Here is a 144,179-nt window from a genome sequence, read left to right as displayed (position 1 = left end):
TTAGTGAGGCTTTTGTGACCACCTCCCAATTTTCATTCAGTCTCTCCTGTCTCAGTGGTTTTTTTCGGACCCGAGTTGGTGCCACGCTCTCTGATCGATTTGAGCTGGAGAATGGTGTCGCTCATGGCAGTGTTTTAAGAGTTACTCTCTTTGCCATAGCAATCAACAATATTACATCTACGGTAAGAGGTCCTGTACAGTGCTCCTTATTTGTGGATGATTTTGCTGTTTTCTGCTTCTCCTCCAGTGTTGGAACGGCGAGTTGCAGCTTACAGTGTGGTGGTTAGAGGAATGGGCTGCAATGACGAGTTTTCGGTTTTCTGCTGATAAGTGTGTATGTGTTCATTTTAATCGTTCTAGTCCTCCTTTTAATTTACCTGCCTTGAAGATGGGGGACACCATCCTACATTTTAGAGACACAGTGCGGTTTCTGGGGCTTATTTTTGAGTCCATACTGTCATGGTTGCCACACCTGCGAGGCTTGAAAGCCAGAACCCTGAGCCACAGGTCTTGGGGAGTAGACAGGGCCTGTCTCCTCCAGTTTTATGAGGCTTTTGTGCGTTCGCGGCTGAACTACAGGTGCACGGTTATGGGTCAGCAAGGCCCTCTTATTTGCAGATATTTGACGCCGTCCACCAAGCGGGGATACAACTGGCCACGGGTGCTTACCGGACCGGTCCCATACCCAGCCTCTGTGCTGAGGCCGGGGAACCACCACTTACCATCCAGCGGCAGCTCCACCTGGTGCGCAAGGCGTGTAAGTTTCTCGCAGCTTCCTCTTCACCAGCTCACCATATTGTTGTTCATCCTCTCCTGGGCCGTATTTTTTTCGGCCCGTCCCCGAGCCACGATGCCATTAGGGATACACGTGCAACGTGTGCTGGAGTTCCTTGGTGTGGAGCCCGTCTGGCTCCAAATCTAGGATTTTAACCACCTGCCACCCTGGTAAATGGAGAGGCCAAGAGTGATTTTAGATTTGGTACGCTACAAAAGAGAGTGCACTCCTGCTTCTGTTTTTAATGCAACATTTTGTGCCATTTTATCTGAACACCACGCCTGTGTAGCTGTTTTTACAGATGGGTCGAAACAGGGGGACTCTTGGTTGCTCTGTTGTTTTTCCGTCTTGTCTCCTGAAGGTCCAACTGCCTCAAGCGTTTACTGTCTTTGATGCAGAGTTGTCTGCAATCGTGCGTTAACTGGAGCAGATGAAACACTCTTCCCGTCTTAAATTTATTGTCTGTTCCGATTCTGTAAGTGCGCTTCACTCGTTGCAACATTTGTATCCAGCAGCTAAAATAGTCCAGACCATCCAGGATGCCCTCCTCCAACTACAACGACTGGGGAAGAGGTGGCTTTCTGCTGGGTTTGAGGCCACGTCAGCATTGCTGGTAACGAAAGGGCAGATTTCGGAGCCAAGGGGGCTTTTCTCGATCCGCAAGTATTTCAGTGTGCCATGAATCTGCACGCACTCACCTCGCTGTTGAGCTCAAGAGACATGCGTCAGTGGCAGGATGAGTGGCTGGAAATGACTGACAATAAGCTCTGTTTAGTTAAGCTCACAACGCGTGTGTGGTGTACATCCTTCCAGCCACGAAGACGGAACGAGGTTCTCCTCACTCGTCTTCACATAGTCCACGGTCCTGTGATGCATGCCGTTTTGCTCCGGCGAGAGGACTCTCCAACGCGTGGCGCTTGTGGCGTCCAGATTACTATGCGCCACGTTGTAATGGTAGCGTTTTATTTTCCGACCAGCGGGCCGCGTGGGCCGCGGCTGACTTGCCGGTGGATCTGCCATCTCTTTTAGGAATGAAACGAATGTGGTTAAAAGATTTAAAGTTCTGTGACTTGACCAATGTTTTTGCCAAGATTTTAGTGAGAGTGTATTAATTTGTTCACAGGGTCACTTTCCTCTGGCGTTCTTGACGCTCCTTTATCGTCTTCTAACGTTTTATTTTCTTATGCAGCATTTTTCGTCTTTTCCCGCTTTCTTTGCGTCTATGCTCCCATTTTACTAATTTTGTCCGCATTCGCTTCTTTTAATTTGTGTTAGGGCGCTGATAACTTCGGCGTTGAGCGCCCGTAAGCCCCAACACACACACACACACACACACACACACACACACACACACACACACACACATACAAACAGATACACAAACACACATCAAATATCATCAATAATCTTCATCGTCAAATACACAAATATGGAGTAAACTCCATACTACAATACATCTGATATCTACCAAAATAAAATTCCCTATTCTGTCTACATGAGTTATCTCCCACGCCATAGGCATAAGCACAAAACATCCAATACTGTACACAAAACACTTGCAATGACAATAGATCATGAGAAGAAGAAATTGTACCTCTGAACAAATATTGCTTTTGACAGTAGACAAAAACAGATGAAAGTAGCAGGCTGTAGATGACATCAGATAAATGGTAGAAAATTCTTCTGAGTAACAGCAAAGCAAAACTGAATATAAATGCAAGTCCGAAGTTATAAGATAAGAAAAGACAAATAAGCTGTAGTGATATCAGTCCGGTAGTAGTCCAGATCACAGTGTACGTGTGTTGTCTGTAAAGCTGAGTATGTGGGTCCTATTCATAGAACTCTTTGATAAGTTACAAAACCAGGGAAAATCGAACATTATAAAACAATAAATAGCAATGTAAGTAGTGGTCATACCATTCCAATAGTAAACAAATTATCAGCATAGGTACTTTGTCTGTAAGGCTGTGTGTGTGTGTGTGTGTGTGTGTGTGTGTGTGTGTGTGTGTGTGTGTCCTGTTTGTGAAATTCTTTGACATTCGTAATATGCTGTACACCAATACTATGTTTGGTTCTCAAACTTTCCACTTCCAAAGCATTTGGATGATAAGTACGACGAATTCTGTATGGTCCGTTATAACAAAGACGGAATTTGCTAAACAAGTGTTTTCCTTTATGAAACAATCTATGTGATTTGACGAGTAATTTTTGACCTACCTGAAATGTTCGTTTTATTCTAGAGGGCTGCTGGCGTTGAATGCTCTTTTCTGCAGCTCGTTTGATGTTGCGTAAAGCTGTTTGCACAATTTGATGGTATGGTAAACAACGTGATTTAGGTATCAGAACAAGTTCTCTGACTCTGTCAGGTGGCAGTTTGTTTTTCAGTACAAGGTACGGAGAAAGTAAAGTAGAAGCGTAGGGAATAGAGCTGATAACATCCGAAAATGCTCGAATCTATTTGTCCCAATCTCTGTACTTCGTATGACAAAAATTTTGCATAGTTTACCTATCTCTTTCATAATGCGTTCCGCTGGATTTGAACAAGCATGATAGTGGGAAATGTAAATGGATTTGATTTTGCTGCTCGAGAGAGTGTGAGTCCACTAACTTGACCTACATTGCGGACCGTTGTCTGAAATGACCTTGTCAATGTGACCAACTTCTATTAAAAAATTCTTAACAAAGGCGGTGGACACAGTTTTGCTAGTAGCTTTACGCAAAGGTGTGAATGAAACAAATTTCGATGTGAGCACTACAGCTAGTAAAATATAAGAGAAGCCTTCTCTGCTGACAACAATAGGACCGAATAAGTCAACGGCTGCTAGATAACGTAATTTCACAAGAATGATCGGATGCAACTGAGCGTAAAGGGAAGATGTTGTTGTCTTGGCTTTCTGGCATAATTTTCATTTCATAAGAACACTACGAATGCGTTTCTCCATATTAAAGAAATTAGAAGTTTGACAAATAACGAAAAAGTATTTGCGGGCTACATAATGAGCGTAACTGAGATGTATGTACCATATGAGTTTGTTAACTAGACGCTCAGGAATGCAGACAAGCCAAATAGGACTGTCAGGTGTTAACTGTTTGAACAAGATGTTGTTCCGAACGACATAGTAGAGTCTGATAAGAGGTTTCGTTTTGTCGCGCCATTGCCGTTTGATGTCTCTCCAGATCGGATCCTTGTCTTGTTCTTTAGCAATGTCGGTCATCGCCGAAAAAATGAAGTTTTTGAAAGCTACCTGTTGAATGTATAATACACTGAAATTGGCGTGACAAAATTCTGTTGAAGAATCAGCGATATAATTTATTAGCGAGAATATTTTCAACACCGGGAATATAGATGACCGTAAAGCGAAATTCTTGTACATATATAGCCCAACGAAGTACACGCTCATGAGAAAGTTTTGCTGCCAATGAAGAAGTGACGGAATTTGGAAAGGGCGCATACGACTGCTAAGAACTTGAGTTCTGCTATAGAATAGTTACGTTCAGCTGGAGACAAAACACGGCTAGAGAAAGCAATGGCTTTTTTAACAACACTGCCGTCTTCTTCGATCTCTTGAAACAGATAGAGACCAATGGCCGTAGCCAAACGGAAGTCATATGAAAGATCAGGATGATAAAGTAGAGGATCGTTCAATAAAGCTTGTTTTAAATTGACAAATTCTTGTTGAGCTTGGACGTCCTAGAACCAGTTGGAGTTTTTGCTGCTAAGTTTACACACGCGTGGGGTCTCGAGAGCCTTGCAATGCACAAAACGACAGAAAAAATTGACCAAACCGAGAAAACTTCTGACTTGGCGTTTGAAAGTGGGTGTGGTGATGTCACGGATAGCTTGCAATTTACCCAGGTCAGGTTCAGTGTCAGAAACAGATATGACGTGACTTAAAAGTTTGATGTTAGATTTGCCGAATTCTGATTTTCTCAGGTTCACTGTAACACTGTAGTCAGAACAGACTTGTAATAAAGAATTTAAGGTGTCATTGCGCTCATCCCAGGTCTTTTCGGATATGAGAATATCATCGACATAAGTGGTAACCTTATTTTTGAAATGCTCTGGTAAAATATAATTTAAACCTCTGATGAATGCTGCAGACGAAATGTTTAATCCAAAAGAAAGTTTACGGAAGTGATAGCATACGCCAAAACAGGGAATGGGCGTGTATTTGCTCAATTAGGGTGCAATTCAATCTGCCAGAAACTAGATTTTAAATCAAGAGAGGAGAGAACTGTGACGCCATGAAATAATAGTGTTGTTAATTTGTCTCGAATAGAGAACAAGCCTCAGTGAACCATCTTTCTTTTACACAATATGAAGCGGGTTCTTATAAAGGTTGGCTGCCGGCTCAGTAACACCTTGTTAAAGCATAGAATTAATTTCTTCTTTTACTTTCTGACGATAGACCAAAGCAACGGTGTAGTTTCGTCCAACAAAAGTACTGTTTGGCTTAACTTGAAATTCATAAAGAAAATCACGAATAGTGCCAGGTGTATTATCAAGACGTGAGCATGAGTTTTTAAAACTTCCCGTAGTTGCTGTTTATAAAATTCAGAGGTGGCTTTACAATTGTAAATTTTGTTCTGAATGGTGTTGAAAACGTCAGTGACAGTGTCGTCAACGTTGTGGCCACAGCACGGGTCAGCAGAATTAAATTCTGTGGTGTACCAGCCGATATTTCTATTTGAAGAAAGAAAATGCTGGCGGTTATATCTTATTCCTCGCGAGAGAGATTGTGATCAAAATTTAAAGATATCATATTGCCATCGTTTTGTAATGTAAAACAAAAGTTCTTAAAATCCAGCACTTCTTTGTGTCTGTTTAAGAGATTGATGCCAAGAATGACTTCGGTTTTTAATAATGGAGCGATAAGAAAGTTGGTGAAAAATATGTGACCTTGAGTAGAAAATTGTAAATGAGTTCGAGACTTAACTTTAACGCTTTTACCAGGTACAGCACCATTTATTTTTATTTTATTGTGAGGTATCATCGTGCAAGAATTATCATGACAGTAACGGGGGAACCAGAAGCCAGAACTGCTTTTAATACGTGTTTGCCAATTTGAATGGTGATAATAGGATGAAAAAAATCTTTCAGTAGCTATTCAGTTTCACGTAACAGTAAATCCCTGATGTCTTCTAAGCGGATCATATGCTCTATAATGCGTGGAGAATGCGATGTACGCTGTGCTGGCACGTCGTCGGCATCATCTATATTTTAACGCCTGATCAGATAGTCATAGTTGCGTTGCGCACCGCTCGGTGTGTTGGCAGATGCGACTTCAATGATGTGAGCAGTGCGCTGTGGTTCTGAATGATTTTGATTACCTTGAGCCGGATGAGAATGTGAATCTTATTCGTTTAAGCATAAAGACAGGTTGTTATTGAAGTCCCCTTTTTCCTGACATTATGATTAAAATTTCTATTTCCATGCTTATTTCCATAGTGACCTTTAAAATGCTGAACATTGCCATAAGACTTTTGCTGGTACGGCTCTTGTCTGTAGTTACGGGAAGTGCTCCTGCGTATAAAATTATTAGCAGAATCATTTTGCGATAATGATTGCTACTGTGACAGCTGTTTCGGCAAAGGCTGATTTATGTGTTGTCCGGAATTAACATATTGCTGACTAGCCTGTTGAAAATTGTGATTCTGCTGTTGGTAGTTATTAGGAAGACTTTGGTTCTGCTTAAAATGTCGTTGTTGATGGCGATCAAATTTCTGGCTGTGGTTGTCAAAATTTCTGTTACGTCTTTCATTCCCAAAATAGTTACTCTCATTGCGATTGAAAAACGTACCAGAACGACAACCATTGTGTTTCTAGTAAAAACTGCTTTTGGTGTTAGAAAAGTTACTATTATTCTTCTGCTGAGAAAACGATTGATCAATCAATTGTAAAACGTTACGAAAAGAATGTATGTTACATGTTTGTTGACATGCTCTTAACGCAGATTCCAAATTTCCTGGAAGTTTTGAAATACAGAGGTGGATCGAACCTTACGGACTGAATGGCTCAAGTAAATTCTGGTTTTCTTGTACCATGTATTCAGAGTCTTGTGTTACCGTTTCAAAATTCGAGTTGTTGAAGTTCGGTAAATTTATGAATGTATCTTTTACAGCACGCTGTGTCGTCTCAGCCCAGCACGCTGCGAGGAAAGCACTTTGGAAATCCTCAACTGAAAAACATTGTCGTGCAATAGGTCGCATTCTCGTTGACGGTTCCCCTTCCAAAAAGCTACAAATAAATTATAACTTATGAGAGACAGGCCAGTTTGGCGGCAAAGAAAAGATAAATTGCTGAATCCAGTCCAAGGGATGCAGACAGTTAGGACCGTTTCGAAATGCTTTAAATTTTCGGACAGAAAAAAAAACGCTTGTAGTCGAAATCATCGGTCCTAAAATTATCAAAAGAATGCTGTCGGTTGAAAAAGGTGCGAGAGTTGTCATGTGTCCCTGATTGTTTCAATAAGCTGAGGTTGCGAAGAATGTTCTATATTTTGATCGATAAAACGGGTGGCCAAGTTATGTGAGCTGTTTTGAGAAATGGTATCGTTCTTATTGTCAGGCAAGCAAGCATTAAGTTTATTAAGTTCCTGTTTGATTTGACGATTAATTTGCATCTGTCCCTGCCGAAACTTTTCAAGTGACTGAAATTCTTTACTGTCAGTGAAGTGTACTGGTCGTGTACCTTCAGAGTGATTATCATGATTTAATTTTAATCGAGCTACCATGTTGGCTAGTTCATCATTTTCGGCTTTGAGATTGTCGTATTGTTCGTAAATTTTGGTAGTATCATCCTTAAATTACTGTAACTGTACAGCATGACCCCGCGTTTTCTTTTGTAGAGTAACAACAATTTCACTGAGTATCGACTTTCTAATTTTAGCAATAAGTAGGGCTTTGTCTTGGCGCTGAGTTTCAGAAATGGCATAAAGTTGTTCATCATTGGCTGCTTCTCTGTTTGACACACGTTGATTAAGGTTGTCATGAGCTGTAGTTAGTTTGTTTAAACGAGATGTAACATTGGTAATCTCTGTAGTAATATCATTTATACGGTTTGTTAAAGTTTTGTGGCTGTCTTTTAATTCGTCAGAGAGTGCTTTCTGATTGTCACGATGCGCATTTAAAGATTTTTTTTTTGTTCTTCGAATTTGTGATTAAGCTCTTCCACATGAGTAGCCTGTGCATCAAAACTTTCTGTAAGAGATTCATAATTTTTATTACATTTATTATTAAGTTCTTGAAAATCCTTTGTAAGTGACTCGTTACCGTTCTTAAGGTCATCTGAACGAGTGGACTGTTTATCAAAACGTTGATTGTTCGGTTTTTGCATATTTTCTAAGAACTTAAACAAACTATCGAACTGAGCTTGCAGCGAGAAATTCGTATTGTCTGCTCTTTCGGAAAAATTCCGTAAAGGCTAGGTGTCGGATTTTGAATCTTCCATAATTATGTGTGTGATAATACTGCTCTCAGAAAATTAAATATGAGTTTTACGTCAAATATTAATATGGGAATGTTGAGTTACGTCAGAATCAAGAGTGTCTACAATGTTCGTCCACTGACTATCCGGTTGGAAAGACACAGCATCATGCCTTATTACGTCAGAATATGGTTAGTAGTTCCCTACTAGTAGCAATAGCATGATCAGTATAGGTATTATTGCTGTCGGTCGCATTTTGTCAATGAGATTTTTGCGTATTCATCGTAGTGCGTAACTTGCCGACAGTGTCAAAGATGAAAGGCAAAACAAAACATTAGTAAATTATACGTAGCGCTAAAGTACAATAATACAGAAAGTAAGACAGAGCAGTATAAATTTTCTGATGGTTTCTCAAAAAATTTCTACGTCGCCCGTACCGTACAAGTACATCGCCAAGCGAAAGTTATCTAAATAATAAAAATATTGACTGAGGTACTCTGTTTCTGGTTGAAAGCTCTGAGCTGTAATAATAAATGAACTGTCGTAATGACACTTGTACTGTCTTCAGCGCCGCTATGCAAAAGTTGCAAATTACTGTATCTACACAGAGACTCTCGAAATGTGCACTGAGTTGTCTGTTAATTGCAAATCAAACTGTTGATCGAACATACTTGGTTGGAAGATCCATTAAAAAGAACTGTAAATGAAAGGTTGGTACGAAAATGAAATATGAGCAAAAATATGAACACTATGCTGTTTTTTGTATATTGTGAAAAAGTGCTCAAAGCAAATTGTGAATTTAATGAACTTCTCAACATCTAAACAATACACTTTCCTATCTCTCAAATCTAACAAATTTCAGTACAATAACCAAGTTAGTTCGATGGCGCAGCACAAAATGTAACATCATTATTGTATTTACCTGACATTCCATTAGATTTCTTCCTTCATAAATCAGTTTCATAATCATGTTAACTGCACAAAATGATAAACTGAGACATTAAATTTGAATCATAATATTGCCATAGCTTCATCACTCTAACTCTGTTTCACATTATCAGCCTAACACAGTTAAACTTCGACTGCTCACTCTATCAAAAACTAAACACTGACTGCTCCCCACTGCGCCCTCGAACAGCTCAAAGACTTTAGCTTAGTTTCTACGATCTAGCTTACAACATTGCTGCTCGCTCACAATCGATTCAGATACAAAAAAATTCAGATACCAAAGTTATACATGACACCTACCAAGTTTGCACATTATATACTTTTTTTACCTAACGTGAATTATTTGGAGTAACTGATAGTGAGTGACCTCAAGGAATATCATCTGGGATGCGGAGAAAGTGAGGAGTACGGGAAGCCATAATAACTCTAGGCCCTATTTTAGGTTGAAAAACGTTAAACATACGTCTGTAGCACTTTCGGATTTACAGAGAGTTTTGGAAAATATTGACTGGAATAAAAGTTAGCTCGGATAAAATACAGGGAGTGAAAGGTTACTATAATTACTGACAGAAAGATCACAGCTATAAGAACCGAAAAACATGAAAAGGAATTACTGGGAAGGTAGTGATCAAGGTAGTAGTCATTCCCCGATGTTGTTCATTCTGCAAATTGAGGAAGTTGTGCAAGAATCTGAGCAGACATTTTTAAAGGGAAATATTCAGGGAGAAGTAGTTGAGACTCTATGCTTTGCCGATGACATCGTAAATTCTGCTAGAAATGGCAAAGGATTTGGATTTGCAACTGGAATTGGATGTATCTCGATATGATGTTTTCGGACAAATGTCAACAAATGAAAAAAAAGTAAGGAAATTAAACAAAATTAATCATACAGAGTTGAGTGAATTAGATTACGAAATGAGGTACAGAATGTAGCAAATGAGTTTTGTTATTTGGACAGCGAAATGAAAATTTGAGTTCTAGAAACTCTTTTTCTGAAGGTGTTTTTGTGGAGTGTAGGCTTGTACAGAACAAAACGCGAACGATAAACAATTCAGACAACAAGAGAGTACAAGCTCGTGAAATGATGTGCTACAGAAAAATGTTAAAGCTTACACGTCATATCAAAAAAGTTGACAGGCTGATATTATTCGTGGCGTATAAGGGACGTAGCGCAGTAACTACGCTGGAAGCAAAATACAGCAACTGTGGACAATCGATGTGCGTTCGACCAGTCAGTAGTGCCCGTATTTAAAGTACTGTAGGTGCAACGGTAGTTTTTCGACGTTATTTGGTCACAAATCGCAAAAGAGCAAAACCTCTTACACTTTGAAGAAGAGTTGGTCCTTCATACGTTGCCTCCCGAACAAAAACATCTGCCGTGACTTGACTCAAATGCAAAACCCGGACAGTTATTTTCTGTAAAAAACGATCATGACTGGCTAGACTTGGAGTTGTCAATATGAACCTATCGAAACACAAAAAATAGCAGAAATTTGCATTAAGGGTCAACCGTTTGTCGACGTAACTGGTTTTAAAGCTAATATCACGTTCGAGTTGAACCTCAACATCAAGAAGGACTTTTCTGACAGTTTCACATTGTTGTATGAACGTTCCGTGTGCTGTAATCAGGTGGGGAGGAGACGGTGCAGAACACCTAAATCATTAAGAGCACCATCTTAACTTTTCTCTGTTGTTTATTTATCCAGTCTCTAAATATTTTGTCCTGTCAGGTAGATGGGTAGAATCGATAACTAACTGGGATACACAGTACAGAGGAGAACACTGAGGACAAATCGAAACTATCGCACAGGTTGACTAATAGAAGGTATCGGCTGACAGGAAGCTTCCAAAGGCGTCAAGGAGTGACCAGTTTAGTAATGAAGGGAAGTGCGGGGACTAAGAACTGCAGACAGACAGCAAGGATTGACCAAAGTAAACAAGCTGAAATGGGTGCAGGTTACAGTGGCTATCCGGAGAAGAAGAGGTGGACAGCTGAATGAAATGCTCGACCGAAGAAGACACACACATACCAGATTCACTCCAAAAAAGAAACCACCATCAGAGGTTACTTTGATTAATGCTAAAAGAAGCTGTATAGAATATGCAGTGCAATGAGGCGAAAATCAATAAACAAGCATTCTTGAATGTTATTAATACAAACAGTTTAGTTATATCAACTTTTCAATGAATGGCGTAAATGTCAGAGACAATGAAACTTTGATTATGATAAGAATGCAAAACAGCACTTTAGGTGACTAGAATGACATACTGCTTGGTGAGCGATATAATATATGTAGAAAAGCTGTTTGATTTATTGAAGTAAGCCATTTATTGCGCTCAACGGACAAAATATTAGTCATCTCGATAAAAAATAGTCTGACGCAAACAAAATGACTGTAGGGCGACGTATGGCGATGAAAAGGAAACCGGGCCACAAGCTGTGGTCTGATAAAGATTTTTTTTATTATTCCCACCTAGTCATTATATTACAGTTTGGACTGCTACCAAATCACGGCTCTGCATTTTCATTGTCTTCATGCTCCTGCATGTGTTCACTTCAATGAATTTCATTTATTGGTGGACTGAATTCTGCAACGTCTTGTCCTGCTGGGGAAGTGTCATCGTGCCTAATCTACGGCGTTTGAATATTTCACTAACAAGGAACAATCATGACCTAAAGTTTTTTTGCAAAAAATAAGATCGAAACTTTATTTTTATTCTTACACCTTAGTATTTCAAAGTTGTTTACGTCATTAATACAGTTTCGAACTACGAAGAAAATGGCCAAGAACATTCCCAGCGAGAAAGTAATTGAAAGTGGCTAGCTGATGTTAATTGTTACATGATGGAAATGTGCGATAAGATCTTGATCTTATAGCTAAATTTTGTCTACAGTCTGGCTTCATTACCTGAAAATTTATGGCACTAACAGGTCGCTCTCTGACACATTCGACACTTCGCAGGATAAAACGATGCTGAAAATAAAAGGTTACAACAACAGACAGTCTCCGAGATAATGATGGTCAAAGTTTCGACATCACTTTGTCAGTCCGCACGTTCATTGTCAAATTAACAGAGCTTGTAGCGCAGTGAGTAAAAGCATCGTGTCGAATTCCTTAGTCCCGTGTTCAAATGCAATCTTTTGTACCTTCTTTCTTTGCGTTTTCTTGTAGTGGAAGAATGTATCATCCACATTTATTGTGACATTGTGAAATACAGTAGAATTATTGACTAAATGAATTAGACTTTCAAATGATTCTAAACTTTAGATTTTCTCTTCACAAACCTTATTTAGTCTTACATCATTAACAGTAGTTAAGAATGGATAATACAAGTGTATGGATTCTACTACTTCAATTTTTGTTTTAATTTTTGCTTGTATCCCTTAAGAGAACTAGTGCATTCCCCACGTCAATATCTATCATAATAGCATTCAAGATATAAAAATTCGGAGCACCACTTGGAACTTGCGAAAGCACGTATCTCACAGCCACATTGTTTAGCTTGAATACCATTACGTAAAACAATCTCGTTAACGTTGCTAGATACCTCTAGATCTGGCGACATTTTTGTGGCAGACAACGCATGCTGAAGCATTTTCTCGAAAGGTGGAGCCTCCCATTAACAACGGATCAAGGAGTGAATTTTAATTGCTTCGGTTCTATTTGTGATTTCCCTTTCATGTGCAATGAGATTGGGAATATCTGTATTCAGTGATTGTAATTCATCACTTGCCGATAAAAGGTATTCTGATCTCATTTACAAACAATCCATCACATAAGGTAACAGAAGAACTAGTATTCATATGTTTTTCTAATTGCAGTTACTGAAGACTAAAGCTATTACAATAACATGTGAAATGCTTATTTCTTTTGTCAGAAATTATATTTACATCAAAAGGTCACAAAACATATTTACGCCAGATACTTCCGCAACAATAAAAGATAAAAAATGTACTACTGATTTGAACACGGAGCACAAAAGTTCGAGGTCATGCTCTCAAGCATGTGAAGTATGTTAGCGGTAAGAAACAATCAATACCTTCTATGCGCGATAGCAATGGAGATATTATCGAAGACAGTGCTGCCAAAGCAGAGTTGCTAAACACAGCCATCCGAAATGGCTTCACAAAAGAAGACGAAGTAAATATTCCTGAATTCTAATCGAGAACAGCTGCCAACATGAGTAATGTAGGAGTAAATATCCTCGGAGTAGTGAAGCAACTTAAATCGCTTAATAAATGCCAGTCTTCTGGTCCAGACTGTATACCAATTAGAATCCTTTCGGAGTCGGCTGATGCATTAGCTCCATACTTCACAATCATGTACAAACGTTCGCTCGACGGAAGATCCGTACCCAAAACTGAAAGGTTGAACAGGTCACACCAATATCAAAGAAAGGTAGTAGGAGTAATCCACTAAATTACAGGTCCATATCGCTAACGTCAATATGCGGCAGTATTTTAGAACATATGTTCTGTTCGAGCATTATGAATTTCCTGCAAGTAAACGATCTTTCGACTCACAGTCAACATGGGTTTAGAAAACGTCGTTCCTGTGAACACAACTAGCTCTTTATTCACATGAAACGTTGAGTGCTATTGACAAGGGATTTCAGATCGATTCCGTATTTCTGTATTACCTGAAGGCTTTTGACACTTTACCACACAAGCGGCTCGTAGTGAAATTGCGTTCTTATGGATTATCGTCTTAGTTATATGACTGGGTTTGTGCTTTCCTGTCAGAGAGGTCAAAGTTCGTAGTAATTGACGGAAAGTCATCGAGTAAAACATAAGTGATATCTGGCGATCCCCAAGGTATGTTATAGGCCCTTTGCTGTTCCTCACCTATATAAACGATTTGGGAGACAATCTGAGCAGCCGCCTTCGGTTGTTTCCAGATGACGCTGTCGTTTAATCGAGTGATAAAGTCATCAGAAGATCAAAACAAACTGCAAAACGATTTAGAAAAAATATCTGAATGGTGCGAAAAGTGGCAGTTGACCCTGAATAACGAAAAGTGTGAGGTCATCCACATGAGTGCTAAAAGGAACTCGTTAAACTACGGTTACACGATAAATAAGTCTAATCTAAAAGCCGTAAATTCAACTAAATACCTAGGTATTACAATTACGAACAACTTAAATTGGAAGGAACACATAGAAAATGTTGTGGGAAAGTCTAATCAAAGACTGCGTTTTATTGGCAGGACACTTAGAAAATGCAACAGACCTACTAAGGAGACTGCCTACACTATGCTTGTCCGTCCTCATATAGAATACTGCTCCGCGGCGTGGGATAGTTACCAGATAGGACTGACGGAGTACATCGAAAAAGTTCAAAGAAAGTCAGCAAGTTTGGTTTCACAGCGAAATATGGGAGAGAGTGTCACAGAAATGATACTGGATTTGGGCTGGAAATGAATAAAAGAAAGGCGTTTCTCATTGCGACGGAAACTTCTCACGAAATTCCAATCACCAACTTCCTCCTCCGAATGCGAAAATATTTTGTTGACACCGATCTACACAGGGAGGAACGATGACTACTGTAAAATAAGGGACATCAGAGCTTGTACGGAAAGATATAGGTATTCATTCTTCCCGCGCGCTATACTAGATTGGAGTAATAGAGAATTTGGAGACGGAGCCCAAAAATTTGAGATCATCCTCTCAAGCCTGTGAAGTATGTCAGCAGCAAGAAACAAAATGCATTCTATTCGCGATAGCAATGGAGAAACTATCGAAGTAGGTACTATCCTCTGCCAGGCACTTAAATGTGATTTGCAAAGTATCCATGTGGATGTATGCGTAGATGCTTCCAACCGACTTTTGTTGCAGTCAGCAAGCAGACTGGTGAAGTCGTGTCGAAATTTTAATTGTCACTTCCTTTGAAAACAGTAGATGTTCGCACCTAAGGCAAATTAGTTGTCATTTACTTTCACCTTTTTTAATGTTACGTAATTTCGACTGTGTCAGGGAGCGACCAATGGCAGGTTCTACATCCGCAACGAAAGCCACCGTATCGTGCATGGTAGAGGGTACATTGTATCACTACTAGCCATTCCGTTTGTATTCCTCTCGTAAGTACAGCAAGGGAAAAACGCCTATCTATATGATTCCGTACAACCCTGGTTTCTCTTGTCTTATCTTCATAGTCCTTACGCGAAATGTACATTCTGCAGTCAACTTCAAATGCCGGTTCTCTAAATTTTCTCGACAGTGTTCCTCGAAAGGAACGGCACTTTCAATTCAGAAACTCTCATTTGAATTCCGAAATCATCCTCGTAAAACTTGTGTTGTGCGAATCCATCGCTAACAAATATAGCAGCCCGCCTCTTAATTGCTTCGATGTCTTACTTTAATTCGACCTGTCGCGGATCCAAATCACTCTGAACAGTACTCACGAATGGGTCGCAACTAATGTCCTATATGTTGTGGACGAAATTAATCGAGTTATCGCATATTTCCTGTTCAGTGTTTACGAGCGCAAAATGAAAAATTAAAGCAAACAGTGACATATTTCTTAGAATATATAGACATGCTGTGCATTTCATTTAAGTAACCCGTTATTCAAATGAGCGCTTAGTCGACAGAGACACAGAGTAAAGAAATATTGAAAAACTGAATTCATAGTGGGAGCTCTAAAACTAAAACCAAACAGCAAAGACTGTAATAGAATTCCTTCCGTGTATAATTTCTATAGAAAATGGACATCGAGAACGTCAATTTCAGATGTGTAGCCACAAGTCCAGCAAGTATATCCATGCAACACATATAACTTACAGGTGAATGTAGTAGATGAGAAACAATACAGTCAAATAGTGTGGTTGTATGATGCTTTTGTCGAAGGTAACCTGCGTCGAAGATATGATGGTGTATAAGAAAATAGAGCGAGACGGCATTGGAGATAGACAGACTCTGTGGATTCTTTGTCTTTACGATATGAAAAGGGGTATAAGTTGACAGGAACCAAATGAATAAAATGTGGACCGGAAGGCAAGAGTAGTACATAGCGCATGAACGAAGGCTAAATATTTTAAAAGTAGATTAACAGAATCGATTGCACTGAAATTTTTGGTTTAGTATTAAGTGATAATGATCACTAATCAATTACAAGTTAGTAATAAATAATAACAGTGCCTATTTTCGGAATCGAAGTACATCACAAAAGCTCGGACACAGGTATATTGACCAGCGACTGTCAGACCATGCGGAAGGAACTTTGTATATGTTGTTACACTGTTATCAAACTGACGTTCGTTGATTACCATCGCCAGTATGCAAGTAATCATGCAGGAAAATCCGAGTGCACCGTTTTGATTTGAGCGTTTCAGTAGCCTTGTCGGTAATTGTATGAATGTTCGCTGCATGTGTTATTAACGTTCCCATTCAGAAGCCCAACTACCTACATCATCTAATGCTGTCAATTAGAACAAAATTTCGAAATTCAAATCCTGTCTTTGTGGCACCTTAATTGCTTATTGTAAACATAATTTATTGCTGAGCAATTACAGCCACGTACGTTGTGGCAAAATACCTCTGTGCAAATGACATGTACTGGCCCTCTGTGTGTTGAAGACTTCGTTAAACGAAGCTTTGAGAATCGGGTACAATTACCGAAACGTCGGGTGATGGAAGTGTAGTCTACCTGAAGACTGAATACCATTGACTGCATCATGGTTCTCAAAATATGTCGAGAGCGAATGGTGCCCATCAGTAGTACTGGATGTTCCTGTTCTGCCGCTAGAGCATTCATGGACTCTCAATACCAATTAAGCAACAGCTAATCTGCGAGCGATTAATGCAACACACGCGAAACGGTTTTTGGCTCTTTGTTTTCCCACGTCCAGGTCAATACTTCTGGACATCGTTTTGTTCCGTTCGTTGTAATTATCTAGTCTCGAAATGTTGGTGGTTCCTCTCTCGCCCCGTCATCGGAAGTGGATACGCTACACGTAAGCTAACGTTAGCCATTAGGCACTAATGCGAATGCTGCCTTTGTCCCAACTTAATGGATTACTGAAACGCTCGCTTTGGACTGATGTATCGCTACTGACGTGCAACTCATAACAACAGCACGTTCCCATCATTAGCTCCGTAACGCTTAAAAAATCTCTGTTATATGCACTGAATGTTACTGCCAAACTTTGATAAAAATTTAGATCCAGCTAGTCTACATTTTCCGCAAGTCAACAAGTCTCCATGAATAGACATTAGTAATTAGCAAAATTCACATCTCCTATTGATGTGATGTCGTTCGGAGATGCAAACCCACTGCTTTCCTTGAGGTCTGATGTAAGTATAATATTTAGTACCAAGAGGGTTCTTATAACATTTACTTCTTTCACTGACAACTTCAGTAGAAACATATGAATAAAACATATACTTCGAGTTCAGTTCTGACTGCAGTCAGTGTTGCACCGTAAAGTTGTTTAAAACCAAAATAATATGTCACCACACAGTGTGGCAACTTTCCAAGATCACCCACCAATGTCCTTTTAAACACATTTGTTTCACTGCGATAAAATGCATATTTATTTAACAAGGGTTCCGTGTCACTGATATAAATCGTTGGAAGTAGAGGCATTTTATGTCCATTTTTTAACTTACATATGAAAGTACAAATGAAAACCGGATACTGACAACGTTTGGTATCAACGAAACGAAACTCCTATGGTGCTACAAATACACAATATCTAGTAATTTCCCAGACCGATTTAAATAACTCTGACACTATAACCACAAAAATGAAAATTTTCGTTATCGCTCTCTACCACTAATAACTGCCTGCCCAAAGACGAAGCAACTTCTTTAGTAATGGTATATGTTACGTCATTGTTGCGTCAGCAGCTTAACCACACGTCATAATTACGATTAATGTTGAGAAAAATGAATTACACAATACGCAGAGTGTTTCATAATTACACCGACAAGCCTTAGGGACATGTTCCTTACACCAAAACGAGAAGAAACTGTCAGTATACATGGGAACTAAAATGCACACCTTGAGAGCTATGGGCACTTTTTCATCTTCGGTAGTGTGATACACACCTCTTTTACTGAACAAGTGCTCAAAACTCTCAGGTATGCATTTTGGAGTCCGTATTTACTACACTTTTTGTCTTGTTTTTGTCCATACTACTTCCTGCCAAAATATAGAAAGTGAAGAGCTTGCAGTAGAAGAGAATTGTTTCATAGTACTGAAGATGAAAAAATGCTCAATAGTTCTTAAGGTAGAGCCCATGTTTATCAGTCTTGTTCTTGTTTTGGTGTAATGAACCTGTCCCTGGAGTATTCCGGTGTCATTTCTTGCACATTTGATTTAAATTTAAATAACGCAGAAAGACAGTTCTGTTTAGCGTTCAACGAAAGCGAAAGTCTCCTGTAGTGTGCCAGTACAACAGGTTATATTTGTAATATGTTGAACTGACATGGATGACATGAGGATAGATGGGCAGAAACACAAAAAAGCGAAAGTCATTATAATATTGTCAACGTAGAACAAAATAAAGTGTTGTTACGTGCGTGAGTCAAAAACTTTTAGGTTACTGAATAAGATTCTGGAATCACATTTTGTCAAGGCATTTTTTTTATCGCATCGTTGTCTTAATATAGTCGTTTTATTGAATTATTATTGACAAAACAGGATCTCCTTTCGAAACTATTTTTATTTTAAGATGTTACTTCGATTGAGATAGCTAACTGCCTCAAAAAGCATATTTCCATCAGCCTCCTGCTACTTTGGTGCCACCTGCCGCTGCTTCCTTCCTGTATCAACCTCGTAATCTCCGAGAAGCAATGACACCCAATGACTTCGACTATTCTTGGGATGTATTCAGTCTGTTTCTTCCCTGACCGGTTTGGTCCTCTACGGTGCCGTGGAAGTTAATCTCTCATGTCTTCATAAGTGTCCTATTATACTTCCCCTTCTTCTAGTCATTGTGTTTCCTTCCTCGCCTATTCTGCAGAAGATCTCCTCAATTCTTATATGCTCAGTCAATTTCCAGACTCCTTCTTATACACGACATCACAAACACTCCAAATCTCTTATCGTTATTTAGTGGATGATTCGCTCATCTAAAATGTTGTGCTCCACAACTAAATTCTTACAAACTTATCTCTGAAATTAGAGCTTTTATTTGATACTAGTGGACTTATTTTTGGGAGAAATGCTACTTTGTCCGAGCTAATCTGCTTCATATTTTGGCGCGCTTGGTTTGATTGCGTGCTGTACAATTTCAGTAAGATTACAATAAAACTAGGTATTTATTATTACTGTAACATGAGATTTTATTTAATCACTGCTTTTCCCGGCTAAGGATTGTTATTTTGTTAAGGAAATATCCACCTGGGAACGTGTTGCAATGTTGTCGGCCAAGCAATGTAAATGTCACTAAGTTCATGCACATAAGTAACCATATATAACCAGCAAACAAGCTAAACGTGTGATAAGTAATCTGAACTAAAAAAGATTACCGGTAATGATTTACAGTGATTATCAGTGCTGTTGTATAATAGTCTCTTTACTAATTGCAGATCTTTTATAGAATTTAACGCTACTGTTATTCGAGGTGGCCAAATTTTTTTTAAGCAAAATGGATACATTTGTCACACAATACCACACGAACACAACACTAATACATTTCTTCCTGTCAAACTATTTCATAAAAGTTGTTACGAAATAACCAGGCTTCATACATCAGCAGATAATAATTTATATCACGTAAGATGATGTCTGCATTCAAAGAAGTTTACTGTATTCACAGTCTAACTGGAATTTATTATCACAGACTGGGTTCTGGGCCACCAAACCACAATTATTATCGCAATTATGACCAACAACGTTTATGTCTATATAGAACATCAATTTAAAACTGCCGCTGCAATATTTCACTAAGATGGCAGGTAACACAAGACAATCACTTATCGATTCTGCTTCAGGTCATGTTTTACTACTGACAGATAATATATATTAAATCTTTTTGTACCTTCACTATATGCATTAGCATTTGAAAACATGTATCAGTGTTAATAGCTTATTATTCAACATTTGCCAATAAACCGCGCTGTAGATCAATAGCGCTAATGACTCCGCTCTTTTGTGGCTGAGCAGAACACTTGACATTTAGGAGTATATTGAACGAGAATTACAATGAAACAAAACTCCAAACAAATAAGATACGGAAACTGGCAGAAGTAAAGCTGTGAGTACCGGGCGTGAGTCGTGCTTCGGTAGCTCAGATGGTATCAGTACAACAGTTCGAACAAGAAGGATTTTTCTATAAGAATTGTGGATAACAGATTATTGAGATGTTCATTGTCTTTTTCCATGGATATTGTCTGAGATATAATTTTTTTTCAAAATATTAAATTATGTCATTGACAATAATTATTTATTATTTTACTATCGATGAAGTCCTTTCCATTAATATAATGAGAATACGATTAATGTTCATTCACGTTCCACACACAGTGTTATCGTGAATATTAATCTGAATAAAATATAGGAGTGGATACCACAATATTTGCCGCAAAGGTACCAGAATTCCTTCACTTAAGGATTAACACTGTCCCTTGTTTTTGGGTTCAGGTTCTCGCTATTCTCATTTCGGAGGTAATTTTCCTGAATTGGCTGTGTTTTTGTTATTGTTGAAATAATAAATTTGCCGCTAATGACGACCTTGGTATGCGAAAGTCCCTTTTCAGATACTGCTAACAACGTTCTCCTTCCATTGATTGACGGTTTGTATCAACGACATGAAACGCATATGGCGCTATAAATTCGCATTTTCTAGCAGTTGCACAGTCGGATCTAAGTGCCTTTAGTAATACTAAAGGAACCCCGGACGCTATGGCCACATAAATGAATAATTCCCTCCTCTCTTTCTACCAATAACAGCATGCTTGAAGACGAAGCAACTTCTTTTGTTTATTTGCGTATGCTTCTTCGACGTACAAACTAAACATTTGGAGATACAATCCTTTATAAACTGAGGCTCTTGCTTTCAAACGTTTTACTATGGGGTGAATCTGATCAGCCAAGATGGTCACATAATTCTTGGCAGTAGCACGACATGGCAGATTAAACATAGGGCCTGTGTAATACCACGATATGGCCGCCCAATTCATCACCGAACCCCCTCACTTTTCACTCTTTGGAAAGAGAGTGAAGCAAGACATCCGTCCAAATGATGGTCTTCCATTGCCCCATAGTCTAGTATTTATAGATTTGGCGCCTCGTTTCGTTATTAAGGGCATTTACATCACTGATGAGTGGTTTTGTAATTCCAGCTCGCCTTGTAGTTCCCTGCTTATGGAGATGCCTATGTATTGTTTTGTTGTTGACAGAGTTCGCGAGTGCGAAATTCAGTTCTGCAATGACTTACGCATAAGTCAGCCTCTTAATTTCAGTCAAAAGCCTCTTCAACGACCGTCCATCAAGATCATTAAACATACATTTTCATCTGCTTTGTGACCTAGATGATGATGTTTTTCCTCCTTTCCTGTATGCTGCAAAAACCTGCAATAGTGCCTCTTTTGAAAAACAATAGTTTTCGGCTACATTGGTTACCGAAGGAACCACCACACGATTACCAACAATTTACTCACCTTCGAATGCATTGAGATCCGACACAACGCATTCACAACTACACAGAACACTGTTCGGAGCACGGCTGTGACTCGCAAAGTATTGAAGACGTAGCACACATGCCGTTCCTGGTTAAATACGACAGTGCAACTTGCAGCTTGGTCGGCATCTGCATTTATGGTCAAGCCGGCATTTCTCGCGGTTTTTCCGTATTTTTATTCACCTGCTATACAATGGAGCATTCATTCCTTTTCTGAAAGGATATCCTTCTTTCGTTGAAAACTTGAAGTGTTTCCTCCATTATACAAATTTTCTCGTTAGTTACTTTCATTTAATCTTTATCTGTCCAATTTAGGTGATAAGTACGAGGGTCGTCCAGAAAGTAAGTTCAGATCGGTCGCTAAATGGAAACCACAATGAAAAGCAGAAACATTTTATTTGCAAGAGTTAACTACGCTTTCCAGATACTTCTCTACATAGACGCCTCTACGACTTAGACATTTGTCGGAGCGTTATACCAAATTTCCAACACCACCGTCAAAGAAGGCAGCCGCCTGTGCATTCCGATAATTCTCTAAGCTGGTCTACAGCGCGTTGCCTGTGCCCAAGTGTTGTCTTCGTATCAGAATTTCGTGTGAACAGAGATGATACTCAGGACGAGTCAATTAGGGCGGTGTTGCGGGTGATCGAACACTTCTCATCGAAAAGGCTGCAGGACCGTCTTCACTGTCTCCGTAGAGTGCGCCTGAGAATTTCCTTGAAGAAAAAGTGTGTGGCAGTCGTGTTAGGTGGGCTGCATTCATTAAGGCGATGCCCCTCAGCGGGCCCTCCCACTTGGCGGGAAAGATCGTTGTTCTAGGCACTTCTACTCGCTCACAATGCGCTCACAACCGAAAAGAGCGTCTTGATGCGACCAACGGTCATACTGGAGACACTACCCAACACAGCAGTGCATTTCGCAACCGATCGGAACTTTCTGGACAACATTCGTATTTTCAGGAATTTCGATTCTTCTTTGACTGAATTTTGTTGTGCGGTACTCCTTATCGCAATATATACAGCCATAGAGAGCTTTGATCAAACTTCCAGTGTTTACAATTCAGGAGGATGGCGTAAGTTATCTTCAATCAGGGAGATTCCCAACAGTCAATAACAGATTTATGTTTCTTATAGCCGGCCGGGCTGGCCATGCGGTTCTATGCGCAACAGTGTGGAACCGAGCGACCGCTACGGTCGCAGGTTCGAATCCTGCCTCGGACATGGATGTGTGTGACGTCCTTAGGTTAGTTAGGTTTCATTAGTTCTATGTTCTAGGCGACTGATGACCTCAGAAGTTAAGTCGCATAGTGCTCAGAGCCATTTGAACCAATTTTGTTTATTATATATGAAGAAGTACTCAAATGATGCTTCTTCCTGTGAAATGTCCAGCACAATTAGACGTTTTTAATGATTACAAGTCCTCCAAAATATTAAAGTCTTGTCACTGTGCCCCTGAGCGATGTCTACACGGAGTCCAGAGCTGGCCTACGATGCCTATGGAGCTTGTAGATTCGGCGGGGCTAGATTCTGCACACGACTCGGTGCAATGAAGCGAACTGTCCACCGTAGCTCAGTGTTCTGGTATTTAAAGAGGTAACGACCGATCGCTGTCCACACATGTGATGCCCATGGGATGGCAGCTTCTGCCCCGGGCAGATCTCAGTATACTTGGTACTGCCAACCCATACAACTCTTGCGCCACGAGTGTTTTGAGCCGGCCGCTGTGACCGACCGGTTCTAGGCGCTTCACTCTGGTACCGCGCTCCTGCTACGGTCGCAGGTTCGAATCCTGTCTCGGGAATTGTTATGTGTGATGTCCTTAGGTTAGTTAGGTTTAAGTAGTTCTAAGGCTAGGGGACTGATGACCTCAGATGTTAAGTCCCATAGTGCTCAGAGCCATTTGAACCCTTTTTGTTGGAGTGTTTTGAGTGCGACTTATCGATTTGGTGCAGTACTCTCTGGAGTCGTGAGTGCCATCATCTCATCCAGTACTTTAGTATTCCGCTTCTTCATATAATCATTAATCGTGACCATTCTATCGTTGATCCTGACGATTCTCTTTATGCTCAACATAGTTTACGGGCTAGTAAATTGCGAAATGTGACTATATTTGCTCCGAGATACTCTTAATTACACTACATCTGGTTGTTCAGAATTTATCTCGTCATAATGTAACCCACCTGGTATCTTACCTTGTCATCACGTCTTCTCCATCTACGTTCAAAATGGTACAAATGGCTCTGAGCACTATGGGACTTAACATCTATGGTCATCAGTCCCCTAGAACTTAGAACTACTTAAACCTAACTAACCTAAGGACATCACACACAACACCCAGCCATCACGAGGCAGAGAAAATCCCTGACCCCACCGGGAATCGAACCCGGGAACACGGGCGTGGGAAGCGAGAACGCTAACGCACGACCACGAGATGCGGGCTCTCCATCTACGTACCTGCCCCTTATGACTCTTTAAGAGTGCATTTCTATCATATGCTGGAATTTATTGCAGAATTCAAGGAGTCTTTCCCCTCTCTGATTCCTATTACCTTGCCCGTATCGTCTCGTAACTTTGCCTTTAACTCGTTGCCCTTCTGTAGAGTTCCAATCCCGCATAGCTATGAGATTTTATTCCTCCTTTGTCCGCCGCGATAGCTGAGTGGTCAGCGTGACGGATTGCCGTCCTACGGGCCCGGGTTCGATTCCCAGCTGGGTCGGGGGGTCTCTCCTCTCGGGGACTGGGTGTTGTGTTGTCTTCATCATCATAGTATCCCCATCCGGTGCGCAGGTCAACCAATGTGGCGTCGAATGTAATGAGACCTGCACCAAGGCCGCCGGACCTGCCCCGTAGATCTACATCTACATCTACATTTATACTCCGCAAGCCACCCAACGGTGTGTGGCGGAGGGCACTTTACGTGCCACTGTCATTACCTCCCTTTCCTGTTCCAGTCGCGTATGGTTCGCGGGAAGAACGGCTGTATGAAAGCCTCCGTGCGCTCTCTAATCTCTCTAATTTTACATTCGTGATCTCCTCGGGAGGTATAAGTAGGGGGAAGCCATATATTCGATACCTCATCCAGAAACGCACCCTCTCGAAACCTGGCGAGCAAGCTACACCGCGATGCAGAGCGCCACTCTTGCAGAGTCTGCCACTTGAGTTTATTAAACATCTCCGTAACGCTATCACGGTTACCAAATAACCCTGTGACGAAAGCGCCGCTCTTCTTTGGATCTTCTCTATCTCCTCCGTCAAACCGATCTGGTACGGATCCCACACTGATGAGCAATACTCAAGTATAGGTCGAACGAGTGTTTTGTAAGCCACTTCCTTTGTTGATGGACTACACTTTCTAAGCACTCTCCCAATGAATCTCAACCTGGTACCCGCCTTACCAACAATTTATTTTATATGATCATTCCACTTCAAATCGTTCCGCACGCATACTCCCAGATATTTTACAGAAGTAAATGCTACCAGTGTTTGTTCCGCTATCATATAATCATACAATAAAGGATCCTTCTTTCAATGTATTCGCAATACATTACATTTGTCTATGTTAAGGGTCAGTTGCCACTCCCTGCACCAAGCGCCTATCCGCTGCAGATCTTCCTGCAGTTCGCTACAATTTTCTAATGCTGCAACTTCTCTGTATACCACAGCATCATCCGCGAAAAGCCGCATGGAACTTCCGACACTATCTACTAGGTCGTTTATATATATTGTGAAAAGCAATGGTCCCATAACACTCCCCTGTGGCACGCCAGAGGTTACCTTAACGTCTGTAGACGTCTCTCCATTGATAACAACATGCTGTGTTCTGTTTGCTAAAAACTCTTCAATCCAGCCACACAGCTGGTCTGATATTCCGTAGGCTCTTACTTTGTTTATCAGGCGACAGTGCGGAACTGTATCGAACGCCTTCCGGAAGTCAAGAAAAATAGCATCTACCTGGGAGCCTGTATCTAATATTTTCTGGGTCTCATGAACAAATAAAGCGAGTTGGGTCTCACACGATCGCTGTTTCCGGAATCCATGTTGATTCCTACATAGTAGATTCTGGGTTTCCAAAAACGACATGATACTCGAGCAAAAAACATGTTCTAAAATTCTACAACAGATCGACGTCAGAGATATAGGTCTATAGTTTTGCGCATCTGCTCGACGACCCTTCTTGAAGACTGGGACTATCTGTGCTCTTTTCCAATCATTTGGAACCCTCCGTTCCTCTAGAGACTTGCGGTACACGGCTGTTAGAAGGGGGGCAAGTTCTTTCGCGTACTCTGTGTAGAATCGAATTGGTATCCCGTCAGGTCCAGTGGACTTTCCTCTATTGAGTGATTCCAGTTGCTTCTCTATTCCTTGGGCACTTATTTCGATGTCAGCCATTTTTTCGTTTGTGCGAGGATTTAGAGAAGGAACTGCAGTGCGGTCTTCCTCTGTGAAACAGCTTTGGAAAAAGGTGTTTAGTATTTCAGCTTTACGCGTGTCATCCTCTGTTTCAATGCCATAATCATCCCGTAGTGTCTGGATATGCTGTTTTGAGCCACTTACTGATTTAACGTAAGACCAGAACTTCCCAGGATTTTCTGTCAAGTCGGTACATAGAATTTTACTTTCGAATTCACTGAACGCTTCACGCATAGCCCTCCTTATGCTAACTTTGACATCGTTTAGCTTCTGTTTGTCTGAGAGGTTTTGGCTGCGTTTAAACTTGGAGTGGAGCTCTCTTTGCTTTCGCAGTAGTTTCCTAACTTTGTTGTTGTACCACGGTGGGTTTTTCCCGTCCCTCACAGTTTTACTCGGCACGTACCTGTCTAAAACGCATTTTACGATTGCCTTGAACTTTTTCCATAAACACTCAACATTGTCAGTGTCGGAACAGAAATTTTCGCTTTGATCAGTTAGGTTGTCTGAAATCTGCCTTCTATTACTCTTGCTAAACAGATAAACCTTCCTCCCTTTTTTTTAATATTCCTATTAACTTCCATATTCAGGGATGCTGCAACGGCCTTATGGTCACTGATTCCCTGTTCTGTACATACAGAGTCGAAAAGTTCGGGTCTGTTTGTTATCAGTAGGTCCAAGATGTTATCTCCACAAGTCGGTTCTCTGTTTAGTTGCTCGAGGTAATTTTCGGATAGTGCACTCAGTATAATGTCACTCGATGCTCTGTCCCTACCACCCGTCCTAAACATCTGAGTGTCCCAGTCTATATCCGGTAAATTGAAATCTCCACCTAAGACTATAACATGCTGAGAAAATTTGTGTGAAATGTATTCCAAATTTTCTCTCAGTTGTTCTGCCACTAATGCTGCTGAGTCGGGAGGTCGGTAAAAGGAGCCAATTATTAACCTAGTTCGGTTGTTGAGTGTAACCTCCACCCATAATAATTCACAGGAACTATCCACTTCTACTTCACTACAGGATAAACTACTACTAACAGCGACGAACACTCCACCACCGATTGCATGCAGTCTATCCTTTCTAAACACCGTTTGTACCTTTGTAAAAATTTCGGCAGAATTTATCTCTGGCTTAAGCCAGGTTTCTGTACCTATAACGATTTCAGCTTCGGTGCTTTCTATCAGCGCTTGAAGTTCTGGTGCTTTACCAACGCAGCTTCGACAGTTGACAATTACAATACCGATTGCTGCTTGGTCCCCGCATGTCTTGACTTTGCCCCGCACCCGTTGAGGCTGTTACCCTTTCTGTACTTGCCCAAGGCCATCTAACCTAAAAAACCGCCCAGCCCACGCCACACAACCCCTGCTACCCGCCAAACTCTCAATTCCATTCCTCCCTTAAATAGTGAATCATTCCCTCAGTCCCGTTCATGATTTGCTTCTGATGTCAGCATATTTCCCCGAATAATATTGTCGGCGTTGATTCTACTCAGAATAATATCATCACTAAACTACAACTCACTCTTTGCTCTATCTTCTGTTATACCTTATTCGTATAGCTGAAAATGTTTAACTCCCTTCCATTCTGCTTTTGCCATTCTTATTATACCTAGATTGAACCTCTGCGGCTACAGTTTGAGATTTTCCAACTTAACTAGCACGTTTAGGCGGCTGACAGTACGTGCTACGACTCGTTGCATGTTACCCTTTCGTTGGTTTCACAGACTTTTCCTTGTTGTCACCTCTCCATTGCAAATTCCGGAGATTTGAAAAGGAGACCAGCCTAACCAACACAGTGATCATCAGAACTGTTTCTCAATAACAAATCTCCTTACGCGTGGTTACAATGTTTTTAAGTAAGTGCAAAAAACGTAAACTCAAATTTGTTCTCATTTCTGGATTAGTAGGATTACCTCATGAAATCCATTCCCCCCACCCTGAAACAGATTATCACAGTAAGAGGTAATATGATTATAAATAAATTTTAGTAATGGTTGGCTTAATTTCTGAAACAGTGAAACTAAAAGCAAAAACTTGGATTACGTAAACGCAACTCATGCAGTAAATACATGTAAAATAAAGTCTGGAAAGATAAACGTAGTAATACCCCGAACTTACGCGATTTGTGGGACCGAGTGATAACCGTGTAGGTGTAAGACGATTTCAAGTAAGTCCGGCTCCTATTTTACACATAAATACGAGCAAGTTATGTCAGTCGTAACCAAAGAGTGTAGAAAAAAATCTAATTTAGAAGCAAAATATTTAATAAAATGTTCACTAATAAAAAAAAATTATATTACAGTACAGTATAGTAAAGCGAAGTTACTGTGACGTAGAAGGCTCCTTAAAGTCTTCCTGGTCTCTCTGTGGAATTACGTTCGGTGCGTTGTCGATTAATACCATTACTTTACTTTACATTATTTTAACGTTAGGGCCCAGATCCGAAGTGATAACCAGTCCTCACAGACGGCTGTCACTCAAGCTGTAACATTCGATAGAAGGGGAGGAGGAGATTAGAGTTCAACTTCCCATTGACAGTGCTGTCACTAGATACGGAGCAGAAGCACGGATTACTGAAGGATGGGAAAGGAAATCGGCATTGTCCTTTCGAAAGTACCCATCCCGGCATTTTCCAGGAGCGATTTAGGGAAATCACGGGAAACATTAATGTGGATGGCCGGACAGGGATCTGAGTAACAGTCCTGGATGCGAAACCAATGTGATGACCACTTAAAACTCGACTTTCAAATCAGCCAGTTTTAGATGTATTGGTTAATGCTGTTGAGTCTTCTGATCTGTGAACTAAGATAGGTTTTAATTTACATTCACCAGCGGCATTCTTGCAAACCATCAGTGTCAATCGATTTTTGGATGCTTTAAAACCTAGAAAGGTTTTCTCTTCGTGCGCAATAAATATTCTGTTATGCCCCTTCCTCCTGAATAGACCAGTTCCATATACGTTCAAGGTCGACCATACCCATTAGGAAGGGGGGGACCGCGGCCGCCCTGGCTCTAAGGCAAAAGCAAAAATGTATTCAGATGTTTTTCTTTCAAGAAAACCTTTCTGAAGTCAGTGTCATAAAGATTTCTAACATGTTCGGATCTGCAGCTATTTTTGGCTACTTCCAAAATATTAAAAAAATCGCCATACCCTCAGGTGTAACCGTACCCTCCCAACCATGAACTGTCGAATGGTCGCTCTTGTCCACGTTGAATATGTTTTGATTGCTATAGCAAGCTTCTTCTGTCAATGCCTTGAGTTTCTCTAGATAAATCGACGCTGTTTCTTGTTTCTTTATCCAACCTTGCCGCCTCACCACTATCTGCGATGTTATGCCAGTTACAACTACTTCTGAATCTGCCAAACCAACTTCTTTTTTTCCTTTTTTTAATTTTTTAATTTTTATTTTTTTTAGTCTTTCGTCTTCTGAGTGGTTTGATGAGATCCTTCACGAATTCCCCTCCTGTGTCAACCTCTTCATCTCAGAGTAGTGCTTACATCCTACCTCCTCAATTATTAGTACCTTGGAACTCATTCCCAGATATTTTAATAGATGTTCTACCATGACTTCATTGTCAGTATTTTCCATATATTCCTGTCCTCTCCGATTACGTGCAGGACCTACTCATTCCTTACCTTATCAGTCCACCTAAACTTTAACATTTGTATGTAGCACCACCTCTCAAATGTTTCGATTCTCTTCTGTTTCGGTTTTCCAAACGACATTCTCAGAAATTTCTTCCTCAATTTAAGGCCTATGTTTGATACTAGTAGATTTCTCTTGGCCAGGAATGTCCTTTTTAGCCAGTTGTAGTCTGCTTTTCATGTCCTAGTTGACTTCATCTACATCGTGAACATCACTCCTGTTGTTAAGTTTTTCGCTGCTGTCATTTCTGCTACATCTCATTACTTTCCTCTGTCTTCGAATTCCTCTCGATCCATATTTGGTACTCATACAAGTGTTATGCGTACGTGACGCGAAGTGACGCATTAGGAACAGAGGCACGTAGCCGAGTATAAATAGGTGCTGTCTTATAATGACAGTCATTGAAGTGTGACAGCTCTCCTGGAGGGCAGCGCGTGTCACACCACCAGGCTACATGCAGCAACAGATGGGGTGCCAGCATCGCAGACCACGGCGGGGTTTGCAGCCAGCCAGCGACGGGCCACTCTTCGGCTCGCTACCACAGGCAGTTGTCTCAGCTCCAGACACACGCTGGAGACTTCTGAGGGGAGGGTCAGAGTTTCGGACGTCGGATCGCGGTCAGTCGTTGCCACCACATCCTCAGCTATGCCAGCGAGGAAGAAGCAGCAGCGGGGCCAGCCTTCGGCTCCTGGTGGAGCAGCGCAGAGTTAACGGGGATGGTAGCCACTGAGTCAGCTCCTGGCACAGCCATCCTGACGTAATCGGAAATCTGCAGCTGGTGTACAAGGCCATCACGACACAGCGTTGCGTTGCACAGGCTGCTGGGGTGCTTCCTCAGCATTGCGGGGCCCTCTGACCCAGACTGAGGTGAATGTGGCACTGTAGAGGAAACAAATAATTCGTTTGGAAAGTTCTCGCCGAGTTTTAATATGGAACCTCTTGGCACCCACCCACTACAAATGGGTATCAGTATGCATGCAACGCAGTGCTTACCAATATGTTCCAAAACGGTATTGAAGTGCTTGCATTGTTAAGAAGTGTGATGCAATATTTTTTCAGACATCCACTCCTTAACGACTTTGGCTATCAGTGCACAATTCACAGCGAGACCCGAATTTCTGGAAGTCATAGTTCATGTGTCACAACCAGCAATTGTATCACAAATGTATTTTCGTAAGGGCGACGACATTTTAATTCCATTTTGATCCTTGCTATCAGCAAATAAATATGACATTGATGTGCCTTTCTTGTTAAGAAATATGAAGCGATGTTTCTTCAGGCGAGCATGCATGATGGAAGGAAAAGGCACAGCAGCGACTATAGCCGTCATAAGGAACATCAAATTTATTGTAAGTTGCGAGTAAGGTTGTGACACATGAACGACGACATACGGACGTTTACGTCTGTCCATGAGTCTGTTAATGTGACCGCCCATGTAAAGCAGAAAATCTGGGTTTTAGCCCGCTCCCGAACAAATTTTCATTGTCATCGTTCCATTATACAGTCTATGGTTTTCCATATTCGGAACTACGAATACACTTCGTCTGTACTCCAAAAAGCTGCACATAAAAAGGGGTTTTTGTTGGGCTCATATCTCATGTTGTGCTGGTGAGAGACCAAAATCATTTGTATTACCAACCCGAGAGTCGTCTTGAAAGGGGTCCAGACTTTACGGTCCTTATATAAGCTTGATCCAATACGACAGTACGGTACAGTATGAGATCCTCAGAAAAAATAATTATTTTATGTCAACAAAAGGCAACTGTACTTAATCCTATGTACCGAAAAATAACAAAACAATATCTACAAATATATGGATAGGTGCATAAATAAAAAAGTTAAAGTGATACCGATTTTGGAGACGAACTGAGCAGGTGGATAATGGCATCAGGAAACCCCATTTAACAAGATAACAATGAGCTTCAGTGCAGAAAGGAATAATGGCAGAACAATACATTATTCGTTTTAACGCAAATATAGCCTGGACCGAGGGTAAGTGGCTGCGTGGCATTAAGAGGGCTAAGATGCGAAGCAGCAAGAAAAATAAAATTCACTTCTAGCAAGGCCGAGATTGGCTGCAGCCATACTGAGCAACTCAGATGCGACACAGTGGGGAGATCCCCATTATATAAAAGCATTTCGAGAACTAAAATTTCTAGATCGATCTCTCTTATCTCGCAGCAGACCACACAAGTCTGTGGAAATAAGTGAGGGTATTGAGAGCTTTGCTTTCTGCGAAGTGAGGACGATACGCTTCGCATATCGAGGCGACAAATATCAAAGAGGTACTTAATTGTTCCTGCGGAAATTATTGCGGGCAAAGAAATTGTGCACGTTGCTCAAATCTTTAGCGAGTGTACAATAGCCATTATTTCGACGCAGGAAAGTTGAAACTGAGTGAATTCAGTCAAGTCCAGAATAAGGAATTAGCATTTTAGATCCTGCACAGAGACATCGCCGTAGCAGATTCCGCTTGGTAAAGAACCATCATGCAATAGGCCACAGTAAATGCTGAGTCTAGATTTTGCTCACTCTAACTTGCGTACACTTTGGTCACTGATTATCAAAAGCTAGGATACTAACGTACCCTCACATTGAGTACATGAGAGTATTTTCATTGCTATAAAAAGTAAATTTATTCTCCACCAACTCAGTGCATTGACCAGCTATGACAACGTAGATGTAAATGAGTTAATGAAGATTTTTAATCATTCTTTCCCGTGATAAAAACTTGTATGTGTAGAGTTAACGATTTTAATAATCAGTACATCGAAGAGTTAAATATTTTGTTACTGAGTGTCAAAAGCAATTGAACTTGATTGTTGTGTATCACTTGACCCCTGAATGCACAGTTGATAAATTATATGTACAATAAAAAAGGGAATAGCTGTGTTGTCTTTATAGAATATATATGATCCACACCTGATACTAGTTGCCTTACAGGGCCAAGTTCATACTAATTTAGAATCTCTGTTTAAAAAACTGGGCTTGAGAAGACAGTTCACAACTGAAGTGCTGGGACGAGATAGGTAGGATTGACACTGACGATGAGGATGAACTTCCAACATTACCTATTAATGAATGATTTAGTTATGACGAAGCATTAATGTATACGGTGCAGATGTTTCAACCTGCTCAGACGAAAAATGATTTTCAGCAGGATAATGTATATCCTGTGACGCTGCGATTGATGAAGACTATATAATTAACCGACAAAATACGGCTGATACAGGTCATAGAAAAAAGAATGAAGTACGGATAAGTACACCTGATCGAAAATTCGACACGCTACAAGATCTACTATAATCCTTCCACAAAACTTTGGAAGATAAGCAGAAAGGATCTGAGGCATTGTGGATAGCGGGAATCGAACAAAATCGGGAAGAACAAGTCGATAATGGCGAGGAAAAGTACAGGGAAAATATCAATCTGGATCAGAAAACGAACCAGGTTATAAAGTATGTGAACAGTCTGATAAATCAGACTCAAATGTATACAATTTCGCCAAATACGAGGATGTAGTACGGCAGTATTACTAAGACTATGTAATCATCACATCAGACACAGAAAACAGTGTCATAATAAATGACGACACAGCTGTATATTTGAATCTGCAAGTCTCAGGGGCAGATAACAAATAGGATAACGAGTTGAATGAGGGTGCGAGTACAGATACACTTAATGTAGAATCTGACGACTCCCCAGAATCCAAGTGTGAAGTACTGCCACACTTAGACCATATTAGCCAGGTTTTAAAATCCAAATTTAACACCATTACATGGATGTGTGACGAGGAGACAAACTTAAAGGAAGTAGCACGGTTTGAAAATGAGGACTTAAAATCTAGATTGGTTACTTTGGAGGCTGATCTAGAAGAAGCGAGACTAAAGTTGAACAATTTAAAAATGGGATGTACTTCTCTCCAAACTCTCGATTACTTCATAATTTAACCGATGTATGTGTGTATGTTCTGTCACAACCAGATATTTGTGGACATCCGTAGTCGCTCTTCCTTAGCAGAAAGGTCTTCCTACCTATTTTTGTGATCTAAATTACAGCTGCACACAGTGAGTCTCAAATGACCATATGGTCATTAATTTCCTGTTCTTCGCTAACCAAGCCGAAAATTGTAGGACTGTTTGTCTCTTTGAGAGTCAGTTCTCTGATTAACTGCTCATGGTAAGTTTTAGATAAGGCATTTAAAATAATTTCACACGATTCCTTTTACCCACTAACCGGCTCTCTCCACACACTTCGGCCTGAAATGCCATCGACTGTAGTAGAATTTTCTTCTGCGGTGAGCCCTCACCAAATTGAGTTCCGATGACCAACCAAGACGTAGCTGGAGACGCCCAAGACAACGGTGAGACACCAACCTGACTCTCGCCCGCCATACGACCCGACAACCTTATGATGGTCTCAGGTGGCATTTCTTTTCATAGCAGGACCCTTTTGGCTGCCACCTGCGGCACCCTTACAGCACAGCGGTACAATACTGTACGCTCCGTTTTGTTGTCCTCTGTGGTAAACCATTCTGGGCATGAAGATTATGCCCGGCGAGAGTCTATACTGCTTCTCTTTGAGTTTTCCAAACACTAGCTTGACTAGGAGGGTCGCCGGATCTTTCTCTAATTAAGAAAGTTTGGTGCCTACGGGTAGAGCCTTCCAACCAGCTCCGGATTTTGACGATCTAGCGCGCCAATTCGATATAATTTGGAAGAATATCCCTCTAGAGGACATCCGACAACTTTATCAATGCCAAGGTGAACGTGTTACAGATTTGTTGTATTTTTTAAACACTTTCTCTTGAATAAATCACCCAGTTTTTCTGCAATGGTAATCATTTGTTTGTGTGTACATATACATCACATCTACTGAGTCACACCCTGTTTCGTTAGTTCCTTAAAGATGTGCCTTCTTCATTTCTTTTTCTTTTTTAGTATTGTGTATGTGACATAAATGTACGTAGGTGAATTCGCGGGGGAAAGGTTAGCTACTGACTTAAGAACGATATGTTTCTATTTCATATACGAGGAAAGGCGCAATTTATAAATGAAACCAACACGGGTTCTAGAACATCAGAAGACTGCAATAGATGAGTGGAAACGTCGATCGGGTGGAAGGAATTGGAGAGGAACATAAAGCGGCCCAACATCATAGAAGATTTTGTCGTACGTCACATTATGCAGTTTTCATATCGGGTCAGTCTAATGTTCCTGCCAATAAAGATATTCTTAAGATATGATATGGTTTGAGGGAACTTTCTAGGAAATCGGATGTTATAATAAAATACGTGAAAAGTGGATCACATGTCATTGGCGGTGGTATTCGGTCTGATAAGAATGACAGTCTCTCAAAACAGCAGCCAACTCTGCATTCACTGAGGTCTTTGCTTTTTTGCTGGAAAAAGTTTCATGAATAACTTACAAACACGAAAGTTTCTGCAGAGCACTTCTGCTGTAAATAAATAGCTAACTGTTCCATAACTGAGGAGAGAGGGAGTATGAAGTGCATAGCTCCGCAACTCTGGCAGGCAACATTTGCAAATGAATGCAAATCTGATGTGCGGATTAGTATGCTGATGAAGGAAGCGCTTTGTGCTTTTAAACTCCACTGTTTCAGAATGTCTTCTGCAAAATTTTTGAAACCCTCCGGACATTTAGATACGCGAAACACTTCACTTGAAATGAAGGTAGGTGATACACCAACAACTACAAGCCAGGAGAATGTATATTTTCCTATACGTAAGGTAGTTTTGAGTCTCTAGCGCACTACTCTTCGTAATAAGGTCACTCTATGAAAAGTTTAATGCAGAAAATATGCATGCCAGAAAGTTTTATTTGTTGCTCTTTACGGTAGTTCGTACGGAAAATGTTGCAACGAATAATTTTGTTCTGTACTTTCATTAGTTTTTAAACATTCCACTAACATAAAAGTAAATAGAGGCATCGTATAAAAATACTGCTTCGGCGCTGGCATCGCTCATCTATTATGGTGCTCAATCCAAATTTCAGTTGAGATGTGACTGTATCTATCATTAATCTGTATTGTAGTACCCGGTGCATTTATTGATATCTGAACTGTTTAAACTAGTGCGCTATTTATGTAAGGGCACTGGAATTTTATCTAAAAAGTTATACAGACGAGTGTGCAATCCAGTACGAAAAAGTCTGTTACAAAGCTGTTGTGCTTTACGTAACAGGAGCCTCTAAGACTGACAAGGAGAGGGAGTTAGGGCTGGAGGTATCATGTTTGAGAAATTGTGATAATTTGTTTGGAATACATCATCGAGCTGGGAGCGCTAAGGTGCAGAAGCCACCAAAAAACAACATTTCATCTAGGAAATAAAATTTTATTTCAAAACAGGAACTGCAGGTATTTATTATTTACTTCTTTAACAAGTAAAGTATTACATAAAAGCCAGTAACAGAACACTACAGTTCTTAAATTAGAATTTGTAAACTTATCAGGAGATACCAAAACGTAGAGTTTCATCCCACTCCAAAGGTTCTGTTTCAACAAAATCAATAATGCTCAGTATGAACTAAAACGGGAATAGTATTTGAATTAATAAGTGTTTCACAGTAAAGAAACAAAGTGGGCAAAGGTAAAACATTGTAAATACAATATAAGAAACAAAATATAACTGAAACCACAAGTAGTAAAATTATTCTTGAGTACAAAAGCCGGCACACGTAATATCGAAAAAGAAAGAAAGAAGGCTCCAACCCGATAAACACCAACGCTTACAACATGAACAGGTAGAAACCTTTACATTGCTTGATTTTAAATAGTGAATACCCAGGCTAGTTCAGTAACAAAGTATATAAATAAAATTTGAACGACAACCCTAACAGATCTTCAACTAAGGCGTGCAAACTGACCTCGCATTTATGCTGATTTCACAATAAGTTATAGAAGTTACTCGTTGTTCTTGTTGTTTTTTTGTTCAGCCCAGAGATTGGTTTGATGCAGCTCTCCAAGCTACCTTATCCTGTGCAAGTTTCTTCATCTCCAAGTACCTACTGCAACCTGCATCCTTCTGGATCCATGCTACCCTATCCTGTGCAAGCTTCTTCTTCTCGAAGTATCTACTGTAACCTACATCCTACTGAATCTGCTAAATGTATTCATCTCCTGGTCTCCCTCTACGATTTTTACCCTCCACGCTGGCATCCGATACTAAATTGCTGACCCCTTGATTGCTCAGATCATGTCCTACCAATCGATCACTTCTTCTAATCAAGTTGTGCCACAAATTGCTCTTCTCCCCAGTTCTATTCAGTACCTCCTCATTAGTTACGTGATCTATCCATCCAATCGTCAGCATTCATCTGTAGCATCATATTTCGAAAGCCTTTATTTTCTTGTCCAAACTATTTATCGTCCCTGTTTCACTTCCATACGTGGCTACACTCCATACAAATACTTTCAGAAAAACTTGACACTTGAGCGTATACTCGATGTTAACAAATTTCTCTTCTTCAGAAACGCTTTCCTTTCCATTGCCAGTCTACATTTTATATCCTCTCTACTTCGACCATCATCAGTTATTTTGTTCCTCAAACATCAAAACTCATCTACTACTTTATGTGTCTCATTTCCTAATCTAATTCCCCCAGCATCACCTGATTTAATTCGACTACATTCCATTATCCTCGTTTTGCTTTCGTTAATGTTCATCTTATATCCTCTAATCAAGATACTGTTCATTCCGTTCAACTACTCTTCCAAACAGGTGAGAGACAGCAAAGGACTTGGAAGAGCAGTGGAAGAGAAGCGACTCATAATATTAATAAATTCATCAACAGAGCTAAGAGCGAGTAGAAGCATGAATGGGCCACATGGCAGAGGAACTCCTGCGTAATCAGAGATAAACGACGCTAGAAGTGGTGTAAAGAGTGAAGCCACTGGGCAGTGGATGACTGGAAACACGGTAATGCTATAGAAAGATTAGGGTCTGGTGTAGCTCAAGAACGATAGGTGCCATCATGAGTGATGGCAGCACTGAATTACAGAGGAAGTGGTGTTACATTATGGGGACATTTCTCGTGATTATGTTGTGACCCCTGAGCCGTGGTAAAAATTGCTGATTTAAAGAGCGCGCCGCAGCGCGTTGTGTGTAGCACTCGCCCTCTGTTTCTGGCGGTGGCGCCGCTGTGGCAATCGCAGCTTTGGTGTCTGCCTCTGGTGGGAAAGGGGTAAGGTTGCCTGTTCACGTACATTTAAGGGGCGCTGTGAGTTCGCCAGTTTGTCAGTCTGGTTGAGTCTGGAGTCAGTCGGGTCAGTCTCTCGTCCCCAGCTTGCTAGTCTGTCTCTCGTCCCAATTTGTGGCGCAGTGAGAGAACTCAACGAGTGGTCGCCCGCTTGGGGGCTTAGTTCCCGCATCTGAGTCTGCGCGTTAGGCCGCCAGTCTGCTCGAGTTGCTCAGGTAATGGTCACTGGCGGCTGGATCGATCAGTTGGTCGGTCGCGCACTGAGACACAAGATGCCTTGTCCGCCTTGAGCGTCGGCGCATGTGAGGTTGCCACGTGAGCCCAGTAGGCCACGCCGTATAGCGAGGGATAGTGGCTTCGCGGCCGACACGAGAGCAACAGGAGTCAACCCAGATCAGTCTGGCCGGTGCGAGCTGCGACGCCGTGAGACGAGAGATCGGCGCGCCTTCCTGCGTCCGTTGAAGCGGCTGGAAGCGGACGGTTCGGAAGAGTGATTTGGGGGTGCTGCGCCAGGTCTTCGCCAGAAATCGCAGTTTATTAGGAGTTAAGTGATTGGTGATATGTTGTTTCATTTACTTGTTAAATTCTACTTGTTTTCTTCGTGAGGTCACCAACCGCTTTGTTTTGGGGTCGTCCCACCATTCTTCTCCGCTTGCCCAACCGCGGAAAGGTGGTTATTTATGAATTGGGTGGTCCGTTTTTCCCTTGTGGAGTAGGGTAGGGTTAGAGCAACTTGCGGTTCGGGTTGTTCGGTAATCTCCCTATCAATCTGCCTTACGTTAATAGCTGCCTCTGTGATATATGTCGGATTCGGTGTGTTAACGATTTTATTGCTTGAACTGCAACGGCCTAATTCCTGAAATATGTTTTTATCCTGCCTATCATCTTGAGAAGCGGTATATGTGTACTGTAGAGCATGTTTGGCCAACCTTGTATAATTTTATGTAAGATTGCATTTTATGGGTTTTTACTTAAATGGTCATTTTAGTATATAAAGTTGCCACCCTTCCACCGTAAGACTTTTCTTAGAAGTTAAAATCAAGTTGCACCTTCGGTGGCAAGTTAATCTTTTAATTTTAGTGTTTTGTACCATTTCCATCCCTCCTACTGGGTGTATAGTTTCTGTGCATGTGTACATTTTTAAAACTTTTACTTTAAGGTAATCTGGTGTGTTGCAGATTCGCACCTGTGTAATCTTTCAGAGGTTGTTGTGAGCGGTCGTGACTACGGGCGTGTCAGAAGGGAGCGGCGAGGTACTCAGCCCGAATGCTCATACACTCAAAAATTTGTTTCTTTCTGCCTCTAAATAGATTATAACTTGATATTTAGAGGGTGCTTTTCTGTTTAAAATTTAAAATCTGTTTTTTTTTAAACTTTCAGAAATAAAATTCCCATTTGTTAAAAGCAATTTTATTTTGATTTCACCAGTTACCCCCTGGCAACTACTTCCACGCTCACATAGTGTGATTAAATGTGTTAATGTTCTTAATGAATCGCTAGTAAATGAAGTAAATTCCGAAGAAAAGGTTTGTAAGTAAATTCACGGTTCATTACTGGTAGCAGAGGGTGGCTAGCGTTCTTGCTAACACTCTTTGAGTACCTGATGGCATTGTAGTTCTACTTATTTTATAATTTAGTAATATTTCGCTTTGGCCAAGTGAGTGTTTAGCTGCATGTTTCAGGTTGTTATGGTGCCCAGAGAATGTCCAGCATTCAGCACGTTGCGCAAAAATCATATCTTATATGAGTTGCGCATTCGTAATATAAACAAACAAGGCACTGTTCCTGAGTTTCTTGCGGACTTAAAAGATGCCTTGCTCAATCCGGTCCAAATTTCACCGGAAGTTATATGGTTCCTTTCCGACAGCCATGGCAGCGGCGGTAGGAGAGGTCGGTGAGTTCCAACAACACTTAGACTGGTTTTGTGTTGATCAACCGAGCCGCAAGCAATTAGCTAGATTACGCGCACATTTGGTGCACGTCTTTAACCGGGTCTCTGATTTAGAACAACTTGCTGTAAACGAAGCTGATCGTAAGGAAGTGGTTGAGTTGCAGCGAAAGGTGGCTGCGTTGCAGATTAGATTAACTGGGTTAGAATCTAGTGGGCAGGTCCAAGTCAATACGTCACGAACAGGAAGCGAACTAAATAACCCAAACCGCGGAACTGAACCTAACTCGGAATTTTTCGCAAAGCTACCTAACCCGGTTGCACTCCTGTTAAAGGATGAAGGAGATTTATGTGTAGAATCGTTGGCGAAGATACAGGAAATTCTGTGGTTACTGGCCTATTTTGAGCAGCATTCCTTTGCTTTTCGAATATCGCACTCACCCCTGTTAGCTCTGCTGTACCCGTTAGCAAAGGGGAAGTGTAACGAATTAATTTCTAGAGCTCTTTCGGAGGGGTTCTCGTTACGACAACTTAGACAACTAATAATCACTTAGAGACTCACAGAGGGTTTTAGGAAACATCTAGAATGTCAGTATATTTGGAATGTGCAGGCCGCTTGTGAAGATTTGTCGATGTATGTAGAATGGGTAAGGGTAGCTTCGCAGACCTTACTAAGTGATTTGTCAGAAGAACAATTAATTACAGTAGTTTTGGAAGGGATGGCGGCTGCTGAGAAAATAAATTTTATTTTCAAGTCACCACCGATGACCTGGGAAGAACTCTCTGTTGTTGTTACTTCTGCATGTGCGCTAAAGTTAAGCGAGGACTCTAGGAATGTTAGTGTGTTGAGACAAACGAAGGAAAATTTTGGAGGAGAGACATCGGCCAAGTAGTAATTATCAAGGCGTACACAGGAAATGTTTTCGATGTGGAGCTAGTACGCATTTGGTTAGGAGTTGTCCGGTTTTAGGTGGGGCAAGAAGTACTAAGTGACATAAGGGCAGGCGGTACGTTTTCAGGAGTAACTTACTGTTTAGAGAGGGGCGTGCCGTAGTTGCTGTCAACCTTATGTTTGTCTGAGTTTCAACCAGGAACCCCTCTGCACCTTACTGGATACGGGTAGCACTTATTCCTTGCATAATGCGACTTGGCTTCTGGAATTTGGCAGTCTTACCAGGCTCAAACCTACAAAGATCCCGCTTCGCAGATGTCGTATGGCCAATGGTCAGGTGTTGCTCCTGGCGGGGTGGATTAAGGGTAGTGTCTCGGTAGGACGGTTCTAATGGCCAACGACCTTGCCGGTAAATATGGCGCTGGGTTGTGACTTCATTTCAAAACTCAACATGATCTGGATTATTCAGGGGGTAAGTCTTTTTTTTTATTTTTTATTTGCGCCAAGTCAGAAGTTCGGATTTTGTGAATGTCGAGAGGCGGTGTCATCCATGCCTCCTTCCTTGTCGGTCACTACTCTCGATAATGTCAATCTTGATCACCTTTCCCCTAATCATGTTCCACAGGTCCATCAGTTACTGGAGGCTTTTTCTGACTTATTTTGCGACAAAACTTGGAGTAACGAATAAATTCGAATATCATATTCGTTTGACTGACAATATTCCACTTAGGCAGCCCCATATCGTCTCACACCAGCTAAGATGAAAGTGTTGCGGGAAAACGTACAGAAGATGTTAAGGGGTTATTCGTCCCTCGACTTCTCTATATGCCTCTCCGATATTCTTGGTAACGAAGGATCAGGGTAGCGATTTCAGGGCGGTGGTCGATTACCGTCGTTTGAATGAGAAGATGGTGTTGGAGTCAGTTCCGTTCCCTGATCTACACAATTCCTTTACTTGGTTTTCAGGCGCGTCTTGGTTCACCGTTCTTGACTTAAATCAAGCTTATTACCAGAGTCCGTTGACCGAGAAGTGTAAACATGTTACAGCGTTTGGCACCGATTGGAATCTATTCGAATTTAACCGGGTCCCATTTGGGCTGGCTACCGGGGCTGCTGTGTTGACTCGTTTATTAGATAGTATACTGGGTGAATTTAACTATTTAGATGACCTTGTAACTATCTGGATGACCTTGTGATATATAGTAAATCGTTTGAAGAGCATTTGAGTCATTTACATATTTACTAAGCTTTGGCAGGCAGGTTTAACCGTTAAAGTGTCGAAGGTTACCCTTGCGAGGCCACAGATTTCCATTGTAGGCCATATTGTTTCAGGCGATGAGGTTCGGAAGGATCAAGAGCGCACTAAAGCCTTGCGCGAACTCCCACCTCCTACTGATAAGCGTAGAGTCGCTAAGTTTATTGGCATGGCAAATTATTTCAGGAGGTTCGTTCCGAATTATGCGGCCTTAGCTACCCCTTTGAATCAGCTTCGTAAAAAAGGAGTTACATTTACTTGGGGTCCCACCCAGCAGGCGGCCTTCGAACAGATCAAAACCGCCATTGCTAATCCATTGGTGCTTGGGGATGCCTGATTTTCATAAGCCTTTTATAGTTCAGACAGACGCGTCTAGTGCGGGTGTGTCAGCCGTCTTACTACGAGAATGGCAAGGTCAGCGGCAACCTTTGGCCTATGCCTCGCGCCGTTTGAATGATGCTGAGGCAAAATACTTAGTCTACGAATGTGAGGCCTTGGCGGTCCTATTTGCATTAGAAAAATTCCGGTTTTACCTCGAGCACAAACCTTTTTTCCTGGAGACTGATAATCAAGCCTTGAGTTGGGTCTTGGCTAGGCCACGTAAGACCGGTCGGATCGCACGTTGGGCCGTGAGAATCTCAGCCTTTAAATTTAAGGTTAGGCATATCGAGGGTTCCGAGAAAGTGGTCGCTGATGCCCTCAGCTGGATGTTAGACCCACCATTCGATTGTTCGGAGGAGCACCACCAGGGTCCACTTCAGGGTCAGCTTCTGGTTTTGGGGGGAAGTACCCCAACTGTTTAGTAATACCGAAGAAAACCAGGAACAGGATGTTGAATTGGGTTCCATCACACAGCGAATTAGGTCGGGTGAGATACTCGCAAGTTACAGCTTGAGGAAAGGTATTCTGTGTAAGGCAGTGGGTGGAGTGCGCCACATCCGAATTTGTCTGCCACAAATATTAATCCAGCCAATATTCCAGTATTATCATTGCTCTTCGGTGGGAGTTCACTTAGGCACATATTAAACAATTCAGAAATTTAAGCAGTATGTGACCTGGCCTCATCCTGAGCTTGACATTAAGAAATTAGTAGTCGGTTGTCATTTGTGCCGGGCCGCGAAACCTAGCAATGCCATACAGCAAAGTCTATTATCTTCGGAACGTGAAAATTATCAGATGGATCGTCTTTATATCGATTATGTGGGTCCGTTGCCACGTTCCAGTAGAGGGAATATGTATATTTTGGTGGTAATTGATGCCTTTTCTCGCTTTACTTGGCTTATTCCCAGTAGGAGTAGTACTTCCAACGTAACAGTTTCTCACCTTACTAACATCTTTTCAATCTTTCGGCCTCCTAAGAGCTTGGTTAGTGTTAATGCCCCTGCTTTTGTGTCAGATACGTTATGGCCTTTTGTTTCGGGAATGTCATCAAGCACATAAGCGCAACACCGTTTTACCCTCAGGGGTCCTTTGCTGAACGTGTGAATCGCAACCTAAAATCAGCTTTAATAAATTACCTTCACGTTAAACCAAGTAAGAAGGGTACTAACTTCCCTTGGATTAGTTTTGCGTTTAACACTGCGGTTCATGAGGCATTGAAGACTACTCCGGCCTCTCTCTTATTGGCCTATATTATCAATTGGCCTTTGTCTAAAGTATGGCGCATCCAAGACTTACTTCCTGAGCAAGTATCCTGGGGTTAATTAGAAAGAACTGGAATCGGGTTCGTCGCAATATAGCGGCTGCCCATGGTCGTCAAGCCGTGCGCTACAACCGCAATAGGCGTCCTTATCAGGGAAAATGGGGGGATCAAGTCTATATTAAGAACACTCAGGGCCGAGAAAGGATGGGGGCCGAGAAGGGAAGTTCACACCCTGCATTAGAGGTGTTCCGTGTGTTGGGGCCAGCTAACCTTTTAGACACGATCAGACCGGTAGGGAATATCGGGCCCATTTGAGCCAGGTGAAGTCTCTGAGTTCGGCCACCTGTTCTGGTTTGAGGGGAGGAGGTTGAGCCATGGTAAAAATTGCTGGATTGAAGAGCGCGCTGCAGCGCGTTGTGTGAAGCAGTCGCCCTCCGTTTTTGGCGGTGGCGCCGCTGTGGCAATCGCAGCTTTGGTGTCTCCCTCTGGTGAGAAAGGGGAAAGGTTGGCTGTTCACGTGCATTTAAGGGGCGCTATGAGCTCGCCAGTTGGTCAGTCTGGGTGAGTCTGGAGTTAGTCTGGGGTCAGTCTGGGGTCAGTCTCTCGTCCTTAGCTTGCTAGTCTCTCTCTCGTCCGAAATTGTGGCGCAGTGAGAGAACTTGACGAGAGGTCGCCCGGTCGGGGGCTTAGTTCCTGCATCTGAGTCTGCGCGTTAGACCGCCAGTCTGCTCTAGTTGCTCAGGCAACAGTAATTGGCGGTCTGAACGATCGGTTGGTCGGTCGCGAACTGAGACACAAGCGTCGGCCGCATGTGACGTCGCCACGTGAGTCCAGTGGGCCGCACCGTATAGCGAGGGGTAGTGGCTTCACGGCCGACACGAGAGCAACAGGAGTCAACCCACGACATCGGTCTGGCCGGTGCGAGCTGCGACGCCGTGAGACAGGTGATCGGCGCGCCTTCATGCGTCCGTTGAAGCGGCTGGAAGCGGACGTTTCGGGAGAGCGTTTGGGGGTGCTGCGCCAGGTGTTCGCCAGAAATCGCAGTTTATTAGAACTTAAGTGACTGGTGATATGTTGGTACATTTACTTGTTAAATTCTACTTGTTTTCTTGGTGAGGTCACCAGCCGCTTTGTTTTGTGGTCATCCCACCATTATTCTCCGCTCGCCCACCCGCGGAAAGGTGGTTATTTATGAATTGGGTGGTCCGTTTTCACCTTGTGGAGTAGGGGCGGGTTAGAGCAACTTGCGGTTCGGGTTGTTCGGTAATCTCCCTATCAATGTGCCGTACGTTAATAGCTGCCTCTGTCATGTTTGTCGGATTCGGTGTGTTAACGAATTTATTGTTTGAAGTGTAACAGTCTAGTTCCGGAAATATGTTTTTATACTGCCTATCATCTTGAGAGGCGGTATATGTGTACTGTAGAGCATGTTTTGTACCATTTCCATCCCTCCTACCAGGTGCATAGTTTGTGTGCTTGTGTGAATTGTTGAAACTTTTATTTCAAGGTAATCTGGTGTGTTGCAGATTCGCACCTGTGTAGTCTTTCAGAGGTTGTTATGAGCGGTCGTGACTACGGCCGTTTCAAAAGCGAGCGGCGAGGTACTCAGCCCAAAAGCTCATAAACTAAAAAATTTGTTTCTTTCTGCCCCTGAATAAAAAGTAACTTGATAATTAGAGGGTGCTTTTCTGCTTATAATTTTAAATCTATTTCTTTAAAAAAAGCTTTTAGGAATAAAATTCCCATTTGTTAAAAGTAATTTCATTTTGATTTCATCAATTACTCTCTGGCAACTACTTCCACGCTGACATAGTGTGATTAAATGTGTCAATGTTCCTTATGAATCGCTAGTAAATAACGTAAATTCTTAAGATAAGGTTTGAAAGTAAATTCACGGTTCAGCCCCCTTATTACGCTTAAGAAAATCCGAAATGCGGAAGCATGCGGGTACATTTTACAGCATTGTGTACTGGGAACAGTAGAGGTACAGATCTTATGCGGAGATTGTTTCTGTGTGTGAATTCACCGCCTCATGAATCTGCATGTGTGAGCCAATGGTCTGCAGGAAACAACATTCTTGAAACTGACTGGCCTGCTCGGAGTCCCGATCAGAACCCATACCAATACCTTTGGGCTGAATTAGAACGTCAACTTACCTCTAGTTCCAGAGTCCAAGATCACTACCTTCTCTAGTTCCCGTTTTCTGGAAGAACTGGCAGCCATTCTTCCACAGAGACCTCACTGAAAGTGTCAATAATGGAGTTCAAGTCGCCATAAAGATTAATAGGTATCTGCATACTTTTCGTCAGATACACTGACACTAACTAAGACAACAACAAAAAATAGTGGTTTGTTACTACATGTTCACAAATTTCTCGCCAGAGACTAGTTAGCGGACCCATGGTTACAGGAACGATTTTGCTGCTAGTATTGCATACTTTCACCAGTATCAGTTTTGATATTGCGGTAGGCGTTCAATGAGTAATGCAACTCTTTTTTTTGAAAGCAGGTTGGTTTTATTTAGGATTCCGTTACCTCGTGTTAATCCCCACTCTTTTGACTACAGAAAGTAGGTTGGTTTTATTTAGGATTCCGTTACCCCGTATTAATCCCCACTCTTTGGACTACAGAATGCTATACTTCATCATCTCCGTTCAGTGCGGCGGCCTTGCACCACCTTACTGGGAGAACCTGTATGCCTGGATGGTACCACTCCACTGGCCGATGTCGGCGCCAACGTCTTGCGGCATCAGTAACCTCCCCTTCATCCACGTAGTGCTGCCCGCGCAGTGTATCCTTCATTGGGCTAAACGGATGGAAATCGGAAGGTGCGAGATCCGGACTGTAGGGTGGATGAGGAAGAGCAGTCCAAAGAAGTTTTATGAACTTCTCTCACATGTGCAGACTTGCGTGAGGCCTCGCGTTGTCATGGATAAGGAGAAGTTTCCTTTGCCTTTTTGTGGCGACGAACACGCTGAAGTCGTTTCGTCAATTTTATGACGGTAGAGCACAATACACTTCAGAGCTGATCGCTGCGCCATGAGGGAGGACACGAAACAGAGTAACCCCCCTTCAGAGTCCCAGAGGCCGTCGCCATGACTTTACCGGCTGACGGCGCGGCTTTGCACTTTTACATCGCAGGAGAGAAGGTGTGACTCTACTTCTAGGATTGCCCCGTTGTTTCTGGTTCGGAGGGATGAACCCATGTTCCATCGCCTGTGACAATAGTCGACAAAAAACTGTAACGATCAGCCTCGTAAAGCAGAAAAAAAATCCGCACAGGTGGCCCTTCGTTGCTCTTTATGGTCTTCTATTAAGGGGCGAGGAGACACTTTTCAGTACCACAACTTGTGGACGACTGTGTCAGCACTACCAACAGAGACCATCAATTGAGCAGAGAGGTATCTGATTGTGTTCCTTCGATCACCTCGAATGGAAGTGTCCACATTTTCCAGCACTGCAGGAGTTGCAGGTGTGTGTGGTCGGTCGGCACTCCGGAGAAGGGACACGACCTTGTTGCGATATAACAGACGCCTCGCCCAACGGCTCACCGTGCGTTTGTTCACTGCCAGGTCTCCGCAGACATTCTACAAGCGCCTATGAATACTTGCGACACTCTGATTTTCTGCCAAGAGAAACTCAATGACAACTCTCTGCTTGGAACGTACCTCCGTTACAGACGCTATTTTGACTGCCACGTTTAGCGCAGCCACCTTCATGAACGTACAGGTGATAAGGCGGGAATATTACACAACGTCTTATAACAAATTCCGAATTTTTTCAACAGAAACTTTCCGAGAAAATAAATAGTTTCACATTACTTAGTGAACGTCCCTCGCATCTAAGATACGCTTTGTACAGGGTACCCCAAAAAGAATGACCCGATTTTATCTTGTATAATATTGAGACAAATGTCACTAAGTAACTGAAACAGCGCTAGATGTAATTGGCATGGTCTAAAGTTTCAGAAAGAAAATCCGCTATATGTCACTACGGGGGGCTGCCTGGAGCGTGAAGCCAGTCTCACGCAATATGGGGTACGCGCAACAGAAAGCGTATTGTGTTATTGAATTCAGTCGTACTCAGTCAGTGATCGCAGTTCAGTGGGCGTTTCATAGTAGATTTCGTGTTACACCACCACCACGACCACCACCAAAGAACACTCGACGGTGGTATAAACAGTTTGGAGAAACTGGGTGCCTCTGTAGAGGCAAAAGTCCTGGCTGTTCACGCGTACCTTAATTAACAGTGGAACATACCCGACGAGCATTTGAGCGGAGCCCCCGCAAGTCTACGTGTCGTGCTAGCCGAGAACTTGCGTTACCGCGCATGACAGTGTTGCGTGGGCTAAGGCGTTGTTTAGCCCTCAAACCATACCGATTACAACTGGTACAAGCATTTCGAGATGCTGACAAAATGAAGCGAGTGGACTTTAGCAATGCTATTCTAGAGGACATGGAAGATGACAGTTTTATATCACGGTTGATCTTCAGCTATGAGGCAACTTTCCATACTAGCGGTAAGGTTCACCGTCATAATGTCCGTATATGGGGGCTCGAAAATCCTCATAAAACAACTGAACACGTGCGTGATTCACCACAAGTGAACGTTTTTTGTGCTGCTTCGCAAAGAAAGGTTTATGGACCCTACTTTTTTGAGGAAAAAACCGTAACACGGCAATCATATCTTGCAATGCTGTGGAACTGGTTACTCCCAAAACTTGACTCTGAAAATTTCATCTGTCAGCAAGATGGACCACCACCACACTGGCACAAGAACGTGCGCAGTTTCCACAATGTCAATGTGCCTCAACGTTGGATAGGGAGTACAAGACCGCGAGGCCAGGCTTTACGCTCTTGGCTTCCGAGGTCCTCTGCCTTAACATCATTTGATTTCTTCCTGTGGAGATATCTTAAACATGTCCTCCCTCAGCTCGTGACACTGATGAACTAAAAACCAGAATATCAGGCCACGCTTTACACTCTTGGCCTCCGAGGTCCTCTGCCTTAACGTCATGTGATTTCTTCCTGTGGGAATATCTTAAACATGTCCTCCCTCACCTCGTGACACCGATGAACTAAAAACCAGAATATCAACTGCTGTAGCTTCCGTGACAGAAGACACTTTATGCTCGATTTGGGATTAATTCAGCTATCAGCTAGAAGTCGTCCTTGGAGCCAATGGAGGACATATTGAACATTTATGATGGATTTTTATAAACTTCTGTCTTTTCTGAACTATTTAGTGTTTGGCTTAGTTCTATTCTATTTAAAATCTGGTTATTCTTTTTGGGACACCCAGTATGATACGTAAAAAATGGAAAAGGGAAGGGAAGGAAAAGGGAAGGAAGTATATTGAAGAATAGGTGAAGGAAGCAATTGAAACAACTGCAGCTGTCGTTCAGATACTATTTTGTTAAATTACAACCAGATGCGGTAACTCAACACACCATCTTCAGCTCAGTTAAGGCCTGAAGTTGGTGTTCTGAGTCACCAAAACTCGTTGCGATGTATGAAACTAACATTAAAATGACGGCTGCCGGTGTTTCATTTTAGTATGTAAGTCAAAGAATGAAGTCCCGCAAACCTTCAATTCTACGATGGACATGGGCAAACTATTTAGTTCGTCGTTGGACACAAACAGTATGAACTTACGGCCCTGGGACTGCCATATAAGTGCCCTTCCTAAATTAGGGCATTTCAACCTCACATACAGAATTATATACCTACCACCGAAAACCGTACGAAATTCCGAATGAACCTGTAGGTGCAATGAACAAGATTTATCACTAAACATGCAGCTAATTAAGTGCTGTAAATCTCACGTTAATTTGTCCACAGAGCTAATGAGGCGTTGTTGCAGTTGCAGTTAATTTCAAAATGCAAATTTAATTCGAGTAATTAGAGCTGACGGCGAGAAAATTGTGAGATCAGTGTCACATCTCGCAGCGACTCGTCTCTTTGGGAGACTGCCGCAACCTCTACACACCCAGACCCGCCAGAAACTGCGATTCAGCTGTTCGCACTGGTAACGGTTGCATCGTGGCAGAAAGAGGGCAGCAACGCGGGCTAGGGGAGCTAATCTCATTTGCGAGGGCAGCGTGCGGCGGTGTTGGCGGAGCTGCGCAATGAATGAGAATGGCCGCCTGCCGGTGTCGGCTACACTAGCGGAATACCAACAGGACGAGCCGGGGCAACTTTGAGTGCGAGCCGTGGAGGCAGCGAAACAGCGGAGTTCTGCTCCGCTACACAGTCACACCCAGTATTGATGCTGTCGAGTCCTGCGAGGATACCGCTGAATGCAACAAGTGTTGAGCTGGCTCTCTAGTGTGACACGGAAACTCTATAGCATTCACTACAGGATGAGCGTTTGCTAGTAGCTCTGGTGTTGTACGGGGTGTTACGAAAAGGTACAGCCAAAGTTTCAGGAAACATTCCTCACACACAAATGAAGAAAATATGTTATGTGGACATGTGTCCGGAAACGCTTAGTTTCCATGTTAGAGCTCATTTTAGTTTCGTCAGTATGTACTGTACTCGCTCGATTCACCGCCAGTTGGCCCAATCGAAGGAAGGTAATGTTGACTTCGGTGCCTGTGTTGACATGCGACTCATTGCTCCACAGTACTAGCATCAAGCACATCAGTACGTAGCAGCAACAGGTTAGTGTTCATCACGAACGCGGTTTTGCAGTCAGTGCTATATTTACAAATGAGGAGTTGGCAGATGCCCATTTGATGTATGGATTAGCACGGGGCAATAGCCGTGGCGCGGTACGTTTGTATCGAGACAGATTTCCAGAACGAAGGTGTCCCGAGAGGAAGACGTTCGAAGCAATTGATCGGCGTCTTAGTGAGCACGGAACATTCCAGCCTATGACTCGCGTCTGGGGAAGACCTAGAACGACGAGGACACCTGCAATGGACGAGGCAATTCTTCGTGCAGTTGACGATAACCCTAATGTCATCGTCAGAGAAGTTGCTGCTGTACAAGGTAGCATTGACCAGTTGTTTCCGTACCATGTACAGCGTGTGCAGGCACTATCAGCAGCTGATTGGCCTCCACGGGTACATTTCTGCGAATAGTTCATTCAACAAAGTGTCAATCCTCATTTCGGTGAAAATGTTCTCTTTACGGATGAGGCTTCATTCCAACGTGAGCAGATTGTAAATTTTCACAATGAACATGTGTGGGCTGACGAGAATCCGCACGCAATTGTGCAATCACGTCATCAACACAGATTTTCTGTGAACGTTTGGGCAGGCATTGTTGCTGATGTCTTGATTGGGCCCCATGTTCTTCTACCTACGCTCAATGGAGCACGTTATCATGATTTCATACGGGATACTCTACCTGTGCTGTTATAACATGTGCCTTTACAAGTACGACACAACATGTGGTTCATGCACGATGGAGCTACTGCACATTTCAGTCGAAGTGTTCGTACGCTTCTCAACAACAGATTCGGTGACCGATGGATTGGTAGAGGCGGACCAATTCCATGGCCTCCACGCTCTCCTGACCTCAACCCTCTTGACTTTCATTTATGGGGGCATTTGAAAGCTCTTGTCTACGCAACCCCGGTACCAAATGTAGAGACCCTTCGTGCTCGTATTGTGAACGGCTGTGATACAACACGCCATTCTCCAGGGCTGCATCAGCGCTTCAGGGATTCCATGCGACGGAGGGTGGATGCATGTATCGTCGCTAACGGAGGTCATTTTGAATATTTCCTGTAACAAAGTGTTTGAAGTCACGCTGGTACGATCTGTTGCTGTGTGTTTCCATTCCATGATTAATGTGATTTGAAGAGAAGTAATAAAATGATTTCTAACATGGAAAGTAAGCGTTTCCGGACACGTGTCCACATAACATATTTTCTTTCTTTGTGTGTGAGGAATGTTTCCTGAAAGTTTGGCCGTACCTTTTTGTAACACCCTGTATAGGCAGCTCATAAGTTACTTGTATCTGCACTTCAGTAAACGATCTATATTTGTTATCAGTATTCAAGTCCAAATAGGTCTTGTGTCATCCTTAATGCCAAGGCTAATCCTAGGAGGTATTGTAAAGTTTTCGATACGGTTTCAATTAATAGAGTTGTAATGTATTGATTATTCCTTGCTACTGTAGTGCTATCCTGAATCAGGTGAGAAAGGAGGACAGGCGTTCCAAGGCGCGGAAGCAGAGACGATGCTAAGGGCAGACGAAACTACATGAAGTAAACGGTAAGGGTAGAGCCTTGCGAAAATGCAGATGCCCCCAGACGGGGTCCCAGGGCGTTAGTTACTCTTCACGTAATTAACATGTAACTTCATATGTCGTCTAGACGCTGTAGTAGGTTTTCACCGTAGAACTTTGTAACCAACAGGCACGTACTAGTGTATAAAGACAGCTTGATACCAGCCCTGAGAACAGCAACGTCAGTAGAATCACAAGGGTTAGAAATAGAGCGAAAACGCCAAAAAGTGTTGACCTAGCAGTCCCTCGTCGGGGGAGCCCGAGGGGCGGGGCTAAATGACGTATAACAATAATGTTGCAAGCGTAATTTGGCAGAGCAATTACGTTTAGTTTTCAGCTGAACAATGTAGATACCAAATGCAGACTTAGTGCAACTGCATTAAAATCCCCGCCTTAGGAGCAGTAGAGGGGACCTAACTAAACCGTGATTGGCAGGCACATGCAAGAGACCTACGGGATTGGCTGGGTGGCTTTAATTCGGAAAAACAGTGCCCCCACGCGACTCTTTAAAAACCCCTAGATTCCGCAATTTTGGCAGAGTTCTCAGTCAGACGATCTGGGCGCCGAATCCGCGTCCGTCGACTGCAGCCTGGGTCCAGCTCCACGTAAGTCTGATCTCTCTCTCTCTGTCTCTCTCTCTATCTATCTCACTTGGAGTGCCTCAATGAACAGTGTCACATTCATTATGTTTTGTTTTGCAACAAAGTTATTGCCTTAAGATGCTGCTAGTGTTTGCTACTGTGGTTAGCACCCACTCCTGGGACTTCTTCAGTGGCTTCTGTTGTAACAGTGTTATTCATGCTCTTTCTAAACCTAGAACTAGCCTCCAGTGTATTAGTTAGTCCTTTTTGGAATTAACAATTATTTCAAAACCCTGTTTGTCCAAGAGTCTCCACAACGATTTACCTACCGAGTCTCACCACCTGCATTTCTAGTAAATACCTGGATCAGTGTTGGCTCAGATAGAAGAAAACAATCAAATACCTTCATTGTGAATTGTCTTTCTGCCCTCTGCTCTGTAGTGCTCGAGAGCGCAGACTGACCCCCAACCCCTTTTTCCCTCTCCCACCTACGTCAGGACACGACAGAGTAAATCATGAACCAGTTTAGTTTTAGAGTGTCCATAATTAAAGTCCAATGCGTGCCTTCAGGTTAGATACGCTCGTAACTGGATCATTGAACTAAATATGTTTCAGATAGTGCATCAGCCAGAAGTCGCGCAGATCTAGATCATCTGATCTGGACTATCAGTCTGCAGGAGAATGTCGTCTGATAATCCTAGCTTTTGCAAACTGCTTCTGCAGCAGCCGCTTCACTGGCTGTGCAGTGTGCAGGGGAGCGCCATCTTCCATGAAAGTGATCCTACCCACAGATCCACGCTGTTGAAGTGCTGGAATCACGTTTGTGCGCACAACACTCTCATAATACGTTTGTTTGTGTGGACATCTTCCGCAGCAGCTGTTAACATCTGTTATTATAGGTTATCTATCTTGAGCTGACAACATTGTAATTAAAAAGAATTACACCAGACTCGTTTCGCTTTTATTTATAAAGCATCTTCTGTGACATTCTGTAAATTGGATGCATACGTTTGCGCTTTTACTTTTTGATTCTCTTAGGTTGAAACAGCGTTTCCTTTATGAAGTTTAGTCTGTAAGCTACTAACGGTGTTTCTTTACATAGTCTCCACCTTCCCCTCTTGGTAGCAGTAGCTGATGTCCAAATGCTTCATTTCACATCTGCAGTTTTTGGTACTTTGCGTTATTTCCTGTTTTGCACTCTTTATAATTGACTTCCTTAACTGTTTTTTATTCATCACTGCTGCAGTGTTCATGCCTATTCGTATCTTTTCGTTCATGTTGTGAATGTTACCAACCTATGAAACTATTTTGTGTGTGTGTTGTGATATTCGCTATTTTTGACTTCATTAAAACAACAAATACGAGTAGTTAATACTTTCAGCCAGAATTCAAATACTTGTTTATAAATAATGATTAATGTATAATGAGACGTCGCATGGCGACGGTGGAATTTTCTAAATAATGTAATTCGTCGTCTTTGGGCGGCAATATAAACAGAAAAATACGGATGGATATGCGATCCTTCACTATTTTGTTCGCTGGAGAACAAATGAAGCCTTGAGCGCTAAAGAGACTTGTACTGTTTTTTCTCAAGTAAGACGGACGCAGAATTGTGGCAGTCTGATCTAATTTTTACTAAATGTATAAAAACGTGTTATGTCTAAGTTTGAGTGAAGTGTAAAGAACTGTTATAACTTAGCGTGACGACGCACGAGCGACTCAAAGAAGACAATGGCTATATAAAAGAGCGCTCAATGGACATGATACGGACATAAAAATCTACCGTCATTGTAGTACTAAGCTTAAGGTACGATATATGTTTTATTTATAATAAATATTTGTTCTGGGAATACTGAATCATTTAGCAGTGCTCATTCCTATTATCTCCTCAGCACTATTTTTATTTTAATTATGCATTTTGCTAATATTACAGACACCAAGATCAGCAGTCCAACGTGCGTGTTACATTGATAAAAAGAAAACTGTTTTATCGTCTTCTTGCATCAGCTTTAATATTGAATTTCCATTTTGTGTGATGTTACAGTTGTTTTTGCGCCCTTAAGAACTTTCTGTTCCCTTAGGAAATTGTTTTGTCATAACAATAACTTCACAACCGGGTATGATTGTATCTAGGATCATGAAGTAATTAGAAAGACGATAATGCGATTTCTTAATCAATAGCACGCTAGTTGTGACTGCCTCAAGCCACGCGAAACTGCAAGTAAAAACTAATCACATCTCATAATGCAATATTTTATGACAATGGTCAATCCATGATTCTTACGCCAATTGTGATTGATAAAACAGTAAGGTAAATCTCAATTTCCAACTTTCCATTGAATAACAACATCACTTTTATTTTGTAACATGACACTTGGCGCCCGAACAGGGACTTGACCAAAAATTAGTTCAAATTCTTGGAAAATTTTCTATGTGCTTGTCTTAATAAATGTTCTGTCGTTTCATGTACACATCATCCCTCTGAGAGAAAGAAGGAAAATACGCTGGTCGATAACGCAGTTTAATTACCTAGAGAAAAGAAAAGAAAAGAGACGCGAAATTGCTGAGACAACATAGCGGTAACCAAGCCATCAAAAAGTAAGTCAGAATTTTGTATACGCAGTGTAGTGCTTCAGTAGCAACGTTGCTTTTCCAAGTCGATCCACATCCTTTCTATCTCCTTCCCGCTATAGAAAATCTGCTTTATTTTATCTTTCAAAGTAAAATTCTTCGTAGTCTGATGATAGAAATTATTTCTCCCCCATTGTTAGTATAACTGTATTACATTTTCAACATGGTGGATAGTGTGTGCAATTTGCAGTGAGGAGCATCTTCATTCATTTGTCTGAACCGTTTAGGTTCCATCTTGTCTTCTCGCCAAATAGAATTTCATTTGTTGCTCACGCGAGAGCGGTGCTCTTAGCGGACTCACCACGTCACTGACAAACGACGAAAGCCTTGCAGATAGTAAACAGAGACAGGTGACAACAGGAGACGGGAGTGAAGACGTTAATAGTATTCCATACCCTTTACGATCGCGAACGGTAGGTTCCCGTGTGGAAACTGAACTAACCATGTCTGTAACAGGGGAAAGTGACCCTAAAGTCCAAATTCTTCCCGCTGCAGCTACAAATGACCTCGGTGCGTTAATGGAAATGCTGAAACAACAGTTTGACGCAGTAAATGAGACTATAAAAACACAAAATGAGACTGTTAACGCCCGATTAGATGCTGTAAGCGAATCAGTAAAAACACAAAATGAGACTATAAAAACACAAAATGAGACTGTTAACGCCCGATTAGATGCTGTAAGCGAATCAGTAAAAACACAAAATGAGACTGTTAACGCCCGATTCGATGCTGTAAGCGAATCAGTAAAAACACAAATTGAGGCTGTTAACGTCCGATTAGATGCTGTAAGCGAATCATAAAAAACACAGCTAGGCACAATCAAAACAGATCTGCATAAAGAAATTACGGCTGAATTAAATACCCATTTGGGTGAGGTGCAAACTAAGATCAGTGATCAAATTCAGAAAATGCAGAAACAGGTGAAAAGTGAAATAGCTGAAGTATCTGGAACATTAAACACAAAAATTCAGACAGCTACCAAAGAAATAAACTCAGTTAGAAATGCAGTATCTGACATTGAAGGTGTAGTGGAGGATCTGTCGAGGCAGATAGACTCAATCAATTAGACTCAATCAATATTGAAGAACAGGTTAAGAGCACCGTGAAAGCACACGCGGAGGCATTGTCGGTACACTACGGTGAATGGATAAAGGGTAAAGATATTTTTATCGAAAAGAAGGGCAGGGAGGAGCTTAGGGGGACTGTCAAGGATGTAACTTATGAAATCTTAGCTGCTCCTGGTAAGTCGGGAGACACAGTGGTTTCTGAATTGGGACAGATTCGGAGGACACTTACACGGGATCTTCCCGAGTGGAAGCAGCAAGTAGTGGACGAAGTCAGAATGCTGAGAAACTGGGTAGAAAATCCGCACACGCATACGCAAACTATAGGGAACAACTCTTTAGACGGTGACGAATGTCAGTCAACTCCTTATCGTTCACCGCCTGATTACATGCAAAACAACAGTCCTGTTGAGTCCCGAGTAGGAAAAATAAATGATCCGCCCACAATTGTGAGTTTAATGCAAGAGGAAAGTGTGATTAAGCATCGCACTTTTCCTGTTTTTCATCCGCAGAAGCGAGAAATACACCCCATCGTGTTCCTAAAGAATTTTTACGGCATATTTCCCAGGAGCTGGACAGACAGACTGCGTATTCAGTTCGTCACTGGCTTTATTTCTGGTGATGCAGCATTATGGGGAACGGAAATGGTAGACCCGTGTAGGAATTATGAAGAGTTTGAGAAAATGTTCTTGGCAAAATTTGGAGTAATGGGGTACAGCAAAGATTAAGGAAGGAGGTGTATGGTGCGGAAATTTTCAATGAGAAGCATGGAAGTCTCCGGCGATACTTCGAGAAGTATCTAGCAAAAATTAAATTCTGCGATTCTCCGATTTCTTCCAAGGACGTAATTATGATTCTCAAAAGCAAACTCCCTGTGTCTATTAGAGAGCAACTAGTAAATGTGTCCGAAGAAGACACGGATGCATTCCTTTCTGTGCTGGATTCCTTAGATTTAATTAGCGAGGATGTGCGCTCCAAGGTTGGCAGCGGCAAATTCTTCCCTGGCAGCCAGCAGAATGCATCGCACGCGGACAACAATGCGCCGAAGGAGAGAGTGCGCTACTGTCATCGCGGGTACCAACCTGCCAGCCGTTATGAAAACGCAAACGGCAATAACTTTAAACGGAAGCAGAAAACCAATTACAGTAATCAGCAGAGATACCACCCAATTTACAACCACCAGGTACAACATCAGTACGGAAACCCACCCTTTAATTCTGCGCCTGAGCAGTATGGAAATTCTCCACAAACGATTGATAATTTTTCAAATGGGCCTGTGTACAATCAAAGTTATAGGTCGAAAAATAGCAAGTGGCATGGGCAACGCGGAGGCCACCCAGCACATCAGAACAACTTTTCACAGAATAGAGGACCGCGGAACAATTTTCAAACGGTACCAAATGCGAACTTTCCTTCACAAGGAAATGGTTCTGCCGGCAACCAAAACATCAGGCGACAGAAGCCGTTTCAAGTATTTTATTCACAAGTGAATGCACCCAGTGGATTTTACCCCTTTACACCGGCATTTGTACCACATAACCAGCACCAATATGAAACGGAACAAACACTTAAGGCCATGAATGACAAACAGGTTAAACATCCTGCGGAAAATTAGAGGCAGCGCCTTTCAGCCTCCTAGAGGTCGCTGCCGGTTCCAGTGGGGGTACTAACGAATACTCTGATTCTGAGTATGTTAATGCGATACGGTACGACCATGAGACCGACTTACGAGATGACCTTGCACTTGACCTAGAAACTCAAGACATTAATGACATTTATGATGAACAGGTCCAGGCTTCGATTAAGATTTCTATTGCCAACATTCCTGTCACAACCATTGTTGATACAGGAGCAAACATCAATGTGATGTCATCATGTCTCTTCAGACAGGTGTCTTCTGTTTCAAAAGTTTTATCATTGCCGATTCAGGGTTGCTCCATATCGGGAGCGATTGGTCCATTGAAACAGAGAGTTAGTTTACAGACGCAGCTTCAACTGCAGATAGAATCTGTTCTGGTTTTTTGCCACTTTCTAATAGCAAAGAACTTGTCAGTTCAATGTCTCTTGGGGATGGAGTTTCTTCGACAAACAAAAGCAGTGATAGATATTGAATCTGGAATGTGTACCTTTATCGTAAATCAACAACAAGTTGTTGTTAACTTGTTAAGGAGTAAAGTGAAGGCAGTGTTGACATTGCATCAGGTTTGGAGACGACAGAGGACCGGCAAACCGAGCTTTGATCAGACAAATGACCTGAGTAAATGGGATGACATAAATGACAATGAGTATGAAGACTTACTTCCTGACACAGACGAGATCGATGCTAAAGCCAAGGAATCGACTGAACTCAGGGGGGAGCAGAAATATGAGTTGCTCCATTTATTAGTAAGTTACAAGAAAATCTTTTCAAAGAAACCAGGAGTAATAAAGGGGTTCGAGTATAAAATGGAGGTGCTTCCCCACTCAACGTTCTGCAAAGCAAGCTATTCAGTACCCTACGCCCGACGAGAAGCTGTAAAGCATGAGATTAGGAAAATGCTGTGTTGGGATGTTATCGAGTTATCGAATTCGCCGTACTCAAGTCCCTTGTTGTCCGTACTTAAACAGGACGGTAGTGTCAGACTAGTACTGGACGCCAGATCAATAAACAAAATAATTGTACCGATAAGGACTCGACCTGAAGCACTTGAGGAGCACTTGCAGAAATTTCATGGCATTAGATTTTTGAGTACACTTGATTTAAGAAGTAGCTATTGGCAGGTGAAATTGGCCAAGGAATCCAGAAAATTTACTGCCTTTATATTTGCCGGCCGCTCATATCAGTCTAAGGTCATGCCTTTTGGCTTAAATGTAAGCTCGGGAATATTTATTTCTGCTCTCGATTTTATGTTAGGACCTGAACTTCTGGATGAGGTAACTGTTTATGTAGATGACGTGTTGATAGCCACTAATAACTGGGAAGATCATTTAGCTATTCTACGAAAGGTGTTTCAGAGATTTCAAGAACATGGTGTTACAGCAAATCTGAAAAAGTCAAAATTTGGAAAACGTGAGGTAAAGTTTTTAGGTCATGTGATTACACCTGAAGGGATTAAACCCGACCCGGAAAAGTTGTCTGCGATTAAGAATTTCCCTACACCGGTAACTAAGAGGCAACTAAGAGGATTTCTCGGTCTTTCGTCTTTCTTTCGACGATTTCTGTCTGGTCAAGTAATGAACAATCCCGCTTTGCACAATCTTCTGAAGAAAAGTACGCATTGGATTTGGACACCAGAGTGTCAGAAAGCTTTTCAGGCAATTAAAGATGGTCTTTTAAACAATAACATTCTCTGACATCCACAAATGGACAAAGAATTTTGTATCACCTCAGACGCTTCGTTTGTTGGAATTGGATCTTGTTTGTTTCAGATTGAATTAGTAGACGAAACAGAGCAGATCAGAGTGATTAGTTTTGCGAGTAGGGTCTTAACAGAATGTGAAAAGTCCTATTCAGTTACTGAGCTGGAGGCACTTGCAGTTATTTGGGCCTTGAAGAGGTTTAATTATTACATTTTTGGCAGAATGATAAAAGTGTTTACGGACCATCAAGCACTTTCGTATCTTTTGACCTGTAAATTACAACATCCGCGCCTGACCAGGTGCTGTTTATTTTTGCAAGAATACGACTTTGATATTGTGTATATAAAGGGCAAGGATAACATTATTGCAGACGCACCTTCTCGTTCACCAGAAGGTCTGCCTGAGACAAGTGAGTTGGTAGAACAGATGTCGAATTACAAAGTTCTTCTTATGCAGGATCCCATTCATAGAAAATATTTCTTGGAACTGTGCAAGCAAATCCAGACACTACAGAGCACAGATCCTAAGTGGGGAAAAGTAATCAGACTCCTTCAAGAAAATCCAAACCAAAAGTTGTCCAAATTCTTCAAGATTCATAATCAGGTATTATTTCATCGTACCTCTGCGTCATCAGACACCTGGCTTGTTTGTATACCTAGCAGTTTTGTCGAACATCTTTTGTGGTATACCCACATTTCTTGGGGCCACTATGATCCAGAGAAGTGTAAAAAGAAGATTGCTACTTACTGTCGGATACACAAGTTGCTAAAATTCTGTGCCATCTGCCAAAAGGCGAAAGCTCTGAATTTTCCTACTTTAATTCCATTGAATCCGATCATCGCAGAAAGACCTAATCAGCTCATTAGCATTGACCTGGCTGGCTCTCTACCGATGGGTAGGGGAGGTGTCAAATACCTCGTTGCTGTTCTCGACAACTTCACAAAATACGTTCGAATGTATGTTATGAAGACATATTGTGCTCCGCCTATTATACGCTGTCTTGAAAATGACTATTTCCCTCGATTCGGAGTCCCCGAATCTATACTTTCAGATAATGCATCCAACTTTACTTGCCGCAAATGGCGTGAGTTTTTCGCCCATCACAATGTCAAGCAGATCTTAATATCACGTTTTAGGCCTCAGTCGAATTTGACTGAGCGGATCTTCAAGGAGTTTAACAGATTTGTTCGGACGTACATTCCGGACAAGCAAACTCGTTGGGTTGATTTTGTGACACCTTTTGAGGAGATAGTTAATAATTTGCCACACACTTCCTCAGGTTTTACTCCACACGAGTTGATATCTCGAAAGAAGGAACAGAATGAGTGGGTTGATCCTCTTCCCAAGATACCTAGCCCTGAGGTAGATCTAGATGTCAAAATTCGAGAAGCATTAAGTTCCATTACCACCAATGCTCAATTAAGGAAAAAAGGCTATGATAAAAAAGTAAACAAAGTTGTAAATTACCATGTAGGTGAAAAGGTATTACTTAAGACTCATTTCAAGCCATCATTAATATGTAAGAAAAATCGCAAGTGGCAACATATGTACCAAGGTCCTTACCTTATTTTAAGGAAACCGCACATAGGGAGTTATTTATTAACTGACCCGGCTACGGGGAGAGTAAAAGGCTTATTTCACCACCAAGACTTAAAGAAATTTTATAATGGTAGTAGTTAAATACTTCCTGCTTACTGGAAATTTCCTTGTGTGAACTGTTAATGATAAGTATTGTGTTGAACAGCGCACTGACTACGTGGTAACGGCTATTACATGTAAACTTTAAGTATTAAATGCTATGTATGAAAAATTGTTTATAGTGATGGACATGAACTGATATTTCTTCAACAAGCTGAAGCAGGAAATTTGGGTTGCAGAATGAATTTCAATTTAGCTTTAAGTTAGTATAAAAAAAAGTGCTTGTGAGGTGATTGCCAGGATCTATATAAATATGTAAAGGTGAGAAATGGAGGAGGATGCGTAAATAAGCACTTCTCTCAAGGTACAAGAAGATTTATAGATTTATTTTTAGTAATGTAAGTACTTGAAGTTCTGTTGTAAAAGCCCAAATTACCTGCTTAAAAAAAAGGTACATGTTCAAACAGTCCAGATAGTGGACAGGAGTAGAAGAAATAGCTTCAAGTTCAGTTAAAGCGTGCTGTTAAATGGAAAAACAAGTGGTAACCCACATGTGTTCACGCAAGGAGACAATAAGCTGTAGTAAACTAAGTTAGGTGAAATACAGTACAAATAGAGGCAAACCATGAAGCATCAATAATGTAGCGTAAGACTTCACGAGGCCATTAATTGCTATGAAAGTAAACTATTTCCCTGTGATCTGAGCCCAATGTAAAGAGTATATGAGGAATGTTAGCTGACGAATTGATTTCAGTAGAATCAAGGTAGGCCTACTAAATAAGCACACAGCAAGCCCCCTGTATCATAAATAACTCCAAGTAAAGATCTTCAGAAGATTTGTAGTGTACTCTAGCGACCATTCAATACCCTAATTGGAGGCTAATCTAAAGAACAAGCAATGCAGTGATATTTAAACTTAATACTGACTATAACCAGAGTAAGACGTAGAAGTAGCAAAGCATACTGTAATGAAAGAGGTTGAAATTTATATATGTGCATATGTTTATTATGATAATTTTATTTACATGCAGATTTTATTGTAAAAATGTCTCCTAAGACACTCCTCTTATGAAATCCGTTTTCCTTGTGCCCGTTCCTTTTGATCCTGCTTTATTAACCTAGACCAAGCGTCGATTTGTAAAAGGCACGTGTGCTTGGAGGCAAAGCAGTGCTTATGAGAAATGAGACACGTAGCGTGATGAACTTCGCTAGCTTTGGTAATGTTTGTTATGGACCGGTTGCGTAAACCCAGTGAACTGTCGGTAATTACATTCATGCGAAAAATAGTAGCCACGCGTTACCCTTTTTTTTTTAACAGAGAACGATTGCTGAGTACATGAAGCGAAGAGGGAGACCTATTGTTATCCAGTCTGCCCTCAAATATAAAAAAAAATAATTTGGCAAGCACAAAGGAAAGCACAAAAAAAAGATTCAGCGTTAAATGCAAACTCGTTAAGTAGTAGATATGCTGCGTGGCAGTAGAAAATGATCTTGGGTGCACTAAAGAATAAATGCAACGAGTGTTGCGAAACCTGTAGTTTTCATAATGAGGAGATGAGCCCTTAAAAGAAAGTTTGAAAGAGTATTTTTAGGTTCACTAGTGAAAGTAAACCTTGAGATATACAGAGTCCATTCATAAAGCAGTTATTCACTGGACTTAACAATAGGAGTGACCATTAATTGTAAATATTGGCTCGTAAGTGATCTTTTGTAAATAGTAGAATATAAGTCTTTCTGTACCAATGGAGGAAACCTGCAAAATTGGTTGTTTTGTAAATGAACTCTATCGGCGAAGGAACTAAGCACGAATGCTGTGTGAAAATGCACACTAAAGTGCGACGTGCATAATAAAAATAACTGTTCGCTGTATACTAGTGGTAGTGTTGTACTGCAAGTGTAAAAAGAAGTCAAGGTTACGACAACAGGTGCAACGCAAAGTTCAGTGTTGTTCTAAGTGCAGCGACAGCTAAAACGTTCGTCGTCACTTACCTGTGAGCCTCATGGGAGGCAGTTGACAGAGAAGTATGGAGGCAGCTTCAGTGTCCGGCTCCTCCGATGGAAAACGCGCACGAGGTGTTTGTATCTATGCACTCGTGTGATACGAAGTTCACAAAAAAAAAAAAGGAGCAATCGACGACCAGCAGATCTGTTACAGCCTGAGCGCGAACGGATACTGAGTATTGGAGCTCACGCAACACTGTGCAGCCGCTGTGAGTGGCTGACGTGTGGGTGACGAAACAATCCAAACTTTAAACTGCTAACTGCCATGACTTCCATCGTACATACTGGAGGAAAGACATTTGTACACTTGTGTGACTACATCTTCATACGTAAATTAAGCAATTTTCTTGAGTTGAAGTTAAGATGAGTAAGAAGTAGATTGTTAGATTACTCAGACCTTAAGGCCATTAATACCGGCACTCCTGAACACTGCTAAAATGAATTATAATCCTGTCTCTTGATGGACAAAGAAAATGAATGTGCACTATAGGAAGACCCTAAACTTCAGACCAGTCCCGATCTTTAACAAATGTATCCAATAGGTTGTAAGTTATACTAATAACTCTCCAATTCTTCTGTTTCATATTGTAAATAAAAACCCAGGAAGCCACTTGAATTCCTGGCACCACAGTGGAAAGGACAGATGTACTGCATGATGAACGCCGTAGACAGCTAACACCGAAAGTGAAAGCATCACGAAGTGTAGTGCTACGTTATTAAACTGTAATTGAACCACAATTAGTCCACAGAAGCTCGAACATTGTCCACTCTAGTTTAGTGAAAATAAGCACTCACTGTACTCATGTATTAGTTGTTAAGTTCTATCCCCTGAAGAGCGAAATGAACGTTCACTTATTGTTATATGCAAATATGAACCAAACTTAAATATGCACATAAATGTTAATCTTGGTATTATGGAATGAAGTTATTGATGAACAAAGAATGAAAAACTTTATTTTTAAAAATGATAAATATCTGATATATGTTTATAAATGTAATTTCATTTATGTACATAGTACGCCAGTAACATTATGTAAATGTCACACCAAAAATCACGAATATCTCATGAGGACATGAGAATCGAGGTAATCCCTCGGCATTCCCTCTCTCCTCATGGGAGGCAATGTGATATTCGCTATTTTTGACTTCATTAAAACAACAAATACGATTAGTTAATACTTTCAGCCAGAAGGCAAATACTTGTTTATAAATAATGATTAATGTATAATGAGGCGTTGCATGGCGACGTTGGAATTTTCTAAATAATGTAATTCGTCGTCTTTGGGCGGCAATATAAACAGAAAAATACGGATAGATATGCGATCCTTCACTATTTTGTTCGCTGGAGAACAAATGAAGCCTTGAGCGCTAAAGAGACTTGTACTGTTTTTTCTCAAGTAAGACGGACGCAGATTTGTGGCAGTCTGATCTAATTTTTACTAAATGTATAAAAACGTGTTATGTCTAAGTTTGAGTGAAGTGTAAAGAACTGTTATAACTTACCGTGACGACGCACGAGCGACTCAAAGAAGACAATGGCTATATAAAAGAGCGCTCAATGGACATGATGCGGACATAAAAATCTACCGTCATTGTAGTGCTAAGCTTAAGGTACGATATATGTTTTATTTATAATAAATATTTGTTCTGGGAATACTGAATCATTTAGCAGTGCTCATTCCTATTATCTCCTCAGTACTATTTTTATTTTAATTATGCATTTTGCTAATATTACAGACACCAAGATCAGCAGTCCAACGTGCGTGTTACATTGATAAAAAGAAAACTGTTTTATCGTCTTCTTGCATGAGTTTTAATATTGACTTTCCCTTTTGTGTGATGCTACAGTTGTTTTTGCGCCCTTAAGAACTTTCTGGTCCCTTAGGAAATTGTTTTGTCATAACAATAACTTCACAACCGGGTATGATCGTATGTAGGATCATGAAGTAATTAGAAAGACGATAATGCGATTTCTTAATCAATAGCACGCTAGTTGTGACTGCCTCAAGCCACGCGAAACTGCAAGTAAAAACTAATCACATCTCATAATGCAATATTTTATGACAATGGTCAATCCATGATTCTTACGCCAATTGTGATTGATAAAACAGTAAGCTAAATCTCAATTTCCAACTTTCCATTGAATAACAACATCACTTTTATTTTGTAACATCACAGTGTGTGTATGAGAGAGAGAGAGAGAGAGAGAGAGAGAGAGGAAGAATGTCTAAGAATGTCTTGCGTGTAGATAGAGACGTAAGAGTTGTTTTTTTTTTGCAAGGGGGGGGGGGGGAAGGGGTGAACGACAGGGATTTTGTTGGATTTTTGCCTGATAGACGAACCAAACAATAAGACTGACCAGTTACACACAGACATAAATTCTGTTCATGATAAGATACATTCTACAATAGAGAAAGCGCAAATTAGGCCGTTAAAAATCTTGGACATCACCATAAAGATTCAAAACAACCAACACACATTTGCCATATACCGAAAACCGACAACAACAGACACAATTATACACGAGCCATCACAACACCCCAATTCTCAAAAGCAGGCAGCACTTAGATACGTGCTCCGCGGACTAAACACAGTGCCATTAGATACAGACAATTAAGAAAAAGAAATGAATACTATAATACAAATAGCCTCAAACAAAGGATACAAAGGGAACTTAGTACCAAAGCTGAACAATAAAATCAAGAAACAGAAAAGAACAAACACCCAACTGACACCAACACAAGGACAAAATCACACACAATGAAATACACAATATACAAGAATAGAAACAGCACAGAGTGTGAAAGAAACAGAAAGTAAAAGATCGTACACAGTGACATACGACCACAAAAACACATGCAGAATATCCAGTATTTTCAAAAAAACAAGGCATAAAAATAGCACACCAAAGCAACAACTCAATTCAGAAATACTTCCCAAAAACAGCAGTAAAAACTGATCTGTATCATAAATCGCGAATACACCAACTGAAAGGCAATACATGTAATGGAAGATACATAGGTCAAACGAAAAGGACATTTGACACCGGATACAAAGAACATGTAAAAGCATGGAAGTGTAGGACAACTTTCACAGAACACTTACATCAACACCAACATAAAATTACAACCGGAGACACAGACACGGAAATCATAACATTAAAAAATAACAAAAAACACCTCCTCACCTTACAAGAAAACTACCACATCCAAAAAACAATAGCAGAAAAGAAACAGCTCATAAATGATCAGGTAACCTCGGCGAACCACATACTCTTTAAACTAATTCACCATTTGATATAACATTAAAAGTACAAATATAACCACAGGGTCCATTTACCACCACCATTTTCTCCCAGATCTATCCCATAATCACTGTCCAGGCAATCTGTGTCGTTATCCCCCCCCCCCCCCCGGACCCCTTGGGAAAAAAGAAAGACTAACACCTCTCATGTCTCTATCTACAAGACGACATTTTCACCAACTCTCTCTCTCTCTCTCTCTCTCTCTCTCTCTCTCTCTCTCTCTCTCACACACACACACACACACACACACACACACACACACACACGCGCACAAAATCGTTTCATAGGTTGGCAACACTCACAACACGAAAATAAACCTACAGGCATAAACACTGCAGCAATGATGAATTAGAAACAGTTAAGAAAGTCAATTATAAATAGTGCAGTGCAGGAAATAACGTACAATGCTAAAAATTGCAGATGTGAAACTAAGCCGGTCGCACGCTAGCAAGAGGGGAAGGTGCGGACTGTGTGATGAAACACCGTAAGTAGCTTACAGACTAACTTCGTAAAGAAAACGCTGTTTTTAACCTAAACGAATCAAAAAATAAATTTACAAACGTATGTATCCAATTTACACACTGCCACAGAAGATGCTTTATAAATAAAAGTGTCGGCCGGAGTGGCCGAGCGGTTAAAGGCGCTACAGTCTGGAACCGCACGACCACTACGGTCGCAGGTTCGAATCCTGCCTCGGGCATGGCTGTGTGTGATGTCCTTAGGTTTAAGTAGTTCTAAGTTCTAGGGGACTTATGACCACAGCAGTTGAGTCCCATAGTGCGCAGAGCCATTTGAACCATTTTTTTTAAATAAAAGTGAAACGCAGCTCGAGACAGATAAACACTCTCATAGTGTTTACCGATGACGGTACAAGTAACAGGACACACACGACTCATCTACTAGAAGAAAATTACGTCCCTACGACAATCTACATCTACATCTACATTTATACTCTGCAAGCCACCCAATGGTGTGTGGCGGAGGGCACTTTACGTGCCACTGTCATTACCTCCCTTTTCTGTTCCAGTCGCGTATGGTTCGCGGGAAGAACGACTGTCTGAAAGCCTCCGTGCGGGCTCGAATCTATCTAATTTTACATTCGTGATCTCCTCGGGAGGTATAAGTAGGGGGAAGCAATATATTCGATACCTCATCCAGAAACACACCGTCTCGAAACCTGGCGAGCAAGCTACACCGCGATGCAGAGCACCTCTCTTGCAGTGTCTGCCACTTGAGTTTGCTAAACATCTCCCTAACGCTATCACGGTTACCAAATAACCCTGTGACGAAACGTGCCGCTCTTCTTTGGATCTTCTCTATCTCCTCCGTCAACCCGATGTGGTACGGATCCCACACTGATGAGCAATACTCAAGTATAGGTCGAACGAGTGTTTTGTAAGCCACCTCCTTTGTTGATGGACTACATTTTCTGACTCTCCCAATGAATCTCAACCTGGTACCCGCCTTACCTACAATTAATTTTATGTGATCATTCCACTTCAAATCGTTCCGCACGCATACTCCCAGATAGCTTACAGAAGTAACTGCTATCAGTGTTTGTTCCGCTATCATATAATCATAAATAAAGGATCCTTCTTTCTATGTATTCGCAATACATTACATTTATCTATGTTAAGGGTCAGTTGCCACTCCCTGCACCAAGTGCCTATCCGCTGCAGGTCTTCCTGCATATCGCTACAATTTTCTAATGCTGCAACTTATCTGTATACTACAGCATCATCCACGAAAAGCTGCATGGAACTTCCGACACTATCCACTAGGTCATATATATATATCGTGAAAAGCAATGGTCCCATAACACTCCCCTGTAGCACGCCAGAGGTTACCTTAACATCTGTAGACGTCTCTCCATTGATAACAACATGCTGTGTTCTGTTTGCTAAAAACTCTTCAATCCAGCCACACAGCTGGTCTGATATTCCGTAGGCTCTTACTTTCTTTATCAGGCGACAGTGCGGAACTGTATCGAATGCCTTCCGGAAGTCAAGGAAAATAGCGTGTACCTGGGAGCCTGTATCTAATATTTTCTGGGTCTCATGCCGTCAACCTGCACCACACAGTCACTTTTGCAAAATAAATTGATTGTCCGTAGTCCATGTTCTGCAGTTGTGCGTACTGGCATGTCGTTGTAGTTGGAAATTGGTTTCGTCTGTCCACAGAATAGCTATTGAAAGTCCCATTCCACTCGACCGAGAAATTCCAGAGCGAACGTATGTCTTGCTGGCACGTTAGCAGGAAATAACTCCTGAACATTGGCGATTTTGTATGGATAGCAATGCACGATGTTTCGTAGGATTTTATGCACTGTGCTCGCATACCTGTTCGATGGTGGGACAACTGTTTGCACACCGTCACTGGACCCCTCCTACAGTGCTCTGGGCACACCTTCGACAGACGTCGGATCAACTGCTTTCCTCCCTCTGCTACACTGCACTTTAAAAGAACATGTTTTTCGAATTTTGTAATTATTTTCTCCCTATTCTTATCAGACATCGGACCAACGTCTTTCTTTCGTAGCCTTGAGTGTCCGGAACTTCTGCAAGGCTACTGACGCACAGTCACCGTTCTTGTAAAAGAGCTTCATAGGGACAGTAGTGTTGGGGCGTTTTGTACGAAAATTACGGAACAGCCGAGTGTCGCGACTCTGTTGTTGTGCTTATTCTGACGCTTACAGTGCCATCTATTGGTCAAATTGTTGTTATTATTATTCACAAAGACCATAACAATTTTAATAGAAAAGAGGAAGTTTTAACGTTAGACAAAATATGGATGTCCACGTTGCGCCAGCAGAATGACAATCGCCCCCCTGTGGGTCCTGGGTCAGAATAGGCCCGAGGTATTCCTGCCTGTCGTAAGAGGCGACTAAAAGGAGGTTCAACCGTTTCGGCCTTCCATGTGATGGTCCCCCTTGGGGTTTCACCTCCATTTTTCAAAATTCTACAGAAGTACGAGCCTTTTTGGGAAGGACGCCTTACATGGTGTATCACTGGTCCGAAATGCACTAAGACCTTGGCACTCAGCATTGTAACGGCGTTGTAACCACACCCACTATTCCTCAAATTGGGCCTAAACGCCTGGTGGGTTGCACAAGTTACGCCCATAGTGCACCTGCGATCATGATGGACTTTCCATGGCACCCAAAATCCAGCACGGTAGCCAGCCCGTTGTGGTGGGGTCGTCATGTACCCTCTAGGTTGTAGCCCCCGACAACACAGGGATCGTACTGCTAATACCTGAGCTGCACCCTCCCCAAGTCGGCCAAGGAGTAGATGCCCGTCTCCTTGGGGCATCAGGACTCCCGGCAATGGTCATCCTGCCAGGTGGCTCTTGCTGAGGCTGGGTGGCGCCCGTGGGGAGAGCCACTGGTTGGAGTGGGTGGTATTGGGGCGGACGTTTCGCAGATGAAACGTCAACATGTATCAGGTCGCTCTGCGGCCGGGTCTTTTAAAAAGAAAGGTACTGTCTCTGGTTCTGGTTCTCCTGCCCTTTCCCCATTGGCCACTCCCTGGGAGGAAGGACAGGTCCGCCGGCTTGGGGCGAAGTACTTCCCCCGCTATTTGGTCTGTTCTCGGACCAATGGGGGTGACGTTCGCCACCTCCAATCCCATGTTCTTTGTTCAGCACATCGAGGACATCTTCGGGGAAATCGAGGCTCTCAGTAAAATGCGTTCGGGGTCCGTTCTTATAAAGACCACCTCCGCCACACAGTCGGCGGCGCTCCAGGCGTGCGACCGACTAGGGGACATCCCAGTGTCCATTGTCCAACACCTGGCACTGAATAGGATGCAGGGGGTTAATTTTCATCGGGACCTCCTGCTGCAATCTGATGAGGAGCTCAGGGCCAACCTGGAGCGCCGAGGCGTGCATTTCGTCCGGCGAGTCCAGCGCGGCCCTAAAGACCATCGCATCAACACTGGGGCCTTTATCCTCGCCTTCGAGGGGGACATTCTCCCGGAAATGATAAAGGTGACGTGCTACCGGTGCGACGTGCGACCTTACATCCTGCCTCCTATGCACTGCTTTCGGTGTCTGTGCTTTGGGCACTTGTCGTCACGGTGTGAGGCTGAGCCCCTTTGTGGCGATTGTGGACGTCCTCTCCATGAGGAACATACATGCACCCCACCACCTCGGTGTGTTAATTGTCCTGGCATCCACTCACCTAGATCTTTAGACTGCCCCGCGTATCAGAAGGAGAAGAAGATTCAAGAACTCAAAACTTTGGATCGTCTCTCTTATTCTGAGGCCAGGAAGAAGTATGACCGCCTCCATCCCGTGACATTAACAACTTCGTTTGCCTCAGTCGTGTCCATGCCTTCCACAGTATCCTCACCCCTACCCTGTCCCCCCTCCACCTCCTCCCCCATCTGGGGTCTATGCCTCCACCTCCCAAATCTCTCCCTTCCAAATCCTCCTCCCACGCAGCCCCCACCCCCTCTGCCCCAGGGGCCACCCTTCTCCCTCCTCCCCCCCCCCGCCGCCTGAGAAGCGATCCTATTCTCCAGCGTCCATCGGGGAAACGTTCCGGACCCCGGCTTCCGAGGTCCGGCATTCCAAAACGGACCCTGCGCGTGAGGGCCTTCTTCGGGTCCAGCCCACCATCCCTGTGCCTCCTCGGACTTCCAAGAAGGCCTCCAAGAAGAAGTCTCTATCCCCCTCTCCACCCCAGCGCGTTTCGTCTGACGCTCCATCCGTGAGCCACTGCTCCCGGCCATCCTCAGTTTCGCCGGGACGCTCTGCTGCCAGGCGCTCAGCTGGCCTCTCGTCGGCAAATGATGCTGCCCCTCCTACGCAACCCAGCACAGTGGCCGCTGCTAGCGACGACTCGATGGAACAGGATCCGCCTCCCACCGGTTGTAGCGTTGTTCCCTCGAAACCTGGCCCTCCGCGGCCGTCGAGGTGACCAGCTCTTCCCCCGTCTCGTTCCCCCCTTTTTTCTGACTAGCGATGGCCTTGTTACATTGGAACATAAGAGGTATTCGATCTAATCAGGAGGAATTACAACTGCTCCTCCGCCTGCACTGTCCGCTCGTCCTTGGTCTCCAGGAAACCAAGTTGCGCCCAACTGACCGTATTGCCTTTACCCACTATACCTCGGAGTGGTATGACCTCACCCCTGTGGACGGTATTCCAGCTCATGGTGGGGTCATGTTGCTCGTTCGGGACGATGTCTATTACCATCCCATCCCATTGACCACCCCACTCCAAGCAATAGCTGTCCATATTACTCTTTCTGCTATTACTTTTTCAGTTTGTACCATCTACACTCCATCGTCATCCGCAGTTAGTCGGGCTGACATGATGCACCTGATTGTTCAGCTTCCTCCGCCTTCTTTATTGTTTGGCGACTTCAATGCCCATCATCCCCTTTGGGGCTCTCCTGCATCCTGTCAAAGAGGCTCCCTCTTGGCGGATGTCTTCAACCATCTCAATCTTGTCTGCCTCAATACTGGCGCCCCGACTCCTCTCGGACTCTACTCATACCTACTCCCACTTGGACCTTTCGACTGTTCTACCAGTCTTGCCCGTTGGTTTGAGTGGTATGTCCTTTCTGACACCTATTCGAGCGACCACTTCCCCTGCACCACACCCCATCCCCACGTCCTTCGAGCTGGAACATACCGAAAGCTGACTGCGGACTTTACTCCTCCCAGGCGACCTTTCCGGACCACGATTTTCTCAATTGTGACAGTCAGGTCGAATACCTCACGGCTGTTATCATCAATGCTGCCGAACGTTCCATTCCTCATACTACCTCTTCTTCACGTCACGTTTCCGTCCCTTGGTGGAATGAGGCTTGTAGAGACGCTATCCGTGCTCGACGACGTGCTTTACGCATCTTTCGCCGCCATTTTACGTTGGCGAATTGTATTGGATACAAACGACTCCGTGTGCAATGCCGTAGAGTCATCAAAGACAGCAAAAAAGCTTGTTGGGCCTCTTTCACCAGCTCCTTTAACAGTTTTACGCCCTCTTCTGTCGTTTGGGGTGGCCTGCGCCGGCTGTCGGGCATTAAGGCCCACTCCTCGGTACCTGGCCTGACCTCAGGTAATGAGGTCCTTGTTGATCCTGTGGCTGTCTCCAACGCCTTCGGCCGCATTTTCGCGGAGGATTCGAGCTCCGCCCATTACCACCCTGCCTTCCTTCCCAGGAAAGAGGCAGAAGAGGCTCAGCGACCTTCCTTCCACTCGCTGAATCTGGAAACTTATAATGCCCCCTTTACTATGCGGAAACTCGAACGTGCGCTTGCACTTTCCCGGTCCTCTGCTCCGGGGCCAGATGCCATTCACGTTCAGATGCTGGCACACCTTTCTCCGGCGGGCAAAAGCTACCTTCTTCGTACTTACAATCGCGTCTGGACCGAAGGTCAGGTCCCCATGCGATGGCGTGACGCCGTCGTTGTTCCTATACCCAAACCTGGGAAGGATAGACACCTTCCTTCTAGTTACTGCCCCATTTCTCTTACAAGCTGTGTCTGTAAGGTGATAGAGCGCATGGTCAACGCTCGGTTAGTCTGGATTCTTGAATCTCGATGGCTACTTACCAATGTTCAATGCGGCTTTCGTCGCCGCCGCTCCGCTGTTGACCACCTTGTGACCTTGTCGACATTCATCATGAACAACTTTTTGCGAAAGCGCCAAACGGTAGCCGTGTTTTTCGATTTGGAGAAGGCTTATGATACCTGTTGGAGAGGCGGTATCCTCCGCACTATGCGCAGGTGTGGTCTACGCGGTCGCCTGCCCCTTTTTATTGATTCCTTTTTAACAGATCGAAAGTTTAGGGTACGTGTGGGTTCCGTATTGTCCGACGTCTTCCTCCAGGAGAACGGAGTGCCTCAGAGCTCCGTCTTGAGCGTAGCCCTTTTTGCCATCGCGATCAATCCAATTATGGATTGCATTCCACCTAATGTCTCAGGCTCTCTCTTTGTCGATGACTTCGCGATCTACTGCAGTGCCCGGAGAACATGCCTCCTGGAGCGCTGCCTTCAGCGTTGTCTAGACAGCCTATACTCATGGAGCGTGGCAAATGCCTTCTGGTTCTCTGAAGAGAAGACGGTTTGTATCAACTTTTGGCGATATAAAGCGTTCCTTCCGCCATCCTTACATCTCGGTCCCATTGTTCTCCCATTCGTGGAAACAACTAAGTTTCTAGGGCTCACATTGGACAGGAAACTTAGTTGGTCTCCGCACGTCTCTTATTTGGCGTCCCGTTGTACACGTTCCATTAACGTCCTCAGAGTTCTTAGTGGTTCATCTAGAGGAGCGGATCGCAGTGTGCTGCTTCGCTTGTATCGGTCCATAGTCCGATCGAAGCTGGATTATGGGAGCTTCGTCTACTCGTCTGCTCTGCCATCCCTCTTACGCCGTTTCAACTCCATCCACCATCGGGGGTTACGTCTTGCGACCGGAGCCTTCTACACTAGTCCCGTCGAGAGTCTTTATGCTGAAGCTGCCGAATTACCATTGACCTACCGGCGCGACGTACTGCTATGTCGGTATGCCTGCCGGCTGTTGTCAACGCCCGACCACCCGTCTTATCAGTCCTTCTTCGCCGATTCTCTCGACCGTCACTACGGGTTTTATGTGTCTGCCCTGCTGCCTCCTGGAGTCCGCTTTCGTCGCCTGTTTCGACAATTGGATTTTGCCCTCCCTACCACCTTCAGAGAGGGTGAGAGCCCGACACCACCTTGGCTCCAGGCTCCGGTTCATATTTATCTCGACCTCAGCTCGCTCCCGAAGGAGGGTACTCCGGCTGCAGTGTATTGCTCACGGTTTGTCGAACTTCGTGCGCGACTTGCCAGTCACACGTTTATTTACACCGATGGCTCCAAAACTGACGATGATGTCGGCTGTGCCTTTGTCGTCGGGGCCGTCACCTTTAAATACCGGCTCCTCGACCAATGTTCCAGCTTTACGGCCGAGCTTTTTGCTCTCCATCAGGCCGTTCAGTATGCCCGCCGCCACCGCCATTCATCGTATGTACTCTGCTCTGATTCACTCAGTGCTCTTCAGAGCCTTGGAGCTCCCTATCCAGTACATCCCTTGGTGCAACGGATCCAGCAGTCCCTCCATTCTTTCGCTGATGATGGCTCTCCTGTCAGCTTTCTGTGGGTTCCCGGACATGTAGGAGTGCCTGAGAATGAGGCTGCTGATGCTGCAACCAAGGTTGCAGTCCTCCGGCCTTGGCCAGCCTCCCATTGTGTCCCGTCATCTGACGTTAGTGGGGTTGTTTGTAAGAGGCTTGTGTCGTTGTGATGGGATACTTGGTCATCCCTTCAAGGAAACAAGCTCCGGGCAGTAAAACCGTTCCCAACTGCTTGGACAACCTCCTCCCGACCATCTCGGCGAGAAGAGGTCCTTCTGGCCAGGTTGCGGATTTGGCATTGCCGGTTTAGCCACCGCTACCTGCTCTCCGGGGACCCAGCCCCGCAGTGCCCTTGTGGTCAAGCATTAACAGTACGCCATGTTTTATTGTCGTGTCACCGCTTCAGTCAATTTCGTGTTGTCCTGTCCCTGCCATCTACTTTACTGGATATTTTAGCTGATGACGCTCGAGCAGCTGCTCGTGTTCTTCGTTTTAAAACTTTGACTGGCTTGTCCAAAGACATCTAACTCTTTTTCTTATTTTATCTGCGTCTTTGTAAGGACTTTCTGGTGTCCCCCCTCCCTTTGAGTTTTACTGGTTTACTGGATTCTATGTGCTCTAACAATTGTGACTGGGCGCTAATGACCTCAGTAGTTGAGCGCCCTTAAACCCCCCACCCCCCCCAAAAAAAAGAATGACAATCGATTACTCTTAATCGAGAATGATGATGCCTTCCACAGACAGGCATACCGTCGGCATCACGTGACGAATGATGGTCCCCTCTACGCGCTCTATAAATGCGAGAGAACCTGGAGCCTCAGTGGCAGTTGCCGGACGACCTCAGAAGATGTCTCCCGCAGATGGAGACGAAAAGTTAGGTGGGAATTTTATACATCGACCACGGCCTCTCAGGCATAAAGTTTCAACTGAATACAACACCGGCCGTGAAAGCCTACATTTTATGTTATTATTATTGTTTGTTCCAGGATGTTTTCCTCTGCGTGAATAATAAGCTATTCGAATTTGACTTCATTTTTAGCTGGGGCACTCTTTCTTCAGCGTTTTCAAACTGGAACTTCAAGCGTCGACTCCCTGTTTTTTTGCAGTGTGACTCTTCTTGAAGAAACAAAATCAAGGAACCCTGTACATTGCGGACGTTCTTATTACTGCTGGCCGCAGCTTGTATCTATTTAAAGCGTGGCATTGACATTTACACATCTACTTGGAAACGAACATGACGACTGCCTGTTAGGGGTAAAGAGCTACCTATATATTTTACGGCTGCACTTCATATCATACGTTTGATATAACAGAGAGAAGATCTTTTGTACGTGTTTCCTGAATTATTATTTTAATTATGTGTTGCGATTTTTTGACCATATTGTTCGCCATATCATGGTACTGTGAATCGGAATTGGCAGCCATTAAGCAAAATAAAACATTGCGACTAAAAACTGAAACAAATCCTTCGTTTTCAGGGCGTTTGTCGCTGACCCAAAAGACACTATGCCGGGAAGAATTGAAAATTGTACACCTGTTAAGACCAGTGGCTGCATCACGTCTTCGTGGTCTCTGCTACGTTACGTTTCAAAAACCGCAAGCCCCTGGTGCAGAGTAAAAGTAGCAATGAAGGAGATATGCGTGTTTTTCATACAAGCTCAGTTCGCTAGATGCCTTGCTAAGTTAGTTCCATAGTTGCCATCAGAGGTGGCGGTACTTCGTAATATTTTTCGTACCCCTTCGCCACCAAAACTCTTCGAAATTCAATCATATTTTCTTCCATCTGTACTGTAAGTGCACGAAGAATAAATATTTAATCATTTTTCATTCCTGTTTATGACATTTTATTGGCCAGTTTTAGCGTTAGCTCAGGTGTGTCTCTGGTTTTCTGGCAATAACTGACGACAAACCCAAATGTGGTAACACCTATCATAGCTTGTGACGTTCCAAACCGCATAGTCTATGAAGCTTAGGAGGAGAACACGGGAAGTGCCAATCGCAATTTCTCAGTAACTTCGGTCAGTGGAAAAGGGGTCAAAGTATTGAAAATGTTTCATGTGTCCAGCTTTATCCGTAAAGACTCGACTATTACTGAGAAAACGGTGGTCAAAAGTATTCGAGGTACTGTATATCCCGTTCACTAAGTAAGTATTTCAACGGTAGTGGTGACACAAAGATTGGACCCCATCCCCTCCTCAGCTTCACAGCTAAAGTAATGATCGGGTATCGAAACGAGGCGCAATATTGCGATTCCTGCAAAGCTATCCACTCTGCTATCATTTTCGCTGAATTTACAGTGCGCTAAAAGCCACGTGAAGTACCTCTAAAACCTCAACCGCAGTATTCTCAGAGACAGTCGAGTATCTACGGATAAGGCGAGACACTTGTACGCTTATTTTGATTCCTCTTCCACTGAGCGAAGTTTCAGGGAATTCGGGACATGGTACTTGCCACGTTCTGTTCGTCATTGCAAATTCTCGTACCGTCCTGCAGAGGAGTGTCGACGTGGAGGAATTTCCAATTATCGACATCCGCGCGTTAACTAGCATAAGATTCCGGTGCGTGGGCTGTTTGTTATAGCTCATACATGCCGAAGTGTCTCTCGGGCAAAACCCTGAGGGTTAATCCAACTCGCTCTGCAAGCAGTGATTAATACTGAACCAGCTTACCGCTACAACTAATTTCCACGCAGAGAGACGAATGGTCAGCTTTCATGTAGAGGATGAGATCACAGAGCATCAATTTCAATGGCAGGCTGCAAAACGTGCGCGTTATCAGTTCGTAACTAACTCACCGAGGGTATTTCGCAAACATTTTACGACCTCAATACGAATCCCCCAGCACAATTACACGTTAACGATGAACCATGTATCATTTCACCGCAATCATATTCCATATTCGGTTAATTCGTGTAGACTAATTTGTTTACTTTTTCAGTTTTTTCGTTATCATCTTACGTGACGGACATATGGACGGATATAAAGTACCTGAAAAATCAGGCCTATATGTTGACAACAGTGGTGGTCCTTTTAGGATTACACAAAAATAAAAAGCTGTTTCAAAGGACACTCAACATACAAAGAACTAAAAATGGTTCAAATGGCTGTGAGCACTATGTGACTTAACTTCGTAGGTCATCAGTTCCCTAGAACTTAGAACTACTTAAACCTAACTAATCTAAGGACATCACACACATCCATGCCCGAGGCAGGATTCGAACCTGCGACCGTCGCGGTCGCGCGGTTCCAGCCTGTAGCGCCTAGAACCACTCGGCCACTCCGGCCGGCCATACAAATAACACTTTCGTCAAGGGAAAGTACTTTGAGGTTATCCTACACTGCCCACTGTCATTTAAGAAGAGGTTTCTAAAACTGTTGAGAAAATGAAGATGAGCAACAATATACTATTTAAACTACGTGGAATCGCGTCGGGAACATCTTCATCAACTCTTCGCTTTTCTGCTTTGACACTTGTCTCCTCTAACGCCGAAACCGGTGACTGCAGAAAATAATAGTTGCTAGCGTCATCTACGCAGTGCTGATTCTACGGCCACATACTTTAAGCCTCTTCAGTTTTGACGCACAGATGTTATTTCTTAAAACGGGTTTTAAATAGTTAATTTAGAACAACTCCATTAAATGTGAATCATACTTACGAGGAAGCACCGCTGCTCGTGAAGACAAGTGAGGAAAATGAAATGGCCAAAAAGGGCATGAAAGTTTCACATCCATACTGTATGAAATAAAGAATTATCAGAAGATTAAGCAGTATGCCACCCCAAAACCTATGGGATCCCTTTAACAACGTAAGATATAGTGCACTCTGAACAGAAACTTAACCTAACGTAGTGAACGGGCTTAATGCCTGTACGAATGGTGCAAGGTGCCACCATCTAAGTGCAGGCATACTGAATATTATCCCATCTAAAACTGTGTAGAGGAGTACCACACCAGATCTTACAATAGCAGAAAAGATATATTCGCAATTAATTAGACGATATGCTGCATTGAAAGTTTTATATTAGTATGGGAAATTTTAATCATTATTACCATAACACTGCACTGTTAATGTTACAAGTTTAATGTACTAATGCATGTACACACTGACACAAGAGACTGGCGCCACACGAAGGAATTATTCAAATGCGACGGACATCGGTACACTTTTAGTGCATGTGCAGACAAACAAATGAATAAAATTTAAGAAACATTCGATAACTTAGTCAGGAGAAGTCAATCACGAGTTGGTTCGTATCTGACGCTTATGCAAGCAGTTGTTCGCCGTCGCATTGATTTATAGAACTGTTGGATGTCCTCCGGAAAGATATAGTGCCAAATTATATCCAACTAGCGCGTTGCATCGTACAAATCCGAAGCTGGTTGGAGGGCCCGGCCCATAGCGCTCCGAACGCTCTCAACTGGCGATTTAGGCTGGTAACCCACCGCTGGTAACCCACTACCGCAGACACATCTACGGCCTGGAATCTTCAGTAAGAAAGTCTTGATTGCTCAGTCCCGCTTCGAAAATACCCTCAATGACAAGCGAGGAAGGGTCTGGAGCCAGCCCGGACAGTGGTGGTATAGCAAACCGACTGTTGGCCACCATACGGCGTTGTCTGAGGTACCATTTCTTTTCATAGAAGGACCTTCTTGTTGTTATCCGAGGCATCCTTTCAGAACAGCGGCACGTCGACGATATTCTGCGCCCCATTTGGTTGCCCTTATTGTTAGCCATCCTAGGCTTGCTTTTCAGCACGGTAATACACGCCCGCTTTGCTATTGCTTGTCTTCTTGCTTGCCAAACCCTATCTTGGGATCAAGGTTGCTATGTCTCTCTCCAATTGGGAACATTTGGAGCGTTATGGGCAGCACCATCCTGCCAGGTCGGCATTCTGACGATGTAACACGCCAGTTGGACAGAATCTGGCACGCTGTCCCTCAGAAGGACATCCAACAACTACACCAATCCATACGAAGCCGTATAAATCCTTGCATAAGGGACAGAAGTGGACCAACGTGCTATTGAATCTCCGAGCTTGTGAAGCACTTACAGTACCTGTATTTGTTTATCTGTCTGAACATATACATTATGTCTACCGATAATTGTCCCTTTCATATAGTTCCTTTTTGTCTTAGATAGTCTTTGGTTTCTTCTTTTCTAATATTTATCTTTATTTCATGACTATTACATCACACATTAGGATTCATATTGACTGCCATATATCATAATACAGACGATTCTCCCAGATAAACGTGTTAGTATCGACGCAAGTTGCGTCCATGGAGACAACGACCATATGGCATCCCACCGCTCGTATTGTTGTCGCGAAGGTAGTTCGGTCAAGAATATGTGCGTCGTGTCGGAACAGGAACACAAAATTTCCTGAGGTAGTGGCAATTTCCCTGAAACTGCAGATGGCTGGCCATTGTAGCAGTGCTCATTAGTTGCAAAGAGATCAGACTTTCCAGTAGGTGCTCTTCAATTCTGCTGTGTTAATTAAGATATATGCGGAAATAAATTCTGATTTTCTTTTTTACACTAGAAAGAAACCTACCAGCCGTTCAAGCGGTTTCTAAAATGTCACTGTAGTTTAATTCATTACATAAGCCGTTAAATCTACATTGTCCCCTTTACCACGTGGTAACAGCTGCCGTTGAGTAAGTTGTTGGTATCTATCTGTGCATTTTATTTGCCTAGCAGTGATCTCTCGGATAAGAGTACGTGCCATTGAGCCCCACAGTCGGACTGAAACAGTAGAGAAGGCAGCCAATTCCTGTCAAGGAACGGTAATATCGCCATAGTCCTGCTATTTGTTAGGTATCAAGTTTTTCTCTCACTCGCGTAAGAGCAAGGGACGAAACTGCACTTCTACAGCTACAATCACAGACAAGTACTTCAAGCTACCGTGTGGTGCATTGCATATGGTACCTTTTATCATCACTAGTAATTTACTGTCCTGTTACACTTACAAACATAGCGCGGAAAATAGGTCTTTCTACCTCTATACTGGCCCTAAATGTCTTAGCTTCGTGGACGTTACGCGAAATGTACGTTGACCACAATACGATCGTTTTGCAGTCAGCCTCAAATATCAGCTCTCTAAATTTTCTCAATATTTTTTCGCTAAAAGAAAGTTGTATTTTCTCCAGGGACTCCGATCTCACTTCACGAAACATCTCAGTAATACTCGCGTGTTGATCGAACCTACCGGTAACAATTCCAGCAGCAAGCATCTGAATTACTTCGGTGTCTCCCTTCAGCCCAACTGATAGGTATCCAAAGCACACAATCAGTATTCAAAAATTCGTCGCACTCGACAGTGTTGACTGGAATACTCTCTTTCAAATTCTGAAGGTGGCAGGGGTAAAATACAGGGATCGAAAGGCTGTTTACAATTTGTGCAGAAAGCAGATGAGAGTTATAAGAGTCGAGGGATATGAAAGGGAAGCAGTGGTTGGGAAGGGAGTGTGACAGGTTTGTAGCCTATTCCCGATGTTATTCAATCTTTATATTGAGCAAGCAATAAAGGAAACAGAAGAAAAATTCGGAGTAGGTATTAAAATCCATGGAGATGAAATAAAAACTTTAAGGTTCGCCGATTACATTGTACTTCTGTCAGAGACCGCAAAGCATTGGAAGACGAGTTGAACGGAAGGGACAGTGTCTTGAAAGGAGGATATAAGATGAACATCAACAAAAGGAAAACGAGGATTATGGAATGTAGTCGAGTTACCTCGGGTGGTGCTGAGGGAATTAGATTAGGCAACGAGACACTTAAAGTGGTAAAGGAGTTTTGCTATTTGGGGAGCAAAATAACTGATGATGGTCGAAGTAGAGAGGATATAAAATGTAGACTGGCAATGGCAACGAAAGCGTTTCTGTAGAAGAAAAATTTGTTAACATCCAGTATAGATTTAAGTGTCAGGAAGTAGTTTCTGAAAGTATTTGTATCGAGTGTAGCCACGTATGGAAGTGAAACATGGACGATAAATAGTTCGGACAAGAAGAGAATAGAAGGTTTCGAGCCGGCCATTGTGGCCGAGCGGTTATAGGCGCTTCAGTCTGGAACCGCGTGACCGATATGGTCGCAGGTTCGAATCCTGCCTCGGGCATGCATGAGTGTGATGTCCTTAGGTTAGTTAGGTTTAAGTAGTTCTAAGTTCTAGGGAACTGATGACCTCAGATGTTAAGCCCCATAGTCCTCAGAGCCATTTGAACCAGTTTTAGAAGCTTTTGAAATGTGGTGCTACAGAAGAATCCTGAAGATTAGATGGCTAGATCACATAACTAATTAAGAGGTATTGAATAGAATTGGAGAGAAGACGAGTTTGTGACATAACTTGCTTAGAAGAAGGGATCGGTTGGTAGGATATGTTCTGAGGCATCAAGGGATCACCAATTTAGTATTGGAGGGCATCGTGGAGGGTAAAAATAGTAGAGGGAGACCAAGAGATGAATACACTAAGCAGATTCAGAAGGATGTAGGCTGCGGTACGTAATGGGAAATGAAGCAGCTTGCACAGGATAGAGTAGCATGGAGAGCTGCATCAAACCAGCCTCAGGACTGAAGACCACAACAAATACAGTGTTCTGTATGTGGTCTCTTTTGTAGATGAGCTACATTTTCCTAAATTTTTCCCAATAAACCCAAGCCGGCTATTTCTGTTCTCTGCTACCGCACTTACATGCTCACTTGGTTACAAATCACTTTGCAACAATACGCGTATATATTTAATCGACGTGTGTGTGTGTGTGTGTGTGTGTGTGTGTGTGTGTGTGTAACGTAACACACTACCAGTGTACAGGAATTGTTTTTCCCACTCCTCTGCATTAGCTGACATTCGTCAAGGTTTTGAGAAGCAAGCCATTCATCTCACCAACTAGACATTTTGTGTAAGTCATCCTCCAACCTCATACAGTCACTCGACGACAACATCTTTGCATTCAATCCACATAATCAAGTACGATAGAGCTTCTGAATTTGGTAGTACAGCGACGGAAACCGAGCAAGGAATTTCTCTAAAGCCGAAACTGTGCAGTCACTTGCACTCATTTCTGACATCTTTCCTCTCCCAAAACCATCCTAGGTTGAGAGAACGAAGGCGAATTCTCCCTCACTGCAGGTGGAAAATCCCCTCGAACGTTGACCGAAATATAAGAAGGAGAAGGAAACACTAAAGCGACAGAAAATAAGAGAACACCATTTTACACAACGGAGAAAACCTACCACTGTAAAAATTTGTTGTTTCGTAGCTCTTCAGGAAAATGATTCAGTAAAAAATTCTTTTCCCCTGGATGTGGTGGTGATTTTCATGATAATTGGTTCCCTTATGATACATGCAAGTGATGTGTGCTTGAGGCGTGTACAGGGTATAAAGGTGAAAGGCATTATCCGCATGCGCACAACACAAGAATTCCGTATGATAAGTCTTGCTCGATTACACGAGTATTCGCATCCAGCTGTGCGAATAAGAGTACATAGCTAACGCTTGTTTAGTAGAGCTCTGATGGTGTTCGTATTAACAGCAAAAACGAATTTCATTGACATTTTGATGTATACGTACAAAAGTTACATTACATCAAAATATTATGTTGATATGTGCAGTTTCCCTTAAATGCTGAGTTTTACGGGAAACTTTGCACACCAATGATGAGGTAGGTCCATCCCTAGAAATCGTCAGTGTTTCGCAAGGAGATCCTTGCACGATAGGTCTCTTATCTTCTTGTACATCAAGGTCGTGTAGCTTTTTACCGTTTGCCGTAACGGTGCTGGTGTTCCAAAATGGTGTTTACAGCATTGATCATTTGTGTTTCAGGAACTGTGATGCTTAGAAAGAAGCGGTTTTCAGCATTCGGTTCACATAGGCCGTAAGGTAATTTTTTTTTAGTTTAATTATTGACCAAAACAGCCACCCACGAATTTACAATACGATGCGTGAAATGTTTGATACCGAATATGACATCCAGTTCCAATGGAACTTCCGGACATATCACAGGCGCACACCATCACGCGCGACTATCAAACAGTGGTACACGAGGTTCAGATTAACCGTAAGTGTCATGAAGACCACGAGTTATGAACGTCGGAGAGTTGGTGATACAGATGTGAAATGGGGGCAACATGTATTTACTCGGGGCAAAACAAAATCAATCCATCAAGTGTCTCGACAGTTTCAACTACCTCTTAGCACGGTGCACATGGTGGTTCATAAGAGACTGAATCTTCATGCTTACAAGCTGCCGATGGAGCATGTGCTTCAACCCGATGACAGGCCAAAATCGCAAAACATTTGCAACTGAGATTCTGAGTCACATCGACGGAGACCCAGACTATCCGTAAAAGGTGATTTCCATGGGAGAAGCTTGCTTTCTTGCATCGAGAAGGTAAACCGACACAGAGTGGTGGTGTGGCCCTCTGATTTGCCAGACATTATCAGGGGAATTGCGAACGACAGTCCAAAGGTAACAATAGGGTGTGGTCTATTTCGTGACGGTGTAGTGGAACAATTTTTCGTTGCAGAGGCGTCTGTAACCTAGACTGCTTATCGGGGGAAATGTTGGAACAGTTTGTATTTCCGCAGCTCGAAGAACTGCAACCTCATACCCTGCTGCCGCAGAATGGGAACCCTCCTATTGGTTGTAGATAGTTAGGAAGTCTTTGGACGACATGTTTCCGGGTAGCTGGATAGAAAGGACTCGTTTCCCAGAGTTTCCAGATTTTAACCCACTGGATTTTTTTTCTTAAGGGCTTTGTGAAGGATGACGTCTACCGAGCCCCGTGCCGAACCTGCAGAAACTGTCAGCTCGCATTTGCGAGAGAAGCAATTTCATACGTTAACGAGGACATTTTTGGCCGGGCACTAGAGAAACAGGAGTATCGTTGAGAAACCTTAAGTACTACCGATGTCGCCAAATTGAACTCGAGCGTCTATTAAAACTTAACCTGTGAGTGAACATTATGCCGAAACCACTCCTTTGTACCTAGGGCTGCTTCTGAAATATGTTGTTGTTGTTGTGGTCTTCAGTCCTGAGACTGGTTTGATGCAGCTCTCCATGCTACTCTATCCTGTGCAAGCTTTTTCATCTCCCAGTACCTACTGCAACCTACATCCTTCTGAATCTGCTTAGTGTATTCATCTCTTGGTCTCCCTCTACGATTTTTACCCTCCACGCTGCCCTCCAATACTAAATTGGTGATCCCTTGATGCCTCAGAACATGTCCTACCAACCGATCCCTTCTTCTGGTCAAGTTGTGCCACAAACTTCTCTTCTCCCCAATCCTATTCAATACTTCCTCATTAGTTATGTGATCTACCCATCTAATCTTCAGCATTCTTCTATAGCACCACATTTCGAAAGCTTCTATTCTCTTCTTGTCCAAACTATTTATCGTCCATGTTTCACTTCCATACATGGCTACACTCCATACGAATACTTTCAGAAACGACTTCCTGACACTTAAATCAATACTGGATGTTAACAAATTTCTCTTCTTCAGAAACGCTTTCCTTGCCATTGCCAGCCTACATTTTATATCCTCTCTACTTCGACCATCATCAGTTATTTTGCTCCCCAAATAGCAAAACTCCTTTACTACTTTAAGTGCCTCATTTCCTAATCTAATTCCCTCAGCATCACCCGACTTAATTAGACTACATTCCATTATCCTTGTTTTGCTTTTGTTGATGTTCATCTTATATCCTCCTTTCAAGACACTGTCCATTCCATTCAACTGCTCTTCCAAGTCCTTTGCTGTCTCTGACAGAATTACAATGTCATCGGCGAACCTCAAAGTTTTTATTTCTTCTCCATGAATTTTAATACCTACTCCTAATTTTTCTTTTGTTTCCTTTACTGCTTGCTCAATATACAGATTGAACAACATCGGGGAGAGGCTACAACCTTGTCTTACTCCCTTCCCGACCACTGCTTCCCTTTCATGTCCCTCGACTCTTATAACTGCCATCTGGTTTCTGTACAAATTGTAAATAGCCTTTCGCTCCCTGTATTTTACCCCTGCCACCTGAAATATAGGTGATCATTATTGTAAAAACCATCCTGGAACACACTATACTTCGAAGAACTAAATAGGTTTTCTGAACTATTTTCACTTTCTGCGTTGCCTTACTGCAAATGTGTTTCTCATTCTTCATCTTCTTATTACCAATAGTTTCTTCATATCACTGGAAGATTGACTGCTCGGTGCCGGGTGTAATTCCGTTATAGATGCGTTAAAATTTAAGATGTTATACCTAATGTAGGAAAATGTGCCTATAATAGAACACTCGCATCACTACTTGACATGCTATCATCTGGAGAACCATTCGTGTAATTTCAATGAATTAGTTTTGCGAACTCCGGAAGTGAGGTGTAGCTTAGATGTCTTTAGTATTGCCGCTCTCAAAATTTTTGAGATCAAAGTGTAAATAAAAATCGTTTCCATAACAGCAGCGAAGACAATCAATAACACCATTCTCTTTGTGAAACTTTCTAGATCGCTGAAATTAATACCAAAGCTGACCGATTTCAGCTGCTAGGCAACCATCATCAGAACTAAGGAAAAAAAAAAGACAGAAGGCAAATGTATTCCGTAAAATACGAAGATTAATAAAATGGATACACATTCTTTATTTCATATGATGTCTTCTTACCACGTAAAGTCACCCGTCCTTGTAATTAATGTCTTGAATCGAGACGCTTTCAGCAACACATTTGTGACTGTTAGATCGCACGCTACTTAGATAATGTGTAGCATCATGTAACAGCATTACTGTTTACAATACTGCGCAAAGATAAGTTGCACTGTGAACAAAAAGGATCTTCCGTCAACGTCTACAAAACTTCACGTATGCAGAACTCCAAGCGGAAAATTTTATTCGGGTCGTCCCAACACAAAATTTAATTATTTACTTACATGTCGTGACGTGAATTTATTCCCAGTAATATGAGCTCATACATTTAGTCCCCCAATCAAACTATAGCCGATTAGTTATTAAGAGTTAGAAGATTCACATTAGAGACACGAAGTTCACGTTGAACATCTCCCGAATCAAGACCTTGTGATAAAGGAAATAATATCCTTAGCATTACCTTTGAATTCAGTTTTAATATTTTTCTTTTATAGTGATTTACGAAGAACCATTGAACAGTGTGACGACTGACTGAAGAGCATATCTCTCTAACATGTTATTTACGTGTTCCAATAAGCGTTATTTTTGTTATTTTCTTTCGGTACTCGCGTTGCTTCTTACGCTACACTACAGGTACAGTAGTCTTCTCCCACACTCCAGCTTGCGCCTCCTTTCCAAAAAGCGGCAGATTGCCAGCTTTCGATAAATGGTGAGCTAGAGTATTGGTGCGAACATCTCCCGGAAGATGCGTGAAATACCTTGATAACACAAACATTAAAGCGTCCTACGAAAAAGAAGAATCTTTACACATTACAAACTTTGGAATATGCGGCATCTCAAAACAACTTAGTGACACGTGAGATTTCATTTTACTATTGACCTATAGTCGGAAAACTTCCATCTGTTAGATATCAATTTCATTACCAATATATACTTACAGCAAATACTGTTACATTCAAGGTACTACATGTAGTATCAAAGTACTCTCTTTTTATTAAAAAAGTTACACATGACTTTTGAAGCCAAGCGAACTGGTGTTAAGTTCTACGCCTGGGAAGTAGATTTATATTTTCCGCTACTTACTTACAGCTCTTATAGCAAATCGAAGAACTGTTTCAATGAAATCTATAAAGTGTATTTCCTTCTTCACTTCTAGTTTGTGCTTACGATGTCATGGAGCTATCAGTGACCTGAACCAGACAGCAGAGACCTAACACGCTTCCTTTCAGTAACACTTTGTAGTCCACGTGCGTCTTCGTTACTCTTTGAAGACAACTGTAAACCCGTACTGAAGACTAATTAACTTCATCTGGTGGAAAGGTTGGTTGGCTCTGAGCACTATGGGACTTAAAATCTGAGGTAATCAGTCCCCTAGAACTTAGAACTACTTAAACCTAACTAACCTAAGGACATCACACACATCCATGACCGAGGCAGGATTCGAACCTGCGACCGTAGCGGTCGGGCGGTTCCAGACTGTAGCGCCTAGAACCGCCACACCGGCCGGCTGGAAAGGTTCAGTCATGAACTAGTTTTGGTAACACAAAGCCAATACGCTGTCTAGGACATATTAATTTGCGCCCACTGCCAAAATAATTTGCAACGCACGGTTTCATGTTTCCTCAAAATACAATTCATACCCGTCCTTCAAAGGGCATCAGTTTGCACGAAGCTCCACCGAAGTCAAAATCACTATGGGCTTCAATACGAGAAACATCATAAGCTGTGCGTATTAAAGCCGTCTCCTGCCACTTCTTAGTATGTGCTGCCGTTAAATTGGAACGCAGTCGTGCTTACAAGTACGAGAGACTTAAATACGCAAGCATCTGTGCTTACGAAACTTATTGTCAGGTTAAAGCTGCGTTCTGGACCGAGATACTAACATGGGATCTCTGTATTTCAAAGCAAAGCGCCTTACCGTCAGGGATATCCTAGCACGCCCCTACTGCACGGACTACTGTCTTGTAAATCGCTTCCACAGATCTCTCGTAATAAGGACAACGATCTGTAATTATATGAGAAAAAGTGCCATCACAGCTGTGTATTGAGAATGCCTTTATTTTATCACACTATATGTGGTGGCACATTACCGCTACCCAAAAGCCCCACCATTGCCAAAAGAATATTTGATTTCCTTGGCGCATTTGCTACGGGATCCTTGTAACTGGCGCCTTAGGGCGAGCTTTCAGCAAGAGTCTGTACTTGACACCGTGTTGTCTCCAACAATGGGATCTTTAATAGTCTGTCTTTAATTGTCTGCGTTGTGGTTTCTATTTCTTTGCATTTATTATTTCTTTTTTTTTTCTGCCATCACTTGTCTGCCAATTCGATTGCAAACCTCTTCCTATCAGAGCAGCACTTGCGGCAAATGTTTTCAATTATTTATTGCATTGTATTTCAGTCTCTGTCTTCCGCCATAGTTCTTATCCTCTAGTAGCACTGAAGTTATTACTTCCTGTCTTTACATATGCCCTACCATGCATACCTCTAAAAATGTTATCGTCAATGAGAAAATGTTTTAAAGATTATTGATTATTACTTTGCGTTATTATTTCGGTTTTTACGTTCGCTGTAGTTAAAGTTCAATAATAGAAACTTCGGATGATGTAATTTCGTTGGGCTCAAACCTATATACAAAACGTTCCGTTTGCTAATTTACCACAGGATTACTTCACTGAGTCTTGTAATGAATTATTGAAATTAATAATGCTTTCTGCCTGAGAGCATGATTTTCAAATCAGGAGATGACACACATCTGTGTGCCTACGTCGAAGGCTGAAAGTGTAACACAAAATTCCATGTGAAATCTCTCACCGAAATTACACAGGAAACAGTTTTCATTAACTTCAGTTATCATTCAGTTGCTCTCATACTAATTAACTGGAAAATAATTGTGATGGTTCTGGTTCTTCGTTATACGTAGCCAGGGTTATACGTAGCCAAAGCAGCAACGCAAAAAATGTTCACCTACTTGGAAAAAACACATAAAACACAGTCTGCGTCAGGCCCGCCTAGTCCTGTAAAAGAAAGTATTAGTATTTGTTGAGCCCATACGAGCGCTTCTGAAAAGAAAACGGTTTAAATTCAATTTTGCCGCTCAATGGCGGCGATCTGGTCGATGAGGCGGAGCTAGATTGTTTTGCCGTCGGCCTTCTATGAAGGCTGAAATAATGCAGATATTTGACACAGGCAACACAAAACTATGGAATAAAGGCATGATATAACGAGTTTTAAACAGGTATCTATTTTAACACTTAATTCATTGCATATACATTTACAGAGCCGATGTGGCTACGTAAGCTGTTGCTGTTGTGGAGTGACAAGACAGCCAGTCCACAGTGACGGGTAACCGAAAGGCACGCGCTTAAACTCACGCAGGCTGGCGTGAGGTCTGAAACAGGATAAGTAATGAATGCTATGAAGAAAAGTACGTAGCTGCTGGAATACTTAACTTTAATCCACAATTGGTGACATTGGTCTTGTTACTGTACATGCTTCATTAGATACATAGCAAAGGATAAATGGCGCCTTGCTAGGTTGTAGCAATTGACTTAGCTGAAGGCTATGCTAACTATCGTCTCGGCAATTGAGAGCGTAATTCTCAGTGAACCTTTCCTAGCAAAGTCGGCTGTACAACTGGGGCGAGTGCTAGTAAGTCTCTCTAGACCTGCCGTGTGGCGGCGCTCGGTCTGCAATCACTGATAGTGGCGACACGCGGGTCCGACGTACACTACCGGACCGCGGCCGATTTAAAAGCTACCACCTAGCAAGTGTGGTGTCTGGCGGTGACACCACAGTTACCATATCGACGAGAACTAGAGAACAAGAGGGACAGAGAAGAAGGGGGGGGGGGAGGGATTCGTACATTGTCTCCCCTCTATATATAAAAATCATAGATAATAATTCTCATTAATTAATTAATACATTTACCTTAGTATATCTATATGACGCGTATTGTCTGTGATTCAGTATATTAACAAGTCTTACAAAATTAATTATTTTTAATAATAGGTTTGTCGATAAGGCCACATGATATGTTCTGCGAATTTCTTATAGTCTCACATATATTTCGTCGACTTTCATTTTATGATAGCATATCAGGACGCCATACATAATACCTCTTCTTTTTGTCAGGTCCTCATTTCTTATCTGATCAGTTCGCTTAATTTTCAACGGTCTACTATAGCGCAACATCTCGAAAGAATGATTTTCCTTTTTACCTGTTTTTCACGGGATCATGAGTCACTACCATACAAAGCTGAGCTCCAAACGTATATTCTCAAATTTTGTCTTTACATTTAGGCTGATTTTTGATACTAATGCAGTCTTTCGGCCAGGAATGCACGCATACCTTTGCCAGGCGTTCTTTTTTTTTTTTTTTTTTTTTTTTTTTTACTACCTTTCTCTGTCTGTCATTGTTTCTTTGTTCCAAGATAGCAGAATACCCCTGCTCTATTTACTTGGTAGACACCGATTCTGATGTTAGGTTTATCGCTAATCTCACTTCTGCTACACCTCATTCTTACCGAATTATTCAGTCTATCCTCAGTTCATAGTCTGAATTCTTACGGTTGAATATTTCCTTTAAGAGAATTTGCAGGTCTTCTTCACCCTGACTAAGGGTAGCAATCTCATTAGCAAATCTTATTTCATTGACATCCTTTCACCCTAAATTTTAAACCCACTCTGGAAACTTATGTTCCTGTTACTGCTTCTTCTGTGTAGAGACAACAGTATGGGAAAAAGACTGTATCCATGACTCACACCCTTTTTAATCGGAGCACTTCATTCATGGTCTTCCATTCTTATTGTTCACTCTAGGTTCGTGTATACATTGTATATTACTCACCTTTTGAGTTAGCTTACTCCGGATTTGGTTTGAATTTCGAATGTTTTGCATCATTTTACACTCACAAACGCCTTTTCGATGTCGGTAAACACTATGAATATATCTTGCTTCCATTAACCAGTGCTTCATCAGAACTTCCTCTGTGGTACTTTTACCCTTCCCAAAATCAAGCCGATGGTCGCATAAGAGATCCTCACTTTTCTTCTCAATTCTTCTATGTATTATTCTTGGCAGCAACTTGGATGCATGAGCTGTTAAGACGATTGTGCGAAAGTTCTCACACCAACCTGCTCTTACTGTTCTGTGGATGTTACTTTTTCGAAAGGATTTGGATATAACAGGAATTCGTCTTCATTTGAACGAAACTATACAGATGGCCTAGGTACAGCACTAAAGTCCGCTATATCGTTTTTGAGATCTTCGTAGCCCCTCTTGACACTTCGTCATATCTACGTAAATCGTTTTGTGTAATGAATTTGATTTGCAGTATATTTTTTGACAGTAGCTGGAAGTGACCAGATTCTCCCTGAACAACAGAGTTTAACGGTTCTGCATACTTGCTTGGAGAAATGAAACTTCTTTTTAGATAGTTAACAGTGGCCAGGTACATGTTGTTGCCTATAATGTGTACAAATGATAATTAACTAAAGGTGTTATTAAGTAGAGTTCGGTTTCTTTCCCTATGAGAACCTCTTATTTCATCTAAGCATAACTAACGACATCATTCCTCAATTTGTAAAGCTTTCTGCACTTAAATACTGTGCTAGGGAGTTCGTCTTTCTTATGCTGATGTTGCACCCGTGGTTTTAAAGTCATGTTCCGATAATATTAGTTTCTCGAACTAGTTTCTTATACGCTTCTGTATTTCTGCCTGATTTCTTAAAATTACCCACATATTTTCAGTTAAATATTGAAGGTTTTCAGATGTTTTCTGTAGCTGTTATTTAAGCTGTGTTATGGAATTCTTAACTAGTATTCAAGATTGGCTTTTAATTATTTAATTTTTTGATGTTGTTCTCCACGTTAGCAGGAACAGCCTGTCTTTGAGCTTAGTTATTGTGGTGGTTATATAGTTTCCAAGCCTCAGTATGTGGTGGTCAGCGTTTTTGGAAAGATCTGCTACGATTAAAAATGTTAAAGCATGGAAACAACCTGTGGTATTATGCAAAACCTCTCTCTTAGAATGTAAATTACGCGAGCCTCAAGCTTACTGTTGATATTACAATCAGTAACAAATAATCATAGAACTGAACAGTTTAATCATATTTAAATCATCAGAGAAATTTGAATATGCGTAACACAACCAATGGGCTGCTGCATACAACCTGAGAATTTATAACGATGTCGTAAAGCTTGAAACTTCTTAATTAAATTTTTACTTTCTTGGACTGAAATAACTGAGTGGGTAAAACTTCTTAATTATTTTATTATGAAACTGCTGAATGAAATTGACGTAATGAACCTACTGTCTCTTTGCTACTTTATCATTTCAACACTGACCTACAGAATTTGCACTGACAAACATAACTCAAACTTTTCCTATTCATTAATTACTCACAATATTCAACGGTAACGCGATACGACTGCTTTCAAATTAACTCAGAAGAATGGTCCTGAATAAGAAGAAATCCTAACAATAACCTACACATTTCATAAGTCATTGACCTCACAAAAATCTTCATTACACGAACTACAGCAATTCCGCAAGCACCAATATTGCCAGCTAAATAAAAGATTCTAACTATTGAAGGCTCTAACTACTAATAGGCATGTGGTTATGAAAGGAAACATTTTGTTTCATAGAAAACAATGTATTTACCAGTTCAAAAATTATATAATCATCAGTAATAAATCTCAATGACGGATATACATTCAAACCGTCCGCTCGCGCTAGTACTGCAAACCTCCAACACTGCTAATTATTAACCTCTAACTTCCGTCGCTGCTGACTACTCTCTCCCAAGTTCCATCACTGCTGGCTGTTCACCTCCAAGTGCTAGTCCAACCAGCCACAGAGTCTCTTACAGAGTGGACACAGCGCTGTCAGCGTTATTAATGCAGAGAGCTACACAGTGCTGTCAACATACAAACACTTAAACAGCCTACTTACAAGCTAAAAAAGCATTTTTAGAACTGTAAACGGTTTGTGTACAAAAATAAAAACCATAAGTTATGACCGAAAATTAATGATAGTCATTTCTTAATATTTCTAAATACTTTGTATCCCACACTGATATATGACTCTGGACCGATTTTTTAAATGTCAGCGATGTTGCATATTTACATAACAGTTCACTAATAATTTCTCTCGCCCTGTATGTGTGAAGACATTATTACTGGATGTATTTGTGCACTGTTCGTGCCCAGTTTTAGATATTAGGTAGATTCACTAAAAGTCTTTTCGCTGGAGAGCCAGTAAGCGGATTAATACTCAAATTACGAGACAAATTTAATTTTTCTGACTTCTGTGTCAGTAGAGTGTCACTTGAATATCGCTCATCAGTGTAGGATCCGTACCAGGTCGGGTTGACAGAGGAGATAGAGAAGATCCAAAGAAGAGCGGCGCGTTTCGTCGCGGGATTATTTGGTAAGCGTGATAGCGTTACTGAGATGTTTAGCAAACTCAAGTGGCAGACTCTGCAAGAGAGGCGCTCTGCACCGCGGTGTAGTTTACTGTCCAGGTTTAGAGAGGGTGCGTTTCTGGATGAGGCATCGAATATATTGCTTGCCCCTACTTATACCTCCCGAGGAGATCACGAATGTAAAATTAGAGAGATTCGAGCGTCTACAGAGGCCTTACGGCAGTCGTTCTTCCCGCGAACCATACGCAGCTGGAACAGGAATGGGAGGTAATGACAGTGGCACGTTAAGTGCCCTCCGCCACACACCTTTGGGTGGCTTGCGGAGTATAAATGTAGATGTACACGTAAATTTAACAAATTGAAACAATTTTTTTTTGACACGTAATATCTTACTACACGTGTCCGAGCATAATGTCCACAACTGCTCGGGATGCCTGAGATTATGGCATAGGCGCCATTCTGTCGCTCAGACATCATGGTTCTGAATGGCCAATTGAAGACTTCAAAGTCTCTGATAGTGGCAAAAAGCAATAACATTCAGATCGAGAAGGAGGCTCTTTCAACTATATTTGTAGTCGATAAATGTTATGATCACATTACCGACAACGAACTCTTAGTGACTGTCTTAGGACCGAACAATGCCGTTCCTACAAAGGAAGCTTTCGAGTTATGACTATAGAGTTGTATTAAAGTGCACAGCACAACACGCAAACACTCATTTGCTTACACTTCTGCCAACAGAACAAAACAAAATATCTGACAAATCAGTTGATGCTTGCTCTTCAATTGATGTCGGTAGTCAAGACAATATTGAAAATTTTCAGTAAACTCACATTTTATTGCGAAACTAGTGCCTTAGCACCCTGTTTTGTCCCAGATCAAACAGTATGTTCAAACAGAGTGGCCTAATGGTAAAAAGTTTCTTAGTCAACCAGCCACTAAATAGGGCGGACTATGATGCATGTACATAGAGTGTAGAAACCTGTAATTCTGGAACATTAAGAATCAGGCAAGTCACGAGTGTTTATGACTGCGGTGCTTAAATCTGAGGTTGTGCAGATGCTGCTTAAGTGCCATTGGGACATAGTTTGTACTCAACGTATTGCCAGAGAGCATTGCTACTGGAAAAATATAAACTAATACATTGAAATGATGTCGACTAAATTTCGCTTACATAAAAAATACGAGTCCACTCAACCCCGATTGTATTCACCACGGCCGCAAGCATCAGAACTTTGGCCACGACTGCATACTAAGTTTACAGGACCATTTCTCGAAAACCACTGGCTCATCCTCATCGATGTTTTCTCCAAAAGCCCGTTTGTGATAGAGGTGCCTTCGACATCTTCCACAAAGACTAATCAGACTGTCTAAGGTCTTCTCGACTGAATAATGACCGAAATCTATTGTCAATAGCAACAGCTCAGAATTTCCTTCTCAGGAATTTCAATTATTTTGTGAAACGAACAGCGTTTCTATCTTCCAGATGTGCGTTTCATCCTTAGGGTATTGGAATCACTGCTTAATTCGTATGGACTCTCAAATCGTACGAGTCTAGTTCAGCAGTACAACCCCTTACTGATTTTCATCTAATAGTACAGAGCTGCTCCACCTCAAATGGAGAACAACTTAGAGGGCCGCACTGAACATCAATGTCAATTTTAAAGCCACTCCTGCATCCAGAAACCAAGCTACAGTGACAGTCAAAACGGTAACAGGGTCCGAACTAGGAGCACCCCTCACCCCCCCCCCCCAATGAGGTAGTTTCCTACGAGATAATTAGTAATCTTATAAGTGTTTTGTGGGGACCTGATGCAACTGCGCTGCCTAATGCTTCAAGTGAGTGATTACTGGGGTAAGATTCGTACGCGGGAACAGAGTGACACAATGAAAGTATATTTTATTATTATTTAATTAAACAGTGGATTTGCTGAGATTATATGTTTATTTTATCATTGTTTGATTGAACTGAGATTAAACTGCTATTTTGCTCATATATGTCCACTTTCGTAACATTAAGATAGCTATCCTTTACATGTGTATGAAATACGCCGCGCTCCTTCTTTGTTTTGAAAATAGGCGCCCCGATTGAGGGTTAATGTCAATTTTAAATCAACTCCTGCATCAAAAACGTGACCTTCGATGACAGTCAAAAGAAAATATTTTGATCTGAATGATGTGGTACGAGTATGGGGAAAATACATCTGTACCGGACATAATCATAGAGCAGCTCAGCAATGTCATGTCTAAAATTAAATGTTCACATGAAATCATAACACACCATTAAAAGGAAATCAGGCTGTACTGTACTCCCAAGCATCATACTGAACTCCTAGCTCCCCCTGTCGGAGTATGGAGTCCTCCCTCGTGTATGGGTGTGTGTTGTCCTTAGAATAAATTACTCTGATTAAGTAGTATGTAAGCCTGGGGAACGATGACCTCAGTAGGAACTTACCACGAATTTCCAAAAATTTAATTCCTAGACTATTTTCTTTTACAGAATCAGAGGACCTACGTGCAGCCATCCATTTGTGGGACCTTCCGACATAGCCAGCGGTCAGACCCTCCAGCGCCTCCAGCAGTGGAATCCAGCTGCAACACACTGAGACTAACCGATGGAACTGGACGAGACGGCCGATGTGGCCGAGCGGTTCTAGGCGCTTCAGTCTGGAACCGCGCGATCTCTACGGTCGCTGGTTCGAATCCTGCCTCGGGGATGGATGTGTGTGATGTTCTTAGGTTAGTTACGTTTAAGTAGTTCTAAGTTCTAGGGGACTGGTGACCACAGATGTTAAGTCCCATAGTGAACAATTTGAACTGGACGATGTGCCACCTACCTGAGACCAGCCTGAAGACGTCGAAATGTAGAACACTTCACTGGCTGCCCTTCACTGTGATTTTGCTTGGGTTTCTCGTGGTGCTGCTTGCAAACGCTACGAGGGGCAATGTACGTGCACCGACCAGAAATCTACTCTGGCAGCAAGGGAGAAAGATTTTAATGAAGCCAGTGAACCCAATGAGTTCCACCCTCCCCCTCAATTGAGGGGTGTTCCACATCAGGTCAGAGGTACACATCAAGTACCACACAGACACAAGCACCTGCTTTGCGCCTCTCACTTCCATGTGGCAGCCTCCAGATGGCGCTCACAAATCTGTTCTTCCTAGTTCTGTGCCACGTTCTTCACCTCGTTGTATACGTCTACTGATAGTGTCGAAAACCGCCATTGGAGTGCTGTCAGCCACAGACCACATTGCTTTCGTCTTGTACTGGCAGGCATGGAAACCCTTTCAGCGGTCGGCACAAAACACAAAGTGCCGCAGACGCTCACAGTTCCTAACTAGCAGTCAGACAGTTCACTTCAATGTCTGCCAGCAGCTCAGTACAGGCCTCAGCAAGACTACACACTGATTTGGCAGTCGCTTAACATAGAGCAGTAGGACCATTGACCAATAGTGTCGGCAATATTGCGAGGGCTGTTCGAAAAGTAAGGCATTGTCGGTCGTAAAAGGAAAATAAAAAAGTGCTTTATTTGCTCCAATCTGCTGCTCTTTCTAGTTACTTCTCTACATAGTCACCACTCTGACTTAGACATTTTTTGTAGCATTTTATCAAGTTTCCAATATCTTCGTCATAGAAGGTAGCCGCCTGTGCATCCCGCCACTTCTCTAGGCCGGTCTGCAGTTCGTTGTCTGTGTCAAAATATTGTATTGATAGCCAGTGGTTCATGTGAGCACAGATTAATATCAGAGAGGGGCTATGTGGTGGGTGAGCAAACACTTCCCACTGAAAACGCTGCAGGAGCGTACTCATTGTCTCTGCAGTATGCGTCCGACAATAACTCATGAAGGAAATGCATGACAGGTACGTTATGTGGGGTAGCATGAAATCAGACGAAACCTCGCAGTGGGCACCCATACCCGGCAGTAGTCACTAGTGTTCTAGTCTTCTTTACATGGTGACTGTTTCTCTGAACCGAAAAGAGCCATTTGACGCAATAGGCAGGCATACTGGAGACATTGCCCAAAACACCTATGGAAAGCTTTATCCGAATTTCAATGACGTTTTCATTTCGCGACCCCTTCGTAATAGCCCTCATGTTACCAGTTATAGTGAGAATATCATAGACTGCAAAGAGACATCAAAACAATACAGATCTCATTGTTTTATGTTTAGGACATCAAGTGCGGTGCCAAAAACTGTACCGAAGTTAAGTACTTACTGTTTTCCAGAATATTCTTAGTAAATGTTGTTGGACATTTCTTATTGTGTTGTGACATTTGAGCTACAATATCACCCTACAAAACAATGTTTACTTAGCAAGTACGAGATCTGCCGCGGAACCGTGGATTTACTTTCAAAATCTTTTACTAAAGAACTTATTTACTAGCAATTCATCAGGAACATTAACACACTTAATCACACTATGTGAGCGTGGAAGTAGTTGCCAGTGGGTAACTGATGAAAACAAATTTCTTTCAACAAATGGAAATTTTATTTCTAAAAACCCTTCCTTTAAAAAAACAGATTTAAAAAGTATAATCACAGAGCACCCTCTAAATATTAAGTTACAATTTATTCAAAGGCAGAAATAACAATTTTTTTTTTTGTTGACAGTATGAGATTTCGGGCAGAGAACCTTGGCACTCCCTTTTAACACGGCCGTAGTCACGACCGCTCACAACAACCTCTGAAAGACTATACTGGTGCAAATCTGCAACACACCAGATTACTTTAAACTAAAAATTTTAACAACTCGCACAAACACATAAACTATGCGCCCCGTAGGAGGGATGGAAATGGTACGAAACACTCACATTAAAAAAAAATTACTTGCCACCGAAAGTGCATCTTGTTTTTAAAGAAAATTCTTACGGTGGAAGGGTGGCAACTTTATATACTAAAATGACCATTTAAATAAAACCCCATGAAATTCAGTCTTACATAAAATGTACAAAAGTGCTCTACATTACACATACACCGCCTCTTAAGATAATAGGCAGGATGAAAACATAGTTCAGGAGTTCGGCCTTTACACTTCAAGCAATAAATTCGTTAGCACCGAATCCGACAATCGTGACAGAGGCAGCTATTAACGTACGGCAGACCGACAGACAGACAGACATACACTAACTGCCCAACAAATGTGGACGGGAGGCAGATGAGCAAGCTGGGGACGAGAGACTGACCAAGAAAAGAAGTAGAATTTAACATATCACAAATCACTTAACTTCTAATAAACTGCGATTTCTGGCGAAGACCTGACGCAACATCCCCAAAACGCTCTCCCGAACCGTCCGCTGGCAGCCACTTCAACGGACGCAGGAAGGCGCGCCGATCTTCCGTCTCACGGCGTCGAAGCTCGCACCGGCCAGACCGATGTCGTAGGTTGGCTCCTGTTGCTCTCGTGTCGGCCGCGAAGTCACTACCCCTCGCTATACGGCGCGGCCCACTGGACTCACGTGGCGACCTTACATGCGCCGACGCTCAAGGCGGACAAGTCATCTTGTGTCTCAGTGAGTAACCGACCAACCGATCGATTGAATCGCCAATGACCATTGCCTGAAGAAACTTGAGCAGACTGGCGGCCTAACACATACTAGCACTCCGGACGACAGACAGACACTGTCTGCCCCGCACTGACCCAGCTGACCAACTGACCAGACTCCCCCCTAGCGAGCTCATTGTGCCCCTTATATCCACGTGAACCGGCAACCTTTCCTCTTTCCCACCAGAGGGAGACACCAAAGCTGCGACTGCCACAGCGGCGCCACCGCTAGAAACGGAGGGCGACTGCTTCACACTACGCGCTGCGGCGCGCTCTTCAAAACAGCACATTTTCCACGGCTCAGCCACATTTAAGGAAATATTGAAGGAAGCACCGCTCTACCACCGTGATTGTTTGTGCTACGTTAGTAACAGTAGCTTCAGCTGCTGCATAAACATCACTCTTGACAGTGGGCTCGCTTAAAAAGAATGAAATAATGACGCAACTGGTCCGCATCACCCACTGACGTTGCCGCTCTCTCTTTTCCTGTCACGTGTAACACATGGACGTTCTGATCGCCGTCTACGAACCATATGATTAAACGAAAATTCAGCTCATCGAGGAAACAACTCTTTTCCCAGAAGTCACTGTGCAGTTTACCCAGTGTAAACATTTCCGCTGATATTTGTCATTCGGCTTTGGTGTCAGAAGCATCTGCATCTTTAAGAGATTAACACCAACTTTTTTAGTAAGACTTCTTGCACTGATAATCCTGAAATTTAAACAGTCTGCCCGCCGTAAGCACAGATTTTACCTGAGTTCTTGCAAGCATCTGCGCACTTTGTCGAAGGTGGCGTCTGTAAAAGATGGGCGATCGACACCCCTTTAATATACAACAAGTACTTGGTCATAATGGTGGTGCCCTTCCACAAAGTGGCCGAAAGTTTCGTTGCAGTTGGGTTTTAGCCTTCGTGTCTATGAACGAGATAACTCACTAGAGCTTCTCCTGTGGCGTCCACATTATTCATCAGATCTGCGGAAAACGAAAAAAAAAACACTTATTTTGTTTTATTCTGAAAATCAGTTCTTCTTATCTAATCCAGTTTTAAGGATTTTAAAGAATTTTTCAAATTTATCTCCTTTGCAAGCATAAGAAAAGAAAAAAATTCTCTCACCGTAGCACAGCTTGCATCCCACATGGCGCTGCTGCCGCTGCTGGTAATTCGGCTCCTCTCTCTTTTGGGTATAGTTTATTACATTCAAACTCAAGCGTGCTCTCGGGTGCTTGGTTGTTTTCCGGTAAGTGGGTTTTGTTTCAGTCATATTTTCTTGAATACTGTAGACAATGCTTAAGAGATTTCATTTTAAGTTTTACGCAATTTAGACTGGTAAGCCCAAACACTGTGACCACTTTTCACCTCGAGGCTGATAGTGACAAAGGGCAGAAGCCTGCCACCCATTATCTACAAAACAGCGAAGCTGGTCGGCTGTTCGCGTGCTGGTGTAATGATCATCTGTGGAAAGTGGGTGAAGGGTAGTGAAACCACGAATAGGATAGAAGGTGATGAACATCCATACCTCATTACAGAACGAAGTGGCCGGAGTCTTTACCGTTATGTAAGGCAGGATAGGTGACCGTCTATGGCAAATCTGCCGACAGAGTACAAGTTTTCATACATTCTTCTTGTAGTATATATTGAGACAACAGCTGCAATTGTACCTTATATGTGGCACAGATAATACCAGCAGATATATTTACTAGTTTTATTCTTGCGCAACCGCTTGCGTTGTTACAATATACAATCTTCAGGTCTGTCTTTGAATCTGTATTGTCACGCAGATAACCTGAAATATAAACTGTATATATTCTGTAGAAGATCCAAATCATCCGAATTCTCTAAACGGAAGTATCTTATGGCCTATCGTGCGTACGATGGCTAATGACTTACAGTATATGTAGTGACTGTCTTCTTAAACTTCACTCTGATATGCATACAAAGTCGATATCGAAAATCTTATTCTCCCCTTAAGGTTCCACTCACCCCAGTCAGCCATACTGTTTCATGATTTTTCTGGAATACGAATAAAGTCTTTTATGCTCATTATTTACCGATTCCTGGAAAACGTTTCCTGGTTTTCGTACGAAATTCTGTCATCATTAAGCCTCCAAACCGAGGAACAACAGTTGCTTCCTCCATGATAAGGTGTACCCATGACGGAAGTTCTTATCTCTGCAGTATTATCTGAAATCAAAAAACTACCTATTTTCTTAACCAACAGGAAATTTCGCACAGAATAATAGCACACTTTCCTTCAAATTGCTCTAATCACTATGGGACTTAAGATAGTCATCAGTCCCCTAGACTTATATCTGCTTAAACCTAACTAACCTAAGGAATCACACACATCCATGCCCGAGGCAGGATTCGAAACTGCGACCGTAGCAGCTACGCGGTTCCGAACTGAAGCGCTTAGAACCGCTTCGCGACAGCGGCCGGAGCGCACTTTTCTTCAAATTTGAATGAAGTAATAAACTTAATGCAACCCTGAAGAATTGATCAAAGTCAGATACATTTAGAACCTAATTTGCACAGTTCACAATTCTTATCACGACTTTGCACTTACTGAAGTTTGCTTTTGCTTACGTTTCTCCAATAATTAATGAACATATTAATAGAAGATTGTATTTCAAGTACTTCTTGAAAATTGAATGGATTGGAGGCACGCTTATAAAGATATCTTTCTGAAACTTTGCTGAATTAGTCCTAATGGAAGGAAAACAGGAGTAATAGCCCAATTTTTTAAATTTAATTATTGGTTATTGCAAAAAGCGTGACCAAAGCACATGACAAAACTACATCTTTACTTTAAGCAACCGAAATTTCATTACGGTTTCAAATCTCAAAACAACTGTGCTATTACTCAGTACACAGTACTCTACAGCTTAAGAAATTTATTTGTATTTTTATTTAGAATAAATGCTATTACTCAGTACACAGTACTCTACAGCTTAAGAAATTTATTTGTACTTTTATTTAGAATAAAATTTACCGACTTCAGAGTTTAAGCCTGTACATCTCATTTTAGACAGAGAAAATTAAACTCCTCGAATGAGATGCTTAATGATGGCTGAATTTCTTACTGAAATCAAAAAGTGTTGTCGAAGAATCAATACATAATGTGCAAAAGACTTATGTTGGCTTCTTTATTAGTTTCTAAAAAAAATCGTAAAGTATCACTTATTTTGTGGGCTGGCTCGGGAGAGTGAATCCTTAACGCAGCCCTGAAGAACTGGTCAAAGTCAGACACATTTTAGCACCTACTTTGCACAGTTCACGATTCTTATCACGACTTTGCACTTACTAAACTGACATGTCCCACACTGCTCGGATCCGCCGGCACAGTGTTTTAATAATCTTCGAATTTAACATTTGCATAGCAACTACGAGTAAAAAATTGCTTTTCCTCGCCCATCAAGCCGTCTTCACTTAGACAAGTCAAATCAAAAGAATCTCTGCAGAGCCATTTCTGATATTACTCACAGCGTTGACTCAAATCCGTTAGCAGATGGTCTCACAAACTATAATGTCAATGCACTGCTGCTCTAAGGTACACACGTGTGCTTTTCATCACCGCCGCTAACAATTTCTTGTCCAAAATTGCTAGCAAAATGTCTTCAATCTTGAGAACATTTCACGTAGATAAAATGTATCTCTAACAGGCCCATCACATCACCTTAAATGTACATGATAATATTTTCACACCATATTTTAATTTCAAACTGCAAGATATTTTAGACTTGCGAAGAAACAGCATATTGTTCTACAGTCTGTCGGATGTGTACTAGCAAGATAATGAGTAATTTACACAATAAAACTGGAGAATGAACAAATGATTAGGTATATATTGATCAATGTATATATGCTAACCAAACTAATCCGATGAAGGAGGACAGAAATATGAAATTCTACATGCAGGGTAAACACATGTAACTTATTGTTTTTCGCGAAACCATATTTGTGAAAGAGAGATTTGTAGAAAGTATGAATCACTTAGTAGCTATTGTTTAACTCACCAGAAGCCGAAAATTGTTGATTACGAAGGCTATTCGTTTATTATTGTACGATCGGTCGTGAAATAGAAATCACAATGAAAATCCGATGAAGCTTTGCACAGATATCTTTGGCAATGTCTTTAGTATGTCCATCGATCGCATCACGTCGCTCTTTTCCGTTCTGAGCACACAGTGAGCACGTCAAGATGCCAAGGACAATAGTGTCTCCCGCCAAGTGTGGTTCTCGATCAGAGCTTTCGCCTGCTTTCATGTAACCCACATAACGTAGCTGTCTTTTATTTCCTTCCTCGTGATAATTCTCGGCCACACACTGCTGGGGCAATGAAGAAGCTCCTGCAGCGTTTTCGATGGGAAGTGTTTTATCTCCCACCATATAACCTGGATTTGTCTCCCTCTGAGTTTCATCTTTGCTCACATGAACCGCTGATTATAAAAAAAATTTGGCACACATAGCGAACTGCAAAACAGTTTAGGGAATTGGCGAAAATCACAGACGGCTTTTTTCTACGACAAGGTTATTGGAAAGTTAGTACAACGCTATGACATATCTAAGTCGGACTGGCGATTATGCTGAGAAGTAGCTGGAAGTTGTAGCTATCACAAATTAAACATTTTTGATGTTCAATGTGGTTTCCATTTCGCGACCGATGGGAACTTAATATACGAGTAGCTCTCGTATAAACTCTTGCTTGCCGACAAATGATAATAAACACTTGATTGCTGAAAACGTTTGCATATTTAGATAGCAATAACGTAGTAATCTAAATCATGATACCCTGAATTTAATACATGTCAAATTACGAATGTATTTACAGCCAAACATTCTTATTCTTTTTGTTATTACACATTTATAAATGTCTAGTTTCTATATCACATGACCAAAATAAACATTACAACCAGGATGGGGACATTAGACTTTTATAGAATTTATGGCTTTGGAACGCTCTATGAAGTATACATACTACCATCATGAATTTATTCGGGAAGAGGGAAGCAAGGTTATGGTTTAACTTCCCGTCGACGACGGGGTCATTAGCGGAGGGACGTTAGTTCGAGTGGAGGAAGAAAGGGAAAGGAAATCGGCCTGGCCCATTGAAAGGGACCGTCCTAGTACTGGACTTAACTTGGTCAGGAAAATGGCAGACACCTCAAATCTTTAGATTACGATTGTGGAGCTGTTGAAGACTAACCGCATCTTTCTTTTGGAAATGTTAATGCACTGTGTCTGAATATCTGTGGTAAAGTTGTGGTGTCACCGCCAGACACCACACTTGCTAGTGGTAGCCTTTAAATCGGCCGGGGTCCGTTAGTATACGTCGGACCCGCGTGTCGCCATTATCAGTGATTGCAGACCGAGCGCCGCCACATGGCAGGTCTAGTCTAGAGAGACTCCCTAGCACTCGCCCAGTTGTTCAACCGATTTTGCTAGCGATGGTTCACTGACAAAATACGCTCTCATTTGCCGAGACGATAGTTAGCATAGCCTTCAGCTACGTCATTTGCTACGACTTAACAAGGCGCCATGTTCAGTTACTATTGATATTGTAAATAATGTACAGACAAGAGCGACGTTCACCATTTATGGATTAAAGTCAAGTATTCCACCAGCTACGTCCGTTTTTCTAAATTCTAATTTCCTTGATCTGTTCCATGACCTCACGCCAGCCTGCGTGAGCTAAAACGCGTGCCTTTCGGCTTCCTCTAATAATACGAGGTTGGCTCTCCTGCCAACCCACAACAAAAGTTATGTTTAAAGCTGCGTTCCATGGTCGATTTGGTTGCTAACATTACCTGGAGTAGAGTATATACCACCAGGTATCATCCCTAACATGATACAAATTTGCAAAACATATATTGCTCTCCATATCATTTTTGAATTATGATTTTACGTCCTCACCAAAGGCTATTTCCTTCATTACTAACGCTATTCTGTAATTTTATGCCGCAAGATACAATACACTGTAATTTTTTGTGCATTCTGACGGTCACCTTGAAAGTAATGAATTATGAAATGCTTCTTTCCTGTCGGATAACATTTCCAAATGTCGTTAACACATTTTATGCTCACAGCTATTGTTCCTAACTTTTCGATGAACACCATACGAGCGTCCAGTTGTTTATTAGGCATTTATAACAATGTCTCAGTATCAGCCTTTACTCAGTTGGACTATGCTACGTGCATTCTCATTCACATACACATAAAATTATAACAACGATAATTACAGTAATAATAATTGTCATCATCTTGGTGTTCAGGAAGCATAGAAGACGCCCGTTCCTTCTGAGTGTGTTTGCCTTATTCTCGCCACCTCCTCTAGGGTCTTGTAAGAGAAATCTCTTGGCACACATTTCACGGAGAATAATTTATTTATGGTTATTTATTTATGGTTGTTCCACAAATATTTATATTCATGTGGTACCCATTTTATCGAACGGAAACTCTTTTCTAATATGTTCATTCCTTTTTTTATCTGATTTTGTACATTCTACCAGATCTCTAAGAGTCCTCGTATGGTACGATTGAATACTATTTGTCCTTTGGTAAAAATTCAGATCTTACTAATGTAAAGATGCTAAGGAACTAACACAGTTTTATAAAATTTTATTTTATTTTCATTCCTCTACTTGTTTTCTAATGTTCAGTTAGCAAAGTCACATATATTGCAACTTTACTTGTTTTATACTCACATCTTGACCTTATAATAAGTAATTTAAATTTTTCAAAATAGTTCAAGTATTTTACTTATTCTGTTCTAACAAACGACAACCTTTAGCCTCATATGTTTACCCCTTCTAAATTTAATCACTTTTCCTTATCGACTGAGATCGATATAAAATTTGAGCAGATGCAAGTGCCACTGTTGAGTAACAGCTCGTAAAAATTTGAAAAGTATGTCGTATTTCCAAACCCCTTAGAGATGCAGATGTAATAAAATTTATTGTTTATAAACGTTTATTTCATCAGCAGCTGTCAGGAGTTTTGAATGTAATTTTTTAGAGATATTTGCATTATCTTTTTAGCAACATAAGCTCAGAAAGTGACAGCGGTTTATTCTTATTTTCTTCATCGTTCATACTTAACTGGTCGTCAGGAAATCAACATTTGTTTCTAAGTGTTCGTATTTTTTTTTTAAACGTGGCGAACTAAATGTCTCAACTATATAAAGAAATCGTATACGTGTACATCAAAATATCTTCAAAGACGACGACCCACGCGTGTTAAGGATACGAGATGGTACAAAGACGACAAAACTATCACGAGATCTTGATAGTAATAAAAATTTTCTATTAAGTATTCTCGATGTTGTGTCTGTTCGTATTACAGTCTTATACGTGCACGAGTTGACATTTAGTTATATGCATATTAACAGTCACATGGTGTACGTGAGCAGTATAAGAAGCAACCCACTGCGAGCGAAAAATGTGAAGGGGAAATACTTAGTGACTGACACGGACTGCGAAAGCCAACCAACGGCGAAAATACTGATTTATGAGCTGTCACAGAGTTAACACGCAGTCAGCGTGTGACTACTGCTGTGATGGTCCACGTTTATTCATTGTTTACACCAGTAGAGACAGGACACAGAACATGGCTCGCAAACACGCTTTCATTAGGCGCAGTCCGCCCACCGTGAAATGGACGCCCATACATAATGACACGTTACGCAGAACGCTGCGCGGTCCCTAGTTAGGCAAACCGCCACTCATGCGAGGGGTAGGGCTCGGCTGAAGCGAACGCGCTGGCAACGAACGGTTACCGCATTATCTGCGGCGGAGAATTTCGCAACACCTGCCGTCTGGAAGCCCGCGCAAGAGCACCAGTGTGTTTTGGAGCTATACGTGCGTAGAGAGTATCGCTAACTCCGACACCACAATTACCTGCAACTGGTTCTGGAACTCGTAAATTCAAATCATTTCCATAACTGCCTCCCGCCCTTCAAGTCGCACGTGTGCAGAAACATCTTCAGCGACCAGCATTTCGTAGAAAAGAATTTGCAGGTATTCAGTAGCTTCTGGTCAAGACGGAATAAATAGTGAATTGTTAAAATATGGGGGACTGTTTCTCGAACTATGATTCCTACACATATTAAGCGTACGAAGGAATAGGTGTGACATACCATATGCAAGACATATAGCGGAAGTAATATCTCTCTTTAAGAAAAGTGAAAGAGACAACTGCGGAAACTACAGAGGGATAAGCTTACGCAACACTGCCTATAAACAGCACTCAAAACAAAAAATAACATGCTTAATACACTACTGTCCATTAAAATTGCTACAGACGCGAAATTTAACCGACAGGAAGATGAGGTTTTGATATGCAAATGATTAGATTTTCAGAGTATTCACACAAGGTTGGCGCCGGTGGCGACACCTACAACGTGCTGACATGAGGAAAGTTTCCAACCGATTACTCATATAAAAACAGCAGTTGACCGGCGTGTCTGATGAAACGTTGATGTGATGCCTCGTGTAAGGAGGAGAAATGCGTACCATCACGTTCCCGACTTTGATAAAGGTCGGATTGGAGCCTATCACGATTGCGGTTTATCGTATCGCGACATTGCTGCTCGCGTTGGTCGAGATCCAATGACTGTTAGCAGAATATGGAATTGATCGGTTCAGGAGGGTAATACGGAACGCCGTGCTGGATCCCAACGGCCTCGAATCACTAGCAGTCGAGATGACAGGCATCTTATCCGCATGGCTGTAGCGAATCGTGCAGCCACGTTTCGATCCCTGAGTCAACAGATGGGGAAGTTTGCAAGACAACAACCATCTGCACGAACAGTTCGACGACGTTTGCAGCAGCATGGACTATCAACTCGGAGACCATGGCTGCGGTTACCCTTGACGCTGCATCACAGACAGGAGCGCCTGCGATGGTCTGCTGAACGACGAACCTGAGTACAACAATGGCAAAACGTCACTCTTTCGCATGAATCCAGGTTCTGTTTACAGCATGAAATTGAACCTGTAAGCTTCGAGTGACTCGTACGTTGTTATACGGGTCCTGAATAGTCATCTTCCGACACTGACCAAACCTGCAAGCCTTGTTCTGTTTTTGTGACGCAGATAATCTGAGTCATCTTTATCATTCAGTTTATCACTTTCAAAAATGTCTTCTCCTATAGAATCTTCTTCTGGTAAACTGTTAAAATATTTCAGTAATTCTTCACCCGAACGAAACACACTAACGCGCTATAATAACGAAGAGCACTAAACTTTTGCAGAGCACAAAAACGCAGTAACAGAAAACAGCAACTAAAATATGATCACTCTTCCACAAAAGATACTAAAACGGAAAGACACAGATGGAATGATATCAATATAATGAAATAAAATAAACTAATCGGTTGCAAAAATCCGCAGTTGCTTCTTTAGTCATCAAACGCAAGAAATATCTCACCGGACTCAAAATGACCGGCTGAGCTTCCTTACGGTAAAAATGTTCATAATTCTTCGAGTTCTTTTTTTTTTTTGGTGTGTGTGTGTGCGTGTGTGTGTGTGTGTGTGTGTGTGTGTGTGTGTCCCTCCTGGAAGCGGCGCGTTGGTCTGCTCCTGTAAACTGAATGGTAGGCCGAATGTAGGAAGTGAGTAGGAGCAGGTGAGGTAATAATCTCGATACTGCTTTTAACTTAACAGTACCTTTAATAGACAATATTAGTCAATGACATATAAGTAACTTTTGGTAAAGATGAGCTCGTAGGTCCGAAGCTGCACATCAATCGAATCTAACATTGGTTAGAAGTTACAAAGGCAAACGCTGTAGTGGATCACCCACTATGAAATAGAAACAATGCTGCTTGGTTGTCTACTCCGAATCAACTCGGCTGAATCTGGAGCGACGCTCATAGAGCTGCACAGTGTCGGATACAGAGCGCTGTCGTCGGTGTCGGTGTCGTAATACCAACATAAGAACTTGTACCTACGCCGTGGCATCGTAATTATCGATACCACAGTTTTAGTAATAAATGTCTGTCTTTTTCAAGTATATGCCACCAAAGTAAATTAAAAGTCATGAAATATAAGCAGCCTAATTAAAACGTAGAGTGTTTATTAAATGTTAAACAACGCTCACTGGTCAGATTGACCGGTACCGTCTCCCAGTGTTACTTCAAATACTAAAAGGAATGTGCCAGACTGACTATATGTTAATCAATACTAGAAGGACGAATGATATTGAAGTAACTACTACTCAAGGACTAGGACAAGGCTGTAGCTGTTTTTCTAACGTTATGTAACATACACAGGGCGATCATCAATAACGCTTAGAAACGTCAGAAGCGTCGTAGTCGCCGCTGCAAAAGTAATTTAATAAAAAACACATTGAACCGCAAAGGTCGTCAAATACCTCAAAAGTGGATGAGAAATGTTGACCCGGTGGTGTCATTAGATGACGTATCTTACCGCACGAGCAGCAGTTCAGATTGTTAATCCTTCACTCGCCAGTAGGAAGCAGTACTGCACATCGATGAATATCTGTGCCAATTCCGAAAACCTTTTGGGAATGTGATCAGTTGTGAACGTTGAAGTTAGAACTTACTGTCCTCGCTGTATCCAAGCGAAAGCTGTACTTATGTTGTGTTTCTTTCCTTTTTGTTATTTTTTTAAATTTTTTAATTTTAATTTTTATTTTTAATCAGAAATTTCATTTTTTATTCTTATTTTTTTGTTCAGCAAATAAAACCTACATCATTTACTGGTAACAACGAAATTCGACAGCTTATACTCATTTACTTCTGACGCAGTACGTTAGGTTTTTGTGGTACTGTACTTCGCAATATACAAGCGGAGGCCATGAGACGGGTAAATAAAATAATAAATCCTACGTCAGTGCAAACAAATAATTGCGTAACAAAATGAAAAAACTACTGACTGCCAGACGCAAGACCAAATCTGAGCCCCACGCTCTAAAGTCGCGCACATAGGCCCGGAGCCAAAATGACGTTAATACTTCACATGAGATTGAATGACAGGGTGCGACAGACCGAGACGCTCAACCACTGCACGTGTGACGACGTAATCCATCTGACGGCGTCACGTGTTAAACTTGGGTATTAGCTCGCATTAGCGGCCCCTTGTTTCTTTTATTAAATTACCGGTCTCAGTGTCATCTACTTGTATTCGGAGGTTTTCAAACGTTAGAAACAGTCACCCTGTGTTTTCACCATACCGTTAAAGAATGGAAAACCTGGAATAGCTTGTGGATATGAGGAAAATATTGTACCTCAATGAGTGTTTTACTGTTTGCACATGTAATCTAAAGTTATGAGTACAGATTTCAACAATTTGATGACGACACCACTTAGAAATTTCGGTAGCCGGAACTAAAGTAACAGCATTTCAGTTGAGCTACCGAGTCCTTTCAAAGATAATTATCAACAGAAAACCCGTAGAAAAAGTCTCGTCTTTCGGCTACCTAGTATCAAAAGTCTCAACATGTGTAAACTGAGATTCAAAGTTTTGATAACACATTTCGTGCTATGAACAGAACGTTGAATAACAAGATCAGGAAGAAAATAAGTAAGAAAATTTATACAATAGTGGCAGCACCAGTTTATTTGCATGGCAGTGAGACTGGGAGCCTACACATGAGTAAGATCCAAACAACGGAAGTGAGCCTTTTAAGAAAAGGCACAAACGTAGCTAAGACATAAGAACAAGACATGATTTTTATGGGTAAAGAGTGATCAGTTATATAAAATGGAACAAACACATTAACAGAATAGATGAAAACAGATTGCCAAACCACATGAGGCTTTTTAAGACACAGGGAAGAAGAGATCCTGTAAGGAACTTGGAAAAGGTTGGAACAACTCTCAATGTGAAGGTGGAGTAGACATTTTGCCTCGACCATGGAAGCGGCACTTTGCACATATAAAATCTTCCCATCGCTTCTCTAGTCGGTATTTTCCGCATATTCCTTTAACCGCTGCTTCTGCGGAGACACCCGCCCTTTTTTATCTTACCGGTCTGTTTTACTTTCAGCATATTTCCGCAGCACCATAGACCATATGTTACATTCCTAGAATTGTAAGAGTTTCCAAAAATCTATAATTCACTTCTATGCAACGATGTACAGGTAGTCGATAAGCACATCTTCATAAATTAATTTCGCATGTTATTATCTAAGTCGGGAAGCAGTAACCATCTCAGCTGGTGGAAGGTCTCCTTGGGGTGCTAGCCTTCTTGTTATACCATTCTTGCTTGGCTTGGTACATATCCCGTTATCTTATTTGAAAGGAAATAGTTGTCCAACACTTCATCTGATATTTGGTTCCTACATTTGGAGTTAAGTTTGTTACACACTTCGACAGGTGTGTATCATTTGTATCCTTGAATCGCACATCCGATTAATTATTTCATAGTGTACATTATGGGTTTCGAAGCTTTTATTCTCCGTATTCTTGATTCCATTGTCAAGTATAACTTGTCATAGCACTGATATTAGTTCCGACTGGCGGAACCCTTAGGGGGTTGTGTCCCACTTTATAGCAACGGAGTCCGCTGGTGTGATCATTAACACACAGATACCACACTGCTTAAACATGTGCTGTTCACGCGCATACAGAATTGCCTTTTTTTTATTTCCTTCATTGCTTCTTTGAGACCAGTTTATCAGTCCTTCCTTACGGCTTTTTTTTTTTTTTTTTTTTTAAAATTCGAGTGCATCTCCCTCGGGCTTCCCGGAGTAAACAATTTATGGTTGCTGGTGAATCTTCAAGGTTGTGTGGTCGTGGTCCAGGAAACCTTTCCGCTCCTGGTGATTAATCCTGAGCTGTATTCGATATCTTCAGAAGTGAAACTCCGTGGCAGATTAAAACTATGTTCCGGACCAAGTTTCGAACCTGGGACTTTAGCCTTTCGCGGGGTAGTGCTCTACCGATGCAGGCCTCACAACCTGTCTTCAAATCTTTACTTCTGGCAGTGCCACAACTACTAACAATCATGTAAAGCTTTGACGAGAATTCGGTAGTCATACGTGGATAAGTCAGTCGGTAAAGCACTTCCCTGTGCAAGGCAAAGGTCCCAAGTTCGAATCTCAGCCCGGCAAATTGCCTTACACAGCCAAAAAGTTTCATATCAGCGCACATTCCGCCGTAGGGTGAGATTTCCATCTGGATGTATTAAGATGTATTCCTGGTTCTGCTGAATCTTATATTCTGTTCCATTATGAAGCCTGAGCGAAACCAAGAGTACCTCTGAAGGTATCCATTGCAGTTCAAAACGAAAATTTAGGAAAAAGAAAGTTTCATTGTTCTTTACCGTACGCCCTGACAATTCACGGGGAAACTAAGACCGTGAAATAGTTTACAAATGATTAGCATCTTTACCGCAAATGAAACATTTAACTTTCCTAGCAACAGCATACCTATCGTATAAGTTAGATAAAAGCGAAGAAAATAATTCGAACGCTGGGCTCTGGATGTAAAGTTACTTTTCAACGTTTACCCTCAGAGGCTACAGATAAAACTTAATGCATTCCTTCTGATGTTCAAATAACATTCCACACCATCGTTCTGTTCTTAAATTCACTGAACAAACTTGAACGCTGAAGTGTTTTAATCGTATTCGGCATTAGTGGGCTTCGAATTTCGATTCTACCATTCCGATTTACGATTTATGCTGTTTCCTAACTCACATAAGGTCAGTGTAGGTGTGATTTCTTTGGAAAGGACCCGCCAATCTCTTGCACCTTCTTAGACTAATATAAGCTTATGCTTCGTTTGTAATTACCTCAAGTAGCACGGGGCTTCAGCTATAAAGTATTATCATATAATTTAGTTGTTCTTTACGATATCTCACTTTGTGAATATTGCTATACTAGAAGGTCAAATATTTAGAATGAGATCTAGTACCTTTATTTATTCCATTTTATGTGTACTTTTACGGAACATGCAATATGAAATTCTGACAATGTTTTCAAATTTGGACTTACAGAAGGATGCTGAAGATTACATAGGTAGATCAAAGAAGCACTGTGGAGATACCGAATCTAAGTGAAGGAATCAGCTGATATGACAGATCCTAAGGGACAAAGGAATGGTCAGTTTGCTAACGGAGAGCAATCTGGTGAACAGAAATAGTAGATAGAGTTCATGGCCTAAAAACAGGTAGCACGTTGAAAGGTATGAATGTTCTAGCATTTATTTATTTGCATGGCGTAGAGTAGCCTTGAGAGTTCCATCGTAATACTGTTTGGACTGACGATCACAACTTCAACTATGTTAAACGGTTCGCCTTCTTTCGAAATCCACATTAACATGTCGGTCCCCTATGGCGAGCTGAGTACGTCAGATGGAAGGTCGGAAGAACGCAACGGCGTACTACAGCCAACAGAAACATGCCTAGTTTAGGATAGCGGTGTTTATATTTCAAGTTGAGGCCAGATTTTCTTTTTAATAAATCACATAGGTCACGCGTTTAATGATCTAAGATGTTGCGATTTACTCTTATATCACAAAGATTCCACAGTTTGTAGCTTTACAATCATGCGAATCTATTACTACTTTCTGTCTGTTACAGATTCATAAACACATACATCGCCATGTTTCCATACGGCGTTACATATGATAAATCGGAATAAAGTATTTCTGCTAGACGAGGAATGCAGCCTCGTAAGTTGTTTTTTCAGCAGATACTCAGACTGTTGTCCCTACAATTATACACCACTCTTAAAGCAATTAGACTTCAATGTAAGTTTACTTAGAACTTTTCATTACTGCTTACTCTTACCGGCTGCAGATGTAAATCTATTCTCTCGTAATTTTAATCGGATACTGCAAATTGTCATATGCTTCAGTCCCTTCTGCCATATTGAAGTCTGACTGTTAAGACCTATTGTTACGCTTGGAGTTTTACAATTAGTCTCTGGTTATGCAACGTTAGTTGATGGTTCGTGGAGTCGTTTCATTTAGTCGCTGACGCAACAGAACATGACAGAGAGGCCGTAATAAAACATGGCATCATCGTCTCTGAGCTAAATTTCATTCCTCACGCTAAAACTTACGGAAGGCACCTTCTATCTCCCGGTGTAGTCAGGTGAAATATTTAGATTATTGTTATGAAGACATAGTCGAAACATTTTACCGAATGAGCTATCCACTCACGATTAACGCTTCTCCTTCATAGCTTGATTTCTGCCAGCGTTTCTGTCTTGTCTTCCGAATTTAGGTGTTTGTAAGGATGGAAGTACTGCATGAAATAAAGCAGTGAGCGTTTTTCGTCACTAGGGTTGGCGGAGATGTGTTTGGAGGACACTTGCCAGCGATGGGTAAAAGTCCCTTGTTCGAGTCTCGCAGTCTGGCATCAGTTTTAACTTCCCAGCTTGTTCAGTTATTTCATTTTTGAGGAATTTTCTAAAAATATGCTTAAGATAACAGACTTGTCTATTTGCTTAAGCTTCAAACTTTGCTTATCCAAATGTTATTGTCCTTACGGGGGAGACTGGTTTGGTGCACGTTTCTAGTGCTGTCTTCTGTAAGTCTCTTAGTATCAGCATGGTTACAAAACATACATCTAATTGAAACTGTTTGACTGTAGCACTGTCCTTTGCCCCAGATAAAGTTCTAAGTCCCTCCCTCCAAATCACAAAAACACAAACGTCCTTGTATTACTAAGTTATTCGTACCTTTTTTCCAGATGCATCAGGATGTGTGCTAACAATACATTCCCTGTTTATAGTAGAATCGTAAAAATGCTCTTTCTTCTTGTCTTGTGCTGTACTTCCTCATTAGGTATTCCAATCCTCAGCATTACTCTGGAAATGACATTTCAAAATACCGTAATATCCTATTTTCTGTATTGTTTGTCGTCTATGTTTCACTTCCACACAGGGCTAAATTTCAAACAAACAGTTTCAGAAAAGACTTCGGAATCGTTTTTGATAGATGTTAAGGAATTTCTGTTTTTCAGGAAAGTGTTCCCTGCCATCCTTTTTACTTCTGACCTTGTGTTATTTTGTTGCCTGACCAGCGAAATAAGTCATTTCTTACACTAATCAGCTCATCACCACTTGGTTTAATTCGACGGTACTCCAATTACTTTGTTTGCCTTGATGTTAATCTTGTTACTTGTTTTTGGGACTTGCATTCAAGTGACCTTCCAAGCCCTCTCCGCCTCCGACAGAATTACATTACCATCGGAAAACGCTGAATGTCTGTTTTTGTCTCTGCTTGCCAAATTTTCAGTCATTTTACGGAATTCCACTTGCCAATATTACAGTTTGTCCTTTTTGTAAGCGGGATATACTGCAACTTTCAATTCATTCCATTCAAAAATAGTACCGCCCATATAGTACTTACTTGAACTAAGCATCAGGGAGCAACTCTGAATTCCTCACGTGAATAAACATTGGCTAATGTGAAAGAAGTGATATTATCGTTAACAGTTGTAAGGCAGCAGGGAATCGAACCACAAGGACTGTATATGTGGTCTGGCGCTTAATCAGTCAGGCAAATTTACGATGAACGAAGCAGCTTCTATCGTTGAAAATGGCCTACCATAATGTCTGATTACCCTTATACTATTCAGTATTTCTATGTAATCGGTTTCATTTCTATTACAGGTGAAAGAATAAGAATCTGATCTTGTGGTATAAAACTGCATGGATGTGTTTGTAATGAGTAGTGAACAAACGTATTAGAAGCCGAGAAACTTCTTCAGTTCATCGTATAAAGTAAGAATTTTCGTACCGAGGAACATGTTGTATAGGGGACCTTTTGAACGTTGGGTCTCAGGACTCGATTTACCCCTATTGGTAAAAGGCAATGTCCTGACTGACTGGCTCGCCCAGCCCAAACCGGTAGGGATAGAAACTTGAAATCTGGAAAAGGTATGAATCTCACACCGCAGGCGTCGTTTAAGAAGGTATTTTTCAAAATTTCACCCCTATGGGGGTGAAATAGGGGGATGAAGTGCTTTTAAATTATTATTTTTTTTTTTTTGCATTTTCAAAAATTTAACCATATGCCAGTGAAACAGTGGGTGAAACACATCATTATTAAAGAAATAGTAAAGTGTTTTTAAAGAGACATTTATGAAATTTGTATTTGACTTTTCAGTCACGAACAAAGAGTAGGTGTTTCAGTATTGCTGGAAACTGAACATCTAAGGGGGTGAAATAGGGGATGAATTCTTTTATGAAACAGTTTTATTATCAAAGTATTTCTAAAGATGAATGTATGAAAATTCAAATTTGACCTCACAATTTCGGAAATTCCATCCCTATAGGGGAAACAAGGGATGAAAGTTTGTTTGAAAGATTTCATTGTGCAAATATTTTTGAGGCAAAAATGATTTGTATTTGGCTTCTTTGTTAGAAATAAAATTTAAGCATGTCACTTTTTTTGAAACTTCATTCCCTAAGGGGATGAAACGTTTTATGAAAATATTTCATTGTAAAGAATTTTTAAAACTAAATATTGGAAAATTGGTGTTCGGCTTCTCGTCGGTTAGAGAAGAAAAAATATGTGTTTCACTGTTTTTGTAAACTCAGCCTCAACACCGATGAAATACGGTCAGGCTGACTCACTGACGTATGATAGAAGTTAGGAGAGGGCACAGAGCTTATATTGCAGGTATTGTTTGAGAAGGGATTGTCCGAACTTCAATCCTAAGGGGGTGAAATAGGGAATGAAAGGCTTTTTGAAAGCATGTCGCTGCTAAGGGAATTTTGAAACTACAACTACGAAATTAGTATTTGCTTTGTCAGTCAGGAAATAAAAAAAATGCCTGTTTTAGTATTTTTGGAAATTCAACCACTATGGGGCTAAAACAGTGGGTGCGAATATTTCTGTAAATAAATAATTACTAAAGAACTACGAAAGAATTCTTAGAGCCACGTCTATGACAACTTGCATTTGATACCTCCGTTATGAACTGAAAAAATAAGTTATGGAGGAGGGCAACAGGGGATGAAAACTTTAAACATTTCGTTACAAACAATTTAAAGCTAAATTTATCATATATGATATTTCACTACCCGTTTAAATATAAAGAAATATTCGTTAGGGGATGATAGTTGCTCTGGAAATATCTCGACAAGAACGCAAAATGCGTGATTAAGAAAATCTTTGGACACCAGCACCAAAATAGCTTTTTGGTCAGAAGTATATTCAGAAAACACCATGATTATATCGTCTTAACCAGCGTGGAAAGCTTAGAATATGTTTTAGTTTGTGAGAAACATAAAAAGTCGATTAAATAAAAAAACAAAAACATATGACTCTCTGTAGGCCATACAGTCTACGCAAGCAAGCAGCGGGCGCTAAGCTATGTATGGTAATAAACCGATAGCGCATTGTATGAAGACGGTTTAATGACAAACTGCAAAATAAAGGCTACTTAAACGAATGCATTGTTTATGGTAGCTTGCCAGCTGAAGACGTGGAAAGAAGATATGTTTACGATTGTTTCAAATTCTTGTGGCATGAAGGGGAAACGGTTGTGGATGGTACATTTTCAGATCGAAATTCTACAGGGAACAGGAACTAGGCACATTTGCTTTAACTGATCCCAAAGTAAACCTCATGCGCACTTTTTAGAAGCATTATAATCATTGAAATAACATCAAACTAATCGCAAACTGTCTAAAGAGCACAATCCGACGGATGGATGAGTATCACCAGCTTCACGTGCTCTCACGCCATGAGACATTGCAGGGAGGTTTGGAGCTTAATTCGCGACATTAGCGCAACTGATGGTGATCAGGAACGTCAGGTTAGCTCGCCTGTTTCGAATAAAGATTGGAGGTGATAATTTCTTTCAACCTGTCTGGCTCTACCCAGATACCTCCAAGTTGAGTTCCATCTCAATGGCGGCCGTTGGCGAATGTTTCTCCGGTGTTGATGGTTGTTCTTAGCCTTATGAATACAATGGTATGAAGTTTTAAATAAGCATTATATAGAGATTTTGTTATGACTTCGAGCTTTTGCCTCCATTTGTTGATTTGCCTCTCTGAGAACTATGTATCACATCACAGTCTGGATTTCAGAAAGGTTGCTCGTCTGAGAAGGCTATTTATATCTTCTCATTAAATGTTAAAAGCCTCGAATAATAAAATATCGGCACCAAGTCGTTTGTTTGAATAGATCACGTTACTCTCTAAGAAACAGTTTACAAAATTCATGGCTTTACAGAAAATGGAGTGAACCATATTTAAGAACAAGGATGCAAAAAGTTGTGCTGAGAATTCAGAGAATTTTTGAAGGAGACAAGAGTTTTACTGAATGGCGAGAAAGAACAAAGGGAGTCCCACAATGTTCAATTTTTGGTCCGCACATATTCCGTATATATGTAAATTAACTTGCATTTAACATTCATCAAACAGAATTCGTACGTTTGCAGAGGATACCACTGTTGTAATGAATTCCATTAGTGAATAAATGTTAATGATATTTCCCAAAGAATTATTAAGCAAATCTCAAAAAATTTTCTCTCCTTCAGTGTTCAGAAGATACACCATATTCAGCAGTGAGCAACAAATTCCCATACCACTAACTGACGTAGCACATGAACAGCAGTCGTTAAAAAGAGTAGATTTTTCTTAACTTTCGGATGTTAATATTGTTGAAAATCTGAAATGGAATAATTATGTTACTGCGCTGCTCAAACAGTTAGTTTCAGCTACACTTTTTATCAGTAACTGCTAATCATGGAAACAAACGATTTAATCTCCTGACACATTTTGTATGTCTGCAGACATACTTACGGAATAATTTTCTGAGGTGACAGATTAACTTATGAGGGAAGCTCCCCACGACACCCCTTCAGAGGGCCCAGTGGACATGCTGTAAAAAAAATGAACGAAGGTCTAGCATGAAAACAGGAAGAAAGTGTACTGGTCTGTGAAAATAGAAACAGTGAGTGGTCCAAGAGCAAGAAGTGAAACATAGAGCAGCCGCGAAGGGAAACTGCATCGTGGCTGCCAGCACGGTAGCTTAGCGCGTTCGGTCAGAAGGTCAGCTGCCCTCTGTAATAGAAACCTGAGTGATTGGAACAACAATGAACTTCAGCGGATGTCGTGGAACGTCCAGCTCGAACAAATGCAACGAACAATAACGAACAAAATGAATTAAAGAAGAAAGTTGTAGGATCACCATGTGGGCGAGCTGTGTTCGAACCTCCCTTTGCCAATTTTCTTACACTGTTTGCTTTATTCAGATTTTATTCTGTGTCGTGGTGTAACGTCCGTTTGGAACAGCGAGGTGTAACGCATGGACCGATAATGACAGTTGATCCTGCAAAACTACTCAATTAGGAGCCGAGAGGAACCACAAACGTGTGATCACAAGGCGACAAGTCAACCGAATCCTCGCCCGGAAAACACGTCTTGTGTGTCATACGCGCCGTTAGTAACAGCACGTGTGTCATATAATATGAATCTCTTAGATATACCTCCTTTCCAGATATTGGCGCCCCCGGTAGCTGAGTGGTCAGCGCGACAGAATGTCAATCCTACGGGCCTGGGTTCGATTCCCGGCTGGGTCGGAGACTTTCTCCGCTCGGGAACTGGGTGTTGTGTTGTCCTAATCATCATCATTTCATGCCCATCGACGCGCAAGTCGCCGAAGTGGCGTCAAATCGAAAGACTTGGACCAGGCGGGCGGTCTACCCGACGGGAGGACCTCGTCACACGCCATTATTATTATTATCCAGATATTGGTGATAATATGAATGTGAATGTGATCACTCCCAACTTGCAACAAACGAATGCAACAGTTTCACAATTACACAGTTTCTGAAGTTCCGTTCAGTTTTGGAAGTCTTGACTTTTAGTCTCCTTCGTTGTAGCATAGTTTATATCCATTTATTGGTTGTTTTCGTTTTTGTGAGACGTCTATGTGGTATATCGCCTGCTCTCACTATTTATCATATTTACTTGCGACGGTATCGTACTCCTACAACATGACTCATATTCTGTAACCGATCTATAGTACGACAACTGCCAAGACAACGGAAAGGTAAAAGACAGTTCTATGACCGGGCGGACAGTTCGTAATGTTACGAAAAAAAAATGTGTTTATGTAGCTCGAGGGAGTTTCGAACGCGACTCGGTCACTTGGCTGTCCAACAAAATGTTCAAATGTGTGTGAATCCCTAAGGGACCGCACTGCTGAGGTCATCGGTCCCTAGACTTACACACTACTTAAACTAACGTATGCTAAGAACAACATACACACCCATGCCCGAGGGAGTACTCGAACCGCCGACGAGGGGGTCGGAGCAGTCCGTGACGTGGTGCATCAAACCACGCGCCCGCTACGCGCAGCTGGCTGTTCAACACCATAACCACTCACCCACGACGCCCTTGATGTTTTAGCTTTCTCTTTATTGCACTTCTTATTCTTGGACCGTTCACTGTTTCTACTTCGCCTTATTTACCGTTCAGTACACCTTCTTCCTCCTTTTACATTTGATCTGTGTTCAGTTTTTGACGGCTATCAATTGAGCCATCTTATCACTAAATCTGAGCAGGGTGCGATGGGGAGTTTCCCTTGTTATACAGTATTGATTATACAAAAGGAAATAATAAGTATAATATGTATTCACCCACTGTGGTCATGTAGGTAATTCTTCAAAGAGTTAGGCATTTTAACTGCACCATCCCAATGATACCTGCATTCGCTATTGAAATTTGTCACAAATAACCCATCACAATTTGAAAATATTAATGATTCTACAACATTACAGGGAAAGTGAACTTTATTACAAATAACTGAAGCATTAAGTGACTGCGAAAGAAGTTCAGTATGCAACAACATAAATTTCTTACAACACGCCAAATAACATAAAACATCTGACAGGTACCAAAGTAAGTTTTAAATCTACACATGATTTCTCCTAGACATCTCCTATTAGTTGGATGCATTTTCTGTTTAGAACCTGGAAACTGGTTACAAAGCCTTGTTTTTAAAAGTAATTGAATGTATGCGTGATGAATGCTAAAATATATGTTCATTTACCTTATCACAGATCATGTATAGATATCCCACAATTTCATTTACTCCACATAATTTAGATAAATGAACCGCTGAAATGGTCTGTGGAATATGGACTTGTTATTAATATTGTGTTATCATGAAGTGGATCCGGTCCGTATTAGGGTTTCTGAAATTCGTCCCTTAGAGAAACACCTTTTTTATTTCATTGTTTATCAAATATTTCGACTCTTTAGATTAATATGTTTGGGAGGACAGCGAATCACATGTGTTTGGATTTTTATCCTATTTTAAGCGTAAAACTACGACATTTACACATCCTCTGTTGTGACAGCGCACCCGAAGGTTTGTTACTTAAACCGAGGTCTATAGGGAGTCCTGCTGATAGTCGTTAGAAAACAGATACAGTAAATTTTCTATAGAAATGATGGTTCTGGCAGTTTTGAATCTTAAACAGTAACGGACTTCCTGTACCTAAGATCGTATGTCATGCTGGCATGTTCTGTAGAAAGTAGTTATACAAACTGTTTGCACTTCTACCACTTCAGTCTCCATTGGTAAAAAAAATTTCAGTAAGAAACCGAGTACAGGTATGTGATGAAGCCACAGTCAGCGAGAGGCGTTATGTTTTTACCAATACTGTCGTAATTCTGGAGCCAGATTCGACGAGTAGTGTTATGCGATTACCTTTGCTGACTTCTGCTTCATCTTGTGCTGTGATAATTTCGGATATTGGGTGTGACTGTGTACAGTGAGGAATCTGACGTAATTGTATGAGGCTGGTTTGCAATAAATAACTATTTTCATTTTAAACAAAAAGTGCAATTTCGAAACTATATTATCATTACAAGGGGGACTGTACTTCGGTTTCCAACATAATTTCCGCCAACATTAAAGCACTTATTGTCAAATAATTCATTACTGGTCTCTAATGTAATACAACTTTACCCCATGGTTTCTCGGTGTTGAACGCCAACGCCGTCGACGTGACACTGACGGCCTTAATGTTTTATTACCCACCATTTTGTGTTCAGGTCTGCTTTAACCCGCAAGGATTGTTTGTGGCCTGTCACTTTGAAAATATTTATCTTCATTAAATTCTCTTCAGTGACTGAAACTGACCCTTATTGAAGTACGTTGTGACAGAATAAATTTATTTTTGAGTTTTAGTTTGGCATGCACAGAAGTAGTACTCATTGTTCAAGGCTTTTTAGACCAAATATGTTTTAAACTTCACTGTTACAACAAATTCTGACAGTGTTCAATTTGTCAGCGGTGTGACTCGTATGTGTGCAGTAACGCCGGTATAAGGAAGTGAAGCCACTGTTTCGAACAGTGGAATTTCCATTTCATTGGAAAGTAGGGAAGGGGAGCGCAGGTCAGCTGATCTGCGGTGGAGCCAATAGACACGTGTTCTCCGTGCGTGTGATAGGATTACCATCAGCAGCGCTGCAGTCGCCGTATTTGAAAACCGCACATAGGTAAGGGAAAAAGTCTGGCATTTGAGTGTGTGTGTGTGTGTGTGTGTGTGTGTGTGTGTGTGTGTGTGTGCGTATTTTTCTCTCTCTGTGGGTGTCTCCTCCACAAATGACTTCAGTCCACTGTTGGTGTATTTTGTATCTGTCGCTGTGGACGCAGTGCGGCTGTTCCCTCTGTGCAACGTAAACACTTGTTGTTTGTGTGCGGACAGGCACCGAAACAGTGGGCGACCAGCAGTGCAACGGGGGGGGGGGGAGGCGAGACGGCTAGCAATCACAGCAACACGCGTCTGGCTGTGGGAACCAGGTCCTTCCCTGCTGTTAGTGCATTGCGACGTCTCAGTCGCAGTATAAGGTCAGATTCTGTACTGTTGAAGTTATCCAGCTTGATAACAAAAACTCATGTTTACTTATACGTCTCTTGTCACGTCTTCATTTGAGCTCCCACTTACTCAGCCGCAAAGAGAAGCAGTGACAATGCAAACACTGAAAATTCCATTCTGCGGGTAGGCAGCACAAGGATTTTAAATTATATTTGGTGATGGGAAAATACACATTTCTTTTTAAACTTTGCACAGGTAATGGATGAAATTCGAACCCGAATCTTTGTCAAAATTCACAAAGTGGATTTAAAGTTACAGCTGCCTGTTGCAATTTCTTGTTGCCTTTCTGAAGTTACTTAATATTGTCAAATTACCTCTCTAGACGTAAAATGACAGTACAGCTGTTAACCTGAATGATGTAGTAGTTTTTTGTCTTGGCATGTATTGTAGCCTGCCAGCGGAGAAGAAATAAAACTGTTTTGAGATAGTATATACTTCGTCTACTGGTGTCTTTCAGTCTCTCTTTACTTCGTCTTCTTCGAAATGTTATTGTTGTGGCAAGTTCACTTATCTGCAATGTTGTCGCTAACTGGATTTTTGCTGTCCACTTCTAATACAAATATACGCAACGCTATATACTAGCTGCGCTTGAAATAATTGTTTTATTTTTCTTAATAATACGACTGTGTTTATTAATCACAGTGTTTCGTATAAAACAGGTGTGTAAGGTATTTGCAGCTAGTGTGGGATGCTATGAGTTCGCATTGAGCTGGTTTGCATGGTAAATGTAATAATAACGTTGCTATTAGAAAATTATGCATTTCTTTCAGAAGAAACTAAGATTGGTTTCTTTCTCTTAAGTTTTCGCCTTAACTCAGCGCCACTGTTTGAGTTTCGTAAATTACGTACATCAGAGATCGCTTCATATAACGTTTACGTTACAACAAATTGTAGTACTATTAATTACAGGTTAGTTAGGATTATCATAAGTCTTTATTTTGGACTGGTGACGAGTGCTTACTGTAGCAATTACTAATTTACAAAAATTAAATGGCTCCAAGTACTTTGGGACTTAACATCTGAGGTCATCAGTCTCCTAGGCTTAGAACTACTTCAACCTAACTAACCTAAGGACATCACACACATTCATTCCCGAGGCAGCATTCGAACCTGCGACCGTAGCAGCAGCGCGCTTCCGGGATGAAGCGCCTAGAACCGCTCGGCCACAGCGGCCGGCACAAATTTATATTCCATAGTCTGGGTTACTTATAATTTTGTGATCTTTCTCCTTGGATGAGACACTGATTGAGCCTTAAAGTCTTTACCATACTTGGAAGAAGCATCTTTGAGGTTCGTAGACGGAATTTTTTGTGAAAATAGAGAACATAAACTATATAATGTTACTAACAACAATATTCAATTCCTGTAAGAAATTACTCTAAAATATATCAACGAAGCTTGCGGATAACGTTAAAAATTGATTAAGAAAACCTCGATCCACAGTTCGATTGTGAATTCGAACGAAACTTTGATTTCAGCTCCATCTTGTTTCTACTGCACTGTGATTTTGTTCATGATAAACGCCGCTTTGTAAGTAATCTCTAGAAAAGCGTTAAACGCTAAATGGAGAGATATTTATATTTTTCTTCATTAAGAATCTTTCGATTTAACTGTGAGCTTTAGGAACCTGTCATTGCAGTTTTGCCCACAATTTACTAATTTTATTCACGCCAAGATGTGCATTTGAGAGCTCTTAAACGAACGTAATATGCTGACACTTATTAGCAGTAATATTAAAGCACAGCATAGCATAGTGCAAAAAGTGCTACGCACGTAATAGGATGACGCAGAAGTGATCTTAACATGTCACGAAGAATCTAGGGAGTAGTTTCACAGACACAATAATTCGAAGTGAGACGAATTTCAAGGCGCCAACAGCTTTCTAAGTGGAAACCCTTAAACCGAGAACTAGTCAGCGTTCTGGATTACTGTAAGCGAGAGAACACAGATGGAGAGAAAAGAGCGCACGGGCTTCTCCTTTCATGATTGGCTTACTTTTGCTAGCTTCAAACTTTGTGCAACATATGATCTTAATTGTAGTTTACTTGTCGTAGCCACCTACTAAAAGATGCAGAACATATCTGATGAGCTAAAATATTTTGACCACTGCCCATGTAAGACTGGACTTCATCCGGTAGCATTATGAGCACATGACGCAGTAAGGGAAGTATATTAAAAACAAGCAACTTTGGTAACAGGCACGTTGTTATGGCTCAGCGAGTGGGAACGAACATCTCGAAAATGGCGAAGCTAGTCCGGTGTTCATATGCTCCTGTCGTGGGCATTTCTGCGATGTGAGTGAACGGCGGTGAAGCCTTATGAAACGAAAATGTTTTACAACGTCTTTGGAGCCCACACTGCATCAAAGAAGTAGGAGGTTGGAGGTGTAGAGGTGTCAATCGCAGACACCTCTACATTGTCAGGATGGTTTTGGAACCTTTAGAGATTCATTCCGCGTTAATGAAACGTTATTAGCAAATTATTAAATATTCATTCAGATTTGCAGTTGTCTGTCTTTTCGTCAGTCTCAGCTGACGCTTCGTACCAGTGACATGGAGGAATTCCGCTGACTCCTGTCGCGGCTCCGCGCCTCTGGTCAGTGAGGTTGCTGCTCCAGCGTTTCAGCCGAAGCCTGGAGAACTGCCGTCTGGCAGGCGAGGCCATGTTGTGACAGTATGGCCTTACACTTGGTCAGTGCGTCCTCAATTCCACTCCGGAAAATGACGATGGCCCACGATGTTCCATCAGGATTTAACATGTTTGTCATGTGTCGTGTAGTTGGATGAGAGGTGTGGACAGGTATGTTCTGGGCACCAAGAACTGCCTGCAACTTCGCTACTTCGCTCAGAAATAGAGGAACTTAACAGCCCTCTCAGCCAGCAGTGATAATGATGTTAATGCGAAAAGCACCATGAGATGTATTGGTGAAGCGAGACCGTCAGTCTCCTCAGTGTAACGTTGTAGTCAACTAATGCAAAGTTACGCAAAGGTCACGGTTACTTGGGTTCTGTCATCTGAAGAATGGCAAGCAGTAGGTAGGTTTATGAGAAATGCTGGAACATCTCACACATGGATGTTATTGTCCCCTAATAACCATTGAATCAAGTGCGTGGTTGTGAGTGCCGTCGGTGCTAATGACCAACTGAATTCAGCGTCGGTGAACTGTGTATTAATGGGGGGGGGGGGGGGGGGGAGGGGCGAGAGACAATGATACAAGGCTTTGTTTGTCATGGTCGAATGTAGCCTGCTTCTTTACTACATAGTTGTTAGCAGTCCTCTTTCTGCTTTGTTTGCTTAACAATTTGTTGCAGGCTCTTAAGTGGACCGTTAAGCCTCAGATAGGTATTCTTGCGTCCTACATATCGCTTGTTACTTAATGTAACAAGAGTTAATGAATATATCTCTATCTCATCCCCTCATTAGACATTCTGCTGAATGCTTAACTAGCGCTTGGCGATTGGTGCCGATGTAGCAACCTGTGCTCTTACATGATCTACTTAAAATGTTGTCTGTTTCCTTCTGCTGCGTCGCTGTGTCATGACGTATAGCTAGTGTTGCCTGTGGCGCTACCGCCAAAATTTTAATTTCTTCGACCTTTTCTATTCTGTGGCATAACAGAGAGTTGTTCACCCTATACAGGGGAATAGGCGGCTATCCGCTTCAGACATGACGACACAGTACAGTGGTGACGTAGGTGCAAGTCTTTTGGACCATACACTTGGTGACTATCGGGCTCCATAGCATACGAGCCCTCTAGCCCTACATGTCCCCATATGGACCCATTTGAATGATCACTTACTTGTGCTATGAGCACGGTATCATGATGATTGGGCTATAAATCAATATAAACGTGTCATGTGGTCAGATGAATCATGGTTCTAATGGTTGCCCGAAACATACACTACATCCAGAATCAGGCTGGTGGAGGTAGTGTTACGCTGTGGAGGACATTCACCTATGCTTTTGTGGAAGCTGTGGTATAAATCAAAGACAAAATGGCACCTGTGGACTACATGAACATCCCTTCATGTTTGATGTCTTTCGTGTTGGGATGTATCCTTCCAATAGGGAAAATATTCGCTCTACAAGGCCATGAACGTGGTACAGTGCATTTTGAGAACCATGATAGTGCTCCTCGGCACTAAATTTGCCTGATCTGTAACCTTTGAAAATCGTCAGGGACGCGTTTCAGCATTAGCTCAGCGTCTGTAAGCCACGGGCGTGAAGTTTGTGGGAACTTTGAAACCAATTAGTAGAAATTTGGAGCATCATAACTCCAGAGATCTACCATGGATTTTTCCCACTGATGGCATGCACAGTCCGAGCTAAAGATGCATCAAGACGCTTTTGATTTGGTGATCATCATTTTTCAGCTCATTAGTGGCTAATTAAATCTAGTGAGCCAGCTAGGCATGATGTTTTATCAAAGTCGAATATAATAACAGATTTATTACCAGAGTGGACCATCTTTATATACTCTCACCGACCATTACCTCTTATTTTGTGAACTAATGGAAAGAAATCACAGATAAAAAGTAAATAAAACGTGACAATAGGATCGTGTGCTACACTTTAGAAGCACGTATACCACAACTTACAAGCCCATACTCTTGTATGACAAGGCGCAGGATGTAACTTCTTCTATATCTGGAAGTCGTGCATTATCACAGCCATCCGTGACTGACGGCATGTATTGCCTCTTCCGAAATATTGTAGTGGCCTGACAGTAGCTAACTGCAGAGACTCAGGGCATTTACCGGTACTGCTTTGCAGTATCAGTGGACTAATAATGAAACAGAGTAGTGTTCAACGGCCGGCCGTCGTGGCCGAACGGTTCTAGGTGCTACACTCTGGAAACGCGCGACCGCTACGATCGCAGGTTCGAATCCTGCATCGGGCATGGATGTGTGTAATGCCCATAGGTTAGTTAGGCTTAAGCAGTTCTAAGTTCTAGGGGACTGATGACCATTGCAGTTAAGTCCCATAGTAAAAAAAAAATAAAAAATAAAAAAATAAAAAAAAATAAAAAATGTCTAAGGGTTACTAAGTCAGAAATGTTCATGCATCCACAAACAGAGTAGCGCCGCTAGTCTGACAAGGAAAACATACACCTAAACGTCATCGACTTGCCTCATGTTCAATATTCTTGTAATACGTACACTCATGCCCATTAATTAAGGATAATGCTGATACATGGTGAAACAACGCTCTGGTCGCCAGTTTGCTTGTTTAGAATGCCTCGGGGTATGACCATGCGGTGCGTTTGACCTGCGGTCGTCTCATGGTGGCGCTGGCAGCAGTCCACGTACGCAGAGGTGTGTTGGTGCAGGTCAGAGTAAGGTGCAGCGAGTAAGTGTGCAGACGTTTTCAGACGTGCTAATGGTGACTGTGTTTTGAAATTGGCTCTATAAACACATTGTGATGACCTTATGAGGGGTCGAATACTAGGGCGACTGGAGGCTGGTGAAACACAGCAGGTCGTAGCACGGTCCCTCTGTGTGCCACAAAGTGTGATCTCAGAATTATGGCAACGATTCCAGCAGACAGGAAACGTGTCCAGGTGCTACAGTACGGGAAGATCACAGTGTACAACACCACAAGAACACCGATATTTGACCATCAGTGCCGCAAACGGCCATGGAGTACTGCCTTGCTAGGAACCTTACAGCAGCCATTGGAACATTTGTCTCCAGACACACAGCTACAGACGACCGAACAGACATGGTTTATTCACCCGGAGATATGCAAGGCGCATTTCACTGACTCGTAGTCGCAGGAGAGCCCGCAAAGTCTGGTGTCAAGAACACAGTACATGGTCACTGGAAGAGTGGTCCCAGGTTAAGTTCACGGACGAGTCCAGGTATAGTCTGAACAGTGATTCTGGCCTGGTTTTCATCTGGCGTGAACCAGGAACCAGATACCAACCCCTTAATGTCCTTGAAAGGGACTTGTATGGAGGTTGTTGTTTCATGGTGTGGGGTGGGATTGTGACTGGTGCACGTACACCCCTGCATGTCTTTGACAGAGGAACTGTAACATGTCAGGTGTATCGAGATGTCATGTTGTACCAGTATGTCCGCCTTTTCAGGGGTGCAGTGTGTCCCGCCTTCCTCCTGATGCATGATAATGCACGACCACAGCGTGCTGCCATCGTAGAGGAGTACCTTGAAACAGAATGTATCAGGCGAATGGAGTGGCCTGCCTGTTCTCCAGACCTAAACCCCATCGAACACATCTCGGATGCTCTCGGTCGACGTATCACTGTATGTCTTCAAACTCCTAGGACACTTCAGGTGCTCCGACAGGCACTGGTGCAAGAATGTGAGGCTATACTCTTGCAGCTGCTCGACCACCTGATCCAGAGTATGCCAAACCGTTGTGCGGCCTTTTTTACGTGTGCGTGGTGATCATATACCACATTGATGTCGGGTCAGGGTACATGCGCAGGAAACTGGCGTTTTGCACCACATTGTTTCGGGACGGTTTTCTCAACTTATCACCAGTACCGTGGACTTACACGTGTTCCCCATGTACCTATGCTATGAGCGCCAAATTTGTGTAGTGCCACGTTGTGTGGCACCACATTCTGCAATTATCCTAATTTATGAGCATGAGTGTATATAAACTTAACAAATTCTGATCCAGTACGAATCGCTTCTCAAGGTTTATGATACACTCGAAGACATTAAAAACGACGCACCACGAAGGAATTTCCCAAATGGGACGGAAATAGGTAGATGTACATGTAAGCGCAAATATTCATTACAGTTTCAGAAAAATTGGATGATTTATTCCAGAAGAAGAGCTTCACAAGTTAACCAAGCAAATAACGTGGTGATCCACCTCTGACCCTAATGCAAACAGTTAAACGACTGGACATTGATTGGTAGAGTAGTTTTCCTGAGGGGCAAGAAATAGGTTGTTACTCAAGTAGCCTTCACTACCGAGGTCGTATCCTCTTCCAGTGTAACGCCGCTGCTCGGTGACTAGCGTTTTCGTATGTTCGAAAGTTATATAAATTTTGAACCTCAATATCCCGGAGATGCTTCAGAACCCACATCGTACTGGAGCGGCATTTGTTATACCTACGTACAATAATTACAAGAAAAATGGGCAAAATCTAAGAGCGATTTGGTGTAGACTAGACCACAGAGGTGACAGATGGTGCATTATGTCGTTATGTTCCAATATTTTCATCAGCTGACCGGTGTTTACTATTTGCCACGGTTTGTGGAGTATGTATTTATTTTATATTTCTACGGTGTACACTCACTTATTCTGTTTCCTGTCTTAAAAGTATTATACACTTTTAAGTATGTTCGTATTCTGCAAACCACGTGGAAGAGGTTAGTATATCTTTCTGTTACAATCTCGTAAGGATCGCTGGATGAATGACAGCTCAGCGAATGTTTTAATTAGTCTAATGATTCCTTCGAAGTGCCTGCGGATGCGACACGGATGAATGAAGAATATCTCTAGACTTCCAGGTAATAGCGGTAAGCACAGATAATTGGGGGCACCTACAAGCATCGTTTTCGGAACTGAATGAAATGTCACCTGTGCTAAGGGAACACTTGTGTGTACTCCATACACTGCTATCTTAGAGGCTTAGATAGCGGCCTCTGATGTGAAGTGAATCCATGACACAGTTAGGGTGATCCTATAACCCTTAATCCTATGGTGTGAATCCCGAATGTCAAAGTGTAGCATACGTCAGAACTGGTTAAAACGCTCTACTCGTCTCAGAAAAGGCTCTGATCAATTCTTGGGACAATGCTGGAGACGGTGAGCTTCATCGAAACTATGTGGGCAAGTCGCTGGAGTGATCGAAATATGTCCTCAGAATCTGGACGACGAGCATCGTTCAGTTCTGAATGTACCGTAGTCCGCAGTTCTACATCTACATGGACGCTCTGAAAATCACATTTAAGTGCCTGGCAAAGGGTTCATCGAACCACCTTCACAGTTCTCTATTATTCCAATCTCGTACAGCGCGCGGAAAGAATGAACACCTATATCTTTCCTTACGACCTCAAATTTCCCTTATTCTATAGTGGTGAACGTTCCTCCCTATGTAGGTTGATGTCGACAAAATATTTTCGCTTTCGGAGGAGAAATTTGGTGATTGGAACTTCGTGAGAAAATTCCGTCGCATCGAAAAACGCCTTTCTTGTAATAATGTCCAGCCCAAATCCTGTATCAGTTCTGTGACACTCTCTCCCATATTTCGCCATAATACAAAATGTGCTGCCTTTCTTTGAACTTTTTCGATGTACTCCGTCAGTCCTATCTGGTAAGGATCCCACACCGCGTAACAGTACTCTAAAAGAGTACGGACAAGTGTAGTGTAGGTAGGACCCTCAGTAGGTCTGTTACAGTTTGTAAGTGCCCTGCCAACAAAACGTAGTTTTTGGTTAGCCTTCCACACAACATTTTCTATGTGTTCCTTCCAATTTGTTCGTAATTGTAATACCAAGGTATTAAGTTGAATTTACGGCCTTTAGATTGGACTGATTATCGTGTAACCGAACTTTAACGGATTCCTTTTAGCACTCATGTGGATGATCTCACACATTTCCTTATTTAGGGTCAAATGCCACTTTTCGCACCATTCAGGTACCTTTTCTAAATCGTTTTGCAGTTTGTTTTGATCTTCTGATGATTTTATTAGTCAATAAATGGCAGCGTCATCTGCAAACAACCGAAGACGGCTGCGCAGATCGTCTCCCAAATCGTGTACATAGATAAGGAACAGCAAAGAGCCTATAACACTACCTCGTGGAACGCTAGAAATCACTTCTGTTTTGCCCGATGACTTTCCGTCAATTACTACAAACTGTGACCTCTCTGACAGGAAATCATAAATCTAGTCACATAACTCAGACGATATTCCATAAGCACGCAATTTCAATACTAGCAGATTTTGCGGTACAGTGTCAAAAGCCTTCCGGAAATCCAGAAATACGGAATCGCTCTGAAATCTCATGTCAATAGCACCCAACACTTAATGTGAATAATGAGATAGTTGTGTTTCACAGGAACGATGTTTTGTAACCTTGTGTGTCAATAGACCGATTTCTTCGAATTAATTCATGATGTTCGAACACAATATATGTTCCAAAAACCTGCTGCATATCGACGTTCACGATATGGGTTGTAATTTAGTGAATTACTCCTACTACCTTTCTTGAACATTGGTGTGAGCTGTGCAACTTTCCAGTCTTTGGGTACGGATATTTCGTCGAGCGAATGGTTGTATATGATTGTTAAGTATGGACCTAATGCATCAGCACAGCCCGAAAGGAACCTAAATGGTATACAGTCTGGACCACAAGACTTGCTTTTATTAAGTGATTTAAGTTGCTTCACTTCTCCGAGGATATTTGCTTCTACGTTACACATTCTGGAATATTTACTTCGTTTTCTTTTGTGAGGCATTTCGGAAGGCTGTGTTTAGTAACTCTGCTTTGGCAGCACTGTCTTTGATAGTATTTACGTTGATATCGCACAGAGAAGGCATTGATTGTTTCTTGCCGCTAACGTACTTCACATACGACCAGAACCTCTTTGGATTTTCTGCCAGGTTTGGAGACAAAGTTTCGTTGTGGAAACTGTTATAAGCATCTCGCATTGACGTCGGCACTAAATGTCGAGCTTCTGTAAATCTTCGGGATTTTGGATCTGTTTAAATTTTGCATGTTTGTTTCGCTGTTTCTTCAACAGTTGGGTGCAGTTTGATCCCCAGAGAGTTATATGATGTTCCCAGGCATCTATGCAGCGTGCACGAGTTGAACTTTTCCATCCCCTTGCTGCCACTTCCCAAAACTGCACTGTTACGCAGCGCATGTTTCAATTGTAGATGATTAAGACACCCCTTACCCTTTAGCGCTTGCTTTCTCCTGTCAATGGTCGCAGCAGATTTCCCAATGATGGCATGTGGTTCACTGGCTCAATGTCAGTTTCACTGGAAGACAAAACCACAAACTTGTTTCTTACCTTGTACAATGCTCCTCGAACTATATGATACGCCTATCACACTCAAGAGGGTGAGAGTGAATGCTGGTGTGCTTCCTACGGAGAAGTCAGTATCCAATCATGGTGTTAGCTCTTATAGGACAATCGACATTTGTGTTAAATGACCTGTGTCTTCTCTCCAACATACCTAAATCAAGCAGCTCTCAGTCCATTGACAGCAGTAAGACCAATTTGCAGAAGCTTAGAAAAACAAGTAACATAAATTTTTGGCAGACTGCGGAGAAATATTCAGTACCCTTCAAGGATTAGATTAATTTAGAAACACCAGTAGTAACATACTTCCAAACACACAATTCGAAATAAAACTCATGCACTGAAGCTGTAGTATACTGTTCCTTCCAAAGTTGATAGAACTTGTGTTACATTTAACAACGTAACTACGTATGAATGATACAGATTTATTGATAATGATAGTATGTATGGAAATGTATTGAATATTAAACTCAATAACATTCTTTTCAGTTGCCAGTGATACGAATTCCGTAAGTTATGAAACTTATTAACAATACGTTTAGTAGATTTTCCATTGCAAAACACGAAGAAAATTTTTGAATATTGCCGGAAAACAATTAATGCAAATGACCATGCCAGGCTGTGCAGTAAACTTTTTACTTGTGTTGTTTGTCACTGAGGCCTATGGTGTTCTATGAAAACTGAAACCGGACAATGTGCCGTCAATAACCAAACTTTTTCCGTGTTTAGACATAACAACGTAAGTCCACTAATGGACATACGTACGTAAGAAGTATCGTCTAGACTGGAACGTGAAATGTTGCCACATTTGCTTGATGTGTATGTAAAGAAATTTTTTAGTTACGTTTCGAACTGGAATACACGTAGTTGAAGACTGGTTCATTTTCTACAAATTCAATGAGAAGCACTATAATTAATGTTGTTAAACAAGAGCTACTGGTATCAGAGCAGCATTGGTAGTATTCTGACATTAGAACATAAGGTAGGGGGAATGTTGTATATAGTTTTAGAAAGAGTGCGTTACTTTGAATTGAAAATAGATGCAAAGAGCTGGAGTCCTTTAAGGTTCTGCGTAGTACTCAATAAATAACAAGGAACTGTAGGTGACAAAACGTTGGCGTTATCTGACAACGACAACGATTTTCCGAACAGTTTTGTCAACACTTTATAATATCTATTGCTTTTTGTATGGATATTGATTCAGAATCTTCACTGTATTTAATAACAAAGGTGAAACATGGGTTTTGTATTGTAATACTCGGACATAATACGTAAAAGCAAATGTCATTTCGGATAATACCACAATAAGTTTTAAAAGTTTCTGAGGAAATTCGTAAAAAGTAAATGTTCCATTACCAATGTTGATTTTCATTCTTGTGTGAACTGTTAACCAATATAAGACAAACGGGCATCTGACAAGAGAAAAGATAATTCTGGCACATAAAAGTGTATGCGAAAAGAATTAAAACTACTTTCTTTCCCCCTTTGGTAGGTAGTCTTTTACTTGATCGCATGGTTAGACGCTAATCATCGTATTCCCCACCATCATCATCATAAACATCTAGAGACTAGCCCTTGTCGCTGCAATCTCTCTTCTCTGTTTTGTTAACTCCTTGTTAATTTGCCACTTTCTTACTTCCAGTATGTCCATTATTTTCTTTCTTAGCTTCCCCTAAGTTTTCCTTGTCAAAATATCCCTTTCCAATATATTTGTTATAAATATATTTTATTTAAATAAGTGCAAGGAATATCTCGTCGAATAACTCCTACGAATATAAACCTTTTTTTTCTGTTTGAAGTCTCTCAAAACGCTTTCAGTGGTCTTACTTTCTATCCAGCTGGTCCCAATTAGCCTTCTCCCAAGTCACACTTCCATTGTTTCTAAGAACGTATTGCTTCTGTTGGACAGCGGATGAGGGTCTTAGCATCTTTTATTTTCCATACTGAAAATAAATTTTTACTAAGAGTTGTCCTTATGAGCTGAAACAACGTTCTGATGTAGTCACTCTTCTTCTATTTCTGATACTGTAACTGTTCTCTCTAACAATTACGGTGACAAAGTAACAAAGCTTAACGAGATTTTTCGTCTTATTTCTTTCATTTTGGATGTTACACATTCTTCTTCTCTTTTATTTTCGGAGAATGTGAATTCTGAGTACCCTTTGCAGATTTGTATCGAGTTTAGGAAAACTGCACACATGTTTAAGTTTCGGCTATTGGGGCAATATCGTCCTTTAACTCTTTCAGAGCGCGTGAGACTTCGATCGAACTTCAAATATTTTCCTTTTTATTAACCTCACAGCTTTTACTCGAAGAGACTAAACAAATATATTGACAATATGCAAACCCTTTTCTAATTTTCGATTTGCGCTCTTCTCAGTCTCCTGTCTAAAACTTCCGTTTTTATATGTGTTTATGATTGTTCGCCCATCTTTCACGACTACATTTGTATATTTAAAGATTATAAGGAACGTTTTGCAGCTAACTCTTTCCTTCTGAACCAATATCCCTACTTAACTCCAACCTTCGCTCCAGGAAGCTGGTGAGAGTTATGGTAGCTTCTCCTGTCTCCATATCCTTGTATAAAACCACACTGATCGTATTCATGTCTTAATCTTATTACGCATTAAATGTGATTTTACTGCGTTTTAATTTACGATCTATAAATGAGGCAATGTATTTCACGCGTTGCCCGACCACAAATTTACTCTCAGCTTCACGAATGCAAAGACGCGGCGAGCAATCGCCTAGTCTGACGTATAAAGCAAGGTTCCGTAGCTACCCTGGACTTTGTGAATTAGCCATCTGTTAAGAACGGTCTCACAATTTGGATGCAAACTGCTTCAGATTCTTTTTATACTTTTATTCTTTCGTCGAACAGAGGTTTCTCATGAAAGCTGAAACATTTTTGTTTCCACATTGTTCGTCACGCTGACAGCATGGAGAAGGGATAGTTACATGACCATAAAGAACAGTGAACACTAATGTTCCATAACAGGTATTAGATTTATTTAGGTGACGAGAGGACACGGGTGAATCGTAGTTATTGTGATCTTAAGACAGAGGACTGATTTGATGCAGCTCTCTTGTCAATTCTGTGCGAGCCTCTTCATTGGAAGTTACATTCATTTTAATTGCTTACTGTGTCCATACATTGCCCTGCGTCTACAGGTCGTAACCTCCTCATTACCCTCCGCCATCAAACTGACGGTTCTTATAAGACTTCACGATGGGTTCTATCTCTCATTTTAACCAAATTGTTGCACAAATTTCTTTTATCCACAATTCGATTCAGTACCTCAATATTGATTACTATATCGACCCATCTAATCTTCTGCATTCTTCTGTAGTACCACTTTCTAACACCTTTTGTTCCACAAAAGGTTACACTGCATACGATTACCTTTAGGGAACACTTGCTAACACTTAAATTTATGTATAATGGTAAACTCTTACATTTTAGAAACTTTTTTTTTCTTGATACACTCGGGCTGCATTTTATAGCATTGATATTTCGTTCATCATCGACTACATCGGTTACCCTGGTCTTCCTTTTGATGATGTCAAACTTATAACTTGTTTCAACTAATTTTCAAGAATATATCACATACGTTCAGCAGCTCTTACAAGCCTTTCGCTGTCTCTGTTAGGACAGCAAAATTGTTACTACTTCTCACTGTACTTTAATGCCCTCGCCAAGATTCTTGTTCGTTAACTTGCTTCTTGGTTAATGCACAAATTGTGTAACATCTTTGGTTGGATATAACCCTCTCTCACGGCGTTCTCAGGCACTGGTTCCGTTTCATGGCCTTCGACTCATAACTGCTGTACGATTTCTGTACAAGCGGCACATAAACTTTTGATCGTTGTATTCTCTCCTCGTTCCCTGCAGAATTTCAAAGATTGTATTCCAGTCAACATGCTCCGAAGCCTACTCTAATCAAACAAATTCTATAAACGTTGACAAATACTCCACCTGGACCTGCACATGCGTTCTACCTAGTTCCTGTTGTTCATGCATTGAAACCAGCAGATGCTCCTAAGTTCTGTGACTGGTTGTTCACTGGGATAACAAAGAATGGCTTGGACATGGATCTGTTCTTTTAGTCTGATGAAGCCTGGTCTCAACGGTGTGGTTATGTAAACTCACGGGGTTTGGTGTGCAGTGTCTGCAAGCCGCATTATGATACCATCTTCTTTCATCAAATGCTGACTTCGGCGCGTTATATTGTCAACATTTTGAAACCATTCCTGGTTGCATTAACGGAGGAGGAAGAGACTTACTTCCAACAGGACAGAGCAGCTTCTCACACAACCAGCCGGTCCGTGAAGCTCCTTTACACAATCTTCACGCCTGATAGGGTTACTAGTTGAGGTCAGTCAGGTCGTGGCCCTAACTGACCGCCCAGGGCACCTGATCTGTCGGTGTGCGATAAGTTTGTGTAGGGAGTCTGCAAGTCTAAGGTATATCGCAACTAACCTCATATTTTCAGAAACTGCAACAGAATATTTCGGATGACACTGCAGGAATTCCAGCAGTCCAGCTTCGTCCCGCCTCCAGCAACTTGCTGACCAGGGCCCTGAAGTGCCAAGAGATGACTGGTGGTCACTTTCACATCTCCTATAGTCTGGTTAATACTGTATATCTTTTCTGTGTTTTTTTTTTTTGTATCTTGGAACTCGGTTCTCTGGGTCACTTTTATTTACTCCACCCTGTATTACATTCTTCTTTACGTCAGACTGTATTTAGCCTGTCTAGCATATCTTTGACACCAGGTCGAACAGCTTTTTTCACGGCCGGCTCTGAGACAATGTGTACTCTAGGTATGCTGTTTCATCTTAGGACATCCAGTACTTGGACAAAACTATTGTCACATTATCTAGTCTCTCATCCCATCTTCATTTACTTTCTCTCCCTTTTCTGTTACATTGCCTACAAGTTCATTTCTCTTATACAGCCATTCTATAATAACATTCCTTCCACATTTTCGTGTAAAGTATCCTTGCTTAGTATGGGCTGGTAAGCGGAGGTGTTGACAGTCATACGAGTGCTTATCTGTCTTCCAAAGATCTCATCAATTTTCTTATAAGCGACATCCATCATTACCCTAGTTATGGAGGCTTCTAGCCAGTCCTACCTAGCCATTTTGCACTCTCTGCTTCATTTTTTGGACGTCTGTAATCTTGTCGCCTGTTTGATTTGGTACGTTTATACATTTTCAAATTTCATTACTAAAATTTACGTCTCCTGCGATATCCACAGATTTCAGATAGGGCTTGTCTGATTAGCTATTTGATTCTCTACTGCCAGCACCATTTCGACTCTCAAATCTGCCCAATCGTCTTTTATTCTATTTCTTACACATTTTCTTTCAGTAGATACCTAATGCTCATTTTGAAATTCTCAAGAACCTCTGGTTCTTCCAACTTATCCAAGTTCCATCTCCTTAATTTCCAAGCTTTCTCTAATCTCTTCTGTAGTAATCTGCCGTTCGTAACTGAAAAATTATGACCAGAGTTCACATTTGCATCTGTAAATGCGTTAAGACTTTAAATATGGTTTAGAGATTTCTATCTTACTATCACATAATGTGTGTGAGACCTTCCAGTGTACCCATGTTCCCTCCACGTGTATGACCTTCTTACATACTCGTTAATTAAGTGTTAGCAATAATTATATCATCCTCTGTGATATATTGCACCTGGTTGCTCCCTCTTTCATTCCTTTTTTACAGTCTATGTCCTACTATTTCTCTTTCTCTTCCTTCGTCCATGATCGAGTTCGTGTAACCCATTCCAGTTAAATTTTTGTTTCTCTTAACTATTTCAGTTTTTTTTATATCATCATACACACTTTAGTATGCGGAGCTAGTAGGCAAGTAAAACGTGTAATGGGTGATGGTTTCGTGTTTATCTTTGTAATGATGATGCTTTTAATATGCTGCTCATAGTAGATCACCCGCTTTCCTAGTTTATTATTCATTATTAAGGCTGCTCCTGCATTATCTCCGTGTGATTTCGTCTTTATGATTTACTCTCACCCGAACAAAACTTCTATTCTTTGTAGCACCGCACTTCTCTACTTTCCACTATACCGGAGTTCAGCCTACCTGCAAACATTTTTAAATTATCTATCCTACCTACCCGCAGAAAGCAGTTTTGTTTTTCCTTATGACGACATCCTTGTGAGAGTGTCCTGCCCCATCCCTCCACCACCCCGCCCCCCACAGAGATTCGAATGGGGGACCATTTTATCTCCTGGATATTTTATTCAAGAGGATAACGTCACCATTTAACTGTACAGCGGAGTGCATGTTTTGGGAAGAAACAACGCATACAGTTTATCCTAGCTTTCAGGCGATCGCAGTAGCAGCATCGCAATGCCATGTAGGCTAATGCTACAAAGGCATATCAGTTAGTCAATCAGTTGTACCTGCTACATCTGAAACTGCTGCAGAACCCCTTCAGTAACGACCGGCTAGTGTGGTCTCTCCAAAGGTGCCCCTCGGTTGTGGTTTCACCTACGGAACGGTCATCTGTATCACTGCGGCACGCAGTTAACCTCGCCTCGACTATGTTCGATCGGCGGGCGACGATAAATCAATGCAAATCACTTATTAACAACAAGAACTACTTCACAGAAATGACTGTAAAAAAAGTAAGTCAAATTAGCGTCTTTGGCTGCTAGGAATGGAAGAGTGTAATGTCACATCGAACTCGAAATTAGAAGATGCATCGAAAGGGACTACCGATCGGTATTCGCTGTCGAAATGGACTTCGCTCGCGTCATTGACAACCGGTCACCTCAGGCTTTCTGATCCTATGTTCAATATTTGTTTTTAGGTACACCTACATATTTGTGCGCTACACCTCTGTGATCATTTTGACTGAGTGAAAATACTGTCGACTGTCTTACTTACCATCTATTCTGAGTTCTCCAATAGCTTCCTCTTCCATTCAGTTTCAGCCCTTTGAGCCATAGCGTTGGTACATTATCCGCAAACATTTCATTCAGCCGAGCTTTGTTTCTGGCTCTGACAGAGCGTCTGTCTTTCTGTGTGAGTTTGTGCAAGGGTGAGGAGCGCAGAGAAGCTGAGAGGGGGCTAGAGGGCGGGAGGCGGAAGAGAAATAGCTGCCTACAGCACACGAGAAGATCCGTGGGCAGGCTTTCCGAAGTCGATTGACTGCGCAAACAAATCTCTGTGACGGGCTTAGAATCAATCACGCCGGCAGCGGCAACCTGGGAAGAGGAATTTTGCCCGCAGCGTGTTTATGGCTTGGACTGGTAGGTGGAGGGATGCGAGAGGCTGAGTGTTGGGGTGAGCCAACGGACCGCATTCGACGCCAGCTCGCTATCGGACAACAGTCCACACCTACCGCGCCCCTCCGTGCCCACTGAATCCACTGGAATGGCATCTGCCTACTAGCGTGCGGAGCTTACACACATTCCAGTGTCGGTTAAAGCCAAGGCAGGCGTGCTGCCAACACTTCGCAACGCTAACGCTTACGAAGATGCAACTCACGCACAAGCCTCTTTCTCGCTCTAGCCAGATACTCACTTTCTGTCCGGAAACGTCTACTTTCCATGTTAGAGCTCATTTTATTACATCTCTTCGAATCACATTAATCATGTAATGGAAACACACAGCAACAGAACGTACCAGCGTGACTTAAAACACTTTGTTACGGGAAATGTTCAAAATGTCCTCCGTTAGCGAGGATACATGCATCCACCCTCCGTCGCATGGAATCCCTGATGCGCTGATGCAGCCCTGGAGAATAGCGTATTGTATCACAGCCATCCACAATACGGGCACGAAGAGTCTCTACATTTGGTACCGGGGTTGCGTAGACAAGAGCTTTCAAATGCCCCCATAAATGAAAGTCAAGAGGGTTGAGGTCAGGAGAGCGTGGAGGCCATGGAATTGGTCCGCCTCTACCAATCCACCGGTCACCGAATCTGTTGTTGAGAAGCGTACGAACACTTCGACTGAAATGTGCATTAGCTCCATCATGCATGAACCACATGTTGTGTCGTACTTGTAAAGGTACATGTTCTAGCAGCACAGGTAGAGTATCCCGTATGAAATCATGATAACGTGCTCCATTGAGCATGCACACTAACGAAACTAAAATGAGCTCTAACATGGGAATGAAGCGTTTCCGGACACATGTCCACATAACTTTTCTTTATTTGTGTGTGAGGAACGTTTACTGACAGTTTGGCCGCACCTTTTTGTAACACACTGTATATATATAATTTATTCGGAAAATTGCAAATTCTATAATAAAATAAAAATCCGAAAATGTGTAAAAAAATTTTTCGTTCTAACTCCCTGTAACAGTGAAGACATAACAGTTCCCAAGTTCAACTACATGTCATATACAGGGTGAGTCACCTAACGTTACCGCTGGATATATTTCGTAAACCACATCAAATACTGACGAACCGATTCCACAGACCGAAAGTGACGAGAGGGGCTAGTGTAATTGTTTAATACAAACCATTAAAAAATGCATGGAAGTATGTTTTTAACACAAACCTACGTTTTTCTAAATGGAACCCCCTTAGTTTTGTTAGCACATCTGAATATATAAACAAATACTTAATCAGTGCCGTTTGTTGCATTGTAAAATGTTAATTACATCCGGAGATATTGTAACCTAAAGTTGACGCTTGGGTACCGCTCCTCCGCTGTTCGATAGTGTGTATCGGAGAGCACCGAAGTACGTAGGGATCCAAAGGGAACGGTGATGGACCTTAGGTACAGAAGAGAGTGCAACAGCACATTACGTCCACATACTAACACCTTTATATTGGTCGTTTTCACTGACGCACATGTACATTACCATGAGGGGTGAGGTACACGTACACACGTGATTTCCGTTTTCAATTACGGAGTGGAATAGAGTGTGTCCCGACATGTCAGGCCAATAGATGTTCAATGTGGTGGCCATCATTTGCTGCACACAATTGCAATCTCTGAGGTAATGAATGTCGTACACGCCGCAGTACATCTGGTGTAATGTCGCCGCAGGCTGCCAAAATACGTTGTTTCATATCCTCTGGGGTTGTAGGCACATCACGGTACACATTCTCCTTTAACGTACCCCACAGAAAGAAGTCCAGAGGTGTAAGATCAGGAGAGCGGGCTGGCCAATTTATGCGTACTCCACGTCCTGCGAAACGCCCGTCGAACATCCGGTCAAGGGTCAGCCTAGTGTTAATTGCGGAATGTGCAGGTGCACCATCATGCTGATACCACAGACGTCGACGCGTTTCAAGTGGGACATTTTCGAGCAACGTTGTCAGATCATTCTCTAGAAACGCGATGTATGTTGCAGTGCTCTCCGATACACATGATGGAACAGCGGTGGAGTGGTACTCAAGCGTCAACTTTAGGTTACAATATCTCCGGATGTAATTAACATTTCACAATGCAACAAACGGCACTGATTACTTATTTGTTTATATGTTCAGATGTGCTAACCAAACTAACGGGGTTCCATTTAAAAAAACGTAGGTCTGTGTTAAAAAACATACTTCCGTGCATTTTTGTATGGTTTGTATTAAACAATTACACTAGCCCCTCTCCTCACGTTCGTTCTGTGGAATCGGTTCGTCAGTATTTGATGTGGTTTACGAAATATATCCAGCGGTAACGTTAGGTGATTCACCCTGTATATATATATATATATATATATATATATATATATATATATATATATATATATATATATACATACTCACATGGTAAGTATTTTTTAAATATAATGTACACCGGTTGAAAATGATAAAATTTTTACGTGCATTACTTCATGATCTAATAAAATCGGGAACTTTTTATATACGAGAGTTGGAACTTTCATAGTGGCAACTATTTATTTACAGCTCGTACAAAATAGACATGTGTTTCAAAGTTTTACTGACCTCCGAAGTAGTCACCAGCATTGTGTATAACCCGTTGCCAGCAATGTGGAAGTCGAAGGATACTCTTAGGAGTGCCGGTTATGTTGACAGTTCGAGCGGCGCGGTCTATTGCCCGACGAATTTGTAGCAGTTCTGAAGCGAATAGCGTGAAGTGTTTCCTTCATTTAAGAAATAGAGCTCAACTTACGAGGGCTTAAGCCAGCTGGTCGTTGGTAGTGTTACAAAAATGAACAGAATAGAGACAGAAGTGATGAAACTTTCTGCGGGACCTGACCATCATTTTGCAGGACAATGGTGAAGCACGTACAGTGCAAGTTGTTAATGATTTGTTTGACAGATGGGTCTGCTAAGTGCTATACCATTTACTGCACTCCCATGACTTAAGCAATTGTAAGTTCAACTCGATTTCTAAACTGAAGGAAACACTTCACGGCATTCGCTTCAAACCTGCTACAATTTCGTGGGGTAATAGACCACGTCACTCCAACAGTCAACACAACTGGCACTGCTAAGAGTATCCTACGACTTCAACATCGCTGGTACCGGGTTATACACAATGCTGGTAACTACTTTGAAGGTCAGTAAAACTTTGAAACTCGTGTCTATTTTGTACGAGCTGTAAATAAATAGTGGCCACTATTAAAATTCCAACCCTCGTAGAAGGCTCAGGATTGACGTGTTATAAAGGTTAAAATTCTTGATCATGTCCAGAAGAGGATAGGTAGCAGGTTGAGCAAGTTGAAACAAAGTTTGAGAGAAAAGTAACTTTCTGATGGTAAAACCATAAGAGGCAGGCTGACAGACAAAATGATTGATGAAATACTGCAGTATTATGGGATGGTCATTAGGACTAATACTGAGGATTTGTTGAAAATTAAGCAGGCAGTATGGGATACCATCTTCCACAGACTGTCAACTGATGAAAAACTATGACACCACCTTTGCCTTCCTTGATCTGATTCATGGTGCAATTACCGCAATGCCCGGTACACAAACAATTCATACAGCCATAAACATTCCATCCCAGCAGCAGTCATGGATATCATAAAACCTGTTTACAGATACCTGGAAAATCCTGAATTACTGAAGAAGTGTCTGCATGGTCAGACTCAAAATCAAAATGAGTCATTCAACAATCTTATATGGACTCGCTTACCAAAACTTTTTTTTTGTTGGAATGAAGACACTAAAGTA

The sequence above is a fragment of the Schistocerca americana genome, chromosome 3, assembly GCF_021461395.2.
Source record: "Schistocerca americana isolate TAMUIC-IGC-003095 chromosome 3, iqSchAmer2.1, whole genome shotgun sequence".
Taxonomy (NCBI): domain Eukaryota; kingdom Metazoa; phylum Arthropoda; class Insecta; order Orthoptera; family Acrididae; genus Schistocerca; species Schistocerca americana.
This window is presented reverse-complemented; position numbering follows the sequence as displayed.